The 126,967-nt window shown below is 55.7% G+C and overlaps 1 protein-coding gene across 1 annotated transcript; it reads left to right on the top strand.

Annotated features, from left to right (window-relative positions):
* Positions 1-38,648: 38,648 nt before the first annotated feature.
* On the top strand, positions 38,649-110,734 carry BMP7 (bone morphogenetic protein 7). Its single transcript, XM_090286596.1, has 7 exons — positions 38,649-39,599; positions 67,921-68,113; positions 90,922-91,070; positions 103,080-103,277; positions 105,657-105,733; positions 107,046-107,156; positions 110,089-110,734. Exons 1-7 carry the CDS (start codon positions 39,182-39,184, stop codon positions 110,236-110,238), a joined length of 1,296 nt encoding a protein of 431 aa, XP_090142722.1. The 5' UTR covers positions 38,649-39,181; the 3' UTR covers positions 110,239-110,734.
* Positions 110,735-126,967: the final 16,233 nt, after the last annotated feature.

Here is a 126,967-nt window from a genome sequence, read left to right as displayed (position 1 = left end):
TCCGACCAACTGAGCAACCCGGCCAGGGCTAGGCATAATTCTTGTGTCCAGGTCTAACCCACGACAAAAGGGAAAGAAGGTAGGGAAGGATGAGGATGTCGTGCTTATTACATTTAAACAAGGTGGTTTCTTTAGCAAACGTAAGTGAACAACATATTATAGATGTCTGAGACAAAGACAGGAAATGCTGTAGTGATTTCTTTACTTCCTGGGGCTTTATGAGGTGTTTTTCTTTTCTTTTAGCTTTTAAGAAATTATAAAAATGCATGCTTTTCGTGAAATATTGACAAAATTCAGCAGGTATGAAGTAAATGTGAAAGAAACCCCCGCTGCTGCAGCCACTCCCTGCCCCACCTTGATCTGTCCTCTCTGGACTCGGATCCTTCAGACCCAGGAATTATTCCTTTGTGCCCCAGGGCCTTTGCACTTGCTCTTCCCTTAGCAGCCTGGAATGCTTTCTTCTTACTCTGCCTTTGCTCCCCACACCGAGCCTGGCTCATTCTCCGGTATCCTTCAGATCTCGATCCGGACATCTCCCTGGACCATCCCTAAGGAAGTCTTGACCCCCGGTTTTTCCCCTGTCTTGATAGGCCTGCATCCCTCCGCCCTGTCAGTCCCAGGAGACCCACAGTGTCTGGCACACGAAAGGCACTCAGGACTGTTTGTTGAATGAATGAACAACTCCCAATGGGATTACCTTTGTCTATTTGTAATATCCCAGGCATCTTTCTACAATGCCTGAAGAAGCATAGTTTTTTAAATGATTGCAAACTTATTCTACATTCTTCTGGCATTGCTGCCACTGGTTGTAATAGTAGCTGCAGTTTGCTGACGGTCAGGCATGGGATCAAGCGCTGCACACATAAAATCTCATTTACTCCCTCCACCCATTTTACAGGGGAGAAAGCTGAGGCTCCGAGAAGCAGAAATAAAATTGCTGAGTGTCACAGAGACACAAAGGACAAAGCACTGACCTGAACCGTTTCTCTGCACTCAGTTGCCATGTGAGTTGTCTCAAAGTGAGAGTAATTTAGTGTCGATGAATTAATTTCCCCATGTTTCATAATCATGGGTTATATAGCTGGGCGTATGATGTAAAGCGGATCAGTAAAAGAAAAACTGAATTTTAATAAGCTCACCAAAATATTTGTAAGCCTGGGGGTCACCTTATTGGCGAAGGCATGTTTGTTTTCATAGAGGAAGTGCTAGAAAGCATCCTCATGTACCCAGGGCCAGCTGCCGTGACTGTCAACTCACGGCTAACTTGTTCATCTAGACCAGTGGTTCTCAACCTTCCTAATGCCGCGACCCTTTCACACAGTTCCTCATGTGGTGGTGACCCCCAACCCTAAAATTGTTTTTGTTGCTACGTCATGACTGTAACTTCGCTACGGTTATGAATCGTAATGTAAATACCTGATATGCAGGATGTATTTTCATTGTTACAAACTGAACATAATTAAAGCATAGTGATTAATCACAAAAACAATATGTAATTATATATATGTTTTTCCATGGTCTTAGGAGACCCCTGTGAAAGGGTTGTTCGACCCCCAAAGGCGTCGCAACCCACAGGTTGAGAACCGCTGGTCTAGATCCATCCCCTTCCCAGCCCTCCCTTTAGATTATTTGGAAGCAAATCCCAGGCACCGTATTATCCATAAGTATTTGAACATGTAGCTCTAAAAAAGGGGGGATTCTTTAAAAAACATCCATAATTCCATTATTATATCAAAACTTACATTCCCAATCATTTTTAACACCACCAAATATCCCGTCACTGCTCAACCGTCCCCCGTTATTTCATGAATTGTTTGTAGAGGTTATTCTTGTCGAAGTGCAGATAAGGCCCGCCCATCCGTGGCTGTTAGCTGATGAGTCTCTTCAGTCTCCTTAATTCTATAGGTTCCCTCTTTTCTTTCCTTGCAATTTATTTGGTGAAGACACTGAGTCATTTGTCCCGGAGAGTTTTGTGCAGTTAAGAGTTTGTGAATTGCAACCCTGTGGTGTCATTTAACATTTGTTTCCGTCCCCAGTATTTCTTGTAAAGTGGTGGTTAGATTTAGGGGCTTGACTGTTTCTGGTTTGATTTTTTTTTTTTTCTTTAGTAAAAACATTTCATAGGTGGTTTCAAATATTTACGACCTCCCAGACAGCCTCCCAGGACCTCTGTGGCTGGGGCTTCCAGGTGGAGGAGTTCCGGGCGAGTCTGAGCCTCGCGCTGACAGAAGGAGAAGCTGGGCCCAGGGGGAGCGGTTGTGCCCCGCAGAATCCTACGCAGAGACCAGCCCAGAGCAGGAAATCTGGGGACAGCTTCAGAGTTGTCTCTGAGTGCTCTCACCCTAGGTGGCCCTTGCCACCAGCCCGACTCATCCTGTCTGCTTTTTATTTCTCTTGTCCTCACCCCCCAACGGGGCTGCTAATGACCCTCTCCCACTGCCCCCCTTTGTTGGAATTGCTAAAGCTGCAACCTAAAGACACCCCACCGCAGCCGTTCTCCAGGTCTGTCCTGATGTGTGGCCTAGGCTGGACCCGAGGAACCAGTCGACACACTAGGTAGAGACGTGCTCTGATTTGAGGAGACTTTAAGATAGTGCAGGTCATTCTCCACATCCCCCTCCACTGCTCCTTCTTCTTTCATCATCTGTTTTCCATTTTATAGACTTCTTGGCAACTGGTTTGGATCTATTGAAGGAGACCTTTTCTAAAAGACCAGAAGGTGTGTTTGGTGCCCAAAGCCAAGGTGATAAGACTCCTCAGGTGCTTCCCCCTCCACGTCCTGCCTTTCCCGTGCACACGCCAGATTTACCTCATGGCCAATTTGTGATTCACAAGCGCCATCCTGGTGCCCAGGGCCCTTCTAGCCCTAGCGCTTCAACAAAGAGCAAGGTCGCCAAGTGCCCCCACACACTGCTGGTCTTTGGGTGGAGAAGTCAGATTATAAAGAGAAAACTAAGTACACGACATCAATCCAATGAGTTTAATGAGGTGCTGTGGGAGAAACGGATCAGCGTGTTAGGAGAGCAAGAGAGGGGGCAGGAAGGTGGGCAGGAAAAGTAGGAAACGAGGAAGAGACGACCCCGGGGTGGGGCGAGGAGCACACACAGAGTCCCAGGGAGGACGTGCCTGGGGAGTTTGAAGCTCAGAGAGCCGGCCGGTGCTGCCGAGGGCGTGGGTACCACCAGGCGGCCGGAGACGAGGACGCTGAGAGCCTCCACTCCACCCCCCTCCAGGGAGGAGAGAGATGAAATGAAATCATTTATGTAGAGCACTTACTTTAGTGCCTGGCAGTCAATCCGCCCACGCTGTCTCATTGCTAGCCGCCTCTGTGAGTCTGTATCGTGAAACCCTATTGATGTAAGCATTGGTAGGTGTATCGGCAGACGTGGCAGACACCACTGCAAACAGTGTCGTGACGAGGACTCATGCCCGTCTCCTAGGCAGGACGCAGGACACGCATATCTTCACCTCCACGAGATTTTGCCAAAGGAATCTCTAAGGTGGCCACAGTGGTGTGCGCTCCCAGCGGAAGTCCCCATCATGCCATCCTTGCCCACCCCCGATAATGTCGGTGTTTTCTATTTTTTCCCACCTGAGGGTATGAAACAGCGTCCTCTTACGGTTCTAATCTGGGTGCCAGGCACTTTACCTGGATCATGTCACTTAGCACCTACAGACGCCCTTTGAGTCTCCCCATGTTGTAGAGGAAGAACCAGGCTTTGAGAGGTAAAGGGCTGGACGGTAAGATGTGAACTCGGGCCATCTGGCTCGATGCCTGAGCTCGCCGTCTTAGCTTCACTCTGCCTCCCATGGAGCCCGGGCCTGGCAGATAAACACGAGAACCACCCCAGGGGGGATGTTTAAGACCATTAAGATATTTAAGAAACATGTTCATCCTTTCATTCAACAAATATTTATTGAGCATCTACTCTGTGCCAGGCTCTGCAAACAAAATCAAGTCCAGCGGGGGAGACAGAGCTGTCTGTATTTAATCTGTAATAGCACATAAACTCTGAAGAAAAACAAAGCAGGGTGAAGGGGCTGGACAGCGAAGGGGACAATGTTTCCGTTGGGTGGCCAGTGAGGCTACTCAAGGACAGGGCATTTGTATGGAGACCCGACTGACGTGAGGGGCTGGGTCAGCAGGCCACCTGCAGCCAGAGTTTTCTTGGAAGAGGGAACAGCAGTACAAGGCTTTGAGAGGGAGCAGGGTTGGAATGTCTGAGGAACAAGGGTGTTGTGGGGGCAGAATTCTAAAGCTGGCCTCCAAAATCCTCCTCCTTTGGTTATTTCCAAGCATGAATCTCGGTGCTGCTGGGAAGGGCCTCTGCATTTGTAATGAGGGCCCCCAGTCAGCTGACGTCAAGGTGCGGGAGTGGACCAGGTGTGCCTGATCAGGTGCGCCCTGGAAGAGCAGGGAGTTTTCTCTGGCTGGAAGCATGAGACACATTGGATGTGCTGTTGCCGGAGACAGAGGGAGCCATGTGACCAGGTGGCCTCGAAGAGCTGAGAGCTACCGTCCTGCAACCACAAGGAACTGAATTCAGCCCATGACAGGAATGCGTTCAGAAGAGAGCCCTTAGCTCCAAATAAAAACCCAGCGAGCTAGCACCTTGATTTCAGCCTGAGCAGAGAAGCCAGCCACGCTGTGCCGGACTTCCAACCTACAGAACTGTAAGCTAATAAATAGGTGCCGTTTTAAGCTGCTAAATTGTGTAATTGATTATACGGAATAGAAAGTGGATCTAGAGGCTGTGTGGCTAGAACAGAGGCTGCAAGAAGGAGAAGGAGCAGATGAGGCCTAAGAGGTAATGAGCTGGACGCCACAGGGCCAGGTAGGCCGTGGGGAGACTGGGGCATTTATGCTGAGGGACACAAAACCGTGCCAATAAGTGACTCTCGGACCTCCTTGCCCTCTGCTTACACACCCGCCTTCCTTCATCTTCCATCCTGCCCCGTGTCCATTCCGCCACCACGCCCCACTCACTTCCTTACATCGCTCTGCCGAGGTCCGTGTGTGTGCAGGTCGGGATGCTGTTCGTTGTGAGTGACAGGAACCCACAGAAACTGCTGGATGCCCGAATGCAGGGACCTCAGGCTTGACTGGATGCAGGAGCCAGGAACCTGTGTCTCTCTATCCGTCCCCTTTGCTTTCTCCCGTGTTGTCGTTGTTCTCAGTCAGGCTCCCCCGACGTGGTGGCTGAGACGGTCACCAGCAGCGGTGAGCTCACGTCCTGCCACCTTAGCCATCTGAACGGAAAGACCCCACTTTTTTCTGCATGGTTCCCTAAATGTCATGGCACGACCACATTGATCCCCCTTGGGTCACATGACTAGCTGCAGAGCCAATCGTGAAGGCCAGAGGAAGAAGAAGAAACGCAGGGGTCAGGGCTCAGCCACGTCCCTGTGCCCAGATGTGGGTGCAGGTGGCGGTCGGGGAGCAGGGGGCTTCAGGCCTACCGTGAAACTCCCTGGACTAAGAAAGGGGAGGGGTGGTTCTTTGAGGCCCATTAGGGGATCACTAGGGTGCTGTGATGCTGGTGGGGCAAAGCCAGCCAATGTCCCCTGGCGCGGGCAGCTCTGCCCACGGCACCAGACACAGCCTCTGCCTGGAGGTTCCAGAGCCTCGCACTCTGTACCGCTCAGATCACGGGGCCCCCTCCTGCTCCTGTCATCTCTGCATCCTATTAGATCTTGGCACTGCGGCGGGAGTGGCGGAAAGACCAAAGAGGCCTGCTTTTGCCCCGGTTGTTTACTGGAGAAATAAATAGAGAAGGAGGCTCCACTGAACAGATGCTTGGATCAGCGGAGCAGCCCTGGGAGCCTCATGCAAGAGTCGTCTCCGTAAACACGCAGACACTGAGGAGAGCGGCTGGGAAAGGCTCTCCATGCCCCAGACCCATGGGGACCTGCAGCCAAACCCAAGGCCGGCTGGAAGGGCCCTAGCCCGGGAGGAAGAGCGCCCTGGGGTGGGGGCAGTCAGGGAGAACGCTCCCCCCCCGCCCCCTGCCTGTGTGCAGGGCCCCCAGGGTGGGCATCCCCCACCGGCTGCAGCATTTCCTGGTTACTTTTTAAAGGCGGCATTGGACACAGACCCGAGAGGGGAGGTGCACTGGTTGGTTCGGAGACCTTCGCCGCCCCCCACACCTGTAATCACTGTGCCTGGCCTCACAGTGGCCTGCAAGGACGTTATCAGCCCCTCCACCACCTGGCACCTCTAACTCCATCTCCTGACCCGCCCCCTCCCGCCCCTGAGCCTTTCCGCTGCTGGAGCTGCTCCAGCCGTGGCTGTGACTGACATACACCAGCTCTGGCTCCTGCCTCGGGGTCTTCGCACCTGCTCTTCCCTCTGCCTGCAGCCCTGTTCCCACACTCAGTCCTGTGGCTGCTCCCTCCCTCCGTTGGTGCTTCTCAGGGAAAGGACTCTGGGGTCAGGCTCAGCGAGGCTGCAGGACCAAACAACCCCGCTCTCTGCGTCTGGGCACAACGAAGGTTCATCTCTCATTCACTCGGCTCAGCGGTGTCGTCGCCAGGGGAGCGCTGTGGCCGCTCAGAGGCCCAGGCTGACCGAGGCTCCATCTCTCTCTGTGTTCCCCTGGTCGCAGTGGGAGAGGCAGTGGGAAGGGATGTGGCAAATCACGTCGCGGTTCTGCGGTTCCACTTGGAAGTGACATCTATCACTTCCAGCCACGTTTTCTTGGCCAAAAGTTGCCAGTTTATTTTGTTTTGTAAGTGGGAGTCATCCCCCAGCCCCTGGGTGGAGGTAGCGGCGGATGAAGCAGGATTTTCTCCACCTCACATACTGGTTTCTTCTGACAACCTTGAAAACCGTGCCCACGTGCGTGGGAACTGCGTTGTTAGTCCTGCACGTGGAGGTGGTGCTGGAGGCGGGACAACCCCTTGAGCTGAGTTATTTCATTGTCCCTCCGCATCTGCACGGTCCTGGGACTCAGGTTCATTCACCGGTGCCAGCTTTTCTATCCCTCAGGCCAGTGGGTTTTATTGAGAAACGCTACCATCAGCTCAGACCGTCTCGGTTAACTTATGAGCGTGTTTTCTGGAAAGGAAAGAGTAGGGAGGCAGGCCGTGGGTCTGGCGTCACCCCAGGTCTGCCACCTGCCAGCAGGGTGACGTTGGTTATGCTTCCTCTCTCTGTGCCTCGATTGGCTCCTATAAAGGGTGGGCTGGCGTTTTGTTGAAGCAGAAGGTGCGCCCGGGGGCCTCTCTCCCCTGTTCTCCTTGCTGGCAAAGGCGAAGCCCCCAACTAGCTCCTTGCCGGGGAACACGGGGCTCGGCGGAGGGCTGACGCCCCAGTCTTGGCAGATGACCCCGAGGCCCGTGGGCCGTCAGCTTAGGAGAAAGGCATCCTCCCTTAACAGAGAGCTGGACAGGAGTGAGCCCTGTCCACTGGGATGCGGTCACATCTGCGTGTGACACATGGTGTTGCGGCAGCATCTCGTGACCTTGAGGGGACAAGCTGGCCTGCGGGAGATGGGGGCGGGGAGAACAGAAAGGGCCTGGGTCCTTGAAGAGTCCACGGGGACCCTGATCCCGACTGGGACCGCCCACTAGTAGACATGGAGTTTGGGGAGAAAAGCCCACTTCCCTCGTGGTTCCATCCACTTTTAACTGACTGCCCGGTGACCCGAGGTGGACATATTCAGGCACGATAGTAGCCGCCTGTGTCCTAGGTTGGCTGTGAGAACCGAAGCAGGTAACGATGTTTGTAAAGCGCTTGGCCTAAACCTGGTGCCTAGGGGCGCTCGGTACGTAGCCCCACTCCGGCCGCTGGAACAAGGAAGCCCCTCACACGGCACCTGCCCTACCGCCCAGACCAGTGGGAGGACGCACGGAGCACGTACTGCCTTCAAGGCCCTGGTCCGTGCGCCCTGTCGCACTGAGTCCCGTGAAGGGCAGCAGAGGTTGGCGCTTCTGTTACCTCCATTTCCCGTAGCAGGAAACTGAGGCTCAGAGAGGTTACGGAACTTGTCCCAGGGTCCCCAGCAGGAAGCGGTGGACTTGGGCCTGTTTCCCAAGCCGCAGGGCTTCTCCACTGCGCAAGCCCAGTCCTCCCGGGACAGGAGCCCTGCCTCTGCACGTCCCAGGAGGAAGCTCTTCCGTTCGACCAGCACACCCTGCAGAGTGGTGTTACCCTGGGCCCTGGGAGGTCCCAGCCCACGGCCTTCAGTTAGACCCCTTTCCCCGTGTCATGGTTGGTCCTGACCTGCTGCCCAGGGAGGCAAGGAAGAGCCAACGCCCCCTGGCTCAGATGCCTCACTCATAAAATGAGAAAGTCCTTGTCAGAAAGGATTTCTTTCAGGCACGGCCGAGCCAGCCACGTACGCAGCTGCCGGAGGCAGCCCAAACGTGCCACGTGGTCAGGGACTCAGCCACGGCAGCTGACACGTCTCTTCTGTGTGACGAGGGGCCTGGTATTTGCACACCAAGTAGAAACTTATTGGGGGCGTTTGATGATTTTTGATAACTCCGGGCTTCCCTCCCACGTTTCTGTCACTTTTCCCCTTCTTCTGAGGCCAATCTCAGTGCCGACCACAATTGCCAGGATGTCACCCGGTGTGATGGCCCCCGCCTTCTGTGGGGGTCTTATCATCTGGTCCTCCCACCAAGGGGGAGCGAGCGCTGGTCTGGGTGGGGGTGGCCCGGGCGGACTCCTTTGCTGTCCTGCTCAGCCCTCAGCCTGCTTCACGGAATTCCAAACCGTGGGGACACGCTGGGCCAGAAAGTGCTGTTGCTGTCTGCCTCTAAGTTCCATTCCTGGCTCCCTCTTCGGAGCTCCTTGGCCACCCTCAACCTGGACACGGCGCAGCCGGTTCCCTCCCGAGCGCTAGAACTGGACCTAATGAAGTCACCGTCAAGCTCCCCGGGGGCTTCAAAGAAGGGCAGCAGCCGGGAGGCTGCAGCTGAGCCGCATCAGCAGGCAGATCCCAGCCTCCCGCAGGGCCTGGCTCGTGCGCCTTCTGGCCTCAGTGCCGGTGACGACTGTGCCCAGATGCGTCTCCTCATCCACTTCCCTGCAAGCCTTTCTCACGACCTGCAGCCAGGGCCGCTGCCCGTACGGCCATGTGCCTGCGAGTCCCCTCTCACTTAGCTTCTCACTCTGTGTCCAGCTGCGGCCACGGAGGGGACAGTGTCTCCACGTGACCTGTGGAACGTTCCAGCTTGGGGTTCTAGATTCTTAGGTGCTGGTCACAGACGAATGACACTGGATTGTAGGTTTGTGCTGGCGTTTTTGCCACTCATGCAAGATTAGGCAAAATACAGGAGTCAAGAGGCCCCTTCCTGGGGCTGCCAGACCGGCTGGTCAGGGGCCTGTGGACGGTGTCTGCTGGGGCCGGCCCCCGTCTTCCCACGGCACCTTGGGCGCCTGAAGCCGGCGGGAGGTGCATGGTAGCAGGTTTCTACCGCCCCAGGCCGTCCCCATCGACCATCTCTCTACTGCTATTCCAGAACCCCCGTTATAACTTTATCACTATGCGATAGCATGCCATAGGACCAAAGGGTAACAAAGTCACAAAGATATATTCCCTTGGGGACTTTCCTCACTGCCCTTCCCTTGCTAAAAGTTCCCCATTTGCAAACAAACTATAAATCATTTCAGCTCTTGCTCATCTTTTTCCCGTTGGGTTACTTTTGTTTTTTCTTTTCTTCCTATCACCATCTGACATTACATCCGATGCTAGATCTGACCCCCAGTCTGCCACCTGCCTCCCCCCACCGCAGGGGAAGCACTGGGAGGTCAGAGGCCTCGCAAGCCTTTCGGCTACTTCATCCCCAGTGTCCGGGATAATACCCTGGGCAGCCTTTGCTCAGCTGCATTCATTTATTCACTAAATATCAGCCGGGGAGTGTCCTGTCGGGGAAGGGGCGGGCGTACCTTGGAGGACGCGCACAATGATCAAATGCTACGCTTTACGGACCGCTGGGTGTCGGTGCCCTGTTCTGTGCCTGCCCCACGTCCCTCATTGTGCTGAGCCGGGGAACAGTGGGGTGCGTGGTCAGAAAGCGGGGTTCTGCTGTCCACCACCTGTGTCCAGTCCCGACCCCAGCACTTGCTAGAACTGTGACCTTGGGCCAATTGTTCAGGCTCCCTCTGTGTCCCTTTCCCCATCTGTAAAACGGGGCTGAAATCAGTACCTGTTTCAATGGGTTGTTGTCCAGGTTAAGTGAGTTGATGCATGTACCACACTTAGAAGGATGCCCTGCCCTGACTGGTGTGGCTCAGTGGGTTGGGAACTGTCCCACAGACCTAAAGATCATTGGTTTGATTCCAGCTCAGGGCACGTGCCTGGGTCGTGGGCCAGGTCCCCAGCTGGGGGCGTGCAAGAGGCAACTGATCAATGTTTCCCTCACATCGATGTTTCTCTCCCTTTCTTCCTCCCTCCATCCCCTCTCTCTAAAAATAAATAAATAAAATACTCTTTCTTTCTTTCTTTCTTTTTTTGTTTTTTTTTTAAAGAAGGATGTCCTGTGAGGGATGCAGGCTCAGCAGAGGCGGTGTTACCAATCTTTACAGCTGTCCCGCGAAGCAGGGGCGTTTAGGATCCCTATTTAGGAGGAAACTAAGCAAGCTTGTAAGTGGACAGAGCCGAACAAGGCCTTCCCCGGCCGCAAGGAGTTTGCAGCTTAATGTGGCAGAGGGGCAACCGCACGGAGAACTCTGCTGTGCGGCGCATTGCACTTAAAAACAAAGGTCACATGCGGGCAATGTGCTTCATTTCCACCCCTCAGATCCCATTCCTCGCAGAGGAGTGATTCCGAAGTCTACTCCCGGCTCCCAAGACGGCATTTTGTGATGTCCAGAGGTCCGTGGACTGATTTCCGTGTCATTCCGAGAAAATCCCCAGTTATGCAAGGACACGAGCCGGGGTGTGACCACAATGGCCTGTGGTGGTAGGCGACTCACAGAAACAGCAGGATGTGTGGCGAGTGCTCTGTGGATGGGGTAAGCTGTGGTCACACACATCCTGATCCAGCCGCGGCCCCAGCAAAGTTTCGGGGTGGGCGCGCCGCTCCAGCTCATTCCCAGGCTGAATTCAGCTCCTGCCCATTCATGGACTGCGTTCCATTTCTGCTTTAAGAGCACTGGACCCAGGAACCGAGAAGACAGCCGCTCCCATTGCTTCTTGTGGGCTGAGATGAAATGTTCCTTGCAGGGGACGGCTGTTTGCTTCAGCCTCTCCCGAGACAAGCTCCGTGTCCTGCGTAGCAAGCCGGAACCTGCCTTAGACTAAGGGCCCCGGAGGGGTAGTCATTACCTGGCCCTGGCCTTTGAATCTCGCCGATGGTGGTGTTTATATTCTTCAAACCTGGCTGGGCAGGCAGGCGTTTCATTGGGGTGAGCCTCATTTGATCTTTGCCACATCCTATTGGTTAGAAGCAAGTCACAGGGCAGCCCGCACCCAAGCAGAGGGATTACACAAAGACGTGACTATCAGAAGCAGGGACCCTTGGGGGCCATCTTAGGGCCAGTCATCCACACCCCAGCTTTGAAGATTTTAGGGTAGGTGAAAAGATGAACTTGGTTAAATATTTCTAATCTTGGGAAACAGGGGGTGCAAGTCTCTTTAGAGGAGGAGTTTTAAAAACAGAGAAGGTTTTCACGCACCCTATTGCTTCCCAGGGCAGGGGGCCACCTGCTGAGAGCCCCTCAGGTCTTCCCTGGCCCTGGGCTCCCCACTGATCTCACACACAGCCAGACAGTTCTCCATCAAAGTAAGTTTGTTTGGGGGCAACAAAGAGTTGCCATCCAGGACATGGAGTCTAACGGTGAACCAAGTGCAATTCCAGGGGAGCAGAGGAAGTGGGGAGAGCTTTCAAGAAGAGAGTTCTTCCTGTTGGACACTCCCTGCAACACGGCCCGGAAACTCCCCCGACAGGCCCTCCCAACTCCAGCAGAAATGAGGTTTCTGTCCATTGGCCTTCGCATCCCAGTTGAACATCCCGAGGCAGATGCCACTCCAGGCCGAGAAGGTGACCAAAGTGTCCACTGTCACACCTGCCTTCCTCCCTACCTCTTGTGAAATGCAGAGAATTGATCAAATCTCCGCCAGCAACACAAGCGATTTTCTTCACGTGAACACCTGGATCTGGCTTCAGTCAGCCCGACGGATTTTTAAAATTCTTACTTCATGTGCTCTTTTGAGTCACAAGATAAAAAATAGATTTTATGATCGGTTAGCTTATTAAAAGATAGACATCAGCATGAGTAATTACAGGAGCACTCCTTAAGAGGCATAAGAAAGCCTAAATTGTTTCCCTTTTATTATGAAAATTTTCAGATACAGAAAAGTGGAAAAACTGCACAGTGACTACCCATGGCCTATGTTCTATAGTCAGCATTTTGCTAAACTTTCTTCTTCTCATACCTGCCTGTCTTCTCATCCTTCTTTCCACCCATCATTCTGTGAAATTGTTTGGAATTATTTCAAAGTAAGCTGCAGACATTAGTATAAATAAGTCAAGTTTAAATGTCATTGTAAAAAGTTTTAGATAAATGCTGAAATTTTGTAGATTAAGGCTCTATGGGATGAGGGTGGACAGTGATGTCATTTGCTCATTTACATTTTTGTCAATGTGTGTCCTTGTCTCCTAGGACAAGCCTGTCTCCCCACTCATCCAAAGAGTACATTTACCAGATTTTAGACCCAGGAATTTTAGAGTAACATTTCAATGTTAAAAGCATACAAGGTCTGTCCAGAGGTATGCAGCCATGTACTAGGAAAAACAGACGTTTACTGAAGAAGATTCAGGATATAAGAAACATACATAGGACAGTGATTCCTCAGTCCCCTTCAAAGCAGGCACCTGGGGACCCCACACAGGTCTCCCAGTTGCTGTCAGCTGCCCTGTTGTATTTTCCTGAATCTCATCAATGGTCTGAAATCTGTTCCCTTTCAAAGGTGATTTTAGTTTTGGGGAAAAACAGACGTTGCAGGGAGCCAAGTCTGGGCTGTAGGGGGACTGAGTCACCCGGGTGATTTGATATTTTATCAAAAACCTCTGCACCAAACATGGTGCATGAGCAGGCAGGTTATCCTGATGAAGCTGTCAATCACCAGCTGCCCATAGCTGTGGCCTCTGAATCATCCAAATCGTTCCCGCGGAAGAATGTTCAATCTTAATGCAAAATTTGATGTCGATTTGTTGCTCTGCTTACTCAGTCATTTTGAATGCAATGACCACACAGCACAGATGCTCACTCAATGGCGCCTACCGCCCCCACGGACGAGTACGGTGAAGTCGTCATTGTTCACGCACGCGCATTCCAGTCCACCCTCCGTGGCTGCCAGGTTCCATCGATGCCACACAAACCGTTCTCATTATATTAGCCATGGCTGGACTTCGTCTGGACAGACCAAAAATTATCATTCACATTCATTCATTCACTCATCCAAAACTACTGGCTGAGGTCCTTTCAGGCCTCAGGCACCGTCTGAAGAACTAGCAGGCACCCCCAGACTAGAACAGTTGAACAGTGTGTCGTATACAGCAGATGCTCAGTCAATATGTTTTGGACAACAAAGTGAATCTCTGAAGAACTTGCTAGCAATAACATGCTTGAATTTTGGCTGGTTTACTTATTGTTTTGTTGTGTGATGGTTTCCAAATACAATGAGTAGAAATTCCAGCTTTTACAATTTGTAAAAAGAGTGACTTATACAAAAAGATATACACATTACAAATTTGTAAATTCTGCCATTTACCGTTTGCGTGATTTGGGATAAACTATTTACTGGGTTGGCCAAGAAGTCTGTTATGTTTTTCCATACGATGGCTCCAGTGGTGCTTAGCTGTCTTTAACGTCACTTGAAACATTTTGTTAGATTGTATTGGGACAGCTGTCATAGCAGCGTGCATATTTTAAAAACTTATCAAAATTGGTGAATTTTAGTGCAGCCATTTTAATATTGAAGATGGAAGAAGACACATAACATTTTTGGCCTATTAAGCTTTATTATTTCAAGAAAGCTAAAAACACACCTGAAATGCAAAAAAAAAACTTGTGCAGGGGATGGAGAAGGTGCTGTGACCGATCGAACCTGTCAAGAGTGGTTTGTGAAGTTTCTTGGTCCTGTTGACAATTTGGCCAAGTACTTCTCTGCTTTGGTTCTGTCTTATGCGTTGGAAGATGTTTAGCAGCACCCCTGGATGGAGACCCTAGAAGACAATAACAGGAGATAGCCGACATATTCAAAATATCCAGATCAATAAAGTTATTGGTGAAAATGAAAAATGTGTCTTTTATTTTACAGAAGAAAACTAAACAGCCTTTTGGGGCAACCCAATAAGATATGTATATAGCAAATAAGCAGAAGAATTATGTTCCATGTTATAACCGCATGAGATGCTACTGTCCATCCGCTGTGTGTGCTAAGTGACCCGTTCTGGGTTAGGGCATGTTCTTCATTTCATTAACTATATAAATATAAAGTCAGGGTCAATGCATTCATTATAACCAACTATTTTCACATGCGTGGGAGTCAATACAATTAATGGTGAAAATGAAACATGTGTCTTCTGTTTTCCTGAGAAAACGTAATGGACTTTAGGCCAACCCAGTAAATATCTGAGCCTGAGGGCCTTGACTGTACAAAGGGGGATGATGAGCTGACCCGCAGCTTGTTCGTGAGACAGAGTGAGCCTTACTGGGCGCTTGGCACGCAGTGCCTGCCTATGGAAAGCCCGTGACAATACTCGCGCTGATTATACCTGTGGCCGGGACAACTCCGCGCCATCTCATGAATTCTGAACGGCTGAGACAGAAGGCGTGTGTGAGGGAGATGGAAGGAGAGGAAGATCACGGGCCCCTTGGATTCCCATTCTTGCTCCTCTCCCACCTGGATGCGGCCACAGCCCAAGGCAGAGGAGCTCCGTCTGTCAGCTCGGGGCCCAGTCTCCCGGGTCTGAACAGACGGGGGGTCTCACTAGGTGACCAGTGGGCTGACAGCACCTCTGTCTGAATAGCAAAGGTCTTCCTACGTCAAAGTCACGCTGGATGCACTGCGGTTCCTTTTGCAAAGTACTGTGACAGCCCTTTCCAGGTCACTGCAGTGGAATCTGACCCCTGGGGCCGGGCGCTCCCCCTTTCCAGGGTCAGACTCTTCCCGGTTCCGTCCCGCCCCCTCTGAGCAGCTTGGTCTCCACTCTGCTCCGAGGCGCACAGCCACGGCCTCTCTCACGTCAGCGTGTCTTTATTGTCACCCTCTTACTTTTGGGTGCTTTTGAATGACATAAGCCACGTGTGCTCGCTGTAAAAATATTGAAACCTAAATGTAAAAAGGAAATCCCTTCTCCCAGAAATGAGGAGTTTATGACAATTCCTTCAGAATCTTTTTGCAGGTCGTGACAATGTTTTTAAAACAAAAATGGAATAACTTTATGCGTATTGCTGAGTCACTATCCTTTTTTATTTTCGTTCTAGGCCCATCTTGAACATGACTCCGAATCAAGTCACGCTGTTTGTTCTAAGACCTGTGAAGAGCCTGTTTAAGGGTTACCTATGGCACATTGTCCCTCCGCTGTGGGTGGGTGTTTAGGTTGTTTCCAATTCTTTGCTATTACAAGCACTTATGCATGTATCGTGGGACGCTTGAGGAATCATAAAATCAAACGTTGGAATTAGAAAAGTGGAATCGTGGGTCACATGATAGTCGCAATATTAATCAAGCACTTACTAGGTCCCAGACATGGGCTAAAGTGCTTTCCACTTATTAATTAATTTAACCCTGAACAGCAATTTATGGAACAGTCGCTGTTACCTCAGTTTACAGGTGTGGAAACTGAGGTGCAGAGAGGTGGGGCTCACACAGCTGGTAAAAAGCGTGTTTTAAATTTGGAGCCATTTTCCGGTACTGACCTCCGATGAGATTGTATCCAAGTTCGCTCCCGCCAGTGGCCAGGGCCCTGTCTCCCTCTGTCCAACAGAGCAGACGTCTTCACAGCCACCGTGAGGCGGGAGCTCTTACGGCCCCACTTTGCTGATGGGCCCCGCAGAGGTCAAATGCTTGCTGAAGATCACCGGCTGGTACCAGGGATTGGGGATTATGACCTCTGTGTAATTTTTCAAATTAAAGGAAATTTACATGAAAACAGTCTGGAGAATTCCATGGCCACCCAAGGGGCTCCTGGGTGTGCAGGTGACCTCCCCAGTCACTTCCTGCGTACATTGGTGGTGGGCTTGGTGTCTTCAGCGGATGGCAGTGATAGTGCCTCTGGAGGCCTCTAGGGCAGCTGGGGATGGTCTGGGCACAGAGCTGGGCAGTTCCATCCGCAGAAGGGCAGGACTCTCCAAGACCAGGCTTCGATGCCCCTCCGCAGGAAGGAGGTGGGGGCAGAGAGTCCGCACTATGGGAGGGACCCTTCTTCCACTTCCAGGTGGCACCCAGGTGGGTCCCTGCTGGCAATCTCTGGCACGTCTAGGGCAGCCACCTCTGTGCCCTCCCGTTGCTGTCTGCCCTCTGCACACTGCTCTGGACCGCTCGGCTCCCCTTGGAGGCCTGCAGACGGCCGCTTCCAGGTGAGGCCTGTCAGTTGGTCACATCTTACTGTCGATTGCTTCGCTCAGCCAATTAGATCAGCACCTTGCCTCCGGGATGCCCAGACTTCCCTGCTGGCTCATCAGGAAGGAGACAGACATCTTTCCGAGGGAAGGCAGCCTGGGGCGGAATGGGTGACTAAGTGAGGAATGCAAAGTCGAAGCGGCCTTCCTTCTGGAACTCCAGGAGGAAGAGGGGGCCTGAGCGAGGGGAGAGGGGTTGTTCCCTGGCCACTTACAGAGGCAGCTGGGATGATGGCTGGGGTGGGAGCGGGGTGGGGAAGGAGGAAGGTGCTGCACCTGGGGGTGGCTTGGAGGACAGGGTGGGTGGCCCGGGCTCCCCAGTGGCCTGCAAAGCCCTCAGATGACACGGTCACTACCTTCACGACACCAGAAAGGCTTGTGGCTGTCCCAGTTAGAATGTGACCCCATCCCAGGGGACGGGTCTCATGCACCCAGCTTCTCCGTGGATTCCCTGTGGCTTCCCGTGGGCACATCTTCATCCCCTGCCTGCCCGCTCGCTCTCCACTCTCTGGCCTGGAGCTAAGAGCCCTTTCTGCCTGGTGCCCCATTCCATCCCAGCCTCTAGCTGCAGCTGTCAAACTTCAGGCTCCCTCCTCTGAATGCCTTTGCCCTGGGGACGAGGCAGAGTTTCTGCTCCCTGAGGTCACATGCCCCGGCTCTCGGGTACCTCAGTGTGAATTTGTACAAGCCGCCTGTGCTGTATGAGATCTCGCCATTGGGGAAGCTGGGCGAGGGACACCCCGGGACTCTCTGTGCTGTTTTTGCCACTTTTGCTGCAACTGTGAAATTACTTCCAAATAAAGGAGAGGCGCCCACTCCTCGTGACAGTCTAGTGGGCTTGATTTCAGGTCCCACCTGTCCTGTGGGCAGGGCAGCTTGTGACTGGACCTCCGGGTCCTGTGTGTCAGGGTGTCTCCTTGTCAGTCCTCCAGGCCCGCGTGGCCCCTGCTAACACAGACCATGGCCTAATGGAGAAGCTACTCAAAGTGGCCACGTGTTGGGGCACTGATAACCCCTGGGGTTGCCTTCTCAAAGCCTGAACATGACCCGTTTGACCCCGAACCTGCTGTTAGAAGCCACTTCGCTAAGTGTCCCTGCTAGAGTGCCCCCGAAGTACACCCTGCCATGCTGGGTCATGCACCCATGAGGCCTGTGTTCACCGAGGATGCGTGCCCAGGGGCAGCAGGACAGGGGCAGGAGGGAGCCACACTGGGGAGCGGCTATGGGCACAGTGCCAGGTTCAGGGCCGTGTAGGGAGCCCTGGAGTGTGACTGTCACCCAGAGGCAGGGCTGGACTTTTAGTGGTTGGCTGAGGGCTACTGAGCCAGGTGCTTTCTGCTTCCTGCTCTGCGGGCGGAGAGGCCCAGGGCTGCCGGCCCCTGATGGGGTGTGGGGTGCAGGGACCTTGGGAGGCGGGAGGCAGGAGGCAGGAGGAGGGAGCAGAAGGGGACCTTAGGAGGCTGGGGCAGATGCTTCCACTTGGAGTCTGGAGGACCAACAGTTGGGACGGAAGGCAGATGTCAAGTGGGGGACAGCAGGAATGTGCTGGAACCCGTACGCCTGAGCCGGAGCCTGCCAGCGCGGACTGGAGCCTGGGTCGGCCCCTGTTCCCTCTGACCACGGAGGTGAGGGCACTGCAGGGGCTGGCGCTTCATCATGGGGCTGACGCGTGGTGGCCGGGGAGTCAGGGCTGAAGGGGCAGTTAGGGGGAGGGCTCGGGAGGCCTGGTGGTCACCTAGTGCCCCGGATGGGTGCCAGCAGGTGAGTGACGTGAGTGGGAACCCCAGCGTGCTACGGCCTCCCCTCCCTCCAAATCTCACACGGGGGTCTCTCTCACGGGGGGCACCCATTAAGGGTGGAGTTGTGTTCCCCAAGAGATACGGTGAAGCCCTAAGCACCAGGTCTCAGAGTGTGGCTTCGTTCTGGAAACCAGGTCAATGGGAATGCAATCGGTCAAGGTGACGAGGGGAAGTCATGTTAGAGCAGGATGGCCTGAAAAGGGGCGGGAAGCGTGGACCCCGACAGACACACAGAAGTAAGACGAGGGAGGTGGGAACAGGAGCGGAGATGGGAGGGAAGCCGCCACAAGCCGAGGAATGCCTGGGGCCACCAGAAGCCGGAAGACACAGGAGGGATCCTCCCCCAAGTCTTTGGAGGGAGTGCGGCCCTGCCCTCCCCTCGGCGTTGGGCTCCTGGCCTCCAGACCAAGAGAGAATACATCATTTCTGCCATTTCAAGCCATCTTAGCTTTTGGTACTCTGCCCTAGCAGCCCTGGGAAATGGACGCAGCCCTCCTCAGACACCCACAGCGAGCGGGGCTCTGGGAAACATGGCCTGGCCGCATCGGTGCAGAGAGCCACCCAGCGCCCCGAGGCTCCCAGAGGAGCCCTGCGCCAGGCCCCGGCCGGCTGCTTCCTGGTGCTGACCATGCGCCGTCAAGCTCTGTGCCGGGGCCCTGGCCAGCTTTGCTCTGCTCCCCGGGGAGCCCGTTCGCCCTGTGGGTGACTGTGCCACTAGGCTCCTTCCCTTTGGGTGCCCTGGGCCTAGAAAAGCACCTGGCACATTGTAGGGCTTGTTGTAACGGACAGAGAGGGCAGGGGGTGGCAGGGTGGGCACTGCAGCTGGGACCCGCACAGGGGGGTCAGCAGAGGCCGGGCCCAGAGGAACCGGCCGCTCTTCCTTGCTCCTGTAGGACAGAGAGGAGAAGCCCAGTGTCCTCTGCGTCCGTTAGCGGGACGATAATAATCTGGGGATGATTTATAGTTTGGAGGGACGCCGGCCTGGCCTGTAGTGGCAGAGCCCAGCTGATGGGCATTTATGACCTACTTAACCATGAATTCAAACAGAAAAGGAAACCTGGTGGCACCAAAGGTGATGAATGTTTCTGCTGAACCCTCTATTAAAATGACTCATTAACATGACAAAGAACCCTGGGTGTCCCGACACCGCTGTGGCAGGGCAGCCGCTGCTCCTGGGCTTCGAGAATCAGCATTTGCTGCGACGCTGCGGGGGTGGGGCTTGCGGCCGCGTCTGCACAGGCTGTGGCCGGGCTGCTTTTGGGGGTTTAGGGTTTGTAAGGAACCTGAGTCCTGTTCACCTCAGGCAGCAGCACCCCGAGCTGCATTGTGAAGGGAGTCAGGGTCAAAGGAGCTCAGAGGTGTCTTCCGAGTCTTCTCCGTGTTCAGTCATTTCTAAACAGCGGAGGGGTCAGGTAAGGATGTCTGGGCCGTCGCTCAGCCGCTGACATGGACGTGGAATCTCACGCACAGATGTGCGGCAGAAAGCGGCCGCAGGGGAGTGACGCCCAGCTGGGGTCCGAAGTGGGGAGGGTCCTTTGCAAGGGCCTGGGTTTGAGCGATCACTCTGCCTTGCCCTTGCTAGGTGACCTAGAAGAAAGGACTTGTCTGTGTCCTTGTCTATAAAATGGAGCTCATGCCTGGACCTAGTCCAAGGGTATCTGTGAAGGTGAAGTGAGAGAACCCTAGCAAAGCTCTTGGGGGAGTTCATGGGCAGAGCTCAGCAAAGGCGGGGTTGAGGAACTCTGGGACTGCGTCACAAAGTTCCTGGGTCAGCGAAGACACAGAGCGCTGTCCGGTACCAGCCGGCCTCTGTAGTTCCGCCGACTTGGTACTTTTTTCTCAAAAACACAGAGGACGCTTATCCAGTCCTCCCTTGTCTTTCTCCCATGATTCCCACCAAGCCCCGTGGGTATGAACTGCCAGGAGCTCCGTTTTCTAGACCAGGGGTTAAATGACTCCCCCAAGATCACATGACCAAAAAGCAAGACGAATGCTCAATTCTATCCCTAACCTGCCAGAATCTTTTTGTCTTTGGTATTTACAAATGCATCTTGCCAGCTGGGAGAGGCTGGAAGTGGGCCAGTGTTTCTGAAGAAATCACTTACCAGAATCTCCTGCCCTTTATCTCATTGAATCACTTCAAAGTAGGTGTTTTATTGGTCTTGATTTATAGCTGCTTGCTCAGAGAATGTTAGTCTTTAGTACAAGGAGTGACTCTGGAGAGGCAGGCAGGCTCTGGAGGCAAACCGCATTGGGAGTCAGCTTTGCCATGGAGCTGTGTGGCCCAGGATAAGTTGCTGAACCTCTCTGTGCCTCAGCTTGTCCCTCAGTAACCCTGACACCCGCCTCCTAGGGCGGTCTGCGTGTTGTGACTTTGTGTCTCCATGAGGGGCTCATGTTCAGGGCTTGGTACTTGTTTCCTGTGACGATGTGGCAGCGGTGGGCTGGCCTCTGGCCACGCTGGCCTCCCTGCCATTGCTCAGTGCAGGGCAGAGATCCCCTGGAAACCAGCCATGCTGATCCGGCCCCACTGATAACTACTCCCGACAGCACACCTCCCTCGTTCTCTTTTATTTGAAGATGAAATTCGTATTTCTACCATCTACTCTAGGTGTGTCTGAGAGCAAAAAATAAAAATTTCTTTTTTTAAGTAATGTAAAAGCCTGGAATGCAAAACCCTCAAATCTTTGAAGCTACAGCCAGCTGAAAAAAATTGTAGTCCACCAGAGTCCCTCAGGTTTGTCAGGGGAAGAGAAAAGGTTTGCTCCAAACAAAGACGCTTACCAGGGAGCCGGAACGAGGAGAACTATTTGGTAGACGCTGCATCTGCTCCAGAGCCGGCCTCTGAGCGGCGTAACCAGCACAGCGGTCCACCCGCCAGGGGCTCTGTCTGCCCCCCCCCCCCCCCCCCGACCCCAGGAAGTTATTAAGTTGAAAATAATTAAGGTTGCTAAGTGATTTCACCACTTGGGAAACGGCTAGAAAGGAATCCTGTTGTTGTTTAATTAAAAAATGAAGAGAAGAAAGAAGAGGACAGAAGAGAAGGAAGGAAGGAAGGAAGGAAGGAAGGAAGGAAGGAAGGAAGGAAGGAGGAAAGGGGGGAGGGAAGGGAGGGAGGGAAGAGAGAGGGAGAAGAAAGAAAGGAAACCGAGAGATATGCTTGGAGGGCGAGGCTCTCCTGGGGGCTGGGGAGGAGCCTATCTTCTTATCACAAAATGAGTTCATTTCCCGCTCAGCTGGAAAGCGCTCCCGACCTCGGCCTCCCCGCCCCTTGCTGGCACCTCTGTCTGGCAGACGCCTCCTTCCTGCACCTGGAGGAGAACAAAGGCATTCTGAGGTTCTCTCGGCATCCTATGCCAATTCCCTAAAGGCCCAACGAGTCCCAGGTGGAACACTGGGCAGAAGTTCGGGGTTCAAGCCTGGCTCCGGGCTTCCTGGCTGTGTGGCCTGCGGAAAGGGCCCCGGCTTTTGCTTGGCTGTGAGTTCACGTATGTGCCCAGAAGGTCAGTAGTAAGCTCGTCCTGCCTACCTATTTAGACGGGCCCCTGTGGAAGTGCCGTCGTAGCAGGTCAGAAATGGTTGAGAATCCTAACTCCAAAAGGTTCGTGGGCCTGAGTCAGCCGGAAGGGAAGAGTGTGGGGGTGTACTGAAGTTGAGCAAGTGTCGTACTAACAAGGCATTAACTCCTTTCGCAAGCAGTCCCTGTCTCTAAGGCGCTGGCCCTGGGCTAAGTTGGCATGTACTGCAGACGCTGCTTAATGCCTGCACCGGCACCAAGGTGGCTACACCGGTTCCCTCGTTCCGGAGATAAGGAAATAAAGGCCACGTGGCCCGAATTCCATACCCTGGGGCCTTTGACAAGAGTGTGCCCCATCAGGATTTGAACCCAGGCAGTCTGGCTTCAGAACCCAGGCTCTTCTCCATGAATTAATCAGTCATCAATTATTTCAATTAATCCATTCACTCCATTCATACTTATGGAGTTTTGTTTCAACAGGCCGGGCGCTCTTCTAGGTATTCGGAATATGATGATAAGGGAGAGAGAGTCCCGGCGCCGCCACGGAAAGAGAAAGACCACTCAGCGGAGGAGTGAAAAGTGCTCCAGATAATGGTATTCGCAGGAAGGACCGTGGGGGGAGGGGTGGAAAGCCTGAGATAGAAGGAATATGTGTTTGGTCTTTATCCTTAGTTCCTGGCCCGGAGCTCCTAAAGCCTTTGGAATTTCCTGAGTAATAGGGGCGATAGCAGCCTCGTTGGTTGTCATCTTTGGTCTTAGCCTCTGGTTCCTAACACAGAGCTCCGAAATCCTTTGGAATTGTGTGAATGATAGGAAACTCTTCTAATGAGGCCCCTCTCAGCGGTTCCTAACTAGTTTCATGATGGGGGCTGGGCCCAGGCAAACCCAAATCTTGATTAGAAGCCTGGAATGTGCAGCCCCACCCCCCAATGTAGAGGAGAAGAGGACTGGAGATGGCGTTAATAACCCATCGTACCCATGGATTGAAACCTCCATAAAAACTCTAAACGATGATGGGGCTCCAGGAACTTCCGGGTTGGTGAACACATCCTTAGGCTGGGACAGGGATGCTCCCCAGCTCCCCAGGAACGGCAGCTTCTCACTTAGGGACCCTTCTGGACCTTTTCCTATGGACCTCTTCATCGGACTGTTCATCTGTATTTTTTATAACCTCCTTTATAATAACTCAGTGAATGCTGGTAGCTCTTTCCCTGAGCTCTGTGAGCCATTATAGCAAAGCATGAAACCCAAGGAACGGGGTCCTGGGAACCCCCAGTTTACAGCTGCTTGATCAGTTGATCAGAAGTACTAGAGGCCTGGGACTTGCAGTTGGCACTGATGTGGGGGCAGTCTTTAGGGATGGAGCCCTTAACCTGTGGGGTCTCTGTCGGCTCCAGGTAGTCAGTGTCAGAACTGAACTGAATCATAGGACAACCAACTGGGGTCCAGAGAGTCAGAGAATTGACTGGTGTAGGACAAAACCCACACATATTTGGAGTAGAAACAGGTCCTAGTTGGTGTCAGAAGTGGGATTGACTGGAACAGCCCTGGCCCATAGAAACATGTGGCTGGAGAAGAGAAAGGATGAAAGGGCAGGACACGAGGAACTCTTGCTTCATGGGTGGCCACGTGGTCCCCACGGTGTGGAGCAGCAGCTGTGAACAGTGACCAGCTGCGAAGGTGACCGTGACCAATGGGGTTCGGGGCTGGACTGAATTCCTGAAGAGCTGGATTACGGGGCGCCTAAGGGATTGTAAACTAATAAGAAACAAAGCGTAATAGATAACCCTTTGGTCATTGTTATCTACGTAATGCTGGGCTGGACCTTGGTGCCAGACAAAGTGCTGATTTCAGTCAGTCTGAGCTTGGCTGCCAGGCTCAAAGCCACCCATAGAGGGGAAAACAATGGGTAACAACAGAGAGTACCCCGAAGACCTCCGATCACCAGAAACTAGTCCATGTGAGGGGAGGGCAAAGCCAAGAAACTCCTGAGACCAGGGTCGTGCTGCAGAGCAGAAGAGGCTATTTTGATAGGGAGGTCTGGGTGGTGACGTTTGAGGAAGAGGCCAGGGTGGCTGGAATATCAGGGAAGGGGAGCCAGAAGGGGGGGCATCGTGGGCTGTGGCGTGGGCTTCGGGGGAGGCCAGGAAGGAGGCCATGGCCACCGTCCAGCCAGAGGTGACGGTGGCCTGGATGCAGGTGCTGGTGGGGGAACTAGTTAGAGCCTGACTCCACCTTTGAGGTACAGGTGGCAGGACCTGCTCGTAGATTAGACGTGCAGAAGGGACAGAGAGGACTGCTGCCTTGGCTACTCCAGGTCCGCGACTAGGGAGCGGCAGAGAAGGGACGAAAAGTCCCGGCTCCTGCCGTCGAGCAGAGGTTCTCTGCGCCATCCGTTCATCACGTAAGCACTTACCGAGTGCTAGCGGCGCACCTGCGCCAGGTGCTAAGCCAGACCTGCTCCGCTCTCGGGGGGGAAGACAGACTCCAATCAGAAATGTCATAAGACCCAAGACGATTACATGGGTGCAGAGAATCAGGTCTCCCCGAGGACACATGGCCGGGGGAGGTCATTATCCCAGGCTTCCCACAGCCTGCAGAGGGACAAGGCTGGCCCGCAGAGACAGCTGACATCGCTGACCACTTCCCAAGGCCGGGCAGTGAGTGCGCAGTTCACACCCACGACCGCATTTCAATCTTGGGAAGAACCCTGGGAGGAAGGAACTCATATCATTTCCCTTTCCCAGATGAGACAGCCCAGGGTTCAGAAGGGGGGTCAGGTTACCTCAGGTCACACCGCTGGCAGGGCCAGGACTCAAAACTCGGGACGTGGATCCTCAATTTCACCCTCTTCTCTGTTCAGAGTTCTCTGATATCATCAGCCCCTTCTCATTACTTCTTGGAGGAAAAAGAAACATGACTAATAAATCAATATGTCAAATAATAAGCATGTTCTACCTCCAGACGGTCCCCTGGGACAGAGGCAGGTGTGTTTTTTTTTGGGAGGAGGTGAGCGTGAGGAGAGCGTGATGAAAGTCCACAATTTCCCCCCCGAAGTCTGCCTGACCTTTAATTACTTACAGATTTAATAGAATATCATTGCACATGATTTATTCCACTGAAAGATTGATTAGTAATATAACTTGAATTGTATTCCATTTCCCATGCAATTTAAGATGATTTAGTGCCAGGTAGAGACTCACCCCAAAGCCCTCGCTTCAAAGAGCCCAAGTCGCCCCTGTGATAATGCTTTGGGAGGGAGAATGGTGCCTCCACAGTCAGAAAGCAACGCAATCTTTCCTAATTTTAAACTAAATGAGCCTCCGGTTCCTTCTGATCCTGGTGAGGAGGTGGAGACTCTACTGGGTTTTTCATCCTTGGCACCGTGGACACTGGGGTTGGGTCCTTCTTTGTTGTGTCCTGTAAATTGTAGGCCGTTGATCAGCATCCCTGGCTTCTACCCTCCAGATGCCAGTAGCACAACCCCTCCCCTCCCCCAACGAGCTGGGTCAACTAAAAATGTCCCCCGATAATGGCACGTGTTCCCTGGGTGGAAGAACTGCCCCCAGCTGAGAACCGCTGATGCAGACGTCACCGATGGGGGGGGGGGGGACCTGAAGTGCGTTCTTTAGAAAAGAACAAAGTAGCACCTTTAAAGATTTTATTTATTTACTTTTAGAGAGAGGAGAAGGGAGTGAGAAAGAGAGGGAGAGAGACATGCCGGAGATACATGGATAGGTTGCCTCTCACGTGCCCCCAGCTGGGGACCTGGCCCGCAACTCAGGCACGTGCTCTGACTGGGAATCGAACCGGCGACTCTTTGATTCACAGGCCGGCACTCAATCCACTGGGCCATGCCAGCCAGGGACAAATCCGCACATTTAGAAATCTCACTTCCACATGTACAGCTAAAAGTGGGAGAACTTTCTCCAAGGGAAAAATCACAGCTTTTGTTTTCTGGTCTCTTGGTCCCTGTTGTCACACGGACAACACCCTTCAGGTGCCACCTGGGAGACCCTCAGAGGACAGACGCTGGGACCTTGGGTTTTCGCAGGGGTGTTGGCAGGCAGCACGCTGTGCCCTGAGAGTGGCTGGTACGCTGCAGCCTGTTTCTTCCCTTCTGTGTTCAGGAATCTGCACAAACTGAAGGGGCTCCCGAGACTTCCAGATGAAAAGCAAAGTGGTCAGAAACGTGGCTGCCTTCCTGCGGTCCGAGTTCTGGGGCACATGTTGTTCCATTTAGTGGATTGGCTTTACCGGCTTCTGGGTTTCGGATGTTAGGAACCCCTGTCCCTTCAGTAGGATATTTGCTGTCACTGTGTGTGTGTGTGTGTGTGTGTGTGTGTGTGTGTGTGTGTCCCTAACACTTTGCAGGCGCTAATTCTGGAAATCTGGGGGACAGTTCTGCTCTCGCCGACCCCCTCCCCTTTTCTACCTCAGACAACAAATAAAACAGCCAGCTCCCCTTTGTGGCAGGACCACCAAGGCTGAGCAAAGGGCTGCCAGCCCCTCCCGTGGGTTCCCCTGTGCTCTGCTCCACTTGGCTCTTCCAAGGACGTCTCAATGAGTGGCCTTGTTGAGACTTCCACTCAGGCCCTGCCTAGGAGGGACCATTAAAAACAGTTTAATCAGAACAAAAGAAGTTCTGTTCTTATTGTCCCCGTGGTTGCCGTTTGGGTGCAGCAGCTGAAAATCTATCTGCACCGAGCAACAAATCTGGATCCAGCCACGCCGCTGAGCTCGCCCTCAGCAGAGATTTCTGGATGGATCCTCGGCGCAGATAATTTACAACTAAAGCAAAACACAAGGAGAGGCCTTTTTATTTGGCCCAAATGTTTCCTATTAAAAGCCTTCAGAAGCCCCTGGTAACTGGAGCTCTCTCCTTCCTGCACAAGCCCGCGGTGATCATGTTCACGCACACGGAGCCCCTGAAAAGAACTCCTGGTCCGGGTGCTGATCCTGTCTGCGAGGAACAGCGTGGAACTGGCCTCCCGAAGAGCAGACGGACGCAGAGCACGTGGAGAGGGAGTGTCTTTGGGTTGATTTTCAATGCCTGCCCTGGAAGCTTTGTGGTTAGTGATTTTCTGCTGCTGAGAAGCCCCACACAGGCAGGGGCATTTGTGGTAAACCTCCAGAACCTTCCGGAAACAAAGAGAATTGCCCCCAAGTGGAGCCGTTTGTGTGTCACGGAGGATGGGTTCTGTGGCCAGCGCTCTGGAACACCCAACGCGTTCAGTGCCACCGATTTTTTCAGAACAGACCACCTAAACGAAGTTAGGTTTACATTTTCGGGTTTTTTAAGCATTAGTTTTTAATTATTTTTTTCCTGTATCGGCAAAGATGACATTTCTAGGGGTGACGAGGCTCAGAAGCTCATGTCGTTGGACCTCTGGATTCCTCATTCAGAGTTCCGCGACTGTCAACCCACGCATGTGGCCGCGGGCTGTCCTTGCTGCGCGTAGCCTCACGCACGCGGTGCAGAACCACCTCCATTCCGGCTCCTGAGCAGATCTGAGCAAAGACAGTCAAAGGGACAGGCCTTCCTGCTTTGGACTGAGCTTGGGGGGAAACGTGCCTGCCAAGGCCTGAGGAGGACCTCGCGTGCCAACACCCAAGAACTAGCCAGAGAGCGGCGTGGGAAGCATTAGAGAGAAGCCCTTCTGGGTGACGGCGAACAACAGCCCCCGAGAGAAGTCAGAAGCAGACCGACATCACCCGTGTTCCCTCCTGGTGCCCGGACCCCCGTGCGCACAGGAGCCTGTCTTTCTTGACCCCCAGAGCACCGCGGAAGCGCCCTCCTGGGACAGACAGGACAAGGGCATGATGAGGCTGAGGTGGAGACCGACTCTAGAGAGTAACCCTGTGTCCTAAGGAAGGATCACACGTCAGGCACTGTCCACGGAGCATCTCCTAGATGCTTCCCGGTACCAGGAGGGAGATACCTTAGAGAAATAATTCCGGCCCTTTTACCGGTGAGAAAACGGAGACTTGGGGGGGTCCTGCCAGTTGGGCACGCTCCCACGGTGAGTGAGGGGCAGGTTCTGAGCAGCAGCCCCGCAGGGCTGAGCGTCTGTCTGCCCCCGGGGCCGCCGCTGCTGGTCCCCCACCGCACAGGACCAGCAAGGATGCGTTCCACGCAGCGGCCGGCGCACGCTGTCTGTGAAGAGTCGGATCGTAAGTACTTTTCGCTCTGCAGACCCGGTGGCCTGTGTCCCAGCCGCTCGCCTCTGCCGTGGCACAGAACGAAGGCAGCCATAGCTAAGAGGGACGCAAATGGCTGTGGCCGTGTTCCAATAAAACCTTACCCACTCGGATCAGTGGCTGGCTGTGGCCGGCGTGCAGGAATACAGACTCTCTGTGCCTCACCGGGACAATGGGAAGACGAATTGAGTGAAGCCTGTGACGTGCTGAAGCACATGCTGCCGGGTGCTGACCTGATATTAGTCCCGTGCTCCTTCCTTCCTGCCCCGATCAACATCGTCCCAGCGAGACGTTCTCACGGGGTAGCCCCCCTGTCACCTACGAGGGCCTGTGTGCCCCTAAGGTGGCTGGTGAGGTGGGAGACTGAGCGGGGTTGGTGCCAGTTTGGAAAGACTCTTGTCTCCCCTCGTCCTACCTCCTCCTGCTGCTCACCCCGCTGAGAAGGCTGCTGCGCCACCGGAGTTGGGGCAGTCACGCCGGAGCCACAAGGAAGCGAACCACAGGGGCAGCCACGCCGGAGCCACGAGGAAGCGGACCACAGGGGCAGCCACGCCGGAGCCACGAGGAAGCGGACCACAGGGGCAGCCACGCCGGAGCCACGAGGAAGCGGACCACAGGGGCAGCCACGCCGGAGCCACGAGGAAGCGGACCACAGGGGCAGCCACGCCGGAGCCACGAGGAAGCGAACCACAGGGGCAGCCACGCCGGAGCCATGAGGACGTGAACCACAGGGGCAGCCGCGCTGCAGCCACGAGGACGCGGACCACAGGCTGAGGGCAGCAGGGCAGGCAGCTTAAGGGGAGGGAGGTACTTGCCTTCTTTTCTGAGAGCTGTGGCAGCCTTGGACTTCCCGCATGGGGAGAAAACACGCCCCCTCTTGGCCACGCTCTTGTGAGCAGGTGTCCGTTATGTGACAGCCACACGCAACCCTGCCAACCCTGAGACTGAGGCCAGTGCCGGGCACACAGGGAGTGCCTAGTACGTGGGCGTTATGCAGTGCTGGGAACATCAGAAGTGAAGCCTTTGACCTTCTCGGGTGTCTCGAATGCTGGGCGGGGTGGCACGGTGACATGTTTTGGCACGGACTCCATTTTAAAGCCTATTTTCCCCTTCAGTTCAACGAGAAGTCAGGAGTCCGGGCAGGGAAGGGGAAAGAGCAAAGCCTTGGCACTCTTCTGCCACCGTGTTCCTCACACGGTCCTCACTGTGGCTTCTCTCTCCTTCCCCCAAAGACGTATGTGACCTCTGAATTATTCCTGCGCCCCTGGGTACCGGGACCCGAAACTCACCCACCACATGCTGGCAGAGGTTTGGGCTGGAGCCTTCTTACCCTTTGGGATGGTTAATTTCATGTCACCTTTGTCATCATGCCTGCTGGTTAGAAGTAAGTCACGGGTCTCTCCCATGCTCCAGGGAAGAGGATGCCACAGCCATGAGCAACAGGAGGCGGGAGAAACCAGGGCCCGTCGTAGAGTCTCTGCCACATGGCATTCAAGACCCTCCATGATGTGGTCGCTGATCAGGTCCCCGAGCTAAACCCCCAATGCTCCATCTCCACCCTGATCCCCCAAACGCAGGGACCTCGGGCTGTTCCTTAAACACAAGCAGGTCCCGCCTCAGCCCTTGGACCTTTCTTTTCCCATGACCAAGAAGGCCCCCTTCACACTGCCTCCAGGGCTCTGTGCTCAGACACATGTCCTCCAAGAGGCTTTCCCTGATGACAGTGGCTAAATAGCGCTCTTGCCCCGCCGACCCCTGCTCTGCTTCATGGGGTCCCTTGTCTGACAGCCCCATTAGGGTAGAAGCTCCACAGGTCAGGATTTCTACTTCGCCCACATGGGTGCTCCTGTACCCACCATGCTCAGAACGGTGCCTGGCACACGGTGATGCTCCACAGATGTGTGTGGCATGGAGACAGGACGCACCCCAGCTGCCCAGTGCTGAGGACCTGCTCACCGCCACGCAAGGTGGAAGGAACTTGGAGGACGGAGTGGCCGCTGGGTAGTGATGAGTGCTGTTTCCCCGGGCATCTGGATGCTGGCCGGATGGGCTTCTTTGATCAGACCCGGTGCTGGCATCTGCTGATTTGGCCACTCAGTCCTCCCTTCACCCCTCTTTCTGGTGAGAGCAACCCCCTGCCCTGGAGGAATGGCTCCTGTCCCATGGCACGAGTCCCAGCTGAGGCTGACCGAGTGCTCTGACCCCTGCCTTGACTCAGGGGCCAGCAGGTGACCTAGCCAGGAAATCCAGGGGTTACGACCCCTGGTCCAAGAAGTGAGCCAAGACCTGGATGTCCTCTCCTGGGAGTCAGGGAAAGCGAGAAGCTCACCATCTACCCAGGGCCACCCGCTGACACTGCCTGTCTGGAGCAGTCAGGTCCCCTTGCCCCACAGAGGAGGCCTGTCTGTGGTAGGAAATAGTGAAGCCAACGTCCAAACAGATGCCAAACCGAGAGATAGGGCCAGAAACAGAGAGCTCCAGAGCCGCGGGGAGAAGGTCACCGTGGGACCCCCAGGGCCCAGCACTGCCCAGACAGGACCTCCCTGTCAGAGGCACCAGGCGACTGGGGACCTTGCAGGCTGCTGACTTCATGTAACAGCTCAGGGCAACACTGCCTTCTAATTAAGAGGCTGAGCAGATCTGCAGTCAAGAAACCTGTTTCCCTTTCCTGAGCTCATCATTTCTTAAACCTACCTGACCAGGAAGTCCCTCTTTCGTGCAAACATTTTGATGACCAGGGGAAAAAGAGAGAGGGCGTGCCAGGGGACGGCTCAGCAGAGGCGTGCACGTATTTGTCACACCAAACCCATCTAGAAAATGGGCCTTCCAGGAGGCTGCTGGGAACCCGACAGAGAGAGTGACCCAGAACCCCACACCGTCCTGTCTGTTGAGGGCTCAGCTCCGGGTGATATCTGTGCCCACAGGGCCTCATCTTCACAGGGGACTTTCCTGAATCACGTTCTGTCATTTTATCTATTAAAAATCCTCCCTTGGAGACAGACCCACTTTTCAAACCCAGGATGGCTTTATCTGCTTGGCCTGTTTACCACTTAATGCCAGGGAGGCTTTCTGAAGTCCCAGAGACCTTGAACTAACCTCTGAGTAAGGGGCACATAGTGTGGCTGCACCGGATGGGTTATTTTACCTCCTTCGGAAATGGAAGTGAAAGAACCAAATGTCTGTAAATCAAACTTTTGGCTCTAAAGAGGCTTTGGAACCTCTGTTAAGTTATCCTTTTGTTTTTCTGGTTCCCAACTCCCGCCGCCAGCAAATTCCCACCAGGCATTTGGAATCAAAGACTATTACCCCATAAAAACCAAACCGAGGCCACAGTGCCCAAGAGGTGGAGGAACGTGGGAGCCACAGTTGAGGACACTGGGGTGGGGTGGGGGAAGGGTGGCTTGAGGCCCTGGTAGCTTCTGCCCTTCATTGAAGGCCCCGGGGAAAAACCTCGGGCTTGGTATCTAAGCAGCAGCTGTGAGAAGAGGTCTGGGGCCGAGGTGGCCACAATCTAGGCAGCCCCTTTGATGTCTGGGAACACGATCTTTCTGGTTTTGCAGATAAACCACTGGAAGCCCACTCTTAAGAGCTGGCTGGGAAGGGTCTGGCTGGGGAGGACGCTGAGCTTCATACCAGGAGAAGTGGGCCAGCACCCAGCAACACCCATGTGTGGATCCTGTCGGGGACAAGGTCCCAGGCTGGATGTTTGGGCTGAGTTCTGGCTGTAAGAATTTGGTACCCAGTCAAGCCCGCAGAAATGTGCTGGTATCATCAAGACGTCTGTGCCTGGGATCTGGGCACCGGGAACCATGAGGCCACAAGAAAAGCTGCAGTTAGGAGGTCAAGGAGCCCAGATGCCCTTGCAATTCACCCCAGGGCCTTTGCACTTGCCAGTACCTTCCCCTCGAACACGCTCCCTCTGCTTCTCGCATGCCCGGCTCCCTTTCAGCCGTCATAGTTGCAGGGTGCCTCCCCGGCTGCCACTCTCAGCCTCTCTTGGCTTTCTTTTCCTCTGGGGCACTTGCTACTCAGCCTTGCTTCTCATCTTTCTCCCCCAACTAGTAGATAAGGGATCTTGGATGTCTTTTCCCTGCTGCTACCCCAAGGCTTGAGACTGTTACGTGGCAGAAACTGAACACATGGATGTGGATGAGTCAGTGGGTCAATGAGGTCCCGGGGGGCTAGGCCCAGTCCCTCGGGGTGTGCGCTGCACCGCTCCGAAGGTCACTCCTCTCAACGGCGAGGGTGGGATGGTGACGCGGAGGGGTGCTGTGCACAACCTGTACCGCTGGCCACGGTGGCCTGGGTGCCTCTGCAGGGCCAGCCTGCTCATCCCCTGTCCCTTTCTACCTCTGACCTGGCCCAACCCCCATTTCCTCATGATGAGCCTCATTTTCTCAGAATTTTCTGCTTCAGGGACCCGAGAGAATGAATCTGATAAGTCTAGCTGGTTGTCTTACTCTAAGCCATGTCATCGGTCACTCTGGCCAGCTTGAAATAGTGGCCGTCAGGTGACCTTCTCTAACATAGTCATCTCTGTCCCAGGAGGACACTAGGTTGCCAATGGGGGCACCTGCCTTGCTCAAGCCCAGGCGAGTACTTCACGCCCCATCCCGGCAACCGATCCATGTTTCCGCCTCACGTCTCACACCTGCTTGACAGGTGAGGACGTGGGCCTGGAGACGGGCATCAGGCTGTCTGCGCTCATACGCGACTCCATGGCTTTGCTGCGGTATAGCCCTGGGAAAACGGCTTCCTCTCTCTGAACCGCGGTTTCCTCATCTGTAAAACGGGCATAAACATAATAACTTGGAAAGAGTTGTGAGGATTAAATGGGGCCAGGCAGACAACATGCCTGGAGACCTAGACAGTTAGCTAACGCTGATGGTAATGTCAGTGAGCGTGTTTTCCTTCATGGAAGGGCTTCCCCTCACAGCCCAACTGATGCGGGGTGGGGGAGGGCACCCACTCTAAGTACTAGGTAGAAATGGGGACGGCTGACCTTTAGGGTTCATGTCCCTGGGACTCATCTTCCGGGGGCATGAGCCCTTGGGGGAGAAAAGAAAACCACACTTGAATACTTGAGCTTATAGCCATTCCCATCTGCATCCAATGTCAAGGCTGTCTTGTCACCTGATCTCCCTCTTGAGGCTGGGCTGCACGATGACAAGCCATCTCTCAGCGCCTCGGTGACAGGGTGCCAGTGACCATCCCAGCCCCTGATTCTGAGTCGGACAGAAACCAAGATACACTGTCAGGGAGCTCAGTCAGCAAGTATTTGTTGAACATCCTAGGTACTATTCTGGGCTCCAGTTGCGGTAGCGAACAGATCAGGCCAAAATCCATGCCCACGTTGCAGTGTGGGCAAGAGACCATCAATGGTGGCACCCGCTGTAGAGGAAAAGAGAACTTGCTCTCTGGCCGCCAGTCCTTGGACAGACAGCGGCAGCCCGCCTGGACCCGGGGAAAAGTGCAGAAGCGCAGACCACACTCGGCCGGCTGCGTGGCAGGCTGCATTCTGACGGCTCCCCGGGAATTCACCTGCATAGTCGGGGTGGAGAAGTGTTGCCTCAGGACAAGCAAACGGGGAAAGGTCTCCTCCCAGACTGCTAAACCACCAGATGGTTAAGGGCCCGGGCGGTGTGGACAGATGTGGCTTTGGGTGATGTTTTCATCACAGATGAGCTGTGTGACTTGGAGCAAGTCACTCTCAGAACCTCGGTCTCCCTCTCTGTCGTCTGAGACAGTAGTACAGGGCCTATCGCCGGGTGGGCGGGAGATGCTCCGGACTTGCCGGCCCTTCTAATTCGTGTCTGGGAAGGAGGAAAGGGCTCCTTCCGAAGCTGTACCGAGAGGAGGAATGCTCAAAATCAAACCAGGTTTCCCCCGGTCAAGGAAGAAAAAACAGTAATAAACAAAACTGCAGCTCCCCCATAGCTGCGTGGGAGACCTTGGAAATCCCACCTTGGTCATCAGCTTGCTCTGGAGCATGTGTGTGTGTGTGTCTGTGTTTTCCATTTAGAGCTGTGGCTACTGCCACGTGTACGTAAGACAGATAGAAGCTGTTTAGTATCTTACTCCTCCGTTTAAACATCGTGCAAAGAAAGCCCCAGAGTGAGCAGGCCGTGAGTCTCTATCTCCAGCACAAGGAACAAGTTGCCCTGGAAAGCAAGATTTCATTACAGGTGTGCTAAAACCATTTCCTCTCCAGGGTGGATCTTGCTGCAGGCATGATTTTAAAGTCTGTGCACGAGGAAGCTCTCGCCTCCTATTCCCTGCTGGGGTCTGAGGCCCAGGTCATCCGGCCTTGGCCAGGTGGGGGGACAGAGGGCACCGCCCTCCAGCTCCCTGGGCCGGGCAGGGCGCCCCTGGGGAACCCCCGGCCAGCTGAGCCTCCTCCGGGCAGATGGTATAAGAGCTCTGGAGAGAGAGACGGGGTCCCTACCTCCCGCCGAATGTGTGTGTCAGCACAATTCTTTTCTTCTCTTTATTGCCTTTGAGACACACGCTGACTTGGTCAAAATTGCGTCGGCAAGAGGTGACTGATGACGTAGGAAATGAAAACTCCTTGCCCAGCCTGGGGAGGCCAGCGAGCGAGGGGCGCGGACCCTCGGCCAGGGCGGCCCAGACACAATAACACCCCTCACATTGCCAGGCCATCTTTCATCCAGGGAGCGGGCCCCAGGTGTGGAGCAGACTGGGCCAGATCGGGTTACGGTCTGGGAGTCCGGCGATGGGTGCCTGGGCGTGGGGAACCACAACTAGGGGTGGGTGGCTGGCTGCTGGGGGAAACGGGATAGGCCCTGGGGGGGGGGGGGTCCTGGGTCTTGCGTAGCTTGAGGGGACAGGCTGGGGGGGTGGGGGATGACAGTGAGAGGACAGAACGCATGCAAGGATTTTCCTTTCACCTCCAGTACCACTCCCCTGCTCTGCTCGCTCGTCCCTGTGTTGGATCTCTCAGAGTCAGGATACATTTGCTTGTCTCTGGCCAGCAAGCAGACCATCGTGAAACTTCTGTTGTTATTTTTAAACTTAGGAGGCTTTCCTGTTAACATGTTTTTCTTCTCATCCAGATGGCAACGAACATCTATCAACTGCCCTCTCTGTGCCCCAGGCACCTTGCAAAGTCCTTTACGTGAATTGAATTAACTTCAGAACCCCCACGACACCCTTAGGAGACGGGCACTGTTAGGCCTCCCATTATACAGATGCGGAAACTGAGGCACAGAGAGGTTAAACCTTTCGTACGCAGTTATGGCTGGAGAGCGAAGGGCAAGCTGCTGCTGCCTGCCGCCCACGGCTTTCTCTAAACAACCGGGAATCCTCTGCGGGCGGCCTGGGCTCCCAGAGCAGCACCTGATTTAATCCCAGCCCCACACGTTTGCCTTCCGTCCTTCACTCCTTCAGCAAGCAGGCGTTCACTGCAGGCTGGTGCCATCTTGGGGACTCCTGGCCGGGTGTGGGGGAAGAAAGCAGGGAAACTAAAGAGCCCACCCCTCCCCCAGCATGGATCACGTGACAGATAAGGCTAAGGAGGGGGCTGTGGGAGTTCAGAGGGAGCCTTATCTCTTCCAGGCCTTGCATATGGAGAGCATGTCCTCTCTTCATCTTGCTTGAGAAGAGATGGCCTCCGAGAAGAAGGCTGGTGGGGCAGGGGGTCTGGGAGATGCTGTAGGCTGGGGCCTGTGCAGTCAGCCCTCAGTCCACCATGCTATTAAGTATTAGCTGTGCTTCTCACTAGTCATTCAGCAGGTAATTCCCGAGCACCTACTGTGTGCCAGGCTCAGGTGGGCTCAGGTGAGATGCACAGAGGGGTGGACTGTAATCCTTCCTTTAGGGCCTTCCCATGGCTGAGGGGGGACAGGACAGACGCTGACCCATCAGGTGTTATTATATGTAAATTAACAGGGCCAGTACCTGCTGCCCCGGGACCCGGCCTTACTTGCTGGTTAACATCTCCCCAAAAGATTTGCAAGTGGATTGGAAAGTGCAGAAGGCCACTGCAGAGGAGCAGTACCTTCACCCCCGCTGCAGTGGGAGGCGGCAGGGCAGTCGCAGAGGCTTTGTCCTGGAAGGAAGGCTGCCCTGGGAGGCGCGGCGGCCCGGGGAAGCTGGGGCTCAGCCACTGGCTCTGTGAGGCCTGCGTACTAGCTGGTCATGCTGCCTGGGGTGCCTTCCTGGAGACATCCTTCTTTCCCAGCCTCCCGGGACTCAGGTCAAGGGCATCTGTTCCAGGAGACCCCGTCCGTCCCCACCTCCCACCGTGCCACCTTGTTTATTTCTCCCTGTCACTTAACAAAGGCTGAACCGGTCTTGGCTGCACACTCCCCAGTGAACACTGGACTCCAGGCAGCGCTCCTCTGCCAGCCTCAGTGGGCCCCTGTGACAGTTCCCCATCATCCATAGTGCCTGTCCTGCTTCCCCCTTGCCCCTCCTGCACTCCCTGCTCCCCTTGTCCCAGCAGTTCAGCGTGCTGGCCTTCCCTGAGAGAAGCCATGCAGAAGCACAGCCACCCACCTACCCAAGCTATGTAAGGTTCTTGCTTTGCCTCCTGCCCTGGAAGCCAGCTTTGTGTGGGAGGCCACCGTGTGGGGTCACACACTGCTGTGCCCCCCAGCCCAGCACTGTGCCTGGCACCGGGATGCCCTACATAATTTTCAGGGTCCAGTACAAAATGAAAATGGGGGCCCTTTCTTCATAGGTCATTAAGAAATGTAACACGGCAACAGTGGAGCATCAAGCCAAGTGTGGTGCCCTTCTGAGTGTGGGGGCCTGGCCACCTACATTGGTTGCACACCCATGAAGCCCACCCTGCCTGACACTCAGCAAGGGCCCAACAGGTCTTTGTTGAGGGAAGGAGTTACTAAATGAATGGCAGGTGGAAAGGGCTTTCACGGTGCCTTGATTGACAGGTGAGCAGAAGCCCAGTCCCCTGCGTGGATTCAGGGGTCCGCCTATGTAAGATGGGTGTCTAGGACCTGCAGCCCTGCATTCACTTCTCCATGCCTGGCTTCTGGTCTCTCCTGCGGACCCCTACATGGGCCCTCAGGCTGCCATCTTTTCCAAAAGCCCCCAATGGATTCCTTGCAGAACCTCCTTTACTTCAGAAAAGCTAGAAGACCGGGCTCCTTTGCAGGTGAGGCTTCGCCAGACACCCTCCCAAAGGAAACCCATCCCAAAATTCAGCCCTTCGCTTTTCATCCCAAATGCCCGGGGCTGACACTCGGTCCAGCCCCTCTGATGAGAACCGCTGGTTTGTGGGTGGACTTCTGTAGGGTGACCCCAGGAAGTGAGGAGGCACAGTTGAACTCCCACCCCAGGGTTCTCACTGCCCCTCTGGGTAGGGAGCTATTTTGATCACGTCTATCAATGAGGAAACCAAGGCTCTGGAGAGCAGCAGTTCACGGAAGGTCCCCCAGCAGGTCCTGAGCTGTCTGGGGAGCAAGGGGCCCTGCCCATGGCCAGTGTGAACTGGGCTCCAAATGGGTGGTTCGCTATTGTTTGTGGGATGAACAAATAAGGGAAGGGGAGAGGGGAGGCCACGAGCACTGTCTGTCCGGTGAGGTCCCAGACACGGACCCTCTGAGGTGAAATAGATGCAGGCTGAATGCCAGGCAGCGGTCCACGGGGGAGGTCAGACAGAGGTGGGCTGCGGCCCCTGGTCTGGGGCTGAGCTGCGGCTGGAAACAAAGAGAGCCCAAAGGGGGGGAGCTGGGGAGCAGTTCTCCGCTCACACAATTTCATTTATATATCAGGCAAGCGATTATGCAGCCACAGAGGCTGTCAGATCCTGGCTCAAGTTACCGTGGGTGCCGGGCAACCAAGAAAAGCGCCAGCGTGGGTCCGGGGTGTCCCTTCCCAGGGACGGCTGACGGTGAGAGGAGTTAAAGAAAATAAAACAAGCGTGTGGGGCACTGAGGCAGGGGAGTGGCTTCAGCTGTGCTGGTCTGGGAAGGCCTCTAGGGGGAAGTGGCACCTGAGTGGCCCTTTGGGGGCGGGGGATGGTGGGCCAGCCCAAGGACCCATGAAGGCAGAAGGGGAGGGATCAAAGGAGGGGACAGAGTTCTAGGCGGACAGAGTTCTAGGCAGACAGAATGGCAAGTGCAAAGACAAGCAGGCGACAAGTCGGAGGGACACAGAGGGGTCAGAGTGGCTGGAGTAAAGGGGGGCGGAGCATCAAGAGGGGCTGGGGGTCACCTCCTTTGGGGAGCCTTCGATTCCCGCGCACCTTACACACTCCGCCCAGCTTCCTGCACCGCGGCCAGCCGAGTCCCACGGTCCGGCTCAGGCCGCCTTCCCTGCCCGCGCTGCCAGTCTGGGGAGGGGAGGGCCGGCACGGATTCCTCTCTTCGCACCCCTGCGGCGCACGGCCCGGCGCTGGGCGCCCCGTGGGCACTCGGTAAATATTTGCAGAGCTCACTCTAAGGAATGAATGAACCCATTGGGCGCAACTGGGGGAGGGCGGGGCTGAGGGCAGGTGGGAGGCCGCGGGCGCGGGAGGGGCCCCTGGAAGTCCGTCCTCCTCCTCCTCTTCCTCCTCCTTCCAGGCCCCAGCGCGCACCACTCTGGGGCTCCCGTGGCTGCCTCTCGTGCGATCGAGGGAGCCCAGGCCCTGGAGAGCGCCCCGGGGCCCCGGCTCTCGGCGCCAGAGTTTGGAAGAGGGTGGTTCGCCACCGCCCGAGGGCCAGGGCGCGAGAGGAGCGAGAAAAAGGAGCGCTCGCCTGCCCTCCGCCTCGCCGCCTCCCCGGCGCTCGCTCTCCCGGCCCCTAGGTTTGCTGGCTGCTCCTCCCACCCGCGGCCGCCTCCTGGCTCGCTCGCTCGCTCTTTCGAGCGGGTTTCCAAGCCTAGCGGTGTGCCCGGGCCAGTGCGGGGCGAGGGGCCCCCTGGCCAGCGCCGAGCGGGAGGCGGGGGTCCGGACAGAGAGCAGCGGGCCGGGGAGGGGTCATGTCCGGCGCGGGCGCCGCGGGGCCCGTCTGCTGCAAGTGACCTAGCGGCGTGGACCGCCGCCCGCCCCGCTCACCACCTGGGGCGGCGTGGGCCCTGCTGCCTGTGCCCAGAGCCCGGGTCGCGCGTAGAGCCGGCGCGATGCACGTGCGCTCGCCGCTCACCGCGGCACCCCGCAGCTTCGTGGCGCTCTGGGCGCCCCTGTTCCTGCTGCGCTCCGCCCTGGCCGACTTCAGCCTGGACAACGAGGTGCACTCGAGCTTCATCCACCGGAGCCTCCGCAGCCAGGAGCGGCGGGAAATGCAGCGCGAGATCCTCTCCATCTTGGGCTTGCCCCATCGCCCGCGCCCCCACCTCCAGGGCAAGCACAACTCGGCGCCCATGTTCATGCTGGACCTGTACAATGCCATGGCGGTGGAGGAGGGCGGCGGACCCGACGGCCAGGGCTTCTCCTACCCCTACAAGGCGGTCTTCAGCACCCAGGGCCCCCCTCTGGCCAGCCTGCAAGATAGCCACTTCCTCACCGACGCAGACATGGTCATGAGCTTCGTCAACCTCGGTGAGTGAGGGCAGGAGGGAGGGGGTGACCGTCTCAGTCAGAAGGCGCTTTGCAACGGGGAGGAGGGGGCCGCTTCTTCCATCCAGCCAACCCGTCTTTCCACTCCGGCCGTTTGCAAAACCGTAGCGCCGGGCCAAGGCTCGCCTACCCCCGGGTCCTAGCGGACCCCACGTTGTGCGCGCCCCAGGTAGGGCGAGCCAGGCTCCGTTGGCCTGTGGGAGTTTTGGGGAGGGAAGGACTGGTCTGAAGGCCCGTCCGGGTTAAGTTGGCGGCCGCCCCTCTGGAGCTGGAGACGCCAGGCCGGGCCGCGGCTTAGTTCAAAGCGCGGGGTTTGGTCATGTGAGCTGTGCCGGGTCGGCGCGTCCGCACTACCTGCATTTAAAGAGCCCAGCTCGGCGAAGCTGCCTTCCCGCCCTTTCTGGGCCCCTCTCAGCCGTGCCTGGCCCTGGCATTGCGGGGCGTCGCGCCCCCTCCCCCGCCTGGGTCAGCCCTACCTGTCCGCTCGCGTTGCTCCCGCCCAAGCTTGCTGTGCGCCCAGAGCGCCTCGGGGCCTCTGTCCTGACCGCCGGGCGCCCCCTCGCTCTGAGCTCTCCTGGCTGGAGCTGCGGAAGAAACGTTGCCATTGCGAGCTTTCTATTTTAAATATTTAATGATAGGTCCCGGGCGGGCAGAATCCATTTTCAGCGTTTATCACATGTGGCGTGCAAACCACGGCTTTTGGCGATTGGGTGGCGCGGGATCTCCTAGCAGACGCTGCCGGGGGTGGCTGGGGGACCCGGCTCGGGAGTGGAGCCGCGACAGCCCGGGCGACCCGACGCTGGGGCCGCGGAGGGGGCGCCCCCGCCTGCATCCGTAAGCGCGCACTCCCAGACTTGCTCAGACTCACCCCGGCAGCGCTCTGCAGGGCTGATGATCAAATATTTGGTTTCCGAGATAACACGCCCGATAGCGCTGTTTCCTGAGTCGCTTTCATTCTACATGTGTAACTCGCTGCGAAAACCCGAACGCAGTCGACGGCAAACTCACGCCCACGGGCACTGTGTCAACATGGAAATAATGGTCCTCAAGCCCCTCGCCGGGCACTGGGGGCGTGGAGAGAGGGCCCGGGGAAGCCTGGATCAACCTTAATGCTTCCTGCTCCAGATAAGGTCCCTGGAGGTCCCGGGATGCCATTATCTGTCCTGAATAATAGCCCAAAATCAAACTGCATGAGTTTCAGCGAGAGAGGGGTGGGAGGCTTACATGCCAAAGTAGCTTCAAGAAAGTTTAAATTATACTAAGCGGCCTGTTAGAACGAGGCAGCTCCACATGTCCTGATTCAGGACAATCTCTAAGATGTATGAGGTGGAAAAGAGCAAGGTGCAGATCAGTGGGGTTACAGACGTGCTTGTAGATCACCCCTTGTCCCTGGAAGAAGACCCCGGGAACTGGAAATAAGAGTTCACTGAGGGGCGGGGCAGGACGGGGCTGAGGGAGTGGGAGCGGGGGTCTGACCTTTCATTGTCTGTACCCTTGTCTGTGTGGTTTTTTGCTTTGACAATGTGTATTTACGGCCTATACCAAAAACTAAAGAAAAAAAACAAAACAAACCCAGCTACATATAAATAAGTAAATTGAAACAGATCTCTGTGGCTGTTCCGAGGCTGGGGGTTCACCGGGAACCTTCCTCTGGCCGGGATTTATGGCATCCGTTCTGCTGGGTGCCCATGACTCCCAGGGAATGCAACCAGGTCCCAGTGGAGCCTGGCTGGGGTCATGAAAAAGGTGTCTGGAAAAGCCTGGCTTTGCAAATCCCGTGCAAGAAGTACCCTACCCTGGTGCTTGCAGACCAGTAGCTGGGCCAGACTGGGCGCCCCACCCCCTTCGCTGGAGAAGGGTTGCCAACTGGGTGCCCTTGGGGATCTTGGGGCAGGGCTGTTTGTTCCCCTGGATGGTGGGAGCGAGCCGGGACTTGTTTGGAAAGGCCACAGCTGGGTGGCTTTCCTCCCCTGGCTACACACACACCCTTCAACCCCGTTAGCTCCATTTCTTTCATCTTGAAAGGACAAAGACCGGCTTGTCTGAGCCTCTTAATCAGTCGGGCTGGCTTTGGGCTTTGTGGGGCGGTCCCGACTTTCTCAGGTCTTGCTTTCTGGGACATCACTCCAAATTAGAAGGCAGAGTGGCTTTTTAAGAGAGTGCACTGACCTTGTTTTCTTTCCTTCTGTGTCCCTAAAACTTGAGGTAATTAGTGGGGCGAAAACCTGGAGTGCCGCTTGGCAAGACTCTTCTCTGGATGCTTCTAAGGTTGACCTATTTCTGCCCAGCACGGGAATAAGCCGCCTGTCCCTTCCAGTCTGTTGTGGTCCTGGAATTTCTCCCCAGGAGGGGCTTGGGGGTGGGGTGGGGGATGGGGGGTGGGGTGCATGTAGGAAACTTGCCTGAAAGTTGAGTTTGCTGAGAAAACACATGGTTTTTCCCTGGATTGCAAATCATCGATCTGTAACATAGGACGTTTTCTAAAGGTGTGTTTAGTTTCGCACTTGACCTCAGAGTGAGAAAATGTCACTTGTCCATATCAAACCATTACTTGTTATCATGCCGGGGACCTGGGGGGATGCTGGGGGGCTGTTGTTGGCGAGGGGAGGCTGGCTTTCTCCGCGGCCCCTCCTCCCAGCACCACATACCGGGCTTGCTGTCCTGCAGGGCTTGCGAGACCTCTGCCTGGATTCTGAAGGCTTTTGCAGACCCAGCGCGTTTGTTCTTCCTTCTGTCTGCAGCCAGACTGGGTTTGGTCCCTATAAGTCCTTGGAATTCAAGCTTTTTGCCAGGCGTAGTGGGATCTGAACTGGAGAGGGAACTAGAGGAGAATTTATGACAAAACCAGGTGCTGAGCGTGGGGACCTCAGACCGCACCTTGTGACACAGACCAGCCTGGGCCATAAAGCCCAGCATGATGCTGGGCGAGATGCCCTCGGAGACCCCCATTGTCCCAACCTGCGCCCTTTAAGTTCAAAGGCGAGACTTGTGACCTGGTTTGGATGAACAGGCCCCCGACTTCTCTGTGTGGACTTAATTTTTGGAATTTAAAACAGTCTACCCTCTGTTAAACAGTCCCCAGGCAATGTGAATACTGCTGCTGGAATTTGGAGATATTCGCCCCCACCCCACCCCACTTCGCCCCCCCACCCCCACCAACCATTCTTTCTTTGGAGAAATCCAGCAGCTTCTTTGGGAATCTTCTAAAGAAGCCGGCTGGCACGAGGGGTGTGCAATGCATTTTTATCTCTGGTCCAGGCCATGGAGGAACCAACTTTGTTTAATCTTCGAAGCTAAATTAAAAAAAGGGAAAGTTGGAAACCCATCATTATTGGGCTCCGTGGACAAAAGTGGCTTTTGTGAACGCAGCGGAAGAGGAGCGAGAGCCTCGCCGTTTGCCTTTTCCTTTATACCATCTGGCTATCCTTTTTGTTGACAAGTGTTTGGCATTAAGATCTCTCCTTTTGCCCCTTCAGAACAGGCCTTACCACTGTAGAGTATTAGAAAAAGATTCTGTTACAGTTTAAAAATTTCCTTCAGGGAGTGCTCGGGGAAGGGAGCGCGGGCTGCAGGCATTTGCAGCTGTAACCTGGCTTGTGTTAAGATTTGGAAGGGCTGTTCCACATTCCAGCGCGCGGAGCGCGGCCCTCACTGGTAAGCAGCCAGAGGTTAATATAGATGTCACACACGCGGTCCCTTCTCCCTCTCCTTCTGCAGAACCCCATCGCTCCAGGAGTGCACCGACAGCTGTGTTTTCAGTAACCCTTTCAAAAGCGCTTCTTTTAAACCTCATTTTCCTGCTTCTATAAATCAAAGATCTTCTCCACCCCCCCCCACCCCCCGCCACCCTCTCCCAAGGATATATGTGACCCAGATTTGAACTTTTTTGATCTTCTTTGTATTTCTCTTCTGGAGCCAGAGCAGGTTAAGGCTGAGCCCTGGATGGGCCGGCTGGGGCAGCTCCTTTTCGGTTTTATTCCAGGCTTGTCCTTCAGTTGGGGAGGGGCCCATCGAAGGGGTGAGGGAGGAGGCCAAACACAAAGCCATGTCGGGGTAGCGAAGAGCCGGCAGGCAGGGAGAGAAGAAGCCGCTCCTGGGACGCAGCCCTCGCGAGCCCCGGCTCGGGGCCTTGCGTCGGGGAGCAGGCTCTCTGGCCTCTGCCGAGGTAAACACAGCTGGTGTGCGATCCCTGGCCACCGGAATGCCTGCGATGTGAGCGAATATCACATGGCCGCTGAACTCCGAGGCAAGTGATGACTTCATTCCAGGGAGAGTCCCATCTCAGTTGATTGATCACCCCTATCACGTTAACCCCCCCACCCCATTGGGTAGGGTCACATTTGGCCCAGGGCAAGACACAGTGTCCTAACACTCCCCCAGGCCCCACCCCGCCCCAGCTGCCCTTCCACCTCACCAGCTGAGTATTTTGAATGGAGAGTCCTTTGCACCAAATGGCTGGCCACGTTCCTTTTTCTGCAGTCACTCCTCAGACCTAGCTGGGGGCTGTTGACACACTGTTTTTTTTTTTTTTTTTTTTTTTTTTTTTTTTGCAAGTTGCTGCAACGCTTAGCCTTAATGCACTCTGGCCGTGACATGGGGGTTATGGCACAGGCAGGGATGTGTGGGACCCGTCATGTATTGTCAGAAGGAATGTGAGGATTAGCCTTCCAAGCGTGGTGTGGGGAGAGCCCTGCAGCTGTGTACACTTATTATAAAAGATTTAAGTCCCACTGGTAAAATCAATATATTGAATTGCATGACCCTCTGCTTTTAATTAGTTTAAATCAAATGTGCCGGTGCCATTTGCCGCCTCTCGCCTTCATGGGGTGAGGAAATGCCAATATTTACATAGAAACTGTTAATTTGTGGTGAAAATGATAACACATTTAGCTTTACACACCCAAATGGCCCCGACTTGATGGATCCCAGATCGAGGAGGAGCTGTGGGGTGATGCCACCGGGGCGAGGGGGCTTAGGCCCTGGGTGCCGGATGCAGGTGGGGGAGCTGCAGGTGAGGATGCTCGTCTTTCAAGAAGCGAGCCATTCCTTGCCCTGCCAGCCAGAAGTGTGGAGATTCACTCACATCGTCTCTCAAATCGCTTCTCTTAAGCATGCTTACAAAATTGGGGAGCAGGCATCCGCCTCCCCGGTTGTTTGGATCTGTTTCCCTCAGCACGCCGGGTCCTTTGCACGGGCAGCTCGAGGCACGGTCCTTTATTTATTCTAGAGCTTCAGGTGCTTTTCTTTCCAATCGCTGCCACCTCCAACAGAGGAAGGGTTCTCGCGCGGCCAACCATCCCTCCCGCGCGCGATCGCGGTGATGATGTGAGCCGTCCACTCTGGGCTGTGTGCTCAGCGGCGGTGGAATTCTGGCTGCTGCAGCAAATGGCACTTGACAAATAACATTTGACAAAAATGTGACGTGGTATTTCTTAACGTGGAACCGATATTTCCTAGATAACCTTCCCCGGTGAAAAGTGACGCACACCCAACATGAAAGGGCAGGGCCGGCGAAGACCGGGGCCGCCGCCGCGGACGCTGCCCTCCCTGGAGCGGAGTGTTTATGGTTTGGGGGGGCATTAGGGGCGCACGAAGTTTGACACTTACTTATGTGAAACCCTGAGTAGCATGTGCGATGCCGCCCTTTCAACATTCGCGTTGGAAGGCATTGTTGGGAGCCGCGCAAAGCCTTTGCTGATCCGCGTGGAGTGGGTTGAATTAATGACAACGCAGAGAGCCCCAGTTTTAGGGTAATTGCTTTATTGTTTTGGAGCCAGGGCGCTTATAATCCGGTTCCTGTACAAGCATGTTTAACGTGCGTTAATGCATTTCCAAACCAGAGCCTCTCAGCACAGCCCTGCTTTTCATTAATTGATGTCGGTAGCATGGTACAGTATTTCAAAGGGCTGGCCAAGTATAAACTGTGTTTCCAATTTCCTTCCTTTCCTGTGTTTGGAATGCCAATGTTAATTTGTTCCCATGCAGGAGCGGGGACTGCCAACTGCGGCTTTCTCTAAAGGGCTTCACCGTGAAGGCTTCCAGCCCGCGCCGATGCTCAGGGCTGCCTGGCCAAGTTTCCTGACACTTTGCAGCTAATTCTGGATGATATATGGAGTGGGGGGTTGGGGGGCTTTACTGCCGTGTAACGGAAGTTCTCGGTGACAGCAGAGGGTGTGACTTGGCCAGGGACAAAGGCACGGCGTCCACAGTGATTCTCTTTAGACACAGCTTAAACCCACATGTCTGTTTCCACTGGGGTTGCCTCCGAGCTGCGTGACCTTGAGCGAGCCACTCAACATCTCTGAGTTTGCTTCCTTGTTTTAGAAAGCTGCATAGCCACCCCCTCCTCCACAGATCCCCGTGAAGACAAAAATCATGTCGCACGTGTGTCGAGTCTGGCACACAGTAGGTGCACACAAAAAATGGGAGCTCTTGTTTTTCTTGGTGGGCAGATCACGATTCACTTTGGCCTGTTAGTCCACATTTCAGTTCCTAAGTATCTAGTCGTGTGATACTGAAATGAAGCCACCACGTTGTCTTACCGATGTCAAGAAAACGGCCCCAAGGCTGTGTGTGCACGCGCGTTCCGTTCCCCTCCACACGCAGGGATCGGGGAGACATGGACGAGCTCACGGCACGCAGGGAGGAGAAGGAGAGTGTAATGCTGATTCTCCCTGAAGCCTTGGTGGCTATTTACAAACTTTACTCCTTGGGAAACTGAAACTTGAGTGAGGGCTATACAGGAACTCTTTGTATCGTCTTGAAACTTTTCTCTGAGTCAAAAATTACTCCAAGATAAAAAGCTTTCCTTTCAAGAAAAAAAGAAAAACAACAAAACAACCCCCATTACTGAAGTATTTCTTCCCACCCCCTTCTGGAAGATGGTCAAAGTACAAATTGTCTTTTGCTTCAAGGGAGTGACAAGCCCAAAGCATTCATTAACAGGACAGCCCAACTTCCCCACTTTTTATGGGAGCAGGTGCAAGACTGCCTCCCTCCCCCTGCTGCGGTCAGGCTGTGACAAAGCCCCGTTTCTCCGTGTGGGTTCAGTGCCTTTAGAAGGCTCTGGAGACCAGAGGATGTGGAGCCGGCCTCCAGGGCCTGCCGCGAGGGGTGGGTGTGCTCCCTCAAAGCTTCCCAGAAATTCCCTCGGCGCGCTCTCTACTGTGAGAGCCCTGACTTAGCGAGTATTAGGTTTCCCTGCGTCTTCCAGGTCACGTGTTCTTCTTTTACCTCCTTATCTCCCCAGAGGAGCTTTCAAGTTTCTCATCGTCGGTTGCCTGGCTTAATTAAATTTGGCTGTGAATAAAAACGTGTGCTGTTTCCAAAACCGAGCGCTTGCATGTTTTTAAGCGTTGCCGTGGGGCCTGTACCGTCTTGCAATGCCAGTCTCTCTTGCTTTCATGTAGTTTGAAGAAGAAAAAAAAAAAAAAAAACCGAAGCGCCTAACATGACAGGCGGCCTCCGGTGCGCTCATCTGCCCAGCAATTTAACCACACACACAAAGGCCGGCGAGTTATTCTGTGGTTTCCATGACTTGTGTTTTGGCCTTTGATAAAGGCCTTTTTTCTTGACTGTTTTTTCGGACATTCCTACTCTCCTGCCCTGGCTCTGCCCTGCTCAGTTCTCACGGCACCGGAGGTGGGCCGACAGTGGCCATGTGTGACCGAGGGTGAGGTGAAGCTGTCCTCACGCATGTTTGCTAACTAGTTTCTAACCTTGTATCCCCGCGAATACATTTTTGAGTCCACACTTGAAATAGTAATAAATGGAGTCACTGTTGTTTTAGGAGAGTTTGTACGATATAGAACAAAGCCTAAGACAGAAATTTAACTAGGAGGCACTCAAGGGAAAAACCACCCAAAATTCGAATGCTCCCTAGGGTACATTTTAACTAATTGATCATTAATTAATACAAAGATTTTCATTTTCATGAATGAGACACATTTAACTAATTTTGCCATCACTAACATTTGCAAGGGGATGCAATTTGATCTTTCAGAATCCTGGGTCAGCAGTTTGGGGTCAGTGAGCTAAAGGTCTGGTCCTAAATTTTGATCATTTTGACCCTTTGTTTGTCTTGTCAACGTAAATGGATTTATTCTGTTATCACAACGAAGCTCACAATGTCAGTAGGTTAAGACTCAGTAGGTTTGTCGCTCTCTTATATTAAGTGACAGCTCCATCGTGGGTTGGGAGGGTGCTCCGATCCTCAGAATGATGGAACTGCTTGTCCCCCTTTTGAATGTCACCAGTTGTGGCACCCGAGGGGGAAGGCAGTGTGAACTGGGCATGAGCTTGTAACATTTTCACCTGGAAGCGACCCAACGCTGCCCACCCTCCCTCGGTCAGAGCTAGTCACACGGCCCGACCTGACCCAAGGCGGGAGGAGGTTACAATCCACCCCCCTTGCTTGGAAAGCACCTGGGAAACGGCACTAGTGACTGTCACCCTCCCGTCGGGGAAGGCTGTCTTCCTGGATAAAGAGGTGGGAATGGAACAAGTGAGCTGCCCGGCTGCCTTCCTGACACAAGCTCCTTCTTTTTGAACCTCCTCCCCCAGCTCCACAGATTGTTGTTGGAGCTCAGCTGGTTAATGTCCGTCTTCCCCGACGTCCATCAGTTCTTGAAGTTCACTGAGTTGTCATTGTAACGTATTCCCCCTGTATCCCAATGGATCCCTCTTGCCACCCCCACTTTGGAGGCCAGCATTTCTAGAAGCTTCTGCATGACTGGGTTAGTCACGTGGTTCCGTGAGAATAACTACCTCTCTCCTGTCCCCCTCGTACGAGGACACGCCTCTTCAGGACGTGGCCTTCGGCAAAAGCGAGCTTATGCTTTAGCTTTAGTTCGTGGTGCCTGACCCAGAGGTCTGAGGGGCTTGACTCTGGTCCCACTGAGGCGCTTGTCCCGGCTGGCGGGCGTCCGGGCTGCACAGAGGACGGCCTGGTTCGTGACGTCGCGCCCTGGCTGGGAGCGCAGCTCCTTCCCCCTGGGCCTCGGCATAGAGGCACCTCCTCGTCCAGGCAGGACCTTGCCCGGCTGAATCTAGACGCTGAATTCAGAGGCCCCTTCACTATCGGAGCGCATCGCTGGAATGAACCGTCGTGATCAAGTGGGAGGGAGGCGCTGAGACCTTTCTGTGGCAGTAATGGACTTCTCACGGCTTCCTTTGTTGGGGTCCTCGTTACCTCTCCCCACGTTCCGTGGACCACGTCGTGCTCCCATTTTAGGGGCGAGGAGCCTGTCGGGCCCCTCACTTGCAGAGCCAGGAAGTGGTGGGTTGGCGTTTGAATCCAGCTCCCGCTGAATGCAAAGCCGTCCATCCGCTCTTTGCTCCCAGCCCCATGGGGGCACGGGAGTCGGGTAGGGGTCACCGGAACGATGCTGAGCCCTTGGCCTTGACTCTGCGGCTTGGTGCCCTGAAGAGCAGGAGAAGGATAAGCGGCTCAGACCTTCCCCTTTCATGATCCACCTGCTTATTATAACCGACCTCTCCTCTGTCTCCGTGGCGGAAACATAATTGTCAGAGCAAAGGGCCCCGAGTGCCCATGTAGAAGGGATGCCAACGTGTTCCCACACCTCCTTGATGGGGGAATTCCATGGGCAGCCAGAGATGGATATTTTCATAGCAACCTCAAGACACTGTCTGGGAAAGACCCTGGGGATGGCGTTCCCACTTGTGCCGGAATAAATAGTGCATGTTGTTTGTCACAGCATAAAATTACCTGTGGTCTGAATGCCCACGAGCAGGGGACTGGGGAAATCGATGCGTCCTAAACTCACCTGTCCGTGCGTCAGGACCAGAAGGGAAGGCAAGGAGTTCTTGCCTCTGTATTAACAGAATGCAAATTGCGGAAGGATGTTTTGGGCGTGACTATGTGTCATTGTGTCCCACACAAGGGCCCCCAATAATGCCGGCTGTGGTCTGTGGCCCCAAACACGGGTCGCGAGCCTCTGGGGAGGCAGGAAGGGGATGGGACAGGGGACGGACTTTAGACAGACTCCAAGGGCTCCTGTCGAGTTTTCTTTATTTAAAAATAAGAAACCATTAGGAAGGGCCACGTGGGATCCTGGATTGGATCTCGGGGCAGAACAAGAGCATCAACAGGAAAACTGGGGCAATCCGAAAAAATCTGGAGTTTGGTTAGTCGTGACCCACAGATGTTCATTTCTTCGTTTTGACAGGTCTCCCCTGGTTATGGAAGATGTGACGTTGGGGGAGGCTCGGCGAGGGTGCATAGGAATCCTGTACTATCTTTGTAATTCTTCCGTGCTCCTGAAGTTATTTAGGGGGAAAAAAAAAGCAACGACCATATTAACTCTCGTTAATTCTTAGCTGTGGGTACCTGGGTGTTTGTTACATTTTTTCCCACATTCTTTGTGGTTACGTTTTTCCATGCCCCAATGAACCAGAAAGCCCTCCCGCTGGAGATGAGGAGAGGGGGCTGTTGGTGACGTCCCTGTCTCCAGTCTTAGAGTGTGTTCGGGGTACCACACCCCAAAGGCCAATAACTTATCAACCCACAGACCCACGAACATGACGGGGCCTCCGCCAGCAAAGCCTGCTCGGCAGTACCCTGAGACCTTTAAAACTCTGTCTCTGTTCATAGAAGCTCCATATAAAGCCGTCATTGGTTTATGAGCAAGAAAGAGGGGGTGTGGGGGTCGTTTCAGGGTTTTTGGGTTTCCTCTTGGTCCTGAACTTCGTAAAATGCCCCCCACCGTCTTCCCTCTTCTCAGGTTCCATTCCTGACTGCCTTGACCTAACATTGGTTGAGAGAGAAGCCCTTAAGAACGGCAGTGGGGCCTCAGAACCTTCCCGGGCTAGTAAATGTTTATAGGGTGGAGGCACCGGTTGGTCATTTCCTTCAGGAGGAAGCAATAAATGAAGCTCCTTGCTTATACCCACTCAAACCCTGAGCGCCTCATTGTCTTAATATACTGGGGGGTGGGGGCGGGGAGGAGGGGAAGGGGGATCCCGACATCTCTAGGGATCTTGTGACCCAAACACCCTAGGATTTTGGAAGTGCCCCTTTTAGGTAGGTTTAGGGATGGGGTTTCCCAGCCTCGGCACTACTGACATTCTTAGCCAGACGGTTCTCTGTTGTGGGGACCTTCCTGTGCATTTCAGGATATCGGCATCCTGGCCCCTGCCCACCAGATGCCAGTGGCACCCCTCTGGAAAGTTGTGACAGCCAAAAATGTCGCCAGACATCGCCAAATGTCCCCTGGAGGGCCGCATCGCCCCCCCAGTTGAGAACCACTGGTTTAGGGTCACTTTCCTCAAACTTGGAAACCGATTTGAGAGCCTTTGCTTCAAAGCCACTGGCCCATGGCAGCGAGCAGAGAAAGCAGCATTTCTAGACCGGTGGGTTATTTTCCGGTTGAAAGGAGCCCAGATTGCAATCAGAACGTGAACCCTCCCCTGGGAACGCAGCTCTGCCTGGGCTGGCGGCACCCTGGAGACGAAAACAGAGGGCTGGTGTCTAAAGAGCCACCCTCCTCTCCTGGGAACCAAAATAGTTTCACAGCGCCTTTGCCGGCTGATCCCAAGAGACTGCTGAACACACGCTGAGAACTGGTCCCTCCCCCGCCCCTCCAGCTCTCCCCAGGAGGAAACAGGGCAAACCCCCCTCTTACCCAGTTCCCTCTCTTGGCTGGTGACTGGTTGGGGTGAAGGGCGAGAGCAGGGAAGCTGCATTTCCCAAGTGCTGCTGCACCCCAGGAGCTGCGGGAGCAGAGGACCTGGGGCCCGGCCCAGCCCAGCCCGCTGTCTGTTTTTGTGAGCAAGAAGCCTTTCTACATTCTTTGAAAGGTGATACATGATCAGGAGAAACAGAGTGCTTCATGGCGTGAAAAGGAGGGGACGCTCCAGCTCTGGTGTCCGTGGGGCTTTGTTGGAGCATGCTCCTCGTGGGTGCAGCGTCTGGGCACCTTCGTGCTTCAGAGATGGGAGTCGTTGCCGCGGAGACTGTTCTCCGTGGCCCGTTCGAGAAGTTTGCTGACCCCTGCTTCAGGCGGGCTGCGCCCTCTACCTGGGAAAGGGTAAAAAAAAAACTAAAAGCCTGAGTTTATCTGCCTCTCTGTCCCTCTGCAGACGCCCAGTGACACATAGACACCCTCTCTCCTCCTGGAAGGCCAGAGGAGCTTCTTCCGGTTTGAGGAAATGCTGATTTAAGCAGAAATCTCTGCCGACTTCTGAGCATCTTGGGTGTGGGACGTGCATTATGAATCCCCATGGAGGCCACGGAGCGCTCCGCACGCCTCTTCCTCGCTAGCCTTCGTCCCAGCATCCTCCACCCACGTTCTGTTTGCAAAAAATTCTCCTAACATATGCCTGGTGGCAGCTAGGACTGGCTCTGGGGTCAGACCACGTGAGTCTGAATCCCACCTCTGCTACTGGTTAGCTTTGCGACCTCGGGCAGGTGATGGGCCCGGGGTAACTTTGGGGGCTGCCTCCTGGGCAGAGGCAGGAGCAGAGCTAAGCACGGTGCCTGGGCGGCCTCCGCCTCCCGGAACATCAGCTGCCGGCAGAGACTGTCACTGGCCGGGCCGGACATGGGCCACTCTGGAGCCGGCCTGCCCCGGGTGGGTCCCCAGTGTGGTCTTGGCGTTCGGGGAGGTGGGATGTGCTGCCTGCTCATTCCAGGACCAGAGCAGGGATCTGGGTCAGGCTGGTGGTACCCCTGCTGGAGCCGGAAGCCCAGCTATGCTGATTGGGCGCAAGACGCACCAGGAAGTTGGTTTTCTTACTACGAATCCTGCTGTTCTAGAAAGCGGCCTCCTGCCGACTGACACGTGTGTTTATCGATGTGGGGTCTTAAGGACCTACATGTGCCTGCCAGCTTAGGGCAAAAGCAACCCCTCAGATTTAGACACTTGACTGTGGGCTGGCCCACTCTTAAAATCAATCAATCAGTCAGTCAGTCAATCACAGAGAAATTGCTCTGTCTCTTTCCTAAACGCTGTTTGTCAGACGCCGTATGGTGGCATTCCCACCGCCCTGTGCCCACCCCCACTTTGATATGGACAGCTGACATTTCTCCATCGTAAGTGACGACCCCCTGATGCCAGCCGCCCATCCACAGCATGATTCCCACATTTGTTTTTACATGTGAGAAAACTGAGACCCAGTTTCGCGGACATCAGGTCTGGCTTTGAGTCCCCAGGCACCAGGGTGTGGCCTCAGGCAAGTCACTGCAGGGTCCAAAGTGCTCAGGCTGTTACCCAAGCCCCCCGACCTGAGTGGGCCAAACCACGGACATTCATCCCTCGCCGTCCAGAGGCGGAGGCCCGGGCCCAAGGGCCCAGCCCAGTTAGTTCTGTTTCTCTGCCTGGCTTGCTGACCAGACGCCTTCCAGGCAGAGGGGGGGGGACTCTAGTCGCCTCTTCTTAGAGGGGCACTGAGTCCATGGTGGAGGCTCCACCCTCATGACCTCGTCTCAACTGAATACTGCCCAAAGGCCTCCTGTTGGGGGGCGGGGCTTCAACGCACAGATTTGGGGGGATACAATCCAGTCTGTAGTGGTTCCCCTCTAAGGCCGGGTGGCTCAGGGCCCGGGGGCGGCTGGGGTTTCCTGAGATTACGGCAGGGAGCTCTTGGAAATGGAGGTTGCTCCGAGGGCGGCCCTTGGGGACCCTCTGGGTGGAGAGTCTCTCTGGGCCCTTCTGCAATCAGGACAGTGGACTCTTGCCTGTGGTGCTGACCAGCCCGCCAGTGCATGTCACTGGGGACACCTGCAAGGGCCTCTCTAAGTCCAGCCTGGGCCCTCGTGGTCAAGGCTATGCGTCTCCCCAAGCAGTTTCACATAACAAATTACGTATGTTATCTACTCAGCTCCCACGGTGGACCTGCCGAGAGGCTGGGCACCTGAGAACCAAGCGGTCCCTTCCACGGGGGCTAGGCTGAGGGCGGGGGGCAGGACGGAAGGAGGGCACAGTGGGAACTACCTTTGAAGTCCCTTAGGAAGCCGCTGCGTGGGGTGCACACAGCCCCTCTGTCTCTGTGCTGAGTCCCTGTCGCTGGTTTTCCTTCCAGCATCGGGGCAGGTGACTGCCTCTTCCATGGCACCTGAGATGGAGGCATTGGCTTACGTTTAGGGACAACATCGTGCCGAAATACTTCTCTTTCAATACGGGCACCACCCTCAGGGACAGGAATTGCAGCGAGACGTATCCCTCCCAAAGCCTGCCCCCTGCTTCTGTGCAGAGGGAGGGTGTCTCATGGAGGGTTTTTTCCTCTAAGACCCAGAACACCCGCCGGAGCACTAAAACCATGTCATCCTCTCCCACAATAGCAAGGCTTCGGGGAGGCGGTCCCCAGTTTGGGAGAGCAGCCCAGGGATATCCTCCGGCGCCCACGATCTTTCCAGCTTCCCTCCGTGATCCTGAAATTCCTTACACCTGTTGCCTCACGGGTGCGAGATGGCTGTCCCCGCCCCAGACATCACGTTTAAGGCAGGACAAAGGGGAAGGGTCCAAAGACCCCTCCTTGCTCATCTAGCTCTTGGTTTCCTGGAAGCTCTTTAGAAGACCTCAGGCCCGCGGGCCAGACCGGTTCATTGGGCCAGGTCTTGCTGCAAGGACGGATGGGAAGGTAGGACGCGGACCCACGGCCGCCACAGTGAGCGGTGCATGGGGAACACGTGTTGGGGGGGGGGGGTTGCTAGGCAGCCACCTGCAAACGGTATGTTGTTTCTCTCTCCCTCTCTGCTGTTGTCTACGTGGTCTGTAGTTGGATTTAGGGAAGTTATGTGCACGTGGATTTTGGCTCTAGTCCTTGCCCAGATAAACAGAGGCCCCATTCTAGCGTCCGGAGTGTGCAGACAACTGAGGCAGTACGGGCATGCGCAGAAGATGGGTGGCGTGCTGACGGTCACTGAGCCAGCCCTCTGCAACCCATGGGGCGGCTTTCATTTCTCTTTAAACTCAAACCCGTAAGGAGGTACGACTTTAACGCTAACTTTGAAGCCTGCACGCGGCTCCAGCCAGCGGCCAGCTGTTTGCTGAGGACAAACCTGATTTTATGTGCAGAACCCTCCTGATTGCCTTTGATGCGAGGCCGAGTTCTGGGAAGTGACCTGAGCAGGTCAGGAATCGTCGGCCCCCGGGGAGAAGCAGAGGCTGGGGTGGGGCTCGGTCTGAGCTCTGCTGGCGGGACAGGTGGCTCCTGTTTCCCGTCGGGTAGAGGAGGAACAGGTCAGGATACTCAAGGCATCTCAAGGATCTGTGTCATTGTTTGCTCACCGAGGGTGGGGAGCTGCTTGGAGGAGAGCCTGCCCTGGCGGAGCCTTGTAGGCACGGCGGCAGCCTGAAAGGACCTTCCAGTCAGCGGGTCCTGGGCCCCGGGTTACTCATGCTTGTTTGCAAGAGACACCATCGTGAGAGCACCTGCCGCATCCTGAGGCCCCTGCAGGTTGGAAGGGATGGTCCGTGGGGCAGGGGGGTAGAAGGTATTCTCGGGGCTTGTTTCCGGGCGGCCTGTGAACCCAAGTATGTGTACAGACTGCTAGGGTTGTAAGCAAAAGAAATATGTGCAAACTAGTTTAAGGAGGAAAAACAAAAGGAAACCAATACACCCGCAAGCCTTGGGAAAGGACTCGCCTGCACCTCGAAGGCCCTTCAAGAATCCAGGGGCTGTTCTCTCCACACAGCTCACCTCCGCCCCTGACAGCTTCCTTCTTACCCCTGCGGCTCTGGGTACCTCGCTACGCTGCCTATTGGGAGAAAGTCGGCCACCCAAGCCCGCCTGTAGTCTGGCGAGCCGCAAACATGCTTGCCCTGCTTCCCTAGTGGGTTATAAGGGCCACGGATGCTGTTCTCACCAGCGAGACATGGGAGGTCACCTAGGGGTGGAATGGGGTGGGAGGTGATTCTGGATATTCTGCTTCCTGATGAGTGACAGCCCAGCAAACAGGACTGTCTACCCTTCCCCCCCTTTTCCTGCCTTGAATGTGGCCCCGTGACATTTGGAGCCGTGGCAGGCGTTTTGTGGCCACGAGGCAGCAGGCCTGAGGATTAAACATCAGTGTGCAGACCATAGCAGAGCAAGGAGGCAGAAGAAACTCAAGTTCAAGTTCTTGATGACATGGTGGAGCTACTGTGCCCCACTAACATTCCTGGGGAGGGACTCTCAGGAAGCTTGGATCACATGCTCACGCATGAGTCAGCTGGGTCTAGAAGGCAGATCATGCTGCATAAACAGGATTGCTGGGAGTCAGCCTCTGATCCCTTAGAGCTGGGTCTGGGGGTAGGGGGTATGCCGACTACTCAATTATAGCTATGTCAGCTATTATAATTGTCATTAATTAATAACAATTGCCGTGACGACCATTCAAGTGAGGGCTGTATGACCCTACCTGTTTTATAGACCCGAAAACCGAGCACAGAGACATGAGTGGCTGGCCCAGGATAGCCAGGGAGCGTATGTGAATTCAGAGATGTCATTCCCAACCTCTCCCTCTTGGACTTGAGGCTGAGCTGTTCCTCAGAGAAGAATGGGTTTGGAGCCAGTCAGTAAACAGCCTTCTCCTGGGAGGGCCATCTGTGAGGGCAGTAGGAAGCCATGCAAAGGCTTCCCAACGATGTCCTTTAGACACACTGTCCTATTTCCTTGATTATCAGTGGTTCTGGAATGAAGAGGCCAAAACTGATAAAGGTGGTGATGTCTTTCCCCCAAAGAGCTGTCCCTAAATTGACTGCACCTCCGACGATAGAGAAACTATGTACGGACACAAATACTTCTTGAGTGGAACTGGACGTGGAGCAAGCCAGCCAGCATTTATTGTTAATCAAACTGTTTATTGAAGTGTAATGTGCGTACAGAGCCGCGCACAAATCAAGAACAGCTAGGGATTTTTGCAGAGCGAACACATCTGGGTAACCAGTGCCCAGATCGGGGAACCAGACCAGCTCCCAGAACCCCCTCCCACCCCTCCCCAAGGGCGACCACTGCCCTGTCTCCTAACAGCACAGGCTAGTCTCGCCTGCCTTAAAACTTTATGTCAGTTTCATTGGACAGGAATTCTCTTAAATCACTACTAATCACTTCCAATGATTTGGGCAGCTGACCTCATCTAGAACAGGACTGTTTACAACTCTGCTGGTGACATTCAGCCGAGGACCCAAAATGTGATTTCAAAGCCAATCTTCGGTTTGATCTCGGATTCTTCTTCCTTTACCAGAAATAGGTGTGAAGGACCACGGTGCGATTTTGAGGGTGTTTTGATTGTTCGGGTGTAGGTTGTTAAACATGTAGGCACAGAAAGAAGGAGGCTCTCGAATACTCTTATTTTGAAAGGGAGATGGCAGCCCAGCTCGAAGGAAGCACAGAACAACCTTTGCCTTCGCTGCACCTGCACGGCCAGGGCCTAATGAGTTTAGGCTGATGGAACCCAGACCTCAGGAAGGATTATAAATTCTCATTTGATTTGATTTGCTTCTAAAGTACCTGAAACCGGCTGCGCCTGCCCAGCCGACCCAGGACTCTCTGGCTGCTCCAAGGGAAGGTCTGGGCAGGCGCCCTCCTGTCCTGGGAAAGGGGGTCGCCACCGCAGCCCCTCTCCCCACTCCGGCTGCTCCCGGGGCCCCACGATTGCTAGTCTCTGTCTCCTTGAATTCTCGCAACAGCGCCACTACCGGGGCCGAGGAATGCCCCCATTTTATGGCGTGGGGGTGGGGTAGGGCAGAGCCTCCCAGAGGTGGCTTACCTTGTCCTGAGTCCCTGGTGGTGATTGGCGAGCCCACGTTGAAACCCAGGCTGTGGGTCCCCCGGCCCATCTCTGCCCCATGGGGTATGTTCCCTGAGTCTCTTCATTCAGATACTGGGGGCCCTGCCAGTGCGAGACAGTGAGTGCAGTAGATGGCTGGTGTGGCTCAGGGGATTGAGCGCTGGCCTGCAAACCAAAGGGTCGCCGGTTTGATTCCCAGTCAGGGCACATGCCTGGGTGGCAGGCCAGGTCCCCAGTTGTGGGCGTGCAAGAGGCAACCACATATTACTGTTTCCCTTCCTCTCTTTCTCTCTCCCTTCCCCTCTCTCTAAAAATAAATAAAAATCTTTAAAAAGTATAATGTGAGTGGTTAGGCTCTAGGAAGGACATGAAAGGGGCTGGGAGGGGAGGGTGGCTGTGGGGCTGGCACCGCCAGGCTGAGCCCAGCTCAGCCGAGCACAAGGGCCCATGTCCTGGGGCAGAGCACCCCCCCCCCCCCATGCTCTTGAACTTGGTGGGTCTGGTGATTATCCAGCGTGATATCCTTCACCAAGTGACCAGCACCCAAGCCGCCCTGGGACTGAGCAGGAGTCATCGCGCCTGTTCTACAGCTGGAACCAGGGACCGCGGAGCCTCTAGCGTCCAGCCCGGGCCTGCCGCACAACCTGGAATTAAATTCTCCTGCTTCCGTGGGATTTCTCTCTCGGAGGAAAAAGCTTCTCCCCTGTCTCTGAGAACGTACTTTCAGATGCTTGTTGGCAGCGAGGTCATCATGTCCTTGGGCTGCTTCGTGCCATCTTTATGTCAGCACGTGGACGCCGTAGAGCAGCGTGGTGACACGGGACCGGCTGTGACACTGCACGTGCTCCGTGTCTGTGCTGTGCGGGACAGGAGCCCCTGGCCACGGGCGGCTGCTGAGACTTAACTTAGGGACACAGAGGTAAATATGAATGTCGGGTTCCCGGCCACGCTGGCTGCATTCCAAGTGCCCAGCAGACGCACGTGGTTGGTGGCTGCCCTGGTGGACGGTGCTGATGGAGAACCCAGGTGTGGAAGTATTAGGCCGAACCGTAGGCAGGTCAAAAGGGGTAGAATATTGGCAAATTGATACCGTACGTCCGATTAGAAGAGAAAGGAGACTTCACACTGATTCAACCCAGCCCTTTGTTATAGAGGGGAAAACTGAGATCCAGTGAGCCTGGGGCCCAAACTCCGGTTTTCTGACTTTCTTGTGGTTCGTCTGTGAACTTGGGGATTCTCCTCTCGGTCGGCATGGTGGGCAGTGGGGCCGGCCCCCTCCCTGCTGTGAGGCTGTCCTGTGCCCTGCAGGGTGCTTAGCCATGTTCCTGGCCTCCGTCCACCAGAAGCCAGTAGCACAAACGACATGAATCCAGGCACTGCCCCGTGTCCCTTGGTGGGTGAGGGGAGGACAACATTGTCCTTGGTTGACAATTGCTGCTTTAGCTGAAAAATAGTAACTACCTTCCATTTTTCCCCCTCATTTTCCAGTTAGCCAAGGATGGGATAGGGACCCAGAGACCCCTGGGGCCCGAGCTGCTCCTCTGAGGGAATGGGGCACCCGTGGGTGAAGGACCCTGCCTCGGCTTGTGTTTGTGTCGGGAACAGTGACATACGCGAACAGCCCATTTTTCTTTTCTGCGAGCGCCTGGGTCCTTTTAGGCAAACAACTGGCTTCAGCCCTGGAGATAATTAAACCCATCTTTTTTCCCTCTCCCCGCTCCATCCCCTAAACCCTCTGGTCCATTCAGTTCACAATGATAACATTGTTCGAGCAACACCGCGCACATGTTGACACTGAAGTGTTTAATCTTGCGGTGCAGTAATTCCCCTGCCCCGCCCCCGCCCCCACATCTGCGCGGCTTGCACCGTTGATGACAAAAAGCCAGGCTGCCGGAGCTCTTGCCTGCGCACCTGTGTCTCAGGACGCAGCCCCCTGCATCTAACAAGGAGGCAGTGTCTCGGAAGACCCTCTTGGAGTGCCGGGCACCAGGGCTCCAGGTGGTCTTGTTGGCAGTCCAAGCATTTGGTGGAACTTGGGAGAGTTCACGGGCCTAGGAGACAATGCTTCTTGTGTGCCCTCCATCAGGCAGGCCCCTGCCCCCCGATTTGGGGGTCTCGGGAGGGATGATGGGGAGATGAGTTAATGCTACAAAATCTTCAAGTTGTCAGCCTCGCTCAAGGGGGACTCTGGCATTGGGCCAGAGCAAAGCTTACAAACCAGAGAGGGACCGGAATGGGCTGTGGAGTCTTTGGTCTCTGAGTTCCATTTCTTAAGGGGATTAATGTTGTGACCACATTGTGTGTGCCAAGAGCCTGGTCTGCTTCAGAGTGACCTTATTTAATCGTCTTCATAGCTACAAGATCGGGGTGGTTCCCAGTTTGAGGGAGAGAGTGTGGCCGTGTGTTGAAGATCATGTGGCTATTCAGACCAGCTGTATGGCCTTGTGTAAGTGACCTTACCTCTCTGAGCCTCGATGCCCTCATCTGGAAAACGGGAGGGAGGTGCGTGCTGCCTCTGTGCAGGGATTCGATGAGATGACGTGTGTGACACGGGATATGGCATCTGGGCCAGTAGGTGGGCTTTTGTCACGGTGGCTGTCCACGCCCGACCCGTTAGGATGGCTGCCATCAAAACAACACATCAGAAAGTCACAAATGGCGGCCAGGACGTGGGCAACTGGAGCCCTTGTGTGCTGGGGGCGGAGCTGTAAAACGGCACAGCCTCTATGGAAAACAGGACGACGGTTCCTCAGAAAATTAAAAACAGAATTACCAAATAATCCAGCCATTCCACCTCTGGATCTGCGTCCAAAAGAATGAAAAGCAAGGTTTCAAAGAGCTGCTCGCACACCCATGCTCACAGCAGCTTTATTCATTGTGGCCAAAAAGTGGAAGCAACCCAAGGGCCCATGGATGGATGAATGGACACCCCGACTGTGGCCCATCCATACAATGGGATGTGGTGCGGCCTTGGAACGAAATTCTGGCACCTGCTGCAATGTGGGCAAGCCTTGAAGACACGTGGCTGAGTGAGTGAAGTCAGCCACAGAAGAACAAACATTGTGCCGTCCCATTTACCCGAGCCACCCAGAGTCATGCAATTCATAGACAGAAGGGAATGGTGGGGGCCAGGGCCTGGGGGTGAACTGGGGAGTAGGGGCCAGGGGCTGGGGGGCGGCTGGGCAGTGGGGTCTTGTCTTGTGGGGACACACTTTCAGTTTTGCAAGACTAACAAGTATTGGTTGCACAGCACCGTGAATGAAGTGTACACTTAAGAATGGTTAAGGTGATTAATTTGATGCGAATGTGTATTTTACCACAATTAAAAATAAAATTTAAGAATGGTGGCTGCTACCTGGTCGTTTGGGGGTTAGGTGGGTGACTGCTGTAATCTAACTGGGCTTTTTATCAACTCTCTCTTAGAGCAGGACAGCGGGGGCCCCTCGCATACCTGCAATGGGGCGCTCCAGAATTATCGATTCTTTTTATTTATTTATTTATTGTGTTTGTTTGTTTATTTATTTTTAGAGAGAGGGGAAAGGAGAAAGAGAGGGAGAGAAACATCCCTGTGTGATTGCCTCTCACTCGTGTCCCCAACTGGGGACCTGACGTGCAACTGAGTCATGTGCCCTGACTGGGAATCAAACCGGCGACACTTGGCTCGCAGGCTGACGCTCAATCCACTGAGCCACAGCAGCCAGGGCCAGAGTTATCAATGCTTGTTGAGTACGCCGGCATGCAAGGAGACACGAGGTATTCTCATGGCAGCGCCTGTCGTTTTAGACTTGTATGCAGTGTTCCTCTCCTCCGGGTTCAGGACTGACTTCTCCCTGCTCCTGCAAGAGCTGGCGTGCAGCGCAGTGAGTCCACACTCCCGTCACGAAGAAGCGCTTCCCTGTTAGAACTAGTCCACAGCAGGCCTCTGGAGGCCTTTCAAGCGCCTTCATCTCGCCATGGAAACCTTCGAACGAGTGACGAGCCCTCATCAGCTCTCAGGTCGCAGTGCTGCGGGGCTGAGCCTCACCACTGACAGCAGCCTCAGTGACATCAGGCCCCGTGCGCGCTGCGTGTGTCAGAACCTTTCCGGTGAATTGCGTTCCTGTAGGAAAGGGAGGAGTCTGGGCTGGAACTCGCAGAGTTAAATTGCGGTGGGGCATCCTCAGTAGTCAAGGGTCCCTGAAAACTCATTTCTAGCTTCTGGCGATATTGTGGACTTCGGTTGGTTCTATGGGTTTCCAGAGCTTCATTCTCATGGAAGGGGTTCAGGGGTCTGTCCCAGCCTGAGCTCATGGGAACCAGCCTTTGAACGAGCGGCAGAATTCTCACGCTGGACTGGCAGGCTTTACCTAGAAAGCGAGCCTTTGCTCATAACATATTTGGTTCCATTTCTTAGCTCAGTGGCATCTTTGGGGCAGACGGCATGGTCTGAGGGTTAACCAGTCTTTTTCGGAAAACCACAGAGTTTTGGAAGGAGCGGCTGGTTGGTTACCACCCATTTATTGACGCTCCCTCGCCCCAGCCGGGAGAGCAGCGTGGGGAGGAAATGAAGACAGCTTTGAATGGCTGGCCGTTGCCTTCCGCGGGGCGAATGTCTTGTCTGCAGATGGCCACAGGCTTGCTCTTCAGGGGCCTCTTCTGCCTAGAAGTCCCGACGAGAGCTACTTACTGAGGTCTGTGAGCCTCCCATGACCAAATCCAGTGCATGGTCTCTCCCCGTCCTTTCCTATCTGAGTCTGGCCACCACCCGGTCACCTACATCGCCTGCCCTTGGCCCTGCCCCTCAACCCTGGGCCACGTTCTCCTGGTGGCCACGTTCTCCACCTCCCCGCAGTCCCCGATGTCAGTCCCTTCAACACCCTTCCTGGGAAGCACTCCCACCTCCCTCCTGCCGGAACACGTGCACCAGGATTTATGGAAATAAACGAAAGTGAACTCCTTCTGTAGGGATGATGGCTCATTTGGCTCCATACCCTGTTACCCCCAAAACCCTGACGTAAGAAACAGTGAGACCGAGCACTCGGCCCTCTGACCCTGCCATCCGGCTCCTTGGTATTTACCTGATAGAAACGTGTTTGCCAGGGTTTATCACAGCACCGTGTGTGGTAACCCCAAACTGGAAACCACCCAAACGCTCATCAAAAAATAAGCCAAGGCCTATTTATACAGTCCAGCAGGGTCTTTGACAGCCAGGGAAATGAAGAAGCTACCCCTGCAAGCAGCACCCCCGGGGGGCGGGCGCAGGTGAGTGGGGGCCACAGACTCAGAAGGCGAAGCGCCCAGCTGGCGGAGCGAGCCTGTGGTGTTGGGCGTTAGGGTCACTGTCACCTTTGGGGAGGACAGGCTGGTGTTTGGGCTGTCCTTGCTGCTAGTGCTGAATGTACTGTGTCTCCTGCTTGGGTGTGTTTATGTTGAGAAAGTTCATCAAGCTTCATGACCGCTTCTGACGTGCGTGTTTCACTATATGTGTATTATGACTATAATAACTTATGTAATGACTAGATGGGAATTATGCGAAGAGTGATACATATAGTCAATCCAGTAGTTGTACAGAGCTCTATCAAGTGTCAGGCTGTGCTGGAAGCTGGGAATTCAGGGCGGAGACAGTCATTGTCCCCCTTCCAAGGTTGTCAAGGGTCGCCCTGTACTTGGAAATTATCCAAGTCTAAATGTAGCAGTTTCACGGCAAATGGTCCCTGGAGATCACCACTGTTACCCGGGCGTGGTTCCTGCCCATTCATCACTGGGCGCATATAGAATCGGGCTCTGATTACTTTGCTTAGAGCTGCCTCAGTTGCAAAGGTAGCGACCTGACTCTGGCTTACAGGGGACTGGTTTGAAGGGTGTCCACATAACTCATGGGTTGGGAGAACTGGGGAGCAGGCTGGACTTGCATGTGGAGCAGAGGTCATCCCTGAATGTCAGAGGGTCATGAGAGCCAGCACCCGGTGTGTGGCTTCCTGTTCCCCCTGCCTCTGTCCTTTCTTGACGCCCTGCTGCCTAGAATGTCCCCTCCCAGGGCCAGCCTTCGGGTTATTATTTCAGGCTTTTATGAAAGAAAGACACTAGAATCGGCTCTGGGGACAGTCATGGAGCTGGTTGCTGTCAGAAGGGTGCTTTTTCCGGCATCCCCTTTCTTTGGACTTATCGTTTGGTCTCGGGGATTTGGGACCTTTTAATCTTTTGAAGATGAAAGTCTTCAGTAAAGCCTGTGAGCTCTTGTATCCAGCCGGGTGTGGAATATAAGGGGCAGTGGAGAAAGAGCTGGATTTCCAGGCTCTGTGTTTTCTTAGAAAGCCCGATTATATGCATAAATTTTCCTTTACGGACACATTTCTTTTGATGATAGACGTTTATTTTGAAGTCCAAGTCTTGGGTAATCAACCATGGTAATTCAGGAAGACGGGGTTAGACACATTTCCTCCCTAAGAGAACATACATGCTTCCATCTGTACTTTGGGGGTGCCGATGAAACAGCCTCGACCCCACGGGTAAGGGCGTGGATTCTGCCCTGGGGAGCGGCTCCCACATGCAATGGAAACCTCAGGAAGATGAGGCTTGGAGTTTGGTTTGGACTTTGAGTTATTCACTGCTCTTTTTAAAAAAATGACGATTTCCCCTTTGATAAGTCATAAAATTATCTTCAGAACCTGGGGCGATATGGGTTTCAGGGAGAACAGAATGGCATGTGGTTCATGCCTCTTGTCTTAAAGTAATTAACGAAGGAAATTCACCCGGAAAGCCATTCCCAAAGAGCCTGCAAATGTTGCAAGTTTAGTTGGATACTTTATTCATTTACCCTTTTCAGAAGAGAAACTTTGTAACTCTGTTATCTTGACTGTCAGATAGCTAAAGTGTCTTAACAGTTAAGATACATTTAATCTTGTTTGTTAAAAAAGTTACATGTATACCTGCTACAATAACCTTTGTATTTGCGATTATGTATCAATGTGTTCTTCCGTCATGGGGTGTGTGGCTTGAGTGATTGTGGCTGTGTTGTTACGCTTATTCAAGTGTTTCTGTATTGTTTGCTCCACTGGACTTTTTTTCCCCCAAATAAAGTTATCTTGGTGGAACTATGTAAATACCCCCCCCCCCCCGCCCATTGTTCTAGAGACCCTGTAACAACAGCCAACCGGAATAGCTTTCTACTTGCCAGGCACTGTTGTAACTGATGGCTTCTATTGTCTTCCCAACAACTCTGAGAAAGGGCCGTTGTCATTGTCCTGAAGGAAGGGGACGCACACAGAGGTTAAGTTAGCCAAGGCCACGCACCTGGTCAGTGGCACAGCTGAGGTTGGAACTTGAGCCACCTGGCTCCAGATAATGTAAAGGTCAGCAGTGTGGGTTTTGGAGTCCAGCCACTTACCTAACTTGTTACCTCGGGCAAGTTACCTGACTCCCTGACCCTCGGTTTCCCCACCTGTACAGTGGAGATCAGTGCTGCCTCACCAGGGTCTGTCAGATGGGCAGAGTCCTCGTTTGGGGACCCGTCACAGAGCAAGCCCTCGTACACATGCTTTCTTTTTTGCTCTTCTGGGTTCTTCGCCCATCTTTCTTGTAAACCGACCAGGGTCCTGCCCCATTCTCCGCACGGTTGGCTACTGTATCCACCAGCATGAGCTCTTGGGGCTGCGGTCTGTCCCGGCACTGGGAGCAAGGAAACGGACGTCTGTCGGAGTCTTGCTGTGTTCCAGGCGTGGTGCTCGGCTCCCCTTTGCGGAGTGTGGGAGCATCGCCTGCCACCTGGCCTTCAGAGGGGGGGCTCTGCTGGGAGAGGAGAAGGGAGGACGGCTGGCCCTGGAGACTCTGTGCACTCCGTCAGCATGGGGCAGGGACTGGCCTCTGGGATGCTCGCCATGTCCCACAGCTCCGTGTCACCTCCCGTACACGGGACTATCGAAGGACACGTTTCAAGGAGTGGCCAGAGCGGTGGAGCGAGGGCAGGGGTGGGGTCGGGGGCAGCTGAGAGGTCACAGTGAAGGGAGCACAGGAAGGTGTGGCTCTTGAAGGAGGAGGGGCCAAGGGTTGAATGCTGCCACATGGAGACCAGCGAGATGATGACCACGGAATGTCCTTTCCATGTAGTTAAGGGATGGTCTTTGGTGACCTTGGCGTGGGGAGGCTGGGGGTGGTTGTGCACGTACTAGGTGTGAGCTCTCGTATGGCGAAAATGCTCTGACACACCCGCAGAGCGCGCCCCTTCCCAGCTGTCCGTGCCGCCGCCGAGATGCCTGCCCGTGGCCTCGAGTGGGGGTGGCACCCGGGACCGAGCCCCAGCTCGCCGACTCTGGACAGGTCACGCGACCCCTCTTGGGTCCCAGGTGTGTCCCCTCCCAATGTGCAGGTCGAATGAGCTCGAGGGTGACAGAGAACTGGCCTAGGGCATTCGGTGGTGACAGAGTCAGGGCTGCTTGCCACGCCTGCGTCCTCGCCCCAGCCCAGCCCCGCCCCCTCCTGAGGCTCACCACTCCCTGGAAGCTGCTACCAAAGACCCCTCCCTCCTGCTCCGCCTTCATAGAGCAGAGTCCCCATGGCCATTTTCTTCCCAACAGGTTCAGCCTTCCCTCTTTCTTAGAAAGGGTCAGAAGAGAGGTACAGCAGCCCCTCTCTCTATCGCGGCTCACTGATCGCAGCCTCACTGTGTTGCGGGATTTTTAAAAATATTATATTTAATTATTTATCACGGATTTTTCGCTATATCATGGGATTTTGCGGTCCTGTATACGTATGTTATTAAAATGACGTAGGTTTAAGAGTGTAGAATATGTTTAAGAACATAAGCAGTGTTTATAAAAGTGTGGAAAAGGTTAGTAAGGGAGTGGGAAAGGTTAATAAGGGACCAGGAACGGTTTATAAGTGGGTGGGAAGGGTTTATAAAGCCTTAAAATATATATTAATACTAAAATAAACATAAGGTTCCCACTTTGCAGATTTTCACCTATCGCGGAGGGGCTAGACCATAATTCCTGCAATAAGTGAGGGAATCCTGTATTCCCTGTGGGTATAAAAGGTGTGTGTGTGCGTGCGTGTGCGTGCGTGCGTGCATGCGTGTGTGTGTGTGAGGATGGCTGCAGTCTGGTGTCTGGAGACTCCTTTCCTGCTGCCAGCTGTCCCATGGGACCCGGGCGTCCAGAGCAGTGCCACGCCTGTGCCCAGCCAGCCTCCCCCAGCCTCAAGGATGCCGCCTGCCTCCTCTGCCCAGGAGGGGGCAGCCTGATGCATGGATCACTCCCCAATGCTCCCTGCCCTCGCCCCAATATCTTTTCCATGGAGACCCGTAGGAGGGGCCTCTGGGCTGCCAGTGCCGGGTCCCTCCTTCCTCAAAGGCATCCCGGTCCTGCCTCAGCTGTGGCCACCCTAACGCAGCCCGAGCGCAGGGTTCCGAGCCCGCCGGTCCTGCTGCCCCTCTCCTCTGGCCCAGCTGCTGCCCTGCCCCCAGGCAGTACAGACGGGGCTGTGTCTGCCAGGAGATGAAAGGGGCCGCAGACGCTGCAAACCCCAGGCCCGGCAGCGCTGCATCTTTCCCACACTTGATGACTCCCAGCTTCATTCCCGCTCTGTTTGGGTCCAGAGGATGCTCCATGCTCGGGAACCCCAGGTCCGCCCCCAGAAACCTGCTCTCGGGCTCGCGCCCTCTTGGCTTTTCCCAGCTGGGAACGGGGCCTGACGCCCACGTCAGGGAGACGCGCTGAGGTCCTGGGCCTTATTTTGTCCTGGAGGCATTTTCCAAAGCTCCCCCGCTGGGCGCTGCCATTTCTTTTTCTGCATTTAGTCTAAGGCTGTGGTTGTGCACCCAGCTGCTATGAGAAACATCTGGGTCCTTTCAAAAACGCAGGTTTCTGAATCTCCTCCCCGGCGGTCCTGACGCAGTTGGTCTGGAGCGGGCAGCTGCTCACCTCCGCGTGGGGAAGTTAAGGTCCGCTGAATGGCTATTAGCAAGCACGACACAGAGGGGCCCAGAGAGTCAGGCAGGAGACAGTGGCCGGCCTACCAGTGGGTCGGGCACCCGCATTCTCTCAGAGCTGTCGGGCTGATTCACACGTGCAGCCCCGGAGAGGCAGAGCAAGGTTGGCGTTCACTAATAATAGCTCGCAGTTAGCCAGCCCTGCCCGAGCCCAAGCCACTCACGTCCACCACTCACCTCTGACACCCACAGGTGAAGAGGATCAGTGTCCCCGTTTTTCAGATGGGGTCACTGAGGTTCCTCGGTACCTTGTCCAGGCCATTCAGCTAGTTAGTGGCTGGGCCTGGACTCACACGCAGGCCTGCTCTCCCAGAACGCGAGCCTGTCAGGGCCTCTGGGACAGGTGGGAGGGCTGCTCAGTGCCCCACAGCTCCCCGCAGGGTGGATGCAGAGTCACTGCCCTTGTTTTCCAAGGTGACCACGGGGTCTGGGCCGGTGACACTGTTGTCTGCAGCAGGTCAGCACAGAACGGGCAGTTAGCACCGGGGCGCCGGCAGCGGGCCCGTCTCCGTGGGGCTTCGTCCAGGTGTTTGGGCGCGGGGCCGGGGGAGTGACACCCAGTTACTAATGAGCTCCTGGGGCCGCTGTGTGTTTCCTTCCCTTTCCAGTGGAACACGACAAAGAGTTCTTCCACCCGCGCTACCACCACCGGGAGTTCCGGTTCGATCTGTCCAAGATCCCCGAAGGCGAGGCCGTGACCGCGGCCGAGTTCCGGATCTACAAGGACTACATCCGGGAACGCTTCGACAACGAGACGTTTCGGATCAGCGTGTACCAGGTGCTGCAGGAGCACTTGGGCAGGTGGGTGCTCTGCTGCCGCCCGGGAGGGGTGCTGGCTTCCTCCCACCGCAGAGGAAGGAGGAGGTGACGGCCAGAGGCTGGGGCCTGGCTGGGGCAGGGCAGTCATGGCTGCTTCCCCCCTGAAGCACCCACCACGTGCCAGGCCCTGTGCTGAGTATCTTTTTTAAAGAAGGTGCCTGGTGTATGTCACTGTTCCTTAAACCCATCACCATCCATGAATTGCGTGAGGAATAGGCGAGCCTGAGGTTGCGTGGCCCCACGTGGGTAGTCATGGGTGGTCTGCGTCTGGCGTGTGTTCAGGGGCAAGGAAGGAGGAGGATGAGGAAGAGGAAGTAACACTTTTGAAGGCCTGTGTCTCTCCCATTCATCACTCTGAACCCCAGCATGGGATGTCAGGCAGCCAGCCAGAGTGGCGATTTGTAACAGCGTTAGGGGCTTGAAACCCCAAACCAAAAATAAACAGGCAGAGAACCCTCAGCCTTCCAAAAATCAGGCCAGGAGCCCAAAGCTGGTGTTGAAAGACTTTAATTTCTTGAGCCCGTTTAGTTTCAAGGTCTTCTGAGAGGTAAGCAGGCTGAGAGAATGGGCTGGACCCTCTAACAAGTACCTTCTACGGTCCCCAGGTGGAAAAGGCCAAGGTCACACTAGCCATTGGCTGGGGCTTTGGACATCTTGGGTGTCAGACTTTCAGCGTTCTCCCTGGCGCACTGTTCCTTGGTAATTACTGGAAGGAAGGTGGGTGGGCATCTCCTGATGGGCGGTCTAGTATCTTCAGTTGGAATGGGGACCCAGTACCGGGTCAGGGATGTATGGACCATTATCGCCTTATTTGTCAGCACCCTCCACTTCGGGGGTCGTCTTACATACGGAGAAAACCAAACTTTTCCTGAGTGGTTCCGGTGTCTTGTACTTGTTACCTCACGTCCACAGCAGCCCCATAAGGTGGCGCACACAGAGGGGACACCGATAGGGTTTGACTGCTGTCCGTGGGGGCTGCACCGATGGATAGTCCCAGCGGCTACAGTAGGGAAGGTCCGTTGCCCCATGTGCTCACTCACGTGGTCTCTTATCAAACAGCTTTGATCTTGATCAGCCCGATGGGTGACAAACGGTATCTCAGTGGATTAAATGTGCGTTTTAGAGCCCAAGTTCTGATGCAGTGCCCTGTGGTACCAGACCGTGGTTGCAGGGCAGGGGACATGGCACAGTCACCGCTGAGTTTTCCTAAAGGTGCTCAGGTGCCCCAAGTCCCCTGCCAGCCTGTGCCCTGGCCCCAGGCCCAGTCACAGAAGAAACACTGAGCTCCTTTAGGGGGGGCGAGCGGCGTGACATATGTTTGCTCTGTACTCTGACAAATCCCCAGGGACTCTTGAACAAGAACATATGTTTGATTTTTCTCACGAAGGCAGATTAATTGGGGGCGAGGCAGGTCCCCAGAGGCTGCTCGTCAGTGGCTCTCGAGAGGCCCCCTGTGCAAACCCGGAGCCTTGCTTGCGCCTGGGCCTGCCGGCAGGCTCCCAGACCTGCCCAGAAACCTCCCTCGCGAGGTCTAACCTCAGGAATGCAGCTGCCCCAGTGGGGCCCGGCCGAACAGAACTGCCAGGGCTGGCCGGCTCTTCCGGCGGGTTCTCCGGGCAGGCGTGTGCTCCCCTTCCCGGTCGATGGTTGCCGCTCGCTGGGCACCGGCATTGGTCCGGATACTGCTAAGTGGGAGCTTGCTTCTGGATGGGAAGTGCGCCCCACGCCCTGGCCCCACACCCCCTGTGTGCTCCCACCCTGCTCCACACACTGGGGAGGCCCTGAGACGGGCAAGATGGGCCTGACGGAGGGCAGAGGCCACTGCATTTGGAGAGACACGTGGGAGCCCAGAGATCTGTTTCCTCGGCCACCACGGAGCCGTCCGTGCAGGCTCTCTGGCCTCAGAACTGGACTGTGGGTGCCAGCCAGCTCGGGTCACGCGTGCAGGGACCTCGTCTAAAATGGTGGCTGAGGGGTATCAGTTTCCTGGGGCTTCCCTGACAAAGAACCACACACTGGATGGTATAAAAGGACAAAAATGTGTCTGTCACAGTCCGGGGGGCCGGATGTCTGAAATCAAGGTGCGGGCAGCTGCGCTGCCTCTGAACCCCGCATTTTCTCTGTGGACCTCCCTCCTCTTCCTAGAAGGACGCCAGTTCTCTTGGATGCGGGGCCCGTCCGGCACCAGTGAGACCTCATCTGACCGAATGCCACGTGCACAGATCCCATTTCCAAACTGGTTCACATTCACAGGCGCCAGGCGTGGGACTTGAGCATTCTTTCATAGGGGACACCATTTAGCCCATGACAGGGACCGAAGGTGACAGGCAGTGAATGGGCAAGCGAGGAAGTAGACCTGCTGGCCTGCTAAGGTAATTGGGTGGTCCCTGAAGGCCCCGTTGAGCAGGGATGGCCCGGGAGTGTGAGCTGTGGGTAGGACAGGAGGGAGGTGTGATGCGGTCAGGGACGGCCACTTGCTCCTGCTCAGATGGAACAGCAGCCTTTGCCCTGTCTCCCCCCACACACCGTCCCCAGGCTGCTGGCAGCTGCTCAACTTTCTGCCTGTGTCACCTTGCAGACCCTGTGGGCACCTGGTCCTGTCATGGTTTGAGGTGGCTGCCTCCTTGACTCTGCCTTAGATCCATGGGGTGGGTCCGAGTGTCCCAGGGGAGAGGAGAGGCCCTGTCACTGTGCTTGGAAGAGGGATGGGTGGGACACTTGCCTGCGGCTCCTTGGCAGGCAGCCAGGTGCACCGGGTTGCCCCTGATGAGCAGCGTGGCCACAGGTGGGCCTTGAGGATGCCCAGCCTAGCTTCGGGTTCCTGCCTCTGAGGGCTTTTGGCTTGCTGGGCGGCCATGTCCCTTGTCAGCAAATGTGCGAACACCTGCTGTGTGCTGTGCGCTGGCGGGAATCAGTCCCTGAACTCCGGAAGCTCAGGGAATCAGTCCCTGAACTCCGGAAGCTCACGTTCAAGCACAGGAGGTGACCTGACAGGTCCAGAGTATGAAGTAGGGCAGGGGTGGCATGAGAGGCAGTGGGAGGAGAGGAAGGGGCTGCTCCCTTCAGAATTCTAAATTTCCTTTCTGCACATGAAAGAAGGAAGCAAATCTCTCATTCTCCAGAAGTTAAAATGTTAAATTAAAAACAAAACAAAACAATTATTGTTTTGTTTTTTAATCCAGTAGCCAGAAGACCCTATTGTGTAATTCCCCAGGTGTGACAGCCCAGCTATTAGGAGTACAGATTTGAATCCCAACACTATGTGCCAGTGTAGTCCTGGGAAGGAGTGACCTCTTGGAACCTCAGTTTTCTCTATACAGTGGGGATCATGATTGCATCTACCTCCCAGGATTGTTATGATAAAGTAGGTTGACTTACTCACTTATAACATAATAAATGCTCAATAAAGTTTTACTGATATTAGTACCATCACCATTGTCATCATCATCATCACCATCACCACATCACCACCACCACCACCATCATCATTACTATTATCACCATTATCTTCACCATCATCATCACCATCATCAACATCATATTCATCATCATCATCATCATATCACCACCATCATCACAAATCATCATCATCACCATCATTACCATCACCACCATCATCATCATCATCACCACCACCACCACCATCACCACCACTATCATCACCATCATCACTATCACCACCATCACACCATCATCACCACCACCACCACCATTATCATCACCATCATCACTATCACCACCATCACCATCATCACCATCACCACCACCACCATTATCATCACCATCATCATCACCACCATCACACCATCACCATCATCTTCATCACCAACCTCTCAGGGGATGCAGACCTTCTTGGGAGCGTGGCGAGCCCCTGTTTTGGCCGTGGGCCTGCTCTTCCCACTCTGCCACGTCTCCGAGTGGGCAGTCTCCCACGGGGATGAAAGCCTGAGCCCGTGTGGAGGTGGAGCCCTTCTCTGCATTTCCTCACGGAGGCCAGGCATTTTCTTTAAGCCGAGGGCCTGTGGCTGATCCAGTTCCCTGCGAGGAGCCAAGATCCTGCCCCGCCGCCCTGCTGTGTGGCCTCCTCGCTGCGGCCGCCCAGCTGTGCAGAGCCGCGACATCTGGCTCTCTGGCGAGCCTCTGCCTGAGCTCCAGGAAAGCCCTGGGGTGCCGGGGATTAGCTGGCTCGGGCTGGCCTCAGCCTCTCTCCCCTTGTGACAGCCACTTTCCACTGAGGCCTCTTGATCTCTCGGAATCCAGATTAAATTCCGATAATGAGCCGAGCTGGAGGCCTTCCATGGCCCCGGGGCCCGGCTTGCAGCGTGGCCCCAGACGGCTGCAGAGGCGTGCTGGGACCGCCCTTGGCGGGCTGTGGGCTGCGTGGGCGCCGAGAGGCAGGTCTGGGGGCTGTGCCTTTGGCTCCAGTGGCCTTGCTGGGGGGTCGTGGGGGCCAAGGCATCTGAGTCTCGCCCTCCTTTTCTGGACCCGATGCCCAGGGCCTGGGCTCATGTCTGTCTCTCCCCATTGGCTCAAACTCCAGTTTCAGCTGAAGGTGAGGGTCTTTGGGGGTGGGGGTCGCACTTGTTAACAACTGGTTTCATTCGTGGAGACCAGACTGAGTACTTCCCATCCCCACTTCCCCCACCCTGGCAGGTCCCAAGCTTGCTCTTAGCAGTACTGCCCTCTCCGTAGAGGATGTGGGTGCTCTGTGAGGTTCCCCTGCTCGGGGAGCACAGGGCCGTGAGGGCAGCTGAATGAAAATGTCCCTGGGTCCATGTCAGGGGCTTTGGCTGCCAGGAGGGTGACCTCCGAGTGGTCTCCGGGGCCGAGATTGGATCGGGGCAGCCTGAGTCCCTGAGGAAGAGGGAGCTGTCCCTGCGATGGGCTGGAGAGGGTGGCTTGCCAGCTCCCGTTAGCCCAAGGCAGTGCCCAGGTCATGAGGAGGGAGGAGGCAGCCATGTGCCCCCGCACTGCCCACATGGGGCTCTGTCTCCCGCAGCCCCCCGGCAGCCCTCCCGGGTTCTCAGCGCCCCACACGGAGGAGGCATCTCCGGTCTCCACAGCAGCGCCCCCAGCTCCCCAGGAACCCACGCGCCCGCCTCGGGTCTTACCTCTCCCCCTGAGAAGGACGCTCCCCGCTGAGCTCCGTGAGCCCAGCCCAGCGGCACCCTTGTCACTAACAGCTCAGCTCGGCCGCGCGGCTCCGGGGGACCAGGTACAAACGCAGTGTGGGGTCAGCTGGCTGGGGTGGCGCCGGGGCTTCGGCATTTCTGACCCACCCCGGGGGTGTCCCTAGGGTGAGTTCCAAGGGAAGGGGGAGAAGGTGCCTAGGTGCTGGGTGCTGAAGATGTCTCCCTGGGCGGGCCGTGCAGTGCCTGCACCCCAGGTGGCTCCGGACGCCAAGTCATCACTCCTTCCTATCTTCATCGTGCTAAGGAGGGTGCAGGGCTTGGTAGGACAAGACGGACTTTGTCTGACTTCAGTCACTGTGACCGTATCGGGGCAGAGGGACATGGTCACCCTCCGGAGCGGGTCCCCGCGCCTGCCTGCTCCAGGCTTGTCATCACCTCGGTTGTGTACCTGGCCCGTGATCCTCCGAAGACTTGCCCTCCCCGTTCATGGGTGTGGAGGCTGCTCAGAGAGGGGAGGCAACTCAGCCGAGGCCACGCAGCTCGCCTGGGACTTGAGCGCGGGTCTCAGATTCTGGGCTCACGTTCTTGGCCACGGTGGCGCTTCCCGCCTGTACTGCTTTCCTCCCCGGGGGCTCAGGCAGGGCGACGGCGCATCCCGCGCTGTGGTCCTCGGCCCTGGCCATGCATGGGAGTCATGGGGCGCAGCACAGGCTGGGATGGGGCTGGGCCCCGGGAGTTTTTAAAGCTGCCTCGTGACTTCCTGTGTAGCTGGGGCTGTGGACACATGGCTAAAGTCCCTCTTCTCTCTCATCTGTGAGCCGTCTTATGCCCACAAGATGGAAGGGAAGATATTTCTCCTAATAACGGGCCCCCGGGTGCCTGTTTGGCCTGGTCTCTCAGAGATGACTGTTTTTCTACCACAAGACCGAATCCCAAGTGTGGTGCAGACCGTGACCGACAGTCTGAATGGCACTGGGAGATGGCTGGCTGATCCCTTCGGGCTTTGGTTCTGGAGACTTCTGGAAGCTTCTGGAAGCTTCTGGCACCTTCTGGCTGCTATAGAAGGCCTACATGCCTGGTTCCATGTCTCCCGGCTTCCATCTGGACGCCTCAGCCTCAGGGCATGAGCTCCAGTTTGGAGCTGCTTCCCCGGGAGTCTCCCGGTCGGCTCCCCCGCAGCCTGGTTCCCAGGCAGGGAGGAGCAGTCGGTTGCCCGGGACCCACTGGAGCATCCCGGAAGGTCAGGGAGAGCACGCCAGAGAGCAGCCTCCCGATCAAGGCCGCCGCGGCCTTTTTCCTTCCTGCCTTTTCCTAGGCTCCACTCCAAACCCGGCTTGGGGCAGCTCGAGCAGGAGACCGGGGCCACGAACATCCCTTGGTTCCCACTGGGGTCCTCTCACGTGTCCAAGAGGGTCACTCTGGGAAAAGCCTGCATCCTGGGACACCTCACTGGCAGAGGCGGAAGTGCCGTGTCCCGTCCAGTTAGCGTTGGTCACAGCGCCGTGGGTCTGCCCGGCTTGGCACCCGGGGGCCAGATGGCCCCTTGGCGTCCTGTCCTGCGGGCTGAGGCCAGCTGGTGGGCCTCAGTGGTTTTTCTGATCTCTGTGCCTTTCATTTCCTCCCACAGTCCATCCCAAGCCTGGCTCCGCGGGGACGATATGGGTGGTGGGGGCGGCCCGTGGTGACAGATCTGATTTGTGGACGGCCTGCCACGGACCAGGCTGGTGCTTGGCAAGTGGCATGCCCGGTCTCATTGCTCCCAAGAACCTCGAGAAGCCTGTTTTCTCCCGTTTTATGGGTGAGGTCACTGGGGCCCAGAGCCGTCCGATGACCCTCCCAAGGCACCATGCACAGGAGGTCAAATTCAAACCAGGTGATAAGTAAAACTCCTGGTGCCAGGCCACCTTTAGAGCTCCGATGTAGCAGTCCTGGTATCATCTTGGCACTGAGAATGTTTATGGCTCCCCAGAGTGGACTTGCTCCCTGCTCTGTGCTGTTCCTTTGAGGACCTGAGGGACCTTGGAAGAGTCACTTGGCCCCTTTAACGGGGGTGGAGACGCCCACCCGCCTCCCCCAGGAGTGCGCAGCCGGACAGTGCTGGGGAAGGGCTAGGCTTCCCCCATGGTGCGCGCATGGGAGTCCGTATGTGCTTCTGGGAGAGGAGAGTACACGGGACACTTCCTCTGTGTCTGCTCTGCTCCCAGCCCTCCACGTGGACTTAATGCTTGACTCTGAAGGTTAGGGTGAGCACACGGCCCCAGAAGTGGGCCCCTGGCAGGCCTGCCTATGGGAAAGGGCTGCTCCTTTACCTCTCAGTTGGTTTGGCTGTTGGCTCCCAAGTTCAACATGTAATCTGTGACCCCTCTTTTTTGGCAACACCTCCCTGAACTGGGAGAAGAGGTGGCTGCCTTCAGGAGTCGTGGTAAGGACAGAGGTGATTGTGGGGAGCACTTACCATGCAGCAGATACTCTTGAGTCCTTCACATTGCAACTCCTGGGGTGGGGGCTTCAACCACCTCATTTTACAGACAAGGAAACTGAGGCCCAACACTGCAGTCGGGGTTAGGGGAAGGAAGCTTACACCTTCCCCAGTCCCACGTGTTGTCTCCCTCGGCTGGTGGACACACATCTCTCTTTCCCTTAATGCATCCCAGGCATCGGCAACAGTGGGGAAACCTCTTTTGCAACCAAGGAAACTGAGGCAGAGGAGACAAAAGAGCCGCCCAGCTTGTCCTAGCAGTGCTGACACATCTTGTCAGCACATAGTAGGCACTCAGCAAAACACATGTGCATGGTGAAGGGATGGAAGAAGGATCTGGCTTCCTAGCGCTGGCCGCCTGACCTGACAGGCCGTCCTGCATCGAGGCCCCTCCGGGGCCTAGCGTGGCGCGTGGCGCATGGCCCGGGGCATGTGCAGCAGGTACCTGTCGGCTGGGTGAGGGCCTGCGAGGGAGCGCTCATCCCCGCCGCTCACCCTCCCAGCATCCCCCGCGTGGGCCGGTCCACCCCGGTGCACCCCGTGTTCTCTGCTCCAGAACTGAAACCTGAGAGCGCCTCGTTTGCTGTCTTTCTCCAGCATCTGAGCCCAATTTCCAAAAAGTGAAAATTGCCCGTAATTATAATACTTTTCGATCTTAGGGCAGTTTCCCTGTGATGATTATAATTATATTATTTAGAGCTTGTGTGCCAGTGGGTACCCAAGGGTGGATTGGTTCTCGTCTGGAAATTGGGGAAATGTTGCGTGTGCTGTGGCCCCGGGTTCCCTGCGCTGGAATGAATTTGGGGAGAATGGGCGTCAGTCTTGGGGGCTGGCTGGATAACTTGATCTGGAGCTTTAATTCCAAAAGCACTTCATACTTGGACCTCTGCTCGCCTATAGGAGCCTATTTTTCCGAATGTATTAACATCTGTGTTTCATATCAGGGCCTGTAATTGCTTTAGCCTTTTTGGCAGGAGACAAAGAGAATTAATATTTTTCAATTTGGTCATGGGCGGTCATCTGTAGCTGGGAAGGAAAGTGCCTGCTCAAGTATGAACTCAGTGAGGGTGGGGAACACAGGCTCCCCAGAAGATAATGTTTTACAGGAGTCAAGCACCGTTAAGGAAGTCCTTGGTTACTTCAAGTTCAGAGCAGGAGTAGGTCTCTGGGTAGATGCTCATGTTCTTCCAAACACTGGCTCTTCCTTTGTCTTCCTGCCGCCAGCCTTTCTCTCCCATCCTTCCTTCCTTCCTTCCTTCCTTCCTTCTTTCCTTCCTTCCTTCCTTCCTTCCTTCCATCCGTCCTTCCCTCCTTTCTCTCTCTCTCTCTTTCTTTCTCTCTCTCTCTTTCTTTTTTTCTTTCTTTCTTTCTTTCTTTCTTTCTTTCTTTCTTTCTTTCTTTCTTTCTTTCTTTCTTTCTTTCTTTCTTTCTTTCTTTCTTTCTTTCTTTCTTTCTTTCTTTCTTTCTTTCTTTCTTTCTTTCTTTCTTTCTCTTTCTTCTCTTTCTTTCTTTCTTTCTCTTTCTTTCTCTCCCTCCCTCCCTTCCTTCCTTCCTTCCTTCCTTCCTCCCTCCCTCCCTCCCTCCCTCCCTCCCTCCCTTCCTTCCTTCCTTCCTTCCTTCCTTCCTCCCTCCCTCCCTCCCTCCCTCCCTCCCTTCCTTCCTTCCTTCCTTCCTTCCTTCCTTCCTTCCTTCCTTCCTTCCTTCCTCCCTTTACTTCTCCCTCCACCATACCCATGGCTTTGCATTTTGCCCCTCTTCGAATGGCAGAAGGGAAGCGGACACCTGGCCTGCATTCCAGCGTGTGCGCACGCTGTCACCTCCCATCTGGGACCCCAGGCAGCGTTGCTAATGGACTGCAGGACTCCTTCCTGCCAGGCCTGGCCATGGCCTCCCACGGTGGGAGACACTGCTAGCTGAGTAAAGCTGCCATTGAGTGGGCCCCGCTGGCCACTGTTCTCAGGCCAGGTCTCCCTGAAACTGACCCCGAGACAAGAGTTGTGTGTGAAGCATGTCTGGAAAGGCAGGCAGCCAGGCAAGGGGGCCACGCTGTGAAGAGCCCCGCGGAGGGCGACTGAGGCTCCTTCCCCCTGTAGGAGCTCTTAGCTTCGGCACTGCTGACATTTGGGGCCGGTCCTTCTCCGCGGTGGATCCTCCTGCGCACTGTCAGGGTTTAGCAGCATCCCTGGCCTCTACACACGAGACGATGCGGCCAGTTTTGATAACTCCAGATGTCTCCAGACATTGTCAGGTGTCCCCTGGGAGGCCGCACCAACCCTGGTTGAGAAGCACTGGGGTGGAAGGAGAGGTGTCATTCCCTGGATGCTCACAGGTGACGGGGGAGCCAGCACTTGGGAGCCAGGTCGGAGAATCTGAGATGCTGTGCTTCTGGACGCGTTCCGGGGGAGGCTGTGGGCCTGACCACGCGCCACCTTCCTGGCCTCTTCCTGCCTTCCCGTCCGTATCCCTGGCTGCTCTCCACACCGCAGAACACGGCTCGGCCCCCGCCCTGTACTGCTCACAGGCTTCTGTGGGTCCTTAGGTCAGGGATGGTAGGGCTTCTTGAGTGAACACCGGAGCACAAGTGCCTTCTGAGGGACACGGTTTTTTTTTTTTTTTTTTTTTTTTTTTCTGGTTCTTCTTGGGGACTCTTTAAAGAGGATACTTGGGTCCAAAGGAGGCTTCTTTTTTCCCTCGATGCCATGGGTTGGGGATTTGGGCTCAGCCTTTGTTTCTGGGGTTGGGCCCACCGTTCGGGGGTGGGAGGGAGCTGGGTGGTTTGTGAGCCTGCTTTGCATATGGGACTGACTTAGAAGGAGGAACCCCTGGAGGAAACTGTTGTTGTCACAAGAGAGGAAATGGGGATCCTCCTTGGATGTCCCATGTGCTCAGGCCCTGAATTCCTAGGGGAGGGCTCCAGGAAGCGCCAGGCTGAGCCCAGATGCCCACGGCGTCCTCTTCCGTCTTTTTTCCATCACTGCCTCCTTCCAGGTGGCCCTCGGGGTCACCTCTCTGACACACTGCATGCATTCAAGCCCTTGACTCAGAATCTGTTCCTTGGGCGGGCTCCCTGGAGTACGATGGAGGTTCCACCTAGAAGGACAGCCGCGGTCAGTGGCAGGAGGAAGGTGGCAGCTGGCACGCTTGCTGAGTGGACCGCGTCCCAGCCTCTCCTCGCCACCACTCTTCAGTTTGAGGATCCACAGTCAGAATGACTCAGATACCCCTCTCGTGCCTCAGGTACTTCCAATCTGTCCCCTGCTTGTGGAGACCTTGAACCTGGTCATCGCGACACATGCTTCTGTCTGTAAGCTCCTCAGTGAAGTTCATTTCCTTTCTGCCTGGTCTGCCGGCTACGCTTCACTTTTCTGCCTCTGGTTTGGAATCTTAAAACAGCCTGTGGTTTTTTGTTTGGTTTAAAAAAAAAAAAGGTAGGAAAGATGACCCGGCTTGATAACTGTGTTTGCGTTGGTTTGTTTATTCCTTGAATGTACGTGAAGAGGCTGACTTTACCTCGTTCTATTTTGGGCTGGAGCTGGAGGCAGGAGGAAATGGGGCAACCGGGGAAAGTCTCGGCGATGAGTGTCCCGTCCCTGGCGTCTCGCCCGCCCACCTCTACCGCGCCAGCCGCACGCAGCTGCCCGGCAGCGTGGGATTTCCAGGGCCGTCTCAGAAGCTCTGTGGTGCTCCCCGCAGGGCCTGGTTTTTCCAGGGGGACCCCAGAGGTCTTTATGTGTCACCGCAGATCTGTCTCTGAGCAATGCCACCAGCAGCATGGCTCACCGCTCATCACTTGGGAGGTTAAGTAGACGGACAGGGCCTCCCGTTTCCGGAAATTCTGGGACCCAGACCCAGGACTTGTAAGCAAGGGGAGCAACAGTCGGGGTCAAAACTAAACCTGCGACCGGCCCCGTCCCCAGCTGTGGCTCCCTGTGGTCTGGATCCTTCTGTTTCCTCCTGATACGTACGGACGAGGGGCTGGCTCTGAGGCAGGGGTGGCCCGGCAATGGCCGGGGTGACCCCCAGACAACTGGCAATTCCTGACTGGGGTTCTGCTGGGGGTACCTTGGCCACCCCCTGATTACACAAGCAGGCCCGTGGAAGGTGGGGTGTGGAGGTGCCAGGGGGCTGACCAGTGTCCATGACCGGTGGGCACAGCGTGGGGCAGTGGGCTGGAGGCCCATCCATTTCTGGAGACACCTGAGTGATTTGGAAAAACATTCATTCTTCCTCGTTGACGAATACAAGCCAGACAGTGACGCCAGAATCCCTCCCTGGCCGGGCAGAGGAGGCTGAGGATACCAGCGCGTCCGCTCTCCGTATCCCCGAGACCCACTGTGGGCTGTGCCGCTTGCCAGGCAGTGGCGAGCAAAGTAGGACTGGTTCTCGCCCATGAGGAGCTTAAAATCTCTTGGGGAAAGAGAGAAACCCGGAGAACCATGCAAGCAAATTTAAACACCAGCCTGAATGCTAGAAAGGAGGGTCTTGGAGGGTGACTCATGAGGGTTCGCCCATCAGGGTGTCGGCGGAAGCTTCCCTGGGGAGCTGAAGGAAGAACAGGTGTGATGGAGGGAAAAGGAACAGGAACAGTGTTCCAGGGAGCGGGAACAGCATGTGCAAAGGCCCGCGGCCAGCTGGAGTCCAGGCAGATGACCCCCTGGAAGGAAGCTGACGTGGGAGGAGAGGGATTGAAGAGGGTATGTGGGGGGGTGGGGGCCCCAGGGCCTTAGAGGTAGGGTGCCCTTCTGAAGTTACAATAATGCCTCGTTTCTCTCCCAGGCATTTCCCACTTTGGACCTTCCGTTACATAGTCTCCCATAGAGCTAATAAAGGGTTAAGACGGGGCAGTTATGTGCTCAGATTTGAAGTTCTGAAAACCTGTGCAGGCTGCTGGGAACAGGGGATGGGGGGGGCATGGGGCGGCGAGGGTGGCAGCTCTCCTTCCACCGTGGGAACATTTGCAGGCTTCTCTGAACCTTGGTCCTCCCCACCCCCCAGGACAGCAGCCCCCACCTCCCAGGTACCATGGGCTTCAGTGAGCACTCGGTGTCACGGAGCCAGGCCTGTATAAATGGGTGTCATGGAGCCAGTCCTGTATAAATGGGTGTCATGGAGCCAGGCCTGTATAAAAAGATGTTCTGTCTTGAATGAGGACCCTATCAGGACTGTGAGCGCCTTGCCCCAGGGCCCGGGCAGCTTCAGGTCAGTGGGAGAAGCTCACACTGTTGGGGTCTGCCCCTGCCGGGACCCCCCGTCCCTGGCTCTGTGCCGGCGTCATGACGGCAGCTCCCATCCAACCACCGGTCCTCACGCCTCTCTCCACCTGACGAACAAGAGGACCTCAAGGACACAGGTTGGCTCGCCCAGGGTTGCTCCACGGGGATTGTGCTGTAACTCCCTGAGGATCCAGAGCCTGGTGTTTTATCGCTGACATTCCTGGCCACCCAGAGCGTGACCAAGGACCACCCTGTGCTCCGCTCAGAACTCCTGGCTGCATTCTCCTGCTGGTCGGGGCTCCCCTGATGGGGCAGAACCTTCCGCTTCCCGCCGTGCTCTGCCTCCCTCTCCTGCTTCAGCCCCTGCCATCCATGTGGCCACACAAGTTCAAGAGCCTCTTCATCACGCGCTGTGGCCGGAGTAGACATTGTTTTGCAGCAGGATTTCCCAGAGCCTTTTAAAAAGCTAATGTGCATTATGAAATTTCTAAGGCGCAATAATCGTGTGGTGCTTCCCAACTTTACTTAAATACAGAGCTTTTTTTTTTTTTTTTAAAGATTTTATTTACTTTTTTAGAGAGAGGGGAAGTGAGGGAGAGAGAGAGAGAGAGAGAGAGAGAGAGAGAGAGAGAGAGAGAGAGAGAGAGAGAGAGAAACACCAATCCATTGCCTCTCACCTGGGGACCTGACCCCCAACCCAGACATGTGCCCTGACTAGGAATCAAACCGGCGACTTTTCAGTTTCCAAGCTGGCACTCAGTGCCCTGAGCCACACCAGCCAGGGCAAAATACAGAGTTTTTTGGACTGTTGATTCTCTCAGTTTCTTTTCTTGGATGTCCTACTAATGGGAGGCAGTTTCCTAGACCTTGATAAACTTCAAACTCTTCCTGGCAGACGGGGGACTGAAACCCAGACCTTGATGGCTGCTGACTCACTTTCTGACTTTGACTGCATGGGTTTCCTGGACTCGGGACAGGAGTGTACTTGACCTTCTGTGAATGCCCAGGTGCGGGGGCAGGAGAAAGGAGAGAGAGAGGCAGACAGACAGAGGGTCATGAGGCAGGGAAGCCGTGGGCTGGCGGCTCGTGGGAGGAGGATTCCATGCGTCTTTGTGTATTTTTCCACCTTTCTCCCAAATGACTTAATTTTAGTCTTCAAGTGTGTTTTAAAAAAGCTTTGGACCTCCCTGACTTCGTCTTCCTGCCCTGGGGACACCAGGGACTGTCCGGTGACTTGGTAGAAAAGCAGGGCACTCCCTGAAGCCCCAGGTGGGGTGCTGAGTCCAGGGCTGGGTCCACCCCAGCCTGGGGCTCAGGAGAGGCACCCCGGGACCTGGGGGAGCCTTGCTGCCTCCTCGCAGCTGCGGCGCCCGGCTGCCTCCAGGGCTCCTTTGATGTTCCTCCAGGCCTCGCGGCAGCGCTGCTGTCTGCAGGCCGGTCTGCCTCCAGGTGCGGGGAGCTGGCTACGCAGCCTGACTCATCGGGAGCAGCAACATGCCCGCTCTCCTCCACGACATCACGCAAGCCTGGGAAAGCTCTGGCTTCTCCATCGCCCTCACTCTTGCTCTCTGCCTTCTGAGGAGTGTTCTCCAGACCTGGCCGCGGCTCCCAAGTGCGGGGCTTAGCAACGTCCAGTCCAGCCCGGCCATGCGGTTTTCCAGAGGGCCGCAGGGTGGGGGCAAGGGAGAGACTGCTGGTAGCGGCGAGGGGTGGAGCCGGTTACTGCCAGCCCCTGCCTGACGTCCCTCCAGCCCCGCAGGTCTCGTAGGACCAGAACCTTCTCTCTCAGGGCCAGAGAGGCCTCGTGGCTCTGGCCACCGGCCCGGCCCCTCACGCTCTCTGCGCACCTGCTCCCTCTCCTGTCAGCCTCTTGTCACACGGCGGGCGCGTTCTGTGCCCTCCGTTGGCTGCATTAGCCCTGCCCATCCCTGTGACCACCCTTGGGAGACGCTTTCCTGGGAGTGTGCTCCCTGAACACCCTCACCCTCCACGCTCAGTCCTCTCCTCCGTCCACTTGTCCAGAGACTCATCCCTCTCTGTCCGCCCCTGATCAGGGCTTGGTGACCCTCCCTGTGTGATGTACCCACAGCCTCTGGACCCAGAGCTCCGTCTCCAGCAGCCATGGTCCCTCTGGCTCTAGCAGAATATTTGCGTCCTGGGGGTTCGGGACTGTGACTTCATTCGTTCCCTCCCCCTGCTGTGACAAGTTACCACACACTCAGCCACTTCGGACAACCCAGTTGGACCGTGTTACCGTGCTGGAGGTCGGAAGCCCTAATGGGTCTTCCCGGACGAATATCCAGGTGTCCCCGGACTGCGCTGCTCCCAGAGGCTTGGCGGGAGAATCTCCCCCTGTCCTTGCCAGCTTCCGGTCCTTGGTTGCCACCCCACCCCCAGCAGTCCCATCAGTCCGACCTCCGCTCCTGTCCCCACACCTTCTCTGACCCTCCCGTCTCCCTCTGTCACATCGAAGGACTCGTGTGATGGCATGGGGCCTCGCCGGGTCCTCCAGGATCACCTCCCATCTCAGGAATCCTCAGCTGAGTCACACCTGCCACGTCCCTTTGCCGTGGAAAGCAGCAGGTTCCCAGGTTCCAGGATCTGGATGTGGAATCTGGGGCGGGGGGGGACTGTTCTGCCCACCACAGAATCGGAACCCCACTTCTCTTTGATTGGGGGGCAGCACTTGGTACTGGGCCAGTCACATTCTCTGTAGGATTCTCTCTGTCTCCTCTAATCCTGGGGAGAGACTCCTGGCTGGGGGTGCCCAGGTGACAGGTGGCCCCATGTGCCTCATGTCACTTTCCGTCCGGAGCGAACTGCTTACTAGCTGAGGACGCTTTCCTCAGTCCCCAGCACCTCAGCGGTCTTGTCTGTCAAGTGGGGCTCAGGACGGTTTGCGCCTCGTTGTGCCCGTAGCACTGAGCTCGTTGCATGCAGGTGCCCAGGCCATGGCTGCCATGGCCCCGCCACCAGCCGCGCCTCGTGCCTCTGCCCCTGCAGGTGATGGGCTGGTCCTGCGGGACGCCGGGGTGGGGGGTCAAGCTGGATCCGGGCTGTGGCGGAGGAGTGTTTCCATCCCACCGCCCGGGACCGAGGCCCCGAACTGGGTCCGGTTCTCACGCACCTGCCGGCGGGCTGTGCTCAGGACAGAGTTGCTGGTCTTCCGAGCTGAAAAGCAGCTAGAGGGGATCTCCAGGATCCTGCCTGGCTATTAAGACCTCAACCACAGGGACCCGCTGGCAGGTCCAAGGTGTCGCCCCCACAGTCCTGCAGAGGAGTGGCAGTGGGTCCTGGGACTGGACGGGGACTGTCCAGGTGCTGAGGCAGTGGGCACTGGCTGGCCCGGCTGACATCCGTTTCCCACGGCTCCGGCTCCTGCCTGGAGTGCCCCGCGACCGGAGCGACCCTCGGGCGCCCTGTCTCAGCTCCGCTCTGCGGTTTCAGGGCTGGATTCCCTGGAGCTGTGCGTGTGCAGAGTATTCATTTCTCTGAGGCCAGGGCACGACACCCTGCATCCCACGCGGGGGTCTTACTGCCCCTGGAGTAGACCGTGGGTGAAGGCCCCTGAGATCACGGTCTCTAAATAGTCTCTGAAGAGCCAGAGAGGGGAAAAATCGACTTTCCACCTTCCCACGTTGGAGATTTTAAAATACCCACTTTTCCATCGTGGTAGCACTTTCCAGGGGAAGGTGGGCTGAGAGACGCAGGGCAGAAGCCAGCCCTGGTGGTGTGTGGTCCTCCTCCTCCTCCTCCTCCTCCCATGGGTGAGGCTCCACCAGCCCCCATGGCGTCTCTGCGAGGGGGAGCCTGTGAGCCCCAGCCACACTCTGTCCCCAGGCAGGTGGCCATGGACTTGGGGTCCCCGGTGGTTCATGCCTCACAGAGAGCAGGGCTTTGGGGGAATCCAGGTTTCAGGCCAGAAGAAGTGGACCTTCTGGGTCTCCCCGCTGTTTCCTTAATTGGACGCTGCGTAAGGAGGAGGCAGGCAGGCCAGGGCTGTGCCCCTGCTTGCTGCCTCCCTGTCAGCTTGGAGGAGGCAGCAGGAACCAGGCCACCCACCTTGCCCAGGTTTGCTCTGCAGGTCCAGCAGAACAGGGGAACATGCGGCCCCCAAACGGAGCTTGCTTCTTGCAGAAATAGATCTGTGCTTGCTAAATTGAGACAGGATTGACGTCCACGTATAGAGGGAAGCAACTCCAGAGGGAATAGTTGCTGAAACCCGGAGTTATGGGCATGTGGGCTTTTAGTGCAGAGGTGTGTAAACCTTAAACATGTTATTAGTGCAATGACGTCAGGCTCTGTATTTTGGACTTACGTTGTGTTTGTCCATTTTTAAAATATAGCTTGATTGAGACATATACTTGTAAAGTGGACAATCCGGTGGTTTTCCGTATATTCAGAGTTGTGTGACGAAAACTACCGTTCATATGAGAACAGTTTCATCGCCCTCAAAGGGAGCTCTGTCCCCATGAACAGCCGCCCTTCCCTGTTTCTTCTTCCCCACCCGTTGGCAACGGCTGATCTTTCTGTCTCTGTGGGTCTGCCTCTTCGGGACATTGCGTGGAACTGATGTCATACAATGTGTGGTCCTTTGTGTCTGACTTCTTCTCCTTTACCTAAAGATTTCCACGTTCGTCCAGGTTGCAGGGCGTGTCAGTGCCTCGTTCCCTTTTATAACCAAATAATGGTCCATTGTAGGGGTTCGCCGTATGTTGTTCATTTTGTCGTGGCTATTTGAGTCATTGGGCTGTTATTAATAACGCTGCTACGCACACTCGTGTATATTTTTTATTCCTCTTGGGGAGTAAAGTCACTGGGTCATACGGTAAGTTCATGTTTCACCTTTTGAAAGACCTCTGTGCTGTTTTCCAAAGTAGCTGTACCCTCCAGCAGAGAATGAGGGTCCCAGGTCCTCCCCATCCTTGCCAACCCTTGTTCTTGCCTATGGTTTTGGTTTTCGCCACGCTACTGAGTGTGGAGTACTGTCTTACTGTGGTTTGGATTGGCATTTCCCTAAGATGTTGATTATCCTTGCATGTGTTCACTGGCTCCTTGTATATCTTTAGGGAAATGTCTGGTTCAATTTGGCCCTACCCGTTTTTGGAATCAATAGCACACAATCAATAGCTTTCCAATGCTAGCCTTCCAAATGCGCCCTCTTCCATTTTCGTGGTCAGTTTGTATAAGAAGAAATTATCTGTTGATAATTTGGTAAAAATACAGCATAAAACTGTCGGCGGGGGGGTGGGGGGGGTAGGGTCGCATTTTGTATTTTCCCAGAAAGGTACACACTACACATGCTGTTTGACAGCACGCCTTGCCAAGAAGTCTAGATTTGCACGGGCCCCTGGCGCAAGTCCGTAGCACTTGTATGTACATAATGTTTATACCAGCCCCTCCGTGTACTTTTCAGTCTTTCTGTTATAAACAGTGTAACCGTTGCTTGGGTTCCGTCTCTGTCGGGGACAAACCACCCACAACACAGTGGCTTAAACAATTATTCTATTGCTCAGGAATTCAGGCAGAGCTCAGCGAGGCGGTTCTCCTCTGCAGAGGCTGCAGGGTCCCTGATGAAGCTGGGTGGTCAGCGGGGGCTGGTACGCCCAAGGGGGCCCCTCCCCCCAGGGCTGGCGCAGTGACCCTCACAGACCTTGCCCCTTCACAGCCTCTGCCTCTTTCCCCTTCCTGTGAGCTGGCCCTTCAGCAGAATAGTCCGATTCCCTGATCCAGTGGCCAGCTTCCCAGAGAGAAGTGCTAAGCCTCTTCCATGCTGGCTCTGAGCATGGGGGCCCCGCCCCTTCAACGGGTCCTGCTGCTCACAGCAAGTGCTATGGTCAGCGTAGACTCCACCGAGCCATGGTAGGTCTACGTGAGGCGACAGTGACAGCAGGAATTTCTAATGGTCGTGGTTGCGGAAAATCTACAACTGGGGGCCTGCGGGTCCACTTGTCTGATGACTTCCGGAGTCAAATGACCATCCTTTGGATGGATGGGTGGACTTGTGGGTCTTTGGAAGTCTCACAGGGACTGGGGCCAGGACAAAGAGAGTCCCCAGGATTTCCCGCAGTCTCTCAAGGGATGGACGCCGACTCTGCGTCCCTGGTAGTAACTGCAGAGAAGCCCCAGGGAGCCCTGACGGTTTGTCCCCGGCTGCTGTTCACGTGGCTCTCAGCGGTCGCTGAAGAAGATGGCCTTGTCTTCACCTGACCGGGAAGGAAACTGAGGCTCAGGATTTACCTGGGTGGGCCTATTTGCCTTCTCTATTCCCCACCGCCTAGGTCTCATCCGCTCTAGAATTTTCTCTGCCCCGTGCAATATTGTGACAAGGACATGTACTGCAGGACTCGCCGGCTTCCTGTGTCCCTTGTCCCTTGGTGAGAGGGTGACTCAAGGCGGTGACGGGCTTCAGGGCTCAGGTTTTAGGATCACTTATAAGGTCTATCAGTGTGGACAAGTGGCTTTACCTCCCAACTTCCCTTTGCTCATTTCTGAAATGGGGACAATGATCTTACGGTTGGGGACAGTCAGAGAACTGGAGCCACGGAAGGCCCTAGTGTTTCAGCAGTGGGCCTGGTGAAAGAATGCATTTTGTTTCCTTGCCCCCCCCCCCCCAAAAGCCTTTCCCCCCTGTGTGGGAGGCCCGTGCGCTGGAGGTAAACAAACATGTCACAAAGGGCCTCTTCAGCTCCTCCTGGTTCTAAGAACCATTGTGTTCTAATATGATGCTCCAGGTGGCAGCGAGAAGTTCCCACTTTCCCACCTGTCTGTCTGGACGCGGCTGCTGAGCTGTTTCTCCACGGCCACGTTCATGTGGGCCAGCCTCACGGCGGGGCCTTCCATCGACAAGCAAAGCCTGTGTCAGTACCTCTGGCTTCCCACTGCAACAAGGCTCTCCTGTCCCGATGCCTTCAAAGGAAGGTTGGGCTCTTCCAAGCCTGCCTGGCACAGAGAGCAAACTGTGGCTGGGAGGAGGCGGGCCCGCGCATTCACGCTGATTCACGCATGAGTCAGCGCTAGCCTGTAACATCTGGCCCTCGGCGTCATGGCCTGTAATAATACAATGCTTAGTATCGCTTGGCAAGGCCTTCGTTCGTCAAAGGCCAAGTTCTGTTCCGTAAGGTACTATTTACTGTTTCTGCTGCCCAGGAGGGCCCGTCCGAATAGCCGGTCACTTTTTCCTACAAATAGCAATTTTCCGGCAAAGTCACCACCCGGGTCTGTGACTTCTGTGCTGTGGTGTGGGTGTTTGCACAGGGGCCCCAGGAGCCTGACTCAGAAGGGAAATTGTTTTGGTTCGGAGTGGTGTTTCTTCTCTCGCTGAATTGTTGAGGACGACTGATGGGGTCCTTGATCATCTTGGCAGCCCTCCCGAGCCAGGAAAGTCATCAGGGCAGGTTGGAGGTGAAATAGCAGGAAGTTCCTGTAAGCGTCACGTCTGTGTGGCCGCCCCCCCAGCCAGCTCTGGCGCTACCTCTGGAAGGGCCCCGGGAAGGGAGGCGTGGACGGGTCATGGGAGATCATCTCATCGCTTTTACTAAGTCTGACGTGCAGGTCAGACTGAGGGTCTTCAAAATCCCTGGGGTCTCTAAAAAGACTTCTTTGCTTCTGTAGTGTCTCAGTGTAGAGAGAGGACTTCAGTCTGGCTGGCTGGGAGACAACGTGGTGTCTTACGTTGTGGCTGAGTTTTGTTGGTCTGGGATCAGAAGTCCTTTTCCATTTATTACATTCCAGTCCATACACGATGCGTTGCCTAAATCAGCATTTCCTGAATTGGGTTCTGGAAGTTGATGAGTATTACTTAAAGGTGGGGGGGCGGGGTTTGAGGAGCCGGTGGTAGGGATAACCCCAGTTCCCATCCTGTGGGCTTGGTGATGCTGCCCGGCACCGTGGCGTGCCCTGCGTCCCATGGCCGAGGGCTGGGCATGGACTTGGCTGGGCCAACCTGATTCTCCGCCCCCAGACTTCTGGATGCAGAGATGCAAAGGGGGAAATACAGCTCAAGTTCATTCCTTCGACCGCCGTGATGAGACAGCCCGCACCCTCACTCCGGGCGTGACCCCTGTGTTTCTGAGTCCCGTTCTCTGCCCCTGCGCTGGCTGCTCTCTTGCCCTTCCAGTGGGTTTGGGGTAAAGCGACTGTGAGACACCCACAAACACTACCAGCTGAGTTCCCGCGTGCCTGCCCATGAGTCTCGTACAGCCGAGTGCCTGCTAAAGGTCTAATGTGTGCTGGGACGCAGCAGAGTTAGTTTGGCCAGCCTCACAGACTGGAGATCTCTAGGCCACACAGGAAAGGCGAGCGGGGATGATTGACCCTGGCTGGTGGGGCTCAGTGGGTTGAGTGCTTCCCTGCGAGCCAAAGAATCGCTGGTTCAATTCCCAGTCTGGGCACAGGCCTGGGTTGTGGGCCAGGTCCCCAGTTGGGGGCCTCGCGAGAGGCAACCACACGTTGATGTTTCTCTCCCTGTCTCCTTCCCTTCCCTTCTCTCTAAAAACAAGTAAATAGATAAATATAATCTTAAAAACAAAAAAGAAGGGACAGCTGAGGACGGGATGGGAAGGGATGCCGGCTGGTCAGCTCCAGCCGATGGCTCAGTGGGGATATTGCAGGGAGTGACTTCCCAAATGCTCTGAAATGACAGCTACCCCTGAGCAGAGGCAGTGTTCTGAAGAGCTGTCGCTGTCTTCCTGTGTGGTCGCAAGCTTGGGCTTACAGGTGGCCTGCGTAGGTTCCGGTCCTGCCTGGACGGTGCCCCAGCAGTGTAACCGGGCAGACAGCTCTGCCTTTCTGAGCCTCAGTTTTGAGATCTACACAACATGGCCCGGGTAATATTATCCACCTTTCATAGGTACGGTCAGGCCTCGGCGGCATGATGCTGGTCAGCCATTTCCGCCCAGGGGCCAGCCCCCGGTAAGTGCTCACTAGGACTTGTTACCTGTGATGTCTCTGTGAGCAGAGAGCATTCACCTTAACTTCCAGGAAAAGGAGGTCACTCCAGGTCAGACAAAGACTGCCAACGGCAGGAGCTGGTTGGGTGGGGTTCATCATTGTGCCCCAGTGCCTGGCACAGCGGAGGGGCTCGTATGTTTTAATTAACTGTCAAAAGGCTCAAAATATCGAGACTTTGAATCCTTAGAATTAAAAGTACAAAAGAGACGTTAGGATACTTTATATGCTAGAAGTCTACCTAGGAATGCAAAATCCACCCACCCATCCACCTGCTCATCCGTCTATCAATGCGTCTGTCATCCATCCATTTATCCATCCTCCACCCCCTGCGAGGTCAGCTGTGGTCCTGCCTGCTCCACCGTCGCAACATGCGAGGATGAGCGAACTAAAGGGCCACCTCTGTTAATAACCTCCGTCCCAACACCCGGTGGGCTCATGAGGCCGTGACGTAGCCTGGAAATGAAGAGCGTCTGTGCTGGAGCCCAGTTTCCTGGGCTCAAGACCGAACTTGGCAACTTCTTGGCTCCATGATCTTGGGTAAGGCACGGGTTTACCACGTACTTAACGGAGGTGACAATATCCCTACCACTTGGGGTAGAGAGACAAGAATGAGAGGACATATGTTGAACGCCTGCGACAGTTGTCCCCTGGCAAATGGCGGGTAAGCCAGCAAATGTGAACTGCTGTCCCCTGAAATGTCCAGCAACACGGAGGTCGCGTGATTCCTGCCTCCCTGGACTCTGCATCCCTCTGAGTCGGGCTTGCCCTGTAGCCGTGCCCTGTCCCCTGTGTGGGCCTCTTTGTGCCTCTCCTGCAGTCCCTGCTCCCACCACAGCCGCTGAGGGGTCTCCACGCCTGCAGCTGGGTCTGATGCTCCCCGTTTGGGGGACCAGCAGACCTCTTACTGCCTCCCCACCCTACATGGTCCCCGTCTCCATCCGCGTCTGGCTGCATCACCGGGTGACTGAGCCGTGACCTGCTGACCCCGAGCCTGCCTCTCCTCCTCTTTTGCAGGGACTCGGACCTGTTCCTGCTTGACAGCCGCACCCTCTGGGCCTCCGAGGAGGGCTGGCTGGTGTTCGACATCACCGCCACCAGCAACCACTGGGTGGTCAACCCGCGGCACAACCTGGGCCTGCAGCTCTCCGTGGAGACCTTGGATGGTGAGTGCCCGGCCGCTTCCCCCACTGGTTCTGACGCAGCCTGTACTCCGGGACTTACGCAGGGTCTCCGCGTTGCTCCCATCAAGAGCGGCTGCCCCCACCCCGCCCCCGCCAGTCCTCAGAGTCCAGCCTTTCGATCCACACTGAGAGCGGCCGCTGGCCCCTATGCAGAGACGATTATACAGCCGACTCCTGCGGTGTGGGGTCAGGCCTCTTTGCTCCCAGCGTGGTCCCACAGCCGTGGGGTTAGACCGGCCAACTCTCGCCCACCCCAGGGCTGCGGCTCTAGAACCTGCCCCAGGTGACCGTCTGCAACATGCCTACCTGCCTCCTGTAACTGACATCACGGGACATCCTGGGCTGTCCCGTGCATTGCAGAATATTTAACCGCATCCCTGGCCTCTACCCACGCAGCGCCCATAGCCGCTCCCAGCTGTAGCACCCCAAAACGCCTCCAGACGGTTCACAATGGCCCCTGGGTAAGGACCGCTGCACTGACTGGTGCAAGGCATCAAGCCTCTCCCAAGGCACAAATCCTTGGGGAACTGGCCGTTCCCCTGCCCCCTCGAGCACCATTCACTCCCCTCCACACACCTGTCTTCTCCAGGACGGGCAGACGGGCAGGTGCGTGGGGGGCTGGGGCGGGCCCGGCTGTGCCCGCTTCTTCTTCCCCAAAGTGTATTTCTATTAAGTGGGGATCGCCTGGGGGGGGGTGTGTGTGTCTTCTTCCTGTACCTGTTTTAAGGAAAAAACAAAAACAAAAAACAAAACACACTTATTATAAAGGAGGTCAATGCATGCCCCTGGCTCAGAATTCAGTGGCCTCTCTTGGGAGCCTCTCCCCAGCCGCTGAGTTCCGCCTCCCAGAGGCAGCTGCCATTTTCATGCCCCTGGGGACATCTCTTCAGAGACGTTCTCTGGGTGTTTAAGCAATTACATGTAAATTCTGCTTTCCTTTTTTATTTTTCCCCTACAAGTAGCGGCGGAGCGTATACAGTGTCTTCACCCTGCTTTTTAGGCCCCCTGGGGACTTGTCTTGGAGATTGGTCCTTTCCAGCGATTAGAGAGCTTCCCTATTTGTTAAAGGCCATTGCGTGTTGGCGTGTGTGTGTGTCCCTGCCTCTCACTCACTGTGTGACTGCACGTCAGAGCCCGAGCCGCCCCCCTCCAGCGTGCAGGTGGGAAGAGGGCCTGGGCTGCTGGCTTGGTCTGAGGTTAAAGGCGTCAGTGCAGAGAGGGTTTAAAAACAGTGTCTTAACACGCATGGGAGCCCCCGGGACATGTTAGAATTGCAGATTCTGATTCAGCAGGTCTGGGGCGGAGCCTGGGCCTCTGCATTTCCAATCAGCCCCCGGGCGACGGAGAGCCTGCTGGTCCGCGGGTGGGGCCTTACGTGGGGGGTGCTGAGAACAGGGCCCAGCTCACGGGGCTCGCCCCAGAGGAGAGCTGTTATTATTTTTATCGCTGCTGCTGTTGTTACTGCTACCAACAGTGCCGTCCCCAGTCCCCTTGGGAGGGATGTCTAGGTGTTCTCTGGTCTCTTGTTCTTATAAACAGGGCTGCAGCGGAAAACCCCAGGGCACCTGTCCTTGTCCCCTCCACGAGTATAGCTCTAGGACAAACGCCTGCCAGTGACACTATTTGCGGATTTGAAAGATATTGTTCATTTGCACCCCGTAGGGGTCACTCCGTGGGCGTGGGCACCTGCTCTCCGGCTCTGTCTACACAGGTTCCCGAACTCCTCCCTCCTCGCTGATGCCACAGGCGACGGACAGGACCCTGTGGCTTGGCTTGGCTTTTCTCTGCCGTGTGTGAGGCAGAGCCTGTGCATCCTCAGGTGCGCCCTGTCTATTCACATCTTCTGCCCCCTGTTCTCATCCGGCGTTGGCCTTTTTCTTCTTTATATTTTAGAGACATTTGGCGCTTTGTGACTTGAGCAGCAAATAGTTTCCCAGTTTGTCCTTTTCAGTGGGGTTAACGCTGGGGTTTGCTAAGTGGATTTAGACAACGTAGCTGAGTTTTATAACCTCCTCCTTTATCGCTCCGCAGCTCTGCCTTGCTTCCTTCCTATCAGAGGCCACTCTTGTGGTCTAGAGCCGCCCCCTTTGCCTGAGCTTCAGAAAACCAGAATTACTCGCCAAAGGCCACGAGCCACATGGGAGGGGACCACAGAGTTGAGGAGCACACTTGTCTTGTTTTGTCTCCAGGCCGGTCTTCTTTCTAGTGATGGTCCCCTACCCTCCTTCCCCTGTCCACACCCCTGACACTTAAAAGTGGGTCTTCAAAGGTGCTAGATGTCCCCTCTTTTTATTTGGGTTGGCCAACTATGTCTGCTGGGTCACCTGGGCCTGCCGCTTGCTTTTGTGTGGCCTGTGAGCTAAGAATAGTTTTCACATGTTTAAATGGTTCCGAAAAATCAAAAGAAGACTATTTCATGATGCGTGAAATTCTATGGAACTTCCACTTCGGGTCCATCAGTGAAGCTTTATTAGCGTCCAGCCACACTCATTCATCGTCGTCGGCAGCCGTCCGTCTCGAGAGACGATGGTGTAGCTTCTTAAGAGTCTATCAGCACCGCCGAGAATGGCTGTGCAGTCCGACTCGGGAGTGACACGGTATCTGTCTCCTCCCGTGTTGAATCGACATCTTGCGATGACGCTGGAGTGTCCTCTCCAGTGAAGCTGAAGCTACAGAGCCTGGGCGGGGTGATATGGAGGGTCTGCTGTTGCCCATGCAGCAGACCCGGCCACACTCATTGGTTTCTGTCTTATCTAGGGTGGCTTTTGTGCCACCACAGCAGAGCTGAGTACAGCAGTCCCTCCCTCTATTACGGTTCACTTACGCGGCCTCACTGTATCGCGGGGTTTAAAAAATATTATATTTAATTATGTATCGTGGATTTTTCGCTCTCTCGCGGGATTCTGCGGTACTGTATACGTATGTTGTTAAAGTTATGTAGGTTTAAGAGTCTAGAAAGTAATACTCATGGTAAGTGAGGGAATACTGTAGTTCTAACAGATTCCACGGCCCACACAGCTGAAAATGCGTATTATTTTCAGAAATACTACTTACAGAAAAAGTTTGTAAACCCTGCTGGGAATCCTGGTCAGTTAAGTGAGGAAGACAGATTTCTCTGCAGAACTTACCAGAGCCTTTATTTTGCTGGTGTCCATTGTGACTCTCCTGACGGGGAACACAACGCAGAACAATTCTAGCGTATTTGGCAACAGAACCACTCAGCTCTTCTTTTTCCTTAAAAGCCCCCGTGGGACGTATTGGGGATGAGGTAGACATGAGGCTAAGCTAGACTCAGTTTCTCTCTTCAGGGAGGCGATTTCCCTGGACTGGTAGATACTGGCTGGACCTTCCACTCGGCCCCTGTGGGGAACCTGTGCCTCTCTGTTCTGCCTGCCCTGCCGAACTCAGCTGCATTCCCCTAGTGTCAGGTTTGCCACCTCTTTCTCCCCCAAGGTCGGGGTCCTTGTGGCCCTTTGCCTCCAAGCCCTGCCCCCGCGCCCCCAGGCTGTGGATAAGGCAGCCCAGCCTGTCCGTCAGAGCGTGGGCTCGAGAGCCGGTCCGACTCCCCAGATTCAAACCCCAGCTCTGCAGCTTCTAGCCACGTGACCCAGCGTGAGTCAGTTAATGTCCCTCATCTGGAAAATGGGTTAATAATAGCTTCCACCTGCCAGGGAGGTTGTGCAGAATTAGCTGAGCTCGTGCAAGTGAAGGACTTAATTGCTCCATCCGTGGCAGCGCCTCTGCTTGGCACAGAGTAAGTGCTGTGTGCCATCCTCTGTCCCCTGTGAGCCACGCTGTCCTCAGGGAGCTGGGTGCTGTCGTGACCATCCCAGGGTGCAGGGGAGGGGACTGAGGCCCCTGGCTGTTGGCAACAGTGACGCGGGTGGGCCCCCTTCCATCCTAAGGAGGCACAGACCTCTTTTCAGAAGCTTTATGTTGGTGAGAGGGGAGCTCCCCACCCACCTGCTCCCCAAATGTCGCCGGAGACCACCCAGGCAGCATGTGTCTGCTCCCTCTTCCTCTAGCCGCGGCCCTCCTGCTAGTCGCCCCTTGGAGCGGCACAGCTGGGTGCACGGCTGGGCCAGGACCCTGGGGGACCCTGGCTGTTGCCCGGCTGTTCTTGCCGGATCCCCTGTCCCGGGAAGGAGGGCAGTGGACTTCCTGCAGGACTGACGGAAAGAACCGCGACAGAGGGGGGGCCAGGGCTGCACCTGACTTTCCTGGCCTCCCCTTTCTTTAAAAAAATACTGAAAATTATGTTTTATGACCATGTTGATATAAAGGCAAATATAATTCTGGCAGGATTAAAAATTAAAACATGTTCTCTGACCCTAAACAGTTCATATTTTTTCTTCTGATTTTGAGAGACATTAAAACAGTTTCATGGGCCCCTAAAAGAGTTGTGGGCCTGGGCACGGTGCCCAAAGGACAAGTTGGCCGTGGGCCCTGCATCCCAGGCCGGGGGTGATGCCCAGCTCTCCCTGCCCTGCCAGCACCTGGCTTCAAAACCAGCTTCCCACAGTCAACAGCCTCTTCACCTGCCAAGGAAGAACATTTATTCACTCAACAAACTCTCGCTGCTACCCACACTGTGGCAGGGACTGCTACAGGCCCTGGGCTGTGGCCCAGACAGGACACGGCTCTGCTGTCCTGTTCCGATTCTCTCAGGAAGAGGCAGAGGTCAGGGCTGAGGCCGTGAAGACGAGTTCTGAGTTCTGAGGACGGCGCGGGAGGCCTTCTGGCTGCTCTCCGGGTCCGCATGCTCGGTGTTCCGGACGCCGCCTTCCTCCCAAAGCCGCAGGGGGAATGAAGACTGCTCTGGGCTGGGGACTCCTTCCTCCTTGCAGACGCAGAAGCATCTAGTCATTTGTTCCCAAGATGAGGACTCGGCATCTTGTCCTCGTTCGTGGGGTCCCCCTCCTCTCCCTTGTCCACCAAAGAAATAACGGCGGCTCAGGAGGGCAGCGCGGACCAGCCCTGCCTCTCGGGTCCCACCCTTCCTCCTGGCGGGCCTCCAGCCGCTGCCCACCGTGCCTTATGCTCCAACACCAGGAGCCCCCCTGTCTCTGCCTCCTGGCGCCAGATACATTCTGGATGTCTGTGTGTAGAGGGCCTCGGCAGCTCTCCTCGGGCGCGGGGCATGGGTCCCTCTTCTCCATCACCCCAGATGGCATCGGATGGGACTGCAGGGCGTGTAAGGGGTTGGGGGCATATGCTGCTGAGGGATGATGCGCGAGGGCCAGCAGCTGGGAGCCGCCCGGGAGGTGAGCCGCCAGGCCGGGCCGCCCGCCCCCGGAGCAGCTGCCTGCAAGGTGCCTGCGCCCTCAGGATTGCTTCACATCCTGTTTGTGCAGAGCTGGGGTGGGAGGGAGAGGGGCCTGGGTGACCCGGAGGCTGGGTGGGACGTCTTGGTGGGGACAGGATTGGGCAACTAGGCCCCAGCAGATGTCACAAGTGTTAGCGACAGTTCTGCTTGTCACTTGGGCCTTGGTCCATCAAGACAAGTGGCTGGAACTAATGTTTTGCACAATCGACGAGGAACATTCTTCCTCTGTGCGTGGCCTCCTAGGGGCAGCAATGGCCTTGGGCCCGGAAAACAAAGGCACCCGAGCTGCCGCCCTGTCCTTGGGCTGGTTGCCCTCCTTTCCCCAGAGGCCCCGGTTGTGCCCCATGATGCCCCTGGGCTCTTCCCCAGGGCCGGGCCTGCTGATCCTGCTCCTGTCACCAGTCCCTGTCCCCAGCTCAGAGTCCTGTGACCTTCCCCGAGGCCTGCGTCCACACCCAGCTGGCTAGCCCTATGGAAGGCCTTACTGCTTGCGCCGTGAACCCTCCCTGCTCCCGCGGACCTCGCAGGTGGCCCACACCCATGCCAGGTGGACTTGCCTTTCTGCGTTTTCCCTGACAGCCATCTGGGGTCGACCGTGGGTCTGCGGCCGAAGGCTCAGGCCCGAGTCAGGCGGGCCAGGGTGTGGAGTCCGTCTCTGCCCTCCTTGGTGGTGGCTCCTGAGTAGATGACTTTGTGCCTGGGACCCCCCCCCTTCCTCATCGGTCAATATGGGATCAGGAGTCCTGCCCACGGGATGGGCTCAGCGCGGTGCCGGGTTCAGAGCAAACACACCAAAACGGTGGTTCCTTATCTTGGTTGAGAGCCGCTAACAGCGAGAGAACCAGCTCTGCCAGGGACACGCTCCTTGGCAAAGAACAGGCAACGGGATGTGTCCTCTCGTGCGGACATGCGTGCTTTTCTGTACGAGTCTGGAAGGAAGTGGAACTGGGGCCGGGGAGAGCAGAGGCCAGTAAGCTCTGTGTCCAGGACCGGCCAGTAAATGTGTCAGGCTTCGTGGGTCAGACATTGCCTGTCCCAGACCCTCAGTTCTGCCGTGACGTGTGAATGCACACAGGCAGCGTGTGATGAAGGCACGTGGCTGGGGTCCCGTAAAACTCTTTGCAGAAACAGCCGGCGGGGTGGATTCACCCGTGGGCCGCAGTTGGCAGACCCCCTGGGTTAGAGTGTGGGTGGCAGTGAGGACGTCTCCTCTTGGCCTTGCATGTGGTGTGAGCTGGCGTTGCGGCCGGAGGCTCCTCGCATCATGGCTGGCAAGATGGCTGCATCTGTGTCCTTGAGGATGGAGGAAGGAAGCAGGCGGTGGGCTGGATGGAGAATGTTCTCGTCCCGTGTCTGCCTTTTTAGGGGGGAAGGCGTTTCCAATGCACCTGCAGCAGCCGCCCTCGGAGGAGCCGCCCATGAGGCTGGGAAGGGTCGCACTGGCCGCCTCCTTGGGCGGAGGACCAGGGACAAGGGGTCCGGACGTGGCGCTGGGGTCTTCCCCGGCAGCTCCCACCTCCCTGAACGCTCCTAGGGTGGGCCCCCTCCACGCAGCTCTGCAGTGAGCAGGGCCCGCTGGGACGGCCGCCCCGGCCTCTTGGGGCAGCAGGAGGGCTGATGCTGAGGCAGGCAGACACCTGGAGCCTGCAGAGACGGCGGGAAATGGGCCCCGCGATGGACATCGCTCTGCTTCACTCACAGAGGCGAAAATACGGGCCACACGAAGTCCTGTCCTGGGTGTTTCTCATGATATCCCTGGAGCTCGCCACCGATGTCCTTCCCCAGGTGAACGGATCAACGGTCTGCGAACAAAAGGGACAAACCGCTGAAGCCTGCGGCCCTGGGTGACTCTACCACCGAGGACGGCAGATTAAAACAAGCCCACGCAAAAGCCTGGAAGTCCATGTGTACAAAATGCCGGGAAAATGCAGAGCTACAGGGATGAGACCAGGTCAGCAGTAGCCAGAGGCTGGAGCGGGCTGACTAGCAGAGGTTGTCCCCTCAGCACTGCTGCCCCTTCGGACGGGACTGTTCTCTGTCGTGGTGACGGTCCTGTGCACTGTAGGACGGCCAGCAGCATCCCCAGCCTCCGCCCGCTGGGTGCCAGGGGCACCTTCCCCAGGCTGTGACAACCGGAAATGTCTCTGGACAGTGCCACCTGTCCCCTGGGGAGCAGGATGACACGGGCTTGACGCACAGAGAGGAACAGCAGGAGGAGGGGGTTCTGTGGGGGGTGCCGGGGCTGCTCTACCTCCTGATAGAAGAGGGGATCGCATGGGTCCACCCGTGTTAAATACAGTCGGCAGGTCTGTGTACAAAAAGTCAATTTTATACTATGTTAATTTAAAAACTAAATGTTTAAAAAGGGGAAAAGCCAGAATAACCAAACACACCAGAGAGAGGCAAGCCATGAGCGCTGCCTGGGCCCCCTTATCTGCCTGTCCAGTGGCCAGCACCCCCCCCCCCACCTCCGTGGGCTGCTGTCTGCGGGGCACCGGCCGGAATCCTCAATCTGGTAGACCTCTCCATCCTAGCTTACCTGTGGGATGCCAGGTGAAACGTGAATTTCAGGTAAACAACAGGTAATTGCTTAATGAAGGATGTCCCACATATGGCAGCCATCATTCATTTATCTGAAATTCAAATTTAACAGGGTGCCCTGTATTTCTATTTGCAAAATTGGAGAACCCTATTCTTGGAAAAATCTTCAGGGTATTTTTTTTTTTAAATCTATGACCCCTTGGCTATAATATAAATATTTTTCAACCTCACTAAAGACACAGACCTATGTTAAAATAGTGTGTGTGCGTGTGTGATATATATATATATATATATATATATATATATATATATATATATATATATATATATATTTCCCCCCCCCCTCCAATTAATCCTGCCACCTCCATCTAGCTGGGCCTGGCTCCCTCCTCAATGTGACTTGCCCTGGACATTTATTTTCAAATATTGTATTTATTTTTAGAGAGAGGAGAAGGGAGGGAGAAAGAGAGAGAGAAACTTCAGTGCAAGAGAGAAACACTGACCGGTTGCCTCTCATACGTGCCCTGAGAGCGGGGACCAAACCACAGCCCAGGGGTGTGCCCTGACCAGAAATCCAACTAGTGACCTTGGTCTTTGATCGATGACCCCCAACCAATGGAGCCACACCGGTCTGGGCTGCCCTGGACACTTGATACAAATAATCCAAATGGACACTTGCACGTGCTAAGTAAAACCTATATGTGTAATATAAAATGAGAAGGAATTCCTCTCCTAGCCAACCCCCATGTCCTCTCCCCCAGTATAAGCTTTCCTGACCCTTTGGGGGATATTAAACTAAAAATGAACTTTATGGGTGAACATACCCACAGACGTGCGCATGGGCTTTAAATTCCTTTCCTCCCACTGGTAAATCACACCGTACCGTGCTTGGCCGCTCCGTCCGGGGCTGATCGGAGGGCCCTTCCTTCTGTGGGCTCCGTGAGGGCCTGGGCGTGTCTTGCTCCCTGGGCGACCACAGGACACGGAGCAATGCTGGCCCCGACCATGCGCCCGGAATTCTTGTAAAGAGATGCATGCGTATCTTGTGTGAATAGCATCCCGCGTCTGTCCCTCGGGTTTTGCAGTGAAGGGCTTGATGCAGTGACTCATCTGTGCGTGGCCCTCTAGCCTGGCTTACTTTGGGGAGGGCATAGGAAAGCCCTGGCTTTCCACCTGGGACGTTTTGCCTCCCAGAGGACACGGATACGTTTTGGGGACCACCAGGGATGCTGCTTCTGCTCACCTACAACACCCCTGCAGCCCCTGAACAGCCCAGACGCCACTTGCCGGCTGGAAAAGTCCGCTGCGTCTTCCATCCTCTGTTGAGTGACCGTCTCTGGGCCCAGCGTGCAGCTTCTACCCGTGTGGCCCGCGCAGGCTGGTTGGTGGCAGGCGTGGGTGCAGCGACCCTGAAGACCCTCCACTTTCTGCTCCACCAGTTCCCCCGCTCAGGTTGTGGGCCCGGGCCCTGGCTGTCCTGACAATGCCCGAGCGAGCCAGCCCCACCCTCCGCCACCCCAGCCCCCGCTTCCCACCGAGAGCGTGGGGTCACTGCATCCAGAGCAGCGTCACCATCTCAGGCAAGGCATTTTTATTTTGCCCTTAAAAGCCTTCCAGGGGGGAATGCAAATCCTTGGGGCTCCGCTTTATGGTTCTTTTTACAGAACCGCTCCAATTATAGAGGGGTGAACTCAGGGAAACCCCGCTCAAGAATGCAGGAGAGCAGACGTTAAAGGGGTTAATTTGGGGGGAAACAGTGGTGGATGGGGGAGCTTGGTCTTTGAAACACTCGGCGTTAAAAAAATAACAAAGCGAACCCCTGGTGCTGGTCTGGTCCTTGGGAGGCCAGGTTTCCTGACTTCCACCCGTCTCGGGGTTCCAGGTGGAGTTCATTCCAGAGGTGGACGGCCCAGGGCTCTGGGAGCCCTGATGCTGCCGGCCCCTGAACCCTCTCGCCTAATAGGGAGGAGTCCTGGCTGTCGTGGTTATGCAGCCTCACCTGCTGCAGGTGGTGCTCCTTGCTGCCCACCTGGCTGTGCAGGCGTGGGCTGTCCTGCCTCCGAGGACAGATGTCCTTTGTCCTGTGTCTTGCTTCCTCTTTCTTTGGAACGTTCTCACCACTGCAGATGACATTATGTGCATCTTGGCCAGTGGCCTCATTGCTGGCAAAGCCGATAGGCTGCCCGTTCTCCCATCACACCCGATCCATCGGCAGAGCGCAGGACACAATATCTCCATCCGCTTGCTCCCCTCGGTCCTTCGTCGGGGTCCTCCTTCCTCACTGGGCACAGGCCCTGACCTCTCTGTGGTGGAGACGGGCGCCTGGCCTTGCGCTCTGCCCAGGGAGCGCATCCGGTCTCCATGGCTGTGCGTTAAGTGGCGGAGGCAGGGCCTGAGCCCAGGAAGGCTGGTAACCGGGCCAGAGCGGGTCTTGGTTCCAAGCCTGTGTCTCCCCGTGGCCACGGAGCCAAACCCAGGCTGCGCTGTTCCGCTGACACCTTGCACCCCTCCTCTGGGCTGGTCGTCCCCCCACCCCGCTCCCCACCCCTGCCTTGGTTCCCCCACCTCGTAGAGGGCCCGTCCTTGCTCCAGGGGCTCAGGCCCAGAGCTCAGAAGCCACATGTAGCCTCTTGCTTTCAATCCCTCAGCCAGTTCCCTCAGTTTTCCCCTCAGACCAGATCTAGGATGGGTCGTTTCCCAGGTTGTGGGTACGACTCTGCTTACACGGTCACTGGGTAAAAGGTACATGGGACCTCCCTGAAGGCCTTTTTTTTTTTTTTTGCAACTTCCTGTGAGTCAGTAATTCTTTCAAAACAAGACTTTAAAAATGCATTCTAAAGATGGATTTAAAGATGAACTACTGAAGAACTGCCCATTTCTGGCTCCCCATCCCCCACCACCCAGGACCGCCGCAGCCTGGCCCCCGGCTCCCGTTCTTGACCCTACAGGGCAGTCTCCGGGGCAGCTGAGGCGGCCTTCTGCAAACACCTCAAGCTGCCCACTCCTCAGCTCTCAGACCTGCATAGTTTCCACTTCATGCAGATTGTATGAGTGTCCTGGGGCTGCAGTAACAAAAGACCACAAACCACGGGGGCTTAGAACAACGGAGCCTTATTCTCTCACCACCTGGAAGATGAAGTCCAAAGTCAAGGTGTCTTCAGGCTGTGCTCCTTCCAAAGGCTCCAGGGAAGGGTCCTGCCTTGCCTGTCTCAGCTCCTGGTGGCTCAGTGTTCCTTGGCTGTCTTTCATGTGTGTGTGCGTGCGTGTGTATGTGTGTGTGTGTCTGTCTGTCTCTGTCTGTCTTCACATGGCCTTCTTTTAAGGATACCAGTCCTTGGATTAGGGCCCTTCCTAATCCAGTATTAATTAATCTTAACTGATTTCACCTGCATAGATACTGTTTCCAAATAAGGTCACTTCCTGAGGTCCTGGAGGACATGAATTTAGGGGGACACTATTCAACCCAGTAAACAGAGGAAGGCAGAGTGATTGCTGAGGTCTTAACGTTCCCCCCCCCCACTTATCTCTATGCGCCTCCTTCGGCCCCCCTGCTCCAGCGAGGGACCCGTCTCCCCGAACACGCCCACCGGGCTCCCACCTCCGGGCATTTGCGTTTGCTGTGCGCTCTGCCTGGAATGCCCGCTCCCCAGACAGCCCCGTGGCTCCCGCCTCCCGGTTACCGAGTCCTCTGCTCGGTCTGCCCTTCTGCGCGGATGGTGGTAGTCAGGGGGCTGCAGGCAGCTGTTCCCGCCTGCCCTGGCCCGGCCAAGGATCGCCCCCACCTCTTGGCAGTGGGTAGATCGCGTGACCTGCTTCGCACAAGGACATGTGAGCAGAACTGTCCCTGGCCCGAGACCTCCTGCAGACCTCAGCCCAGCTCCTCAAGCTCCCCGGCTTCGTTCTGCCGTGAGCTACCTGAGGCCCGAGTTTCCTGCCAGCCCGCCCAGGGCGCAGGGAGCTTTCTCTGTGTGGTTCCCACGGTGTTATCAGCTGCTAACAGAACCGGGCATAGAGCCGGGGCTGGGCGGACGGGCAGCAAGCGCGTGAGTGGACTGCGAGGTGCGAATGATCCCCCCACCCCCCGCTAACCGTGTCTTGTACGCACCTGGCTGCTTCCGGTCTAGGGCAGAGCATCAACCCCAAGTTGGCAGGCCTGATTGGGCGGCACGGGCCCCAGAACAAGCAGCCCTTCATGGTGGCCTTCTTCAAGGCCACCGAGGTCCACCTTCGCAGCACCCGCTCCACGGGGAGCCGGCAGCGCGGCCAGAACCGCTCCAAGACGCCCAAGAACCAGGAAGCCCTGCGGATGGCCAATGTGGCAGGTACACCCGGGGCGGGAGGGTCCAAGCCCAGAGCCCGGGGGCTCAGGGGGGCCCAGCGGGGAGCGACGGGAAATCGCACTGCACGGATGGTTCAGAAACCAAAGCAGCCGGAGGCAGGGTCCACAAAGCCCCCTGCTGCGCAGTGCCCACCCCTGACCTGGGCGCTGGTCCTACATCCTCTGAGAAACGCAGGTACCAAAACACGTGCGCAATGACGTCAGCCTCGCCAGTTTCTGAACAGACGAGCCTGTGGCGACAGGCCAGTGAACGGGAACTGTGGGAACCCGGGGGGAAGACGCCACACCGACTCCCCGGGGAGGCGGCTGCGGCCTGCGGAGTGGGCAGAGGGAAAGTGGGGGGCTTTGCTGTATCTTTAATCTTATTTCTTAAAGGGAAAAATATTGGTAACGTCCGGAAAACTGGAACACTTGTTAAACAGGGGTTTTTCCAGCCGGAGTCTGCCGTTCAGTGCTTTGGGTTGGTCTCGAGGCAGGGAAGGGCCCCAGGCAGCCTGCACCCCGAAATCTGCCTCATGTGGTCGGCAGCTTGTTTCGCCTCCCGTAGCCAATTTTGAGCTTTCTGTTCATTTTCCTTTTTGAGAGAGAGGGAAAGACCGGTTGCCGTGGTTGGTGAAGGTTTTGGGAGTGGGCTTCTTGGCTCCACTTGCCACCCAGGCGGGCAGCGCTGGCAGATTCCACCCCAGCAAAGACTCCGCGTCTTGGAGTTCTGTCAGGGGTTCCTCAGACACTTAGAATTCAACACCCAGCTTCCCCACCCCGTCCTCCCCAAACCCCCGGCAAGCCTCCACTTACATAACCCGCAGGCCGAGCCCCTCACTACCTCCCGCGGCAGCTGTTCTTCCTTGCCTAGAACCTGCCTCCTTCCTGTGGACTTCTGCTTCCTGGCCCTATTCGACGTCCAGCTAAACCCTGCCTGGAAGTTTGATAAGAAAAGAAATACGGAGGCCAGGGCCTCCCCACAGGCAGGTGTGCATGTGCGTGTGTGTGTGTGTGTGTGTGTGTGTGCGCACGCACATGCATGCATGCACATGCCTGTGTGAAGTGCTTTACTGCGTGGCAGGCCGGGCGTCCTGCTGGAGGGCCACACACAGGGGCTCCTCGCATGGCAGCCCTTTGTGCGCTGGAAGGAGACGCGCCCCAGCCTGCCGCCCGCCGGGGAGCGCGTTCCTGCAGGCCCCCCACCCCGAGGCCTTGCAGGGCCCCTCACACGCTGTGATTTGGGGCCCAGAGCCCGGGTTTGCTGCCTCCCGCCCACGCTTGGGCCCAGCTCCCCGGTAATTAGCCATTTTCACCGGATGACCCTCGGGGATGGGAGCTGCGCCCCAGCAGCCATAGTAACTCGTTGGCCGCTCAGGCGGGGGCTCCCAGAGGCGGAGGAGACAGCAGCCCTGCCTCCACTCGCCTGCGGACGGGACTGGGGGTGCAGGGGGCTGGGGCCTGCTTCTGGAGCACCCCTTCTCTTCCCTTTATGCTCCCACGTCGCCAGCTGCTTGGTGCTGGCACCCCATAAAGAAGGAGCTGGCGCTGGGTGAGGGTTCGGTGAGCAGGACGTGCCAGGATTGATTGGCGATGTCTGCCGGGAGCAGAGGCAGGGGCAGGCAGCTCCCTGGCTTAAAGCAACGCCCTGATGTTTGGCTTGATGTCCAAAGCCACGGCCCAGCAGAGCAGAGACAGTCGTGGAGAGGCGGCTGGGGCAGGGGGTGTACCTGAGAGACAGAGACAGAGGTTTCGACATGTTTACAAATGCTCAGTCCCCACCCCCAACGCCTGCAGACCTGACTTCCTTCTGGAAAGCCCCGGGGCATCAGTTTCACTGCTCAGAAACCTCGGTGCTGTGTTTTCCTGGAAGGTCCGTGGGATTGGACTTTGTGCCCCCTGGTTGACTCTTGCTTGTAGTGGGGATGAGGGCTTTGTCCCAAGCCCTGTCTGCCCCCCATCTTGCCCCCTCCAGAGGGGCGGGCATCGTGCAGCGGGCTGGCCTCCCGCGGTGAGGCCAGTTGACAGCAGACCCCTCCGGGCAGCCCCCTGTGCCCAGCGTAGGATGTGGATGGGCTTTGACTCCCTTATGGAATCCCGGCGGATGTCAGCTTCTAAACCACCTTGTGTATAAAAGAAACCAGTGTCCACAGAGGGGTCCAGAGGCCTCCGCGAGCTGAGGCTGTGGGGGAGCGGTGGGGGCCTCGGCCCCTCCCTGCAGGACTGTTGGCGGGGGCCGTGGAAATACAGTGGAAGGTGTTTATGTCTGAAAGGTCACCCTGCAGCCACCGGCTCGGCTGGGCTCACAGCACTGCCGTAGGCTGAGGGGACTAACGTGTGCGTGTGCTTCCTGACCCTCTCTGCCATCTGCTCCTCCATGCAGAGAACAGCAGCGCTGACCAGAGGCAGGCCTGCAAGAAGCATGAACTCTACGTCAGCTTCCGTGACCTGGGTTGGCAGGTAATGGGTGCTTCTCCAAGGCTGTGGGCTGCGCCCCATATGTACGGGGAGTCCTGTTTCCCTTCCACCTGCATCAATTAAGACTCCGGTATCAAGTATCCTAACCAGGGGAGTGGATTAGGGTAAGAGTATGGGGTCCTCGTGACACCCAAGAGCATAAATGTGGCTAAGACTCAAGCCAGAACCAGGAACCCAAACACCTCAGCTGCTGAGCCCCATTCTGCATGTGAACCCTGTTTCTATCCTGCACTGGCTGCCCCTCTCCGACGTGTGCTAGAACCCAGCCCCCAGCCCATCTGCCCCTCCTCCTCCGTGATCAGATCCCCAGGGAAGGGACTGATTGGCTCAGCTTGGGCCCGGCGCTCACTGAACCAATGCGCTGTTTCGGGGGTCGGATCGTGGCACAGGGACGTGGCTGCCCTTCTGGAACCACTTGGATGGAGTGGGGTGGAGGGCAGGCGGAGAGGGGTGAGGGTCATACAGTCTAACAACTATGAGCCCCTTTGACCTGCTGGGTCCTCTTCCAGGACTGGGGGGCGGGGGAGGGGGGCAGCCGTGAGCGTTGCAATGGGCCTGCCTGCACGGAGCTCACATGTCCTGGGCAGGGCATCATGACAAGGTCGCCAGGTCAAACGGGAGAGCCCCGGTTCTGCCCTGGGGATCATGCCCCAGTACACTCCCAGGGCTCTTGTGCGCACAGCCAGCGTGGGCCCTCCTCGATTCTGTCCTCACGCTAAGGGCAGCCAGTTCACGCTTGAGTGCTGCGCTGAGACGGGGCCCCAAACTCCAGGTTCCTCGGCTGGAAGAGCCCACGGACTTGAGTCTGTGGGGGGTGTATTTATGGCTAGGACAATCTTTCTGCACAAACCCAACCCTAAAGAAAGCATGGCCGCGTGCGTCCTTCCTCAAGCAGCACATGGGTGCTGGGCACCGTGCTGGATTCTCTACCTCACTCTCCCCGTGATGGCTTATTAGTCCCCCTCCCAGGCAGGCCAACTGAGGCAGGGCGGTTGTGTTCACACAAGTTGTTACCACCCAGAAGAGGTGAACTTGGGCCACCCTGGCCGCCCCTCTCTGTGTCACCTCCCTTTAAAACCAGTGTCCGTCCCTGGCTCAGCCCCTACCCCGCGGTGGTCTCTTCTTCATTTTGTATTCTATGGGGACCACCCACCTCTCCTGCCTCTGCAGGGCCCACTGCCCGCTCAGGAGGCTCTCTCTGCCCTTGGAGGCCCCAGAGTCTGGCCCACAGGAGGGTTTTGATCTGTAGGGTGGGGCCTGGAGGCTCACACTCCCCTCACGCCTCTCCCCGCAGGACTGGATCATCGCGCCCGAGGGCTACGCTGCCTACTACTGTGAGGGGGAGTGTGCCTTCCCTCTGAACTCCTACATGAACGCCACCAACCACGCCATCGTGCAGACGCTGGTGAGTGGGGCCCGCTGGGGCCAGCGGGGCCGCTAGATCACGCCGAGGCTCCTCCACGCTGGGGCCAGAGTAGACCTCTGCCCAGGGCCACGTTGGGACTTTCAAGGGCCCTTTTCTCTATTAAAAAAAGGTTAAAACTTATATTTTACTACGGTGTTGACATAAAGATGTGTTTGATCTTCCACCCTGAAGTCCCCAAAGTTTGTTTATTTCTCCTAATTTTAAAAGAGAATAGTTTCATGGGTCTCTGAAGTTATCATGGGCAACCGTCACTGTGCCGATGGAGAAGTGGCCGCGTGGCCCTGGCCCTGCCTGTCTGGGGGCTGTTGTGCTTGTCTGTCAGCCTGTCTGCTCCATGTCTGTAGGCCTGTCCTTGCCCCACAGTGTCTGGTCTTCCCCCGGGTCAGCGGCTTGAGAGCTTGTCCCCCCGCCCCCACCCCCAGCTCATGTGTCTGCCTCCTAGCCTTGAACTTCAAAGTTCAGTTGTTTGAGGGTGTTCATGGTGCTTGTTGAGGGTCTCCTGTCTATAGAGCCCTGCCTGGGGGCTGGGCACAGCACAGAGGCCAGTGCAGACCAGTGCGGACGTGGTCCCTTCCTCAGAGCCTCGTCTTCCAAGGGAGGAAACATCGGTAAACAAATGAGGAAACCAGAGAGGGAGGAAGGGACAGGAAGATGGCCAGGAGGAGATCAGGATAAAGAGATGGGGGCGGGGCACGGGGCTGCTCAGGTTGAACTTCATGGGGTCGTTGGAGGACTCGGTGTGATAATGAGATTACAGCTCTTAACACGGTGCCCTGCATTGATGACAAGAATTAGATGTGACTTCTACTGCCCTGCCAGCCACCATAGCAATCAGAATTAGGGACTTGGTTCTCTGGGGTCCAAGGACCTTGGTTATCTGGCTCCCTGCCCTGAACATTGTCTGGGCCTTTGCTGATCACTGGCGATCCTGTCTGCCTTGAATGCTTCTGAGGACAGACAGCTCACTACCCAGGGCCATCCCTCTTCCCTTGTCCCTGACCCATGTGTTCCATTGTGGAGGAAAAGCCCCCCTAGGCCCTTCATGTGGACCAGGCTCCACCCGTAGAGGGATAGCCTCTATTTTTCACATTGTTTTCCAGGCAGTCCCTCCCCAACAAACTCCGAAGCCTATTTAAGCTTGAAAGTCCCTGCACTAGAAATGAATAGTTGTCCAGCCTGCTCTGTGGCTGGACCGGCTCCTCTGTCCCACCGAAGTCCTGCCCTGAGGACCCTGGGAGGCGATGGGAGTGTCTCCCAGGCTGCCAGGGACAGGCAGCCCTTTATACTCCGACCCTGCCTCCCTGGGCCTGTGAGCACCCCCTCAGTCCATGTTTCACCAGAGACCCCGAGGATCAGACTGAACCCTCTGATTATTCTGCAATGGGGGTCATGTTTTCAAAGGGGGTGACTCCTTTTCTTCTAGGGAGTCCTAGCAACATGTAAACAAAACGAGCGGACATCTGGGATTGGCTTTAAAATTATCCCCAGGTGAAAAAGATGGGGGAAGGTTTCAGTTTTAGGCTTTGTAATTGTCCCTAGTAACACATTTAGAAAGTGTGCTGGCCTGTGTTGGAGGTCACAGACCAGAGGCCAGAGAGCAGAGGCCTTTCACTGGGCACACAGGGTGTATTTAGGAAACCTGGCAATTTCACCTAAAAACAAAACAACTAAACCTCGCCTGTCTCGGACAGTGGACGCATCTGATCGCACTGGCTTTGGTGGCTGCGGTCAGGTTGTGGCCGAAGAAGAGAGACCTTTAGTTTGACCCAGTCCTCACTATTCCCTATTGCCCACTCCTGGCCTCATTCACTCATCCGTGACCCTCCTGTGGCCCCTGTAGGCATCTGACTTTGTTGGCCCCGGACCCTCGTCCTCTGTAAGGCACACAGAAGCCCAGGAGTCAGAAGGAGCAGTAAATCTGAGCTCCTTCCTTTATTCCTACCTCTGGGTGTTCTGCTTTCTTGTTGATGGCTCCCAAGTGTTTGCCCAAGTTCCTTTCCTCTTATTTCTATTGTTCAAGAGGCAAAATAGTCCAGTGGGGCCTAGACCTGCGTCATCAACACGGTGGCTCCTGAGCACTTGGCCTGTGCCCTGACCGAGTGACCCTATGGTCTCAAAGACTGAGTACCAAAGAAGGAAAACATCTCATTAATGACTTCTTTTATACGAAGTATGTGTTGAAATAATAGTATTTTTGAAACACTGAGCTAGATTCAATATAGCACTTAAGTTCATCTTACCTGTTTCTTCCCCACCTTTTTAAATGTGGCTGCGAGAACTTTTAAAGTTACACGTGTGACTTGCATTGTATTTTTTCTTGAACAGGAACAGCACACGTTTTCTGAAAAGGGCCGGAGAGTAAATATTTTTGACTTCGAGAGTCATAAGTCAGAAGGGCTCAGCTCTGCCCTCGAAATGAAAACGCACCCTATGAGTGGGCGTGGCCGGCTGCCAATAAAACTATTCGTAAAACCAGGCTGTGCGGCCGACCCTGGCCCAGCCCAGTGGTTCTCAACGGGGGCCGGTTGTGTCCCTTGGGGATACTTGGCGTTTAGCAACACTTGTGGGTGTCGTGATTGGGGGCTCAGGTGGGGCGGTCCCGACTTCAGAGCCCAGGGGTGCTGCTGAGTATCCCACAGTGCCTGGGAGAGCCCCGCGCACCCCGGGTGTCTGGCCCGGCCTCTGACTTCCCGGCTGTGTGTTGTGCAGGCCTGTCCGTGGTCCCCTCCCCTGTGACACAGCGATCTTCGCAGCGCCAAGTGGGTACACGTCACGTGCTTAGAACAGGGCGTGCCGGGCGAGTGGCCCCTCAGTCAGTTTGCCCAGGCAGCGCGTGTCCCCTGCAGACCTCGGGGCCGGCGAGAAGTGCCGGACCGTGTCTCACCGCGGCCCATGTTCTGGTGTGTTCCAGGTCCACTTCATCAACCCCGAAACGGTGCCCAAGCCGTGCTGCGCCCCGACCCAGCTCAACGCCATCTCCGTCCTGTACTTCGACGACAGCTCCAACGTCATCCTGAAGAAATACAGAAACATGGTCGTCCGGGCCTGCGGTTGCCACTAGCCCCTCCGGAAGTCAGACCCTGACGGTGGGGGCCCATTTTCCTGGCTCCTACACCTCACTGCCCCACGTGCCCGGCCGCCCACCTGGGCAAGGAGCCGGCAGACCGACCGCCCTTTGCGAGACCTTCCCGCCCCCGCCCCAGCTTGGACGGTGTAGGAGCATTAAGGACTTGGAGAGGCAAATGGCTTTTGATCAGTGTTCCGTTGTCATTCTGTGGACAAGATTCTACACGCTGCTGCAGGCAAAACCCAACAGGAAGAAAAATATATCAAGAGAAACTGCCCGGCCGCGGTCACGGTCACGGTCACGGGCTGTGACGTCTCGACCGTGCACTGACTTGTCCCCAGGGTACTCAGGGGTGTCTTTCGGCCAGGCCACCCAGCAGCGGAGAAGGGGGTGTGGCAAGGGGTGGGAACGCGCGTGTGTGTGTGCTGAAGGAACGCTGACGTGGAAGTTCCTGTAATAAATGTCCCAATAAAACGAATGAATGAAAGTGGTTAGGATGCTACAGATATATTTTCCTAAGCAGTTTATTCCCCTCTCTTGGTTTGCTCTGATTTCATAAACAGAAGCTGTGGCTGGTGGAGGGAGGGATGGCCCCCTCTTCATTCCATTTGGGTTTCGTCTGAGGTTTCCAGAGACCCCGGGTTTACATGGACTTGCCCACATCTGAGAATTGGCCAGGAAGGGCAAGGGCAAATTTCTTCTCAGAGGAAGAGGTGTGCTGACCTTGAAGGAAAACACTTTGTCATTTGGCTGGGCGTGTGATGGCAGAAATTAAGACAGGCACTGGAGCCCCAGCAGGTGTTTGCAAGTGGGTCTCCAGCCCCCCTCTGAGCCAGGACGTCAGTGTGAAGGGCAGTGTGGGGGACGACAGCATTAGACGAAACCTGCAACTTGACCCTGAACCCTGGCTGTTTAAGGACGCACCAGGGAAACCTGGCTCTTGATAGGGCTGTCATCCACCCCTCAAGTGGGCTCACCCGTTGTTCATTGATAACCATGTTCTGAAGTCAGGGTTCATATTGGGCTTCTGAGGTCCCCTCTTTTCATTGGGAGACCCCTACTGTGGGGTCTGCAGGCAGGCGGCTCCTGGAAGCGTAGCAGAAGGGATGCTGGGTGCCGGGCGTGCCGGGTGCGAATCTCCAATGGAAGGATCTAGAAGCCTTTGGCAGTGACGTCCTAATCTAGTGTCCTGATTTAAAGGTGCCATTTCTGACGTGGCTCTTGGCAAGAGCCTTCCTCACCTTGGCCAGTAGGTCCCCTAAAGAGTGTGCACCCCACTCTGCCTCCGGCGCCAGCACACGGCATGGGGTACACAGGGCTCTCTGTGAACAAAGACCGGGGTCACTCAGAAGGTCCCTGGAACCTGCTGTAGTGGGAACTGTTCTTCCATCCTGATTCAGTTGGTCACTGGAAACTTTGGGGAAACTTTGTTCTTTACTTTCTTTTTTTTTTTCTTTTTCTTTTTCTTTTTTTCTTTTCTTCTTCAGTAGCTTGGGCTGCAGACGTCACTCTGCCTGGTCAACAAGGGAGAGTCACTGCTTTGTTATATTTTGTTTTGTCTGTTGGCAGATCTGGGGATTTCCCTGTGATTCCCGCTTGGTGCAAGTTTTCCCACCAGTTACGCCAAATGGCCTCTGGTTAGTGTTTGTACATTGAAATGTGTAAATAGTTGTTCCAAAACAAAGAAATTATTTATGTCCCTCAGAAGCTGTTTGTAGGCCCTCCTCCAGTCACTCGTTTGGGACGATGACCTCACTCCCCTCCAACCTGCTTATGTTCTTATTTAAGACTATTTATTAACGATCAGACCAATGTACCTCCAGCTGTTGCATAGAGCAATCCTCAGCAAACCTTCTGTACAAAGAGACAAAATAAAAAGGGTTTTGACTTTGCAATAAAAGGAGACATTTGGTTCTGCTTCTCGGGCCTGTGTATGTCTGTGTGTGTTGTTTTTCTCTCTCCGCTCTGGATCCTGGCGTTCCCTTGGTCTGCCGAGAACTCGCTGCCTGGCCCCCAGCAGGCACAAGCTGTTTAGCCCCCAGGGCCCGGGGAGATGGGCACGCGTCTGTATTTGGTGCAGCTGTGCGGGCCTCCGGGCAGGAGAGCGGAGCTGGGGCCCAGCAGCCCGTGTGAACTTGGCGGGCCCGGCTGCAAAGGTCCTTGCCTGGGTTGCTTCTAGTGCAGCTGTCCCAGCTGTTTCAGAGAGATGGGGGGGGGGGGGGTAAATTAGCTCTGTTTACTGCGGACATAGTTGAAAGGTTTAGTCATCCCAATAAAAAAGAGGCACAAGAAAGAAAGAAGAAAAAAAAGGTGGGAGGGGAGTGCACACCCAACACTTGAAAGCGGCACAGGCCCCAGAGCCGACATTGTCCAGCACAGACTGTTTCGGTGGGTCGGGGGCTGTGGGTGGCAGGTTCCGGGTTCCAGCTGCGGATGGCCCTCCGCCTGCCTCCTACCTGACCATGCACAGAGTGGCCATGCGGCGTGGGACAGCCTCTGGGTTCCTTCTTGCTTTGAAGTGCACACTAAGGTCACCTGATGGTTGTTAGGATCCCGGCCATTCCTTGGCCTGGCTGTGCTCTCTTCCCTGGTGCCTCAAACAAGCGGCTGCTCTTAACAAGTTCCAGCCCCTGTGATTTCCAAACCCTCCTGTCATTGTCCCGATGCGCAATTTGCTTTTGTTCTGTTTCCAGGCTCGAGACCAGAGGGCCAGATGCGGCCCTGCATGGTGTTTATACATCTCTTTAAAAAGTGAGTTCATTGCCAACATGTTTTAGAAAATCAGAAGATTGGGGTGAAGGAAAAAAAATCCCCAATTCTGGCTTCTCTTGAGACATTGGCAGATCTGGCCACGTTGGGCCCCCTTCCTGTGTGGAAGCTCTTGGTTGGAGCCAGAGCACCATTGTTGCCACAGTCTCCGCTACTCCTTATTGCCTCTCTCACAAAGGTGCAAATGTCAATTGCGGTGTTAAAAATTGCTGATGACTCATTCGTCTCCGGCTCACTTTCCCCATTTAGCACCCAGTCCCGCTCCCATAGGCTGGTGTGACAGTGGCCTCAGCACTACAGGTGGCCTCAGCTTTTGCCCTTCCCTCTCCCCCTCCTGCTTTCCATCTCTGGCTCATTTCCACCTTAGCTCATTTTTCCTTGCTGCTTCTCCCAACACTGCTCATAGAGCACCTGCGTCAGGGAACACTGCTCCCACCACTTGGCCTGACACCCCCGCTGGTTGTGCTGAAAAGGCGCAAAGAGGTGAAGGAATTGACTCAAAATCCCCAGCTACGAATTGTGGGGTCTTGGAATTTGAAATGCGAACCCAAAGCTTGGGCATAAATAGAATAAAAGTTTATTTCTCTCTCATTTAAAAGAAGTCTGAAGGTCAGTCCTCCAAGATCAGGAGGACAGCTTCACTGTGCCATTTGGGACCTAGTCCTTTCCCGTCTTTCTGTTCTCTTATCCCAATCCCCAGCTTCCATCCTCACATTTCGCCTCATGGTCCGACACAGCGGCTGGAGCACCCGTCCTCATATCTATTCCAGGCTGTATGTGCCCTTTGAGCAGCCTCCCCAAAGGGTAGATACGAAATATCCACTCACTTTTCATTAGCAAAAATACAGTCTTATGGCCACACCTAGATGCAGAGGAGACTGGGAACAATAGTCTTTATTCTGGGTGGCATTGCACACGGTCAAAAATCAGCAGGCCGGGCCTCTTACTACGTGAATTTTAGCAATTAGCTATCTGTATTAGTGTTCTATGCCTGCGTGACCATCACCACAAACTGGTGGCTTAAATCATCAGAACCATTTATTATCTTTTTTTTTAAAGATTTTATTTATTTTTAGAAAGAGAACAGAGAGGGAGAAAGAGAGGGACAGAAACATGGATCAATTGCCTCTCACATGCTTCCAGTCGGGGATGTGGCCCACAACCCAGGCATGTGCCCCGACTAGGAATCAAACCGGTGAACTTTCAACTCACAAGCTGACGCTCAGTCCACTGAGTCATGCCAGCCAGGGCCCGTTTATTGTCCTGCACCTTCCGTGGGTCAGACGCTGGGTAAGGTGCAGCTGAGCTAACACCCATGTGTCAGCTGCAGCTCGGGTCCTCTTTCAAGCCCATGGGGACTGTTGGCCAAATTCAATACTTTGCAGATGTAGGGCTGAGGTCCCCATGTCCTTGCTGGCTGTCACTGTCAGCTTCTCGAGGACACTCGCGCATCCTTGCCAGGTGGCTCTCTTACAACATGGCACCTTTATTCTTCAAAGCCGGCAGGACAATCTCCACTTCTTTTAAGGGTCACCTGATTAGATCAGACCCACCCAGGATCATCTCCCTCTGGTGAGCTCCAAGTCATTGGTTAGGGGCCTTAATCACATGTGAAAAATCCCTGCACCTTGGGGGTCACCTCGAATTCTGCCTGCATGGTACCTGAGCCATGCCGCGCAGCTGGGGTTAGAGGACGCATTGGAAAGAACACACACGTGGAAAACAGCGGGCAAAGAGACGGTGATAATGACCGCGGCCAAATACAGGGTCCTCCCCTAGGAAGCTCCCCACCTTCCCAAATGAGTTGAGCAATTTGAGTTGTGACCATGATGTACCTGGAATCATTACCTGTAGTCCCCAAATCCTTTATAAGGTCACTCGTCACCCCAGCTATTTTCTTCCATGTGCACCTGGGAAGGATGATGGCATGACCGGTCTGGATCTTTGCAAAATATAGTACATGCTGCTGGGTGCTCCTCTGGGCCAGGACCACGCCACGGCACATTAACTGCCTGACACGGGCTCCCGGACTCCTCTGGAGAAGTGCGGGAGCTCCGTACTCTTAACATCCTTCCCACGCAGACCGCACTTGGGCAGGGGAGAAGGGCGCCATTGGGTGCTCAGAGGCGGCGCCGTTCACCCAGGCATCAGGGAAAATGGCACCCTCCAGGGTGGGGCAATGCAGGGGCACCCTGCCCCAGCCCTAAGTCGGGGGCATCTGATGGAGAGGGACCCTGTGGCCCCAGCCCCCATCTCAGGTAGGGGCACATCCATCCCTTCCAAGGATCCTCAGGGTGACCTCTTACAGACATTTCCCCTTGCCTGTGGGCTGATTCCTTCCAGCTCAGACCCTTCCAGGACTCTGGCACTTGCCTCTCTTGGTCTTAGATTTGAAGAAATAAAAATAGAAGAGGAAAAACACAGACGTCTCCCAGGCCTTTGGCGTTGCGACAGCCATTTGGACGGAGGCAGCGTGCGCCTGGGCTGGGCGCTTCCTCCCCGGGCTTTCGTCCCGGCGCCCGCCCGGCTCAGACTGCGTCTCCTGCAGGCAGAGGAGGGGGCTCAGGGGGCAGGGCCCAAGCCCCCCACTCCACGGCTCCAAGGCCAGAGCTGGACCTACTCTAAGTGCCTGAGCACAAAGGTGCGGTCCCAGGTCACATCACAGCACTGGTGACCAGGGCTACAGGACGGTACAAATCACCCCCCGGGCGGGCCAGCTTCACGGGCGGCCCGGGCTGGGGCTCAGAGTGACCCTGAGTTCAGCTGGATGCACGCTGCTGCCGGCCTGAGATTCTGAACCTTCTGAACAAGACCCCAAGGCTTCACTGGCTCTGGGCATCTCTGTTCTGCTGTTGGTCCTATTGCCCAGGGGACAGAGTGGGTACTCTGGTGTCAGGCCTGGGGGTCCGATGTGGCCTCTGCCATACTAATTGTTCAACAGGTGCATTTGGGGGCCCCTACGCACTGGGCATGGAAGACACTCTGTCACCAAGGGGCAGAGAAGGCCAGCAAACTGCCACAAAAAGGCGCGTGAAGCTGGAGAGGTTAGCATAGGGCCTGGGGGAGACGGAAGTCACCCAGCCTGGACCGGCGGAGGAGGGTGTTGGAAGGGAGCAGGGTGGAGCGTTCAGAAGTCCCTGTGCGACTCCTGGGTCTGCAGGGCTGAGGGCAGCTGTCCAGGGACAGTGTCAAGGCTAGTGAGGGACCTGTCAGTGGCACAGGGTAGTCAGTTATGAGGGTTCTCAGGCATGACACTGATATTTGGGGCCAAATACATTCCCGTCACATGCGTTGTAGGGTGTACAGCCTTCCCGGCCTCTACCCACTACATGCCGGCAGCACCCCTCTCTTGTGACAGCCCCTCAAGCCCCCACGCATTGCCACCTGTCCCCTGGGGGACACAATCGCACTCAGTTGAGAGCCACCAAATTAGACCAAACTCAAGCGGGGGAGGCCTTCGTCTGCCCTGCTGCCCCCCGCCCATCTCCTCTCCCCCGCACTCTGCCGCAGCGGCACCCGCACCTCGCTGTACACCCAGGTGCCCTCCTGCCTCAGGGCCTTTGCACAGGCTCTGCCCCTCGCCAGGAAAGCTGTTCCTCCAGACGGGGCAGGCTGTTCCCCGAGCAACGTCAGATCCTGTCCCCATGTCCTCTGATCCCTGTGGATAACGGCCGTGCCCACCCAGCCCTCCCTGTCCTTGTTCCTCTTGTTTTCCCTCCATCATGCTCCTCACCACCCCCAAAACAGGATGTTTTACTGATTTATGTGACTGTTGTCTGTCTCTCCCTCACCTGTCGCTGTGGTGTCCCCAAGGCCCAGCCCAGGGCTTGGCACACAGCAGAGCTTCCTCGACAAGTTGATGAATAAATGTCATTACTGTTATTAACGAACCGAGAATCAGCAGGCTCAGACCCCACCCGCCAGGGGCTGAACATCCTTGGAGGGGGCCTCCCCCCACCCGGAGTCTCCCCAACTCTGATCATGGTCAGAGCCCGGGTTCTGCCGGCTCCCTCTGGGCAGTGCTTTCAGATCCCCCAGGACCCGATTTCCCAGGTGCTCCCAGAGCCGGTCTCCAGCGCGCGGGGAGCTGCCCGCTGACTCTCGTCCCCAGCGTGTGGCTGTCTCCTCCGCGTTTCCGGCTCCGGGAAGGGAAGCAGCTGGTGGAAATTGGGAGCGATGCGCCTGACATTAGATCCATGTTCTCCCCCGCTCGTGACATTACTTACTGCCACAAGGAAAGTTTGCGTGTATGTCGGGGTGGGGAGTGAGGGACTCCTGGGGGGGCGGCGGCAGTGGTGGTGGGCGGGACTGGGGACGCTGGCCGCCCTTTGCTCCGAGGCCCGCCTCCTTGTACCTGACCCTCGATGGTGCATATCCAACTTATTAAGTTATAGAAATGCCGAATAAAAATGGTTTCAACCGCTAAAGCCAGCAGAGAAATTACATATTTGAGCTCTGACCCTTTGTAAGTGAATCCAGACCCAGGATCTCTCTATTTTAGGAGGTTTTAGCAGACGTTGTCTTACTCACTCCACCGAGCCCAGAGTTGGAGAGCACCAGCTTTGCCCCTCCGCCTGACCCCACACCTCGGCCTGGAGTCGGGGGGGTCGGCCGGAGGGGCCGTGAGGGGGTGGAAATGGTTGCTCTGAGCTCAGGCCTTCCCAGCTGCCTTTGGGGAGGACGGTTTTCTGGCGCGACGGGGCCTCTCCGGCCCTCCAAACAGGCACTGGTCTTCGTTTGACCCTGGTTGAGTGTGTTGATGAAGGAGAGGATGACAGATGACCTGGGCCCCCATCCCCTCTCGTCCTTCTGAGTGGTCCCTAAAATAATACCATTAGCAGGGCCGAGCGGAGGCTCCTTATCTGTGGAGTGGGCCCGCTGATAGCCGGAGCAGGTCCTCGCCGAGGCGCTGGGCAAGGGTCCTGGTGACAGGCGGGGGTATAAATAGTCCACGGGCTTGAAGCCCGAGTGTGGAGGGGTGACGTCGGTGGCAGAGCCTGGCTCTCCCAGTCCTTGATACCCGCTGACACTGCCAGTGCACAGAGACCTGCCACTGCTTCTGCCACGTGTCCTCAGCCAGGGCGGGCCTTGTGAGCAGGGCGGACTCACCCCAACATTTCTTTCCAGCCCTTGCCCAGCTGTGACCTCTTGTCCCTGCCATCGGCTCTGGGGTGCTCACCTTCCCCGCGACGTCCTGAGCCTTTGCCCGGCTGCCTACAGCTCGTCACCCGAATGCCGCGTTCATCAACACCGGCCATCCCTGACCCTGGGTTTGGAACTAAGGAACGGCATGCGGGGAAAGGTAAAATGTGGCCCAGAAATCCAACCGCGTCCCCCCACCCGATGGGAAACGCCAGGCACACGGACACTCCCCCGCCTCCTGATAAGTGTCTGGCCGGTCCTGTCAACACTCACAGACCTCAGCGCTGACAGTGCCGGGCCCCGTTCCAGAAACAGGGCACGCGGCCGAGAGAAAGACGAACAGGCTCTCCTGCGCTCCCGGCAAGACAGACAGGACACCATCAACCGACGGAACCACGCGAGCACGGGACACCCGTCAAGCAGAGAAAATGGCTCACAGGAGAGACGGCAGACGGTGGGGACAGCAGAGAGTCACCAAGGGAGTGGCTGTACCAATGGCTGCTTCAGGGCGGATTTCCAGAGACAGCTCCTCTGAGAAGGTGACATTTCAGGGGAGACGGGATGACAGGAGAGGCCCCCTCAGCCCCTGGGACGACGGAAACAAGATCAAGATCGTGCGACTATTTACTTTTAGTTTTCTACTGAGTGACGAGACCCGTGCAGAAAAGGCACGAACTTGTACGGGTGATTAGTCACCAAGTGAATTTGGAATGACGGTCTCTGCCCCTGGACCCAATCGAGAAACAGCACCACGGTCCCCAGAGGTGCCCTGTGCCCCTTCTAGCCACCACTGCGGCCCAGGGCAACCGGCGCCCTGAGGTCTCACTCTGTAGATGTTTTTTTTCTGTGCCAGAAAGTCAGGCAGCCCAACAGCAGGACACACGTACTTGAACGTCTGGCCTCTTTTCCTCCAGGTTCTGTTTGTGAGATCTCCTCCTCCTGCCGTATTCAGCGGTGCTTGGCTCATTTTCATGCTGTATAACAATCGGTTCCGTAAAGGTAGCAAGAGCGCTGATCCATGCTCCCTGGGTGGGCGTTTCATAGGTTCCGGGTCCCGTCTAACGAGAGAGGCCGCTACGCCCGTCCTTGCCTGTGCCTCTGCGAACGTAGGAAGGTGCCTTTGTTGGGTCCCTTCCTGGGAACGGAACAGCGCGGCCTGGTCACAGGTGTGCGAGCGGTCCGCTCCGGTCGGTTCTGCCCAACTGTTTCCTGAGGTGGCTGAACCCCACATCCTCACCGCACGGGAGGCCCCTTTGCCCACATCTTTGCCAGATCTGGATATTGTCTTTTTTCCTTTCACATATTCTGCTGAGTTACTCATTTAAATTTTGAATTTGGTAATTTAATTTAATTTTTGAGGGGGATGTCCAACCACACAAAAGTACTTTGGGACAAGCTCAGGGGCAGAGACAGAAAAGAGAGAAGCTCTCCTCCGGTCGCTGGTCCACTCACGGCAAAACCCCCGCGGGCCGGGGGCTGGTCTGAGCGTTTCCCTCTGTGCCCCGGTCCATCCGTGTAAGGGAGATGTTGTGATTGTCCCCCACGCTCTGTGAGAGTCACATTTACCTGAAAGGCCACCTTCTCCCCACTCACCCGGAGGCAAGAAGCAGGCTGAGAGATGACCCCAGAGAAAGGGATTTGGGCCCAAAGAGCGTGACTTGCTAGGAGCAGGAGTTGGAACCGGGTGCCTCCTGCACCGGCCCAGCTCCTATCCCCGGCGCTCCTTTGCCCACCCGAGTGTGCGCCCCACCCCCCGCCCAAGTTAGGGGAGACCGAGATGACTCGACTGCCACAAAGCAACGACTGCCTCTTGTTTCCTGGCCTCAGCCCCAGACCTTGAACATCACCAACGTGGGCGCCCACCATTGAGAACCTGAACTGGAATCCAGACAAACAGCGTCTTGCCCAAACCTGACTGTGAAGGAATTAAAACGAAAACAAGTGAGGTCATTGGTCACCCACCGAGCACAGCCTGAGAGGGAACTGAGCCACCGCTGATGACTCTGCCCACCGACCTCTCCTGGCGAGCAAGCCCAGCCATCCAGGCTAAAGACGTCCCTTTGCCCTGTGCGTCCCGGCTCACTGGGGGGCTGGCCACGCATGCCAGGACCGCTGTGGAAAGGACAGCGACGTATTTATTTATTTAGGATTTATAGCTGGACTGCTTCCCCCATTAAGGTTTTGGGAGAGGCTTCATAAAAAAACCCAAACACATGAAAAACAGGACAATTACAAATAAAACTGGAGGAAGAACTTTTTAAGGGATCAGGGACGCTAAGGGTGTGGGGACCCGGGCTGAGACAACCACGTGTGTCCCAGGGGGCTGCTTGGAGGGCCCGAGGCTGACCCCAGGGGAGGCAGGTCAGAGAGACAGGAAAGCCGTCCCCTCGCTAGGGTGACCAACCGTCCTGGTTTGCCTGGGACTGGCAGGTTTCCTCGGAGGACTGACCTCTCTGTGCTAACACAGAGAAAGTCCAGGGCCACCTGGGTCAAGGTGACCACTCTTGCCCTTGGTGACATCACTTGAGCTGCGGAATCCAGTTGTTTCTGAGGGCAGGCCACCCCACGGCATTGGCAGGCATGTTTGCCAATGAATTTCTCTTACTATTTCTCCCATAGAAAACTATCCTTTTTTTACCTTTTAAATTTAATTTCTGTGTGTGGAGGGGTAAACAAAAAGTTAAATGGTAATACAAGATTTATAATAAAAAGCAGCTGTGCGCGACCCTCTCTCAAGCATGGGTCCTTGTTCCTAGTCGGGGTTCCGATTGCTGTCCGTCCTTCTGGAATTTATTGTACTGGGCCCTCGATGGGCCCTTAAATCTGGACACCAGTGCCTTCTCGAAGAAACTTTTTCTTTTGACCTTTTTAGCTCTTTCTTCTATTTCTAAATAACGTGCTCATATGGTTCTTTCTTCATTTCCTGTCTTAGACACTATTCACAGACCCCTCATACGGGCAGAAAATGAGGACGGAAAACCTTACACCAGCTCTGTATGGGGACTTGCCCTCTGCCACCTCCTAATCTCTCAGTCCTAAGTTTTGGGTGACATCATTATTCAGTGTTTACAGAACAGTGGCCGTGGAAATATTGGTTACCCGTCCACCACGGAGCTTCGGCTACGGCATCACTTCCTTGTTTGTAAAACTTTTTGTTTTTCCCGGAGCGTGTACTCGCCTTTAGACAATAATTTGCTTCGTTTCCTCTGCATCGATCGCTGGTTTTGTCCGACTCTAAGAAAGTTCTAAAACGCCTCTCAGTGCAAAGACAGGTCCTCTCGCGGGCGCCTCATTCAGTTTGGTTTCAGTTTGGTGTTTCAGTTACTGGCTCCTGGTCCCCTCTCAGCGGCTTCCAGGCCGGCTGCCCATGGGCGGTCCCCTCACTCCCTCCTGGAAGTGGCCCTCCCCGCCCTCCTGGGATGGGCCCCCGTTCCTGGGCCCCAAGCCCTCCTCTCTCATGGCTGACCCTGCGGCGTGGCTGGGACCGGCTCCGCAGGAGCTGCCTGGGACAGTGCTCACGGGAGACGGCTTGGCAAAACTTCTGGTAGCGGAGGGCATCGTCATCCTGCCTCGCACCGCGGCTGCGCAGCCTGATAGGGAATTCAAGGCAGAGAGTGATTTTCCTCCCAGTGTTTGCAGGCTCCCAAGGCTTGGCTCTGTGCTCTCCATCGCTGCGATATTTTAATTTTTGTTTGATGACGGGCTTCCTGCATCACGGGTCCAAGCCGTGCGCCTTTGGTAGTAAGTCCAAGTATTTGAGTGTTGCTGCGAAGACGTTCCGATTCCCGCTCATGCGTGCATGACCTTTCCCCCCGGTCTCTCTTTGAAAACTGGGAGTGTCTTTTTTATCTCCCGTGTCTTTTCCTTTTTTGACTGTTCTGCTAATTTCGGCCTCGTTCCGATTTTCTCTTTCTAAGACCCCTGCTAGTTGGAAGTGGGTCCCAGGGTGGAACCTCTATTTTCCCATCTCAGGTTTTTATGCCAAGTTTGGGGACATCACGGCACTTTTCTCTGAATTATTCTGCTGACTCATTGCAGTCTTATAAGGGTCCATGCTTGCTTCTTGAGGGTCCTCTTTTTTTTTATTTTTAATAACATTTTCTTCTTGTTCCACAGATCTCACCTTTGATTTCTGTGAGGCTGTCAACCACAGCTTTTGGCTTTCTCCCCGGGGTGTGTCTCCTCTCCGCTTACTCTTCATTGTCCGTGTTCTCTGGTCTCCGGCCTGGTGTTTCGGTCCCCGGCTCGGACGTGGAGACGGTCCCGCGCTGGCTCTAGGATGAGGCCTCCCACCCCCCCTTCCTGACTTGGACGTAAGAGTCCTGTTTCACAATGGTGTTGCCCCATCTGTCCGTCTGTCTGTCCTTCTCTGGGCCGCCATCCCTGCCTCTAGAGTGGCTAGGTTTCCTCTCTCTGCAGGGTTGACCTCCCATGTCCAGCTGGGGGGGGGGGGGCAATGGACTGAGGGGGACCTGTGTCCCCCTCCCCCATACTTCTTACAGGCCACCTTTCTGCTGGGCTCCGTGGATTGGCCATGTCCATTTCATTCCCGCCTTCTCCCATGCTGTGGGTCCCTTGGCTTGGGGTGTCCCCTCTTCTCTTCCTATTGCTCTTTGGATTTACACCCTGATCGACAAGTTCATTTGTTACCTTTCCACAAGGGACTCCAGAAGGAGCAAAGAAAAACGCATGCCTTCCATATCCCGGGTTCACCAGGCATAGGGTGGCCAGCACGTCCTGGTTTGTCAGGGACTCTCTTGGTTTTGAAACTGGAAGTCCTGTGTCTCAGGGGACCCCTCCATCTTGGCAAACACTCTTGCTCCAGCTGCCACTTCGGAGTCTCCTCTGCCGTGTCCGTTGTCTGGACCCACCTGGCCCCGGGAACGAGTGCCCCCAGCCTCGGAGGATGATGCAGGCTGACTCCCCTCACACACACTCACAAGCGTCTGGAGAAGTCCCTGTATTTCTGGAAACCCCAAAGATAAACGTTGTGCATGGCTATCATTACTGAAATTGCCGGCTGCCGCAGAGACGTGCGTGTCCAGTGACCTCCCGGCCGCGCGGCCCCCGCCTGCGCCGCCTCTGTAATTAGAAGAAAGCGTTTTAAATGCTTCCAGTCCAAACAAGACCTGGACGCGCAGAAAGCAGGCGGTCGTTAGGGCTGGGGAGGGACGGGCCGCCGTGGAAGAGCCGGAAGGGCTTCCTCACGGCCAAGAGCAAGGGCTGCAGGCGATGTTCTCAGCGTCTCTGCTGCAACAAGCTTTGTAGACAGACGGGGAGTCCGCGGGTCTCCCTCTGCACCCCGGTCTGCCCCACGGGAATGAGCAGAAGGGAGGGGCTCTTTGATTTGGTTGGCATTTCTCTCTGCCCCACCCAGGACACAAGCATGCGGGTGACTAGCAGTTAAATAAAAAGACAAATATTTTTAGGAGGCGCTGAGCTCAGCGGGCACTTGCATGTTAGAAGACATTAATGTACACCAGGCAGACAGGAAGCTGAGCACAGGGCAGTCGCGGGACGCGGGGGCGGGGGGGTCAGTACAGGAGCCGCTGCCCCCGCGGGTCCAGTCCCAGATCCCTTCATTTGCTGGCTGTCATTTGGCCGCCCTGAGCCTCCATTTCCTTATCAGCAAAATGGATATAATTATCACCCCCACTTCCTGGGGCTGTTGTGGAGAAAGAGAGAAAGAAATAGCATGCGCAGAGCTTATGATGATAATAGGTAACAAAATGAGTGCGCACTGGCTGGTTATTACTGCCGTTACTATAGTCTTCAGGCTCGTTTGCCATCTTTCGAGGGAGCCACCTGACTGCTAGTGGAAAGGAGCCCCACCTGCTGCAGGTGGTCGCCTCCCGGGATGGATGGCGCTGGAAGGGGTGGACGTTGAGCGAAGGGAGACCATTTGTAGGCGCTCAGCTAACTCGCCTGCCCATTGAAGCCAACCCCGCTTCCCCGGGACTGACGCCTCTGCCCCCACCACGAGCGGGGGCTGAGCAAGGACTTGCCCAGCAGGCCCCAGAGAGGCCTCCATCTCTCGCGGTGATGCTTCCAGCCCCGTAAAGACGCAGGCGCTGAAGGTCCCGTCTGTGGAGGGAGGCCCCAGCCAGGGAAGGCATCACAGCGTGAGTCCAGCATCACGGGCCCGTGGAGAAAGGTGGTCAGAAACGCTCCTGTCTCCTCTGGCCCAGTGATTCTGATTAGCTGAGCTCTTCCCATCAGGGTCTCTCCCTCAGGAGGCATCATGGTGGGACCCCGGTGGGACCCCAGTCCTAGAGGGACCCCAGGACCTCACAGTCTTGGAAGGACGGACAAGTACAAGGCAGTCACACCGCAGTCTGGTGGGCCCCTTAGTTCTCACTGAAATGAGGAAGAGAGTCCATGGGGAACAAGAGAACGAATGAATGAACAAATGAATGAGCTGCATCACTGATCTGGTTGGGGTAAGTGCCGTTTTCGCGGAAGCCTCCAGGGCTGCCAGTCCCTCCCTCTCGCCCCCTCCTGTGCCTCCTGCTCCCCGATGCCTCTGCTCCATCAGTTCTCCCACTTTTATTCCACACAACCCCAGGAACAACCTGGCCGTTTTACAGCACAGAAAAGGGGAGAACGTTGAGCAAGTGAACTATAAAATCCTCTTCAGTGGCAGCGGTACCGGGGCACTTAGGTCAAAGAAGGAGCATTCAAACACGTGCCCACTTGTGTCTCTGATACCAATACCGGGGAAAATACTTTGAGGCATCGCTTAGGGTTCCTCCTGCCTTTTCTCCGTGTCTGGAACATGAGCGTGATGTCCGGAGGTGCAGCCGCCATCTTGCAACCATGAAGTGAGAACCGAGAGGCTGAAGAGGGATGAGCAGAGACAGGGAGGGAAGCAGACGGCCAGAGAGGGAGGGGCACCCAACGCTGGAGGGCAGAGAGGGGAAGGGAGGGACAGGTAGAGAGGGACAGGGAGAAGAGTGGCCCCACAACTTTATTTGAATGTTGGCTGCTCTGGGAAGTCCCCATCTGGGGACCACTGTCCGGAGCCCTCTGTCATCGCCTCCTTGTCAGGTCGGAGAGCTGTCCCTGCCCTGGATCCGGAGGGGCCACATCCTAGGCAGTCCCACCGGGGACTCTTTCAGACCTGTTTCTGTTCTGGAACGCAGGAGGCGTAAGCAGCAGGAAGGAGCATTCCTCCTGCCGGGGTGCTTACTCAGGGCCTCTCCCCAGAGGACTTGGCAAAGCCTGTGTTTCCCCAAAGATGAAGAATAAACATGAGAAACCCAGCAGGGCAGGGGTGCCGGTCTGGCACACAGGCAGCCAGGACCACGCATGTGTGGGCATGTTCATGACAGTGCATGTGCCAGTGAGTGTGTGTGCACGAATGAGCATGTGAATGGGCTTGCATGCGTGGGCGTGGGCATGCGTGATCGCACACTGTGCATGCATGTGCCTGTGACCGTGAGCGTGTGCAAGCAGGCATGCTCATGTGTGTGTCAGGGGCACTGCGCATGGTCATGACCACTGCCTCTGCCTAGCGCTTTGGAATTTGCAAAGCACTTTTTCAAAACGATAACATCCACACAAACTCACCCACTTAGAGGATACAATTCGCTGTACTGTGTGTGTCCCCAGAGCTGAGCGACTGTCACCACAATCACGTGGGGAACATTCCCCTCCCGCCCCAAAGAAACGCCGTGCTCCTGAGCAGTCACACCCCACCCCATCTACTCTCTGTGTGCACGGACATTTTACCTATGTAGAATCATACAACACGTGGTCCATGCCTGACCTCTTTCACTTAGCGCAACATTTTTGAGGTTCACCCAGGGTGTAGCATGAGTCAGTACTTCATTCCTTTTCATGGCTGAATAATATTTCACTGTATGGATAGACCATGTGCTGTGTACCATTTATCGGCTGATGGGCATCTGGGTTGCTTCCACTTTGGGCTCCTGCTGCTCTAAATATCTGTGGGCAAGTTTAGTGTGGACATACCTTTCCGTTTCTCTCAGGTACCTACTGAGTAGGATTCCCGGGTCCTATAGTAGCTCCATGCTTTCACTCTGGAGGACGGACCAGACTCTTCCAGAGGGGGTGCACTGTCTACATCCCTGCCAGCAGCCTGTCAGGGTCCGATTGCCCCACATCCTCGCCCACGCTGCTGGTCCTCTGCCTTTGCAGTCTGGCCACTGTACGGGTGTGCGGTACTGTCTTGCTGTGGCCTTGATTTGCATTTCTCCAATGACTAATGATGTTGAACATCTGTTCATGTGCTTATTGGCCATTTGTACATCCTTTTTAGAGAAAGCTCTCTTCAGATCCTTTGCCTGGGTTTTCACTGGGTTCTTTGTGTTTTTATTAGTAAACACTGCTGCAGGCACACACCCGCTGCCCCGTGTCACTGCTGCGGGCGGCCAGGTGTGAGCACCCTGTGCGGGCACCCCATCCTCCCGACGGGGAACGCGAGGCCCAGGCAGGTCTCGCCGTGCACGATGGGAACGTGGCCCTTTGTTCCACACTCATCAAGAATATCGAGACAGCAGAGCATAAACCAGGGGAGGGGACCCGTGTGACCGCACAGCTCTGTCACCGGAATGCCACCCCTATCTGTTGGCTGTCATGTCAGTAGCTAACGTCTGGTCCCTGGTCACCATGTGCAGCGCCTACACTATGCCCTCCACCTGCAGAATGTACCGAGGTGGATGACTAACTCGAGGGTGACTGCCATCACTGTCCTTTGCAGGTGACAAGTACAGACATAGGGATCCTGGAGGGAGAGCGGGGATGGGGCCGAGGTGGTCAGGCAGGGAGGGGAGGCAGCCAACAGAGGGAC

Source organism: Furipterus horrens, unplaced genomic scaffold (assembly GCF_987537825.1).
Source record: "Furipterus horrens unplaced genomic scaffold, mFurHor1.1.pri manual_scaffold_8, whole genome shotgun sequence".
Lineage (NCBI taxonomy): Eukaryota > Metazoa > Chordata > Mammalia > Chiroptera > Furipteridae > Furipterus > Furipterus horrens.
The sequence above is the reverse complement of the archived record's forward strand: the minus strand, read 5'-3'. Positions and strand labels throughout refer to the sequence as shown.

Bases quoted from the DNA above. Each gene is read 5' to 3' on its own strand.
- BMP7 (XM_090286596.1), top strand. From the start codon at position 39,182: ATGCACGTGCGCTCGCCGCTCACCGCGGCACCCCGCAGCTTCGTGGCG. The intron at 39,600-67,920 runs GTGAGTGAGGGC...TTCCCTTTCCAG, and splicing joins CATGAGCTTCGTCAACCTCG to TGGAACACGACAAAGAGTTC. The intron at 91,071-103,079 runs GTGAGTGCCCGG...CTTCCGGTCTAG, and splicing joins CTCCGTGGAGACCTTGGATG to GGCAGAGCATCAACCCCAAG.